At 41.9% G+C, this 144,179-nt stretch overlaps 1 protein-coding gene and 3 long non-coding RNA genes across 4 annotated transcripts; 3 read left to right on the plus strand and 1 right to left on the minus strand.

Annotated features, from left to right (window-relative positions):
- Window positions 1-12,431: 12,431 nt before the first annotated feature.
- On the minus strand, window positions 12,432-17,569 carry tent5aa (terminal nucleotidyltransferase 5Aa). The gene has a single exon (XM_063040342.1). It carries the CDS (start codon window positions 17,420-17,422, stop codon window positions 16,244-16,246), a length of 1,179 nt encoding a protein of 392 aa, XP_062896412.1. The 5' UTR covers window positions 17,423-17,569; the 3' UTR covers window positions 12,432-16,243.
- Window positions 17,570-26,182: 8,613 nt separating this feature from the next.
- LOC134342338 (uncharacterized) lies at window positions 26,183-38,263 on the plus strand. The gene is made up of 3 exons (XR_010017000.1): window positions 26,183-26,397; window positions 36,146-36,403; window positions 37,430-38,263. It is a non-coding gene; the product is annotated as an uncharacterized LOC134342338 (long non-coding RNA).
- A 9,124-nt stretch (window positions 38,264-47,387) lies between these two features.
- Window positions 47,388-87,629, plus strand: LOC134342341 (uncharacterized). Its single transcript, XR_010017004.1, has 3 exons — window positions 47,388-47,502; window positions 51,573-51,694; window positions 87,375-87,629. It is a non-coding gene; the product is annotated as an uncharacterized LOC134342341 (long non-coding RNA).
- A 4,881-nt stretch (window positions 87,630-92,510) lies between these two features.
- Window positions 92,511-121,451, plus strand: LOC134342342 (uncharacterized). The gene is made up of 3 exons (XR_010017005.1): window positions 92,511-92,555; window positions 117,321-117,386; window positions 121,413-121,451. It is a non-coding gene; the product is annotated as an uncharacterized LOC134342342 (long non-coding RNA).
- Window positions 121,452-144,179: the final 22,728 nt, after the last annotated feature.

A 144,179-nucleotide genomic window follows, 5' to 3' on the forward strand; every position in this document is an offset into this window, starting at 1 on the left:
CCTTTGAAATCTTTCCCCTCTCACCCTATATGTATGCCCTCTAGGTTTGAACTCCCCTAGCCTGGGAAAATAACTGCTACTCTCCACCTTATGTATTCCTTTCATAATTTTAAAGACCCTCATTCTCCTATATTCCAAGGAATTACAACCTAGCCTGGCTAATCTCCTTCCTTTAGCTTGGGTCTCCAGTCCATTAACATCTTCATAAACCTTTCCTGCACTCACCATGTTAACCATGTTTTAGGGTGATCAAACAGTACTCCAAATGCACCAACAACTTGTACAACTACAACATGATATCCCAACTCCTATTCTCAGTGCCCTGACTGATGAAAGCCAGAATGCTAAACACTCTCTTTTACTACCTTGTCTATCTGTGACACCATTTTCAACAAACTACGCCCTTGTGCTCCTAGGTCTTGTGTTCCATTATACTCTCTAGGGTTCTACTTTTCATAGTGTAAGTCCTATACTGGTTTGACTTTCCAAAATGCATCATCTCCCATTTACCTGTATTGAAGTTCATTTGCCACTCATCCTACTTCCTTCACTGATTAATATCCCTTGTAATCTATGATAACGTTCTTCAACAACACCTCCTAACTTTCTGTCATTCACAAACTTACTCATCAAGCCTTGAACATCCACATTCAAATTATTTCTAAATAACAAAACAACAAGCTCCCAGCTATTGTTGTCACCAGCCTCTATTTTGAGACATAACCTTCAACCACCACCCTCTGCTTCCTACCTTCGAGCTAATTTTGAATCCACCTACTAGCATGATTATAGCGATGCCTAAAATAAGCTGAAGGAACAACAATTCATGTCCCATCTGAGCAGCATTCATAAGGAAAATATAAATCAACAAATTATTCACAACTTTTGTAAGAACAAATATAATTAGAGCAAAAGGTCATTGTAGTGCAAAGTGGTCATAGTGTTGCTATCCTGAGCTTTTGATTAGTGTTGTACAGGTTGGTTCAAGTAATATATGTGTAACACTTGCTTCGCCTAGCAGCTTAATATAGGGGGTGATAACCCCCTGCACGACCAAACTTAAGAAATCTCGTTTGGGTGGATGCTGCATGATGTGTCCCCTGTTACAAATCAGTACCCTGAAATAACAAACAGTACACAATATGTGATTAAACAATTAAGCTTTATAACTCTTACTTTGACTATATGGTTAGTAGAGAAACAAAATATAAAAGAAAAAGGGCCCAAATCGTAAGATTTAATAATAAACAGTCTGTGCACAAAGTTGGAGCTCATGCAGTTCAGTAGTCCTTCTTCCACCATCGGTCTCCTCCGAGCGTTGTCGACCTTTGGACCCCTGCTCCAAGTCCACCCCATCCAGCGGTCTACCAAATCTCTCCATTCCTGTCTTCTCTCTTCATATCTCTCTTCCCCCTCTGGCAAAAGCCCGCAAAATCAACTGCTTCCAGAATCACAAGACACAGCAACAATCTCTCAACGGCTAACATGCATCCTGTTATCTCCAACCATAACCCAAACATTGCTGCTACAGAGAAACCGTTACCTCAGCAGTAAACATTACAAAGAAGCCATTACATTAGCAGTGAAACCTTACAGCGCGTTATGTATGTTTGAAGTGAAGTTGCTGTTTTTGAACCTGGTGGTGAGAGATTTAGGGCTACTGCAGCTTGTGTCCAATGGTAGTTTTCGAAGTTGCCATGATGCAAATGGGTGAAATCTTTGATGATGGGTGTAGCCTTCTATATACTACTGATGTTACTTTTCACATTCCTTGGTCTATATTCTCACTCTCTAATTGCTCCCAGTCTATAGCTTCTGTTCCATTTTTCTCTGTCTAACTACCTCCATTAACCTATTGACACTATAGCATCTACAACATCACCCTAGCTTCACCCTTTTAAAACAAGAGGGCATAGATTAAGGTGAGATTGAGGACTGAGGAACTTCGTGGGAAAGATTTTTTTTCTAGCCCCTCAAAGAATGGTTAATGATAATGGGATGCTGTTTCAGAGGCAATGATGGAATCAGATGCATTACTTCATTTCAGCAGCTTTAGACAGACACTTAAATAGGCAAAGCATAGAAGGATATGGTCTTAATGAAGGTAAAGGAATAAATGTAGATGGTCAAAATGGTCGGCATGAACATGATGGCAATGAATCGTGTTTCTGTGCTATTCAACTCTATATTCCTTTGTTATAATCACCTCTTTCCCCATCTTCTCTGCATTTAAAACTAACTTGTTGTCTCACGTCCCCAGTTCTGGTGAGGGGTTAGTCATAAACCTGAAACCTCAACACTGCTTCTCTTTCCACAGATGCTGCACACACTGCTGAGTTCTTTCAACATTTTCTCTTTAACTTTAAGCGAGCTTTGGAAAATGTTTTAGGAAATTTTAATCAAGATATCATTTAATTTGCATTAAATAAGTGCTTCTTGTCAGTGGACCTGAGATCTGGCTTCCATTAACTGATTGTCTTCTGAGCAATGAAGTTTGCCTCACAGAAGTTGGCAACATGAGCTGTTTCATTGCAGAACCTGTTACCTGTGAGAAATGCATCTCCAGCCCCACCAGGATTATTTACAGAATTTCATCTCCCAAGAATGATGGCAACATTCATGGACATTCCTATAATACCACAGAATTTTAAAAAATTGCAATTTACCTATTTTAATAACACCTTGATTGTCCAAATTATATGTTTATTGGAAGGACCAATATGACTTTTTACCTATTCTATATGAAAGTAAAAACTACTGGAAATACTCAACAGGTCTCTGTAAAAATAGAATTACCATTTCATTTGACCGCTTTGGTTGTTAATTACTGTCTAATTATAAATGGATCTAAGTGTACAATTGTTCCCTCAAACACCAATAAAAATTTTATGCCTGTTTGGAAGAAGTATTGTTTATGAGTTCAACATTTTGCTTTAACTTGTTATGTAACCCATTTATTTTAAAATGGGTTAACTAAGTGGCCACTTTATTAGGTACATCTATTAGATTAGATTAGATTATGAGGACATGCAGTCCTCTTTTATTGTCATTTAGTAATGCATGCATTAAGAAATGATACAATGTTCCTCCAGTATGATATCACAGAATCACAAGACAGACCAAGACTGAAAAACTGACAAAAACCACATAATAATAACATATAATTACAACAGTGCAAGCAATACCATAATTTGATAGAGAACAGACCATAGGCACAGTAAAAAAAAGTCTCAAAGTCTCTCGAAAGTTCCATTATCTCACGCAGAAGGTAGAAGGAAGAAAACTCTCTCTGCCATGAGCTTCCAGTGCTGCAAGCTTGCCGATGCAACATCCTGGAAGCACCCGACCACAGTCCAACTCTGAGTCCATCCGAAAACTTCGAGCCTCCGACCAGCCCCCCAACAGTGAGCACCGAGCACCATCTCTGCCAAGTGCTACGACCCCAGCCCCGGCCGCCAGCAACAGGCAAAGCCGAGGATTTGGGGCCTTCCCCTCAGAGATTCTCGATCGCACAGAAGCAGCGGCAGCGAACAGGGCATTTCAGAAGTTTCTCCAGATGTTTCTCTGTGCATCTCATGTCTGTCTCCATCAAATCATAATTGTGCACGGCATCCTACTTACAAATACCGATATCTTTCACCGGAGAGGCCGCACACGCTGCGTCGCGCCGCCATCTTCTCCTCCCTCCCTACACCTGCCCGTTAATGCAAATATCTAATCAATCATGTGACAGCAACTGAACATACAAAAGCATGTAGACCTGGTCGAGAGGCTCAGTTGTTGTTCAGACCAAACATCAGAATGGGGAAGAAACATGATTTAAGTGACTTTAACCATGGAATAATTATTGGTGCCAGATGGGGTAGTTTGAGCATCTCAGAAGCTGCTGATCTCCTGGGATTTTCATGCACAACAGTCTCTGGAGTTTATAGAGTATGGTGTGAGAAACAAAAACCATCCAGTGAGCGGCAGTTCTGAGGGTGCAAAACCCTTTTTATTAACAGGTTAGAGGAAAATGGCCAGACTGGTTCAAGCTGACAGGAAGATGACAGTCTATCATATGACCACACATTCCAACAGCAGTGTGCAGAAGAGCATCTCTGAACACACAACATGTTGAACTTGAAAGTGAATGGGCTACAGCAGCAGCAGTGGAACACCACACTGGGTTTAAAGGTGTACCTAATAAAGTGGCCACTGAGTGTACAGTGTAGTAGAAATTTGGAACAGCCGCTAGCCTATTATATGCTTCCTACAGAGCTATATAGAAAATGCATTGTCAAAAGCCCTTTCAGCCCAGCTCCATTCAAGTCTCCTCCATTGCCTTCTCATATGACTCTTAAAATATTTTAAAACTCCTAATCCTTATTCCTCTGGTGCTTGCTCATTTCATTATTACTCCATTCTGATGCCTACATATACTTGTTGCTGCAGTTAATGCCCTGTAATCATGAGCTTTACATTTTTAATGCTCTCCTGATTTGAAGACATTAATTTTCTCCCTCTAAAGAAACTGCCTGAGAAGCCCCACATTTCCAATACTTTCTATCTTTAGCTTGGCTAATGCTTTGTTTTCTAAATCCCTGTTCCATTTTTGATGGCTAATTTACATTGATGGCTTCTAGTTTTACCCTTCCTTACAAATGGAAAATCTCTTTTATGGTACACTTTCATAATTGTAAAGTCTCTGTTAGTCACTGGCACTAAACAATATATTTCACTGGGCTGCTAGAAAGTCCTCAGGTTGAAAAAAAAGTGAAGTTAAGTATTTGTGCTAGAAGTGTGACTACCAATTGCTTGTTCAGTTCAGACTGCAACCAATAATTCAGTTTCAGCTCTGGCCTGGTCCAACAATCCAGAGACCCGAGTTCCAAAACGTCGGCTGTGGAATTTAAATTCAATTAATTGTCGGGAGTTATCTATTTGCAATCATGACTACAAAAACTACCGGACTGTTATCAAAACATTTCTTTTCACTCATACTTCAGGACAGTAAATCTGTCATCCTTATCAGGTTTGGTCCATGCGTGACCATCACACCCACCAATATGGTTGACTCTGGAAAGGTAATTAGTTTAAGGGCAGATTGGTATGGGCAACGCATGATAACCTTGCCATTGATGCCTAGATTTCATGAATCCACCCACACCTTTCCAAATAAAAGCTGCTAGCCTTGAGCAGAAAATGCGTGTGCGCATGTGTGTTGATACTGCAAAGAAGAAGGAGCTAACAAAAGATGACCACCTAAACAATCAAGATGAATAGATTCAAAAGAATATTCTACAGCTAAGGATCCTTAAACTATCTCTATAGGGAGATTGGAATATAGATTTACAGTCAAGCTATAAAATGAATAGGCAACAGAGGAGTGGAATTCATTCTGTCCATAGCATCTGGTATACAAAAAACTGCTGTAACTATAACATAGGAATTCATATGTACACTCTGTGACCACTTTATTTATCATTTTCACCAGATCACAACATTGCAAGCATAATCCTCTTAGCAACAAAAACAATTTGCTCATAAAAGCTACTTTCTAAACCTTAATAGCTGCTAGGCTAATAACATTCGAAGATATGGTTAGATTTTCAAATAGCATAAAAAGCAATTTGAAATATGTATTTGATATCTTGACAAATTTCAGGCCATTAAAATGTTAAATGATGATTAATAGATATATAAGTATGGGTTTATTAGTTATAATTTTGCATGATTATGATAACCCATGGTATAAACTGCCATAAACCTCTTAATATATTGAATTACATTTTTTGAAGCTGTGAGTAGCATCCAGAAGTGAATCATTGCAAGTTTTTAGAATTTAAATGTAATATTTGTCCTTCCAATAAACATATAATTTAGATAATCAATGTGTTATTAAAATCCCATATAATGTAATATTTATCTACCTCCACTGCAAATCTCCATCAATTGTTGGAAATAAAACCTTATATAACTACATGATATAATCTATGAGATGTCAACTGTTAAATATGGAGGCATTTCACTGCAAACCTGTTGGGTAGCTCAGGACTCTTGTAATTCAGACATTTAGTGGAACTCATCAACAAATTCCCTACGATCATCATGGTATCAGCTAGTGGAGCTTCACTGATTGCAAACCCCATCTCAGCTTTGGTAATAGCCCATATAATTCATGCCAGGTTAGAGTGAAAGTGTGGGGGGGGGGGAGAAAGGAGAGATATCATGATCAAGAGAGCACAGAGAGAGATTGAGATAGAGAGATTACGAGAAGCATATAGAGATTAAGAGAGAAAGATAGAGATACTGTAAATCTCAAATTCAAGATAAGTATTTAATTGGTATAATTTCTATTTTGAAAAGATCATTACTCATTAATTGCTCATGATCATTATACCTGGTGAAATAGCATTATCAGCTATGATGGTATCTTAAGACCCAGAAGTATTCATTCTATTTAGCAGGAAAATAGAATGGTCCAGTCCTCTCAGAAAATTCTGTGCCAGACGCTTTTGTGGATCTGAAGGAGCTGTCCTGCTGTCCTCCACATTCCCAACAACATATGGTTCTACAGCTATCTTTGCAGCACCCAGTTCCACCTCTCCCTACCACTTCACACTATCCAATTTGTCATGTCCATGTCTTCTGCACAACTGTTAAATATCTAGCAAGTTTCATCAGACTTTGGAAATAACAAAATCACTGAAGTCTCCACGTAACATAAATTCCATTCTCCTCTGAATATTCTCTTAGTTCAGCCTGAGTGTTGTCAAAACACCTTTTTTATTCTAACCTGGATTTCTAACCCTGTAAATATTCTGCCACCAGGACTACTTCAGATTAGTTCATCCCACTGATTAAACCTTCATTCACACTCTTTTTATATTGTGGCTTATTTCATTGGACATTCCAGCAACCTCTCATCTACTCTTCCCCATAACCTCCTGTTCAAATGCTGCATTCATGAATAATCTTATTCATTTGTTGCCCCTATATTTAATGTGCTCCCTCCAAGTGTCCCCTCACTCAATACACTGGCCCATGTTAGCCTCAAATTTACAAAAAAATCAACCTTACCTTCAAACATCTCCAAGACCTCACCCCTCTCTTTCCCCAAAACCTCTTCCAGCTCTCCATCCTATGCCAACAGGTCTCTCGTGATCCTCTGAATTTAATCACCTCACCATTTGTTGCTGCACTTTCATGCACATAGACCTAAGGTCTAGAATTCTTGCCTTCTCCATCTCGCTCCCAACTTCTAGGATGCTTCTTAATACCAATCCCTCCAAGCTTTTGATCGTCATTTCTACTTTTTTCCCTATGTGACTCAGTGTGAAATTTTGTGCAACACCTTTGAACATTGATTACATTGAAGGACACTATATGCATTGTTATAATCCCTCTAACAATATAGTCATAGTCATAGTTTATTGATCCCAGGGAAATTGGTTTTCGTTACAGTTGCACCATAAATAATAAATTGTAATAGAACCATAAATAGTTAAATAGTAATATGTAAATTATGCCAGTAAATTATGAAATAAGTCCAGGACCAGCCTATCGGCACAGGGTGTCTGACCCTCCAAGGGAGGAGTTGTAAAGTTTGATGGCCACAGGCAGGAATGACTTCCTATGACGCTCAGTGCTGCATCTCGGAGGAATGAGTCTCTGGCTGAATGTACTCCTGTGCCCACCCAGTACATTATGTAGTGAATGGGAGACATTGTCCAAGATGGCATGCAACTTGGACAGCATCCTCTTTTCAGACACCACCGTCAGAGAGTCCAGTTCCATCCCTACAACATCACTGGCCTTACGAATGAGTTTGTTGATTCTGTTGGTGTCTGCTACCCTCAGCCTGCTGTCCCAGCACACAACAGCAAACATGATAGCACTGGCCACCACAGACTCATAGAACATCTTCAGCATCGTCCAGCAGATGTTAAAGGACCTCAGTCTCCTCAGGAAATAGAGACGGCTCTGACCCTTCTTGTAGACAGCCTCAGTGTTCTTTGACCAGTCCAGTTTATTGTCAATTCGTATCCCCAGGTATTTGTAATCCTCCACCATGTCCACACTGATCCCCTGGATGGAAACAGGGGTCACCGGTACCTTAGCTCTCCTCAGGTCTACCACCAGCTCCTTACTCTTTTTCACATTAAGCTGCAGATAATTCTGCTCACACCATGTGACAAAGTTTCCTACCGTAGCCCTGTACTCAGCCTCATCTCCCTTGCTGATGCATCCAACTATGGCAGAGTCATCTGAAAACCTCTGAAGATGACAAGACTCTGTGCAGTAGTTGAAGTCCGAGGTGTAAATGGTGAAGAGAAAGGGAATATTTAGAAAAAATTATCAATTCTAAATCATAAAAATGATGTGCGCTGGTTATCAGTGCCTTTTCCAAATGGTTACTTTTTATGTATTTTGAAGGCTAATTGATCATTAAGGGGCTTTCATATAACCTGATCTATGTCCCCCCCCCCCATGTCCAGTATCTTATCATTACTAGAATTCACTGATTGTATTAGAAAGGGGACAATGGCTCCTTTCTTCTGCTCAGAAACACCAAATTCCATTAACTAAATTAAGACAAAATCTGAGTCATTGCTGTTGTGTTCTTATCAGGATGGTTTGCCCATTGAATCAGCCAACCAGAAATTTTATCAGATTCCTACTCTACACCATACTTAATCTGTACATATAACTAGTTAGTTTTCTTGCCTTTGTAAAGGGCATCACAGTGATCTACTAAATTTAAGATATTTTGTGGTGAACAAGGTAATCTGGACTCAGCCTTTAAAATCTAGCTCTTCTATGAGCAATTTTTTTTGTTATTTATTTCCCTTTTCTTTCTAGACAATGAATTGCAAGTGGCATATTTTGCAACATTTAGTAATACCAATATCAATGTAGAAATCGGGAACGCCAAAATTAAATGCATAATTAAAGCCAACATCAACTTGTAACTTAATCAGAGCTGCCAACATCAACTTTAAAATTTCAACGGGTCTCTATTAATAAGGACCGACCATTTCAGTGCCAAGAATAGCAGGCACATCTGGAATATTCACACTTAATTAGAAAGCATTCAATTTAGATTGTATTTTTCCTTTCTATTATTTAGGATAATTTATATGCAAGTATCCATAATGCTTCTTATAAACATATTCTTATTGTTCATTCATATACCCAAATGCAACAGTAATATTGTGCTTTCTTGTACTAAGCTGCACTATTACAACCCATTTTATTCAGAGCTTTTTTGAAATACCTTTTCCATTGCTTATCCATTATTAGTAATAATGAATACGTCTGAGAATTTACAGTTGCTATAGTAATTCTGGCCCTCCTATTAACGTGAATAATAAGAACAAAGCAAGAGGAAGCCTACCTGTAGTGACATCCATTTCCCCAACATACCTAGCAAGGAAAAACAACATCCCTACAACTCTTGTGAGGGCACCACTCTTATTAAGTAAGAAACAGCTAAAAAAACATTTCTAGTCAGAAAATGAAAGGAAACTGAACTATGGTATGAAAGGCCTACACCACTGGCTTTTAGCTCCATTAAAATTTAATAATACTGTACTTTATGACAAGGTATCAAGAAGAAAAGGGCACATTGTGTAGGTTTGACTGTTATAATCTATATTAGGCTTACATTTTCGACAGAAATGACAAGAAGGTGTGATTATGGGAACAGTTTGCTCAGTTAAGTAGCATCAACCTGATACAAGTCGACAATGTTGACAGCATGTGTCCTATGTGATTGTTAATACCGAATAGTTCCATTGCTTCTAATATGTATTATTCAACAAGATCTATTGTAATACATAACTTTTAAAATTACCTTAATCTTTATTAGAGTTGTTGCACGATTATTCTCAGTGACATGTTTACAAAAAGAAAGCACCTGTTTTGAGTTACAAATGGAAATTACTGGATAATCAACACTTTTTTTTTAAAAAGGTAGGGCATCTTGGAATCGATTTATAGAAATTCTGCACACTTTCCTTTTAACAACATACTTCCTTAAAAATAGGGTTGGACTAGTCATGCTAAAAACAGCACCAGAATATTTTTAAACAAACCATTGAGTGTCAATTTAAGTATATGAATATATATAGATTGCTTGTGTTTCAGAGTACTGTCAGTTTGGAAACAACTGTAAAATGGAGATTGATGGAGGAACCTATTAAGTGCCGCAGTGAAGTTCAAAATCTGTAAATTCAGTGTGGTAAACAGTTAAAAATGTGACCAAGGTGCAGTATTTTGTGCCTTTCTAACATGAATCTTAAAGTGAAGTGTTGTGTTTGCTCAGGAAACATGAAAGTATGAGCACACCTGATAATGAAGTTATTTGTTCACTAAATTTCAATGGAAATTTCACTTTGCTGCTATTGAACCCTTAATCCACATCAGTTTGCAATTTCCTGTTTGCTATTTTCCCAGTCTCTGATCTCTGCAAACTCTAATCCATTGTAAATATTGCATGATGAAATTTCATTCACAATTTACTAGTACTGAACTCTTCCTGATAAGGCTCAATTGTCATTATCTCCCTCTTTATCAAGCCCCCAGCAGCTACACATGATCTTCATTAAAGCACCCATCCTATTTAGCACTCTGTTCTATCCATTCACCCACATTGCTCAATAACTAGATTACTTACTGTTTCCTTTTCCACTCTTTCAATTATCAATGACTTCTTGTTCAGGCATTACGCTTGTGTTTTCTGGAATAATAACAAACTCTGCCTCTTCTACATTTTGATGTACCTCCTCTTTCCAATTTCATGAACCTGAATCATCAGCTCGATTTCAGTCTTCACAGATGTTGCCTCACCTGCTGAGTACTGTATTTACATTTTTATTTCAGATTTTTAGGACCTACAGTATTTGGCTTTTGTAAAGCCCTTTGTTGTCAATCTCCCTAATTTGTTGGTTTTGATTTTCTAACTCTAGATTTCATTCTGTAGCAAGTTCCTAAATGTTTATTTATATGTAAAAAACACAAATTCAAGTTGCTTGCTGTAAATATACCTTTGTTAGCCATCCATGAAATACAAATGTATTAATGTGGTGTTAAAATTAGATAGGTGTTAGAGCAAAACAGTTATTACTTCAACCTAAACCTTTTACATAGTCAATATCTCTGGAAAAAAGATGATTTTGTGGGTCGTCAATAATAAAACAAGCATGACAGGAAAAGGCAGTGCATCTGGATTCGCCAAATGTATCTGATAGGGTAAAGAGGTTGCTGCACAAGGGTTTCATGATTTAACGGTGACATAATGGAGGAAACATTGGTTGACAGACCAGCAAGACAGGTGGGAACGATGCAAGGATGAGACAGACTGTTATAGGGATCTAAGACAGTTTAAAAAGAGTGGGCGAAATGATAGCACATTGAGTAAAGTGGAGGGGAAATGTGAGGAATGCACTTAGGTAGTAAAAACAGAAGAGTGTAATTTAAATGTTGTGAAATATTGAATGTTGGCATTGCAAAACATTTAGTACATTATAGTGATGACCATTTTGTTCATTACGATCAGAATAACGTTGGTCTTTGCATATACAATATTGTGAAATAGTTTTGATAGCTTTAGTAGCCGTACAGCAAAAAAACTTTGGAATGAATAGGTTGTTTTACACAGATCAAGTGGAAAGTGTGATTTGTTACAACACAAGCCCTCTGTCCAAGTTACCTCCGATCAACCATTTCAGGTTGGGCTGCCTTCTACATTCAACAAAAATGGACTTTTGGACACCAGGTGATTCAAAGGACTCTGTAAAAGCAGCCACAGATCACCTACGATTTCACTGAACAACAGGGTCAAGAAACTGACAGCCAAGTTGTACTTTTTAAAATGTCCTATTTGTAAGCAAATCATTTCCATGCAGGGAACTCCTTTAAATTCAAGCTGTCAATTTATTCCAAGGGATTAGTTATAGGTGGAATACTATTTCTCTGTTTTAGTTCAGACCACAGCAGCAATTGAGGACTCTCACCATACTTTTCAACTTAAAAAATGTAACAACTACCATTCTTCCCAGTTTAAAAATATAAATTGCAGTTACTGCCTAAAATTACTACACTAGTGTATACTTATCCTCAGTTCCCTGTACCCCACCCTCCAGGAAAGGAGGAGAAAATGTTAACCTGCTAAAATCCAGGGCTTTACACAAAAATTTCTTGTAGCTACTCTTTGATTTGAATTGCCTAAACCAACTCCACATGGCTGATTTACTGAGTCGCAGCCAGAAACTGCTGAATGCTCAGCTTCTCTGAAAGTGCTGCGTTTAGATTTTAGCATGAACAATGCTTTCAGTTTATAAATAAAGAGGCATTACATTCTCAATACAGATGAATGACACTGGACACCCATCAATAGAAAAAAATAACTTTTATTTACCAAAAAATCCAAATATTGGATTGTGTAAACAAATTCACAATCGGTTCCCCTTGTGACTCACACAGATGCTTTAAAGTCTAGGTTCCATCAACTATTTGGTTTCCTCTTTGATAGAGCCCCTCCAGTCACTGAAAAGTCCAGCGGACAAATCCAAGTCACAGTTTGCTGCAAAAGGAAGCCTCTCAGAAGCCATATATATTATATGTGCGGCAGTTGAAGAGAAAGTAAATGCACAGAGCCTCCTTCATATTTCCAAGCTCTTGTTGAGAGCAAACCAAGATGGTGTAGATTTTTGGGCACTCAAAACTCTTCAATTTGCCCGCAAGTCTTCGTGATAAATAGTTTATTATTTTTACAATGGGGGTTGAGGGGGATGGAAGATTAACATTCCAACACAACAAAAGCATCAATCACACAAGGGAATACAGTTTATTTAGCTTAAGATTGCAAGCTACAAGCACTCACTCAGAATTTCAGCTGGTGTGCACTTTATTATCTCATTGGAATAGCAGTTTTCACTCACCAGTGGTTATAAGCAATGGGAAGGAAAGTGGAAGAATGCATTTTAAACACACTTCAGAGGATACTTCAGTACAAATTAAAGCAACAAAAAAGTGAAGTTTAGATAAACCAATTCAAGAACGAAGGCATGTGTAATGATTTTTCCACTATCAATGTTTAAGTACAAAGCCAACGATTTTAAAAAAAGTTACTGATGATGAAAGTGCCACATCCAGCTAAAATCCTATTCACTGTTACAGAACAAAATATTGATATCTGAGCCCTCCTGTTGTTACTGTGCTTTAAACCGAATTGAGAATACCTCCACCTCCCCTCCACCAGTTGAACAAGAAAAATTATGGCTGCTTCTGGTCTCAATTTCCACCTAGAGTTTAAAAATACACTCTGGCTACTTACTTGTATTTGCTACCACATTACATGTCATTTGACATGTTGTTAATGTGGCAGTGATCCATGTTAGATCTTCTCTTTTCCCAACACCCAGCCGCACCCTCAATCCTGTGCTTAAAAATCAGCCTCAAAGTTCTTATTTTGCAGTGTATTTTTAATTGATTCAATGCCTACAGCCTGCTCTGGAAGTCCTGCTGACCTCAAAAAGGATGTCTCATTGATGGAGAATGACCTTGATGGCAACTTTAAATAAGCAACAATAATGAACACACCCTGGTCACCAGCAGATCCCATTTCCCCTGTTCTTCCCTTGGCACTTCCATTCAAAGCCTCACAATGCAGCTGTCAAGTACTTCTCATTGGCATCACTCGTACGAACTGAAGGAAAATGACCCTTTTTACAAAATCACTGGAGTACTACACCAAACAAACAGCAAAATACACACCAGCAAACTTAGAACAAAGGTATTACCTGCCCCCACTATTTCAGTTCTCTCAAGTAAACATTAGTGTGCTGCATTTCAAGAGACTGACAAAAATTGCAGTATAAATATGTAATGTGCATCAGCTAACAAATTGAGCTTTTGATAAATACAGAATACATTGATATAACTTCCCTTTAATTGTCGATCTTTAGCCCCATCTCCACAATGAGGTTTTTCATTTAAATAACAGATCAAAATTCTGGAACGGACTATTCAAGCAAGTACCTTTTTTATTAACAATAGTTTAAACCTCATCAGCTGGCACACCAATCCCTTTGCAAACTGAAGGTTTCTCCCAGCTCTAGATTCAGTTGAAAGTGCTTAGTTTCTTCCCGCCACCTCAATCCGTTTAAACTCTTGCAATATCTGGAGGGCTTACAGCAATTGTTTGGCTGTGGTTACAAACTTTGGAAATATACACCATTAAAAGGGGAAACTTTGAAAAAGGCAAATTTATCATAGGGGCATTGAGGCCCAGCATGTTAGGCACAATTAACTGCTAACAAGCATTTGGAAGCAAAAGAAAATTACACTATTTACTATCAAACTAAAGTTTTTTTTAATAGTAAACTAAAGGGAAAGACCAACATTTCAATTAAAGTAGTGATGCAATTTTTGACTGGTTATTGTTGCCTAAAGTTAAACAGTTAAAGATTTCTTCCTCTTCATTGCCACACACTTGTCAAATATGCAAAACTAAGAATGCATTTCCAGTTTAGTCACTGGCTCTGTCTCCTAACCAGATTCAATCACTTCCAATATCATTAAGTTTAAAGCCAAAGTCAGTGTTTCCTTTTTCTTTGGTGGTTCAAAAGAAGGCTTGCTCCCAACAACTGTCAAATTAAAAATCAGCACATGACCCTGACAAATCAAATCAACCATACCCAATGTTATTTCCAATGAAACACTGGGTCAGCTTTTTATTCTATCATTGGAGAGCTTGCTGCTGGGCAATGCTCCACTGTGCCAAGCTCTAACTTCTAATAGGACTTCACTGATTCGCTAGGCTACCTGCCCCCACTATTTGTTTAGATAACCAAACAAAAAATTCACAGTCTTTCTTCCATTCCCAACTTCATTTTCTTCCGGGACACCCACCTATGCTTTTAACTTTAGAAACTCAAATGCAGTTGCAGCGCACAGTACAACGTACCTGTAAATGAGGCGAGGGAAAAAAAACGCCAAGGAACTTATTACAAACTGGAAAATATAAAGTACTTTGCTTAAGTATTTGTCTAAGTGCTACACCGTCCAAGACAATACATACTTTTTAATCTATCACATAAACAGAATATTTTTAATACAAGTATTTTCCAAGAAAATAGGGAATTTAGTAATTCGTGCAAGAACACGTTTTTTTTTGTCCCTGATGTAAAGAAAAAAAATGTGGATTAAGCCACAAGATTTGAATACAGTATCTCCATTCCATCATTATAGGCAATAGGCACTTGATTCATGTTCATGTAGACAAATATAAATTAGCCACATCTTTTTCCATGGGTTTTGTTTTTAAGATATAGATATGGATATATGAAAATGGAAAAATCTTTGGTCCATAAACAATTAGTCACAGCGTTCTGCATACATTTCCACGATCAGTAAGAAAGTGAAGCGTGCGCTCTTTAACCAGGAGCCGTGGACAGCACAAGAGCGACTTCTGTCGACACCCGCTAACAGCCTTGCTTGTGTCTGGGACAAACGCTTGGATTTTCAGGAAAAAAAAACTCTCCAAAAGCAGAAACAAGCAACCGTGATGCAGCAGTTCACCTCGGTATATCATCCATAGTATTTGCAACCTGAAGTGCAACCGTTACCGCTCCCTCTTCCGCAAAGGCAAGTCATTGCTATTCGCTGCGTTTTCGATTGATTTGCTACATTCGACTTACCATATGGGTCGGAGAACAGGGCGAGAAAGGAAAACGGGGAGGATTCACCCCCCCCCTCACCTACGAATCAGCATCTACAAAAAAACCCAAGAGGCTCTTCAATCCTCAGCAGAAAAGGCTACGGGTGCTGAAATCCCATGTTGTCTGTTCTCGGCCAAGCCTCAGAGTGGGAGGGGGCGGGGGAACCAGTGAGTGGGGGAGCCAGAAAAGGGTTTTTTTTAATATATAGATAGTCGAGATGTCCACTTCAGGCTCGGAATTGAATCGATTTGTCATCGTTTCAAAAAAAAATTCGATCATCTCCAAAAAAAGCTAATTCTTTTCAATTTAAAAATCTCAAACTTGGAGTAGATCAACATTGCACTAAACAAACCGAGCCTGGGTAAACGTTCCTGCCCTCTATCCCAGTCGCCCCATCGCTAATACACACTAGTTGCAAGTGTCTCCTTTCCCTAGTCCCAGCGGATTTAACCCTTCACCTGCCGTGTCGGCTCCAGATATCACCCCGTGTTTGTCCTCGCCCACCCCACCGTTGTCATTCTCGCCCCTAGTTTCTTTCAGTTACAAGGTAACCAAGTGGAATAGTTGTGCTGCTGGCAGGGGAACACCGGCTGTACGTGAGCAATGTAATAATTGTTGAAATTGGCGTCGGTGACATAAGGTGCCGGCTGGTAATAGCAGGTCACGTTGGCCACGTTGGGGATGATGTTCTGCTCAGCCAGGACGCGGAGGGCCAACATGGTGATGAGGTTCAGCGTCTGTCTCCGCTCATGGCCCATCAGGCAGACGGTGCTCTCGTTGACCACCCGCTGCAGGGTCAGCAGGTAGTCGTACTTGCGGTCCTCTAGTCCCATGAAGTGATTCTGCAGGTAGGACTCCAGTTTGCGCTGCTGCTCACCGATGTCGGAGAAGTCGATGAAGAAACGGGAGCACATGTACCTCTGCATGGCTTTCATCTCGCTCTCGGACGCGGCTCGGAAGCCCCGCACCAGCAGATTACAGTACTTGAGCAGACCGCCGCCGCGGATCTCCTCGGGGTTCCTCGTGGCGATCAGCCGCTGCTGCAGGTGCTCCAGGGCCTCAGCGAAGTCGCCGTACACGCTCTCGCCCAGGATGCTCGGGTGGAAGTGCTCAGACATGGGGTTCTCGGAGCACTCGTAAAAGAGCAAGAGCGAGTCCAGGTTGATTTGGAAAGCATCCACGCTGAACTCGAACTGCCTCCTTAGCGAGTCCACGAACTTTAGCTCCACGTTCTTACCGCTGTTGTTGGACAGCGAGATGAGGCTCCAGCGGTCCGAGTCGTTGCAAACCTTGACCATCTTCTGCACGTAGGCTTCCTTCAGGGTCAGTGGTGTGATCTTTTCCTTGTTGACACCCTCCGGGAGGAAATCCAACAGGCAGTCCAGCACCACATTCTTGACAATTTGAAACTCCTTGTCGCCGCTGAGGTCCGCCCGGAAGATAAGGTCCAGGTCCTTGTAGCCCAGTCCGCTGTGTTGGTGCAGGACGTGACTGGCCGCCGAGCCGTTCAGCCTCACGTCCCGCACATAGATGCGCTTCTCCTCCAAGCGGCTCCGCACCACCTGCACGATTTGCCGAGGCTTCACCTCTAGCGTCGGGAAATTGCCTCGCCCATGGATTGGGATAGTCTCCGTTAGGATCCTGTCCAGCCGCTGCACTTGTTCCCAGTTCAACACGTTAAAACTATTGCATTTATTGTCATTTTCATCAGCCATTGTAGTTTACCAGCTCACTTTAAAGATTAAAAATGCAGATGGTGTCAATTTCCTCCCGCACTGTATATTCTTCCCCTCCCCCTTTTTCTACTTTCCTTCTGCTGTTATTCCATCAGCCGTGCAAAGCTTTCGCTATCTGCGTATTAACTCTCCCATTAGTTTTTATACGGCTCCTGTGTGCAGTTCCGGTTGTGAGTCACGGCCATGGCACGCCTATTGTATTTGCATAAACTGCTCCGCTCCTGCTGGGAAAAAGATACAAATTTAAACAATATATAACAATTTTATTTTTACAAAAATATGTTAGCGTTCAGAGACGTATTTTAATCGAAAGTAGTAGAAAGGCAGACCTTAGCGTGTAAGAGAAATGGGGGGTGGGGGGGGAAATGACAAACTCCAAGCAACTAGAAAGCTGGCCGGCCAAGGGGCGATCGATTGAATGATGCTGCATTAACCAATGGAAAAGCTGGCCTACATTCCATTGATAATTAGAGGCCAATCAGCGTAGCGACGGGGCGGGACTACGGATGCCAAAGTGAAATGTACTATCCAGTGAAATCCAACGGAAAAGTCGAGGAGGTATTAGAGCTGTCTTGGGAGAGAGGGGGACAAACCGATGAAGAACGTTTGTTCCTGTTCTATACCCAGCAGCCTGGCCAGACGACGAACAGATTTTATTGTATGTCAATGTGAACGTTTTCCTTAAAAATATATACAATGTTGGAAATCATGCAGTTACCGCTAACATTCAAGCTCATGTCATCTGGCATAGGCATTAGACTATATTGATGAAAACACGACCAATTATAGAGGAAGCCGATATAATTTGTGTAAACACCTGAGAAGTTGTAATTTTAAATGCATCCACAGTTAACGAAGACCTTTAGCGGTTTCATATTTATTTTGTCTCCCCAGAATTGCACCGGTCTATAAAAGGGAAGAAAAGGCGAATAATTCTGAATGCAGAACATTAATTAATATTTGTAACATTAAGTTGATTTGGGCACCACGCTCGAACATTGTAGGTGCAAATTGATTTGAAGGCGACACTTGAGTATTGTGAAGCTCGTTTCTCTATTTCCCATGAAGTCGAGGTCAGCTGTGTGTGTGCGTCATCCTTTTTAACACAACAATCTGCTTGAATGTCTGGAATCCTACTGATACTCAAACCCAGTCAAAGTATATTCTTGGAATTTGGGGCCTTTCCCAAAGGATTTGATAAGTTGAAGCTTACAACGAATATATCTAATTTCTTTTACAAACGGTGAATATCGAACCAGAAAAAAAGGTGAAAGGAATCCTGCAAAAGCTGTGCCCGGAGCTGGTGCCTGCAACGTGCTGACTGCGCCTCCTGTTGGCTAAAATCAAAAAGCGGCATGAGTGAGGGATTGAAATTCCTAATCACAGATTTCTTTATCAACGAAGATGAGTCTTGCAGGCTAAACTAAACGATACAAAGTGGTGAGGAGATGGAAGAAGGTGTTCCGCTGCAGAAACTGGGTGAAGGTTAGACTGGTCATTGTATTCGTCCAGTCTGAATATTGCAGAAAAACCCTGCTGGTGGGTTTCTCCATGAGGGGAGATTAAACAGATGGGCCTACACCATCGAGCTATCCAAAGAAGTGAGAAATGGCGATGGTCGAAGCCATCCCTGGCTGGTGTGTCCTGAACCAAGGTTGTAGTCTCAAAGTAAGCGGTTGGCCATTCTGGGACAGCGATGAGAAGAAACGTAATCAGTCCATATACAACTCTGAAACAGGCTCTTTAACTCACTCACTATCTTCATGCCGATCTTCACGTACTAAACCCTTTTGCCAATAACTTGGCCCATATTAACAAACAATCTGCTGAAGAACTCATCCGCTGGTTGAATTAAATTGTTGGAAGTTTCACTTTGAAGCCCTGCATCAAGTTTCTGTGGCAGACTGTTTATTGCTCCAGGTTGCAGCATTGACAGTCTCTTGTCTCTTGTCCAAGAGACCTTTGTTCTTAAATACACCCTGATGCCCTAGCATTCACTGTGTATCTCCTACCCTCGTTATCATCCCAAATACATCATTTCACACTTTAACAGGACTAAATTCCATATGTCATCCTGTACACTAAGATTTCCCACTCCACTGTCAATAACACCACAAATTTCCATGTCATTTTCAAACTTATCTCTATTAACAGCTATAATTCCTTTGAGGGCAGTGAATCTTTCAGATTCTGTCTGTAAGAGCACTGAGGAGACTCAGAACTGAAGATATGCGTTTAGGTAGAACGTAGGAGATTAGCTGTGATCATAGTGAACGGCAGATCAGCCACAAGATGGTTAGTTGATGGATGCCTTTCTTTTTCTTCCATTTCTCTCATTATTATATCAGAATCAAGTTTATTGTCACTGGCATAGGTTGTGAAATTAGTCATTTTGCAGCTGTGGTGCAGTGAAATATGTAAAAATTACTATAAGTTATGAGAAGAAATTTTAAAAATATGCAAAAAGAGAAGAATAATGAGGTAATGTTCTTTGGTCCATGGACGATCTGACATCTGGTGGAGGGGAAGATGCTGTTCCTAAAATGTTGATGGTTTCTTCAGCATCCTCTACATCTTCCACAGTGGCAGTAATGGTAACGAGAAGGGGGCAACTCTCGGATGGTGAGGATCCTTAATGATGGATGCTGCCTCTTGGGGCACTGCTTTCTCAACGGTTTCAGCTGATATCAGACAATATGTTCCTACTCTCTGCAGACAACCACGAAACAGAAGAAAAAGCCCAAAGAATGATTGACAGAAAAGGCATAAGAACCCCAAAGCCTCCCCTTCACATACAAGCAGCAACAAAACCATCAACTCTCCCCCCTCCCCCTCTTATTCCAGCAGAAAGCAGCAGCACCCCCTCCCACCACCCACCATACACACAACAGTAAGCCCCCAAAGAGAGACCATGATCTGCAGTCCATCGGCGGGGATTCGAGTCATCCTCAGGGCTGTGCGGGGCTGCACTTCAAAGGCGCCTGCCTTCCAGGCCACACCTGGGGATGTCGAAACATGGCTGATAACAGGGACCCATTGCTGAGAAGAACCACAATTTGAGTGCAGCTACAGATCACAGGCTCTGCCAGGACCCCAGCTACCTTGAAAAAGAAAGAAAAGGCACAAGAGAGGAGAAGAATTTAAACTGTGCCGCAGATGGGCTGGGAGAAGTCGCCCTCTGGCGCCATCTTTAGCTCTGTCCTCCTGTTGAAGATGTCTTTGATGGTGGGGAGATTAGTGCCCATGATGGAGTTGGCTGAGTTCTACAACCCCCTGCAGCTTTTCTTGACCCTGAACTTTGCGGCCTCCATATCAGGTTCCATTTGCAGCCTCCAAATGCACCCTGTGATACTTCTGTAGAAGTTTGCCTTGGTAACATACCAAATCTCCTCAAACTTCCAATGATAATGTTGGACCCAAGATAGATCAACTGAGATGTTAATGCCCAGGAACTTGAAGCAGTTCACCCTTTTCACTGCTGATCCTTTGTTGAGGACTGGTCTGTGCTCCCTCATCCCTCCTTATGTCCACAATCAATTCCTTCGTCTTACTGACAATGAGTGCAAGGTTGTGAGATCCTGCCACAAACAGTGTGTCATCGGCAAGTTTATAGACAGTACAGCCATACTGATAAGGTGTAATACGATGAAACGTTATCCACCTGAAATATTAATTTTGTTTTATGTTGCATTGTTTGCTGAGCTTGGCACTTAGCTTGTAAGCATTTCTTCGCTAGCCAAGAAACATACTCCATGCGCAGTTGTTGGTGTTCCTCGCTGGAAGTGCTCATGTTGCTATAGGTCCCCGTTCACTTGCTTCGGTTCTGATTAGCTACTCCTTTCAGTTGACCTTGGCCCATGATTCTTTGGTTCTTAAAGGGTTCACAGATGGCTTTTCTTTCGATAGATTTGTTTATGGAGTTATCAGGAGGGAATCATGCTTCTAAAAATTCTTGAGTCACCAGAATATTAATTCCGTTTCTCTCTCCACGAATTCAGACATACCGGTTCTTTCTGGCATTTTTATTTTGATTAATGATGGATACTGATTTGTGACACACATGAGATAGAACATTAAAAGGGTGGCATCAAACAGAAACACAGGTATTTAGATATTCATCGGACTCTCTTTTGTGTGAAGACCTCAAGAACAGACACTAAATACTTTTCAAAGGTCACTATTTTTCTGTATTTGCAAATGTCAATTGTTGAGTTTTTCTCGATTAAGATTTCCAATATGTACTTACTTTGGTTTGGTACATTTTAGAGGAAAATTGTCAAGTAAAGAAAGTAAAGTACAGGCATTTTTCCCATGTGGGGAAGATTAAGGACATGTATGATTTGTATTTAAAGTATAGAAAATGTCTCTGTTAACACCATTGTTAAAAATGGTCATATTGAAATTGCTGTGTAAGCCCCAGAATAGGAAGGATTATAAATTCAATTCCTTGGGGCCCTGCTGATAACAGAACAGTTCTTAATTTACCTATGAGATGTGAATGAACTGTAGAAGCCGTCATGCAAAACAGGGGCAAATGCAGTAGGGCATTGGAATTAGAACACGATAAGTCACATATGCAGGTCAAGCAATGGCAAGTGAAGTTTCATACAGGATTGTGTGGGAAGAAATATAGAGATGGGATTTGTATGCCTGCCTAGTATTGAAGTAACAAATAACCAGAGGTTAGGGTGAGTGTTATGAAATACAAGTTGACTTGCAGCAGAAAATTCAAGTAATCCAGAGCAACAGTGAGAAATAAATTGATGAGCAAGTATGCAATCAGAGCACTTCATTATAGTTTAAACTGATCCATCAATTCTTTGCATGTATATATTATTTTTTATTCAGATGCTTCCACTTTTATCTGAAATCCTCAGCCTTACCAAGTGGAAGTCAGTTTTTACTTCATTTTAGGACTTAAGGATAAATGATGATAAATGCATTTTTCTTACTGCTAGAGTACTGCTTAATCAGGAATCAGATAACCTATGAATTACAACCAGAAAATGCTGGGGATATTCAACAGGTTAGACAGCATCTGTGAGAGAGAGAGAGAGAGACAGGGAGGGAGAGAGAGAGAAAGAAACAACAACTAACAACGAACATTTCAGGTCAGTAACCTATCACTGGAACTGATAAAAGGACAGCAACATAAAATGTCAACTCAGTTTGTCAACTCCACACATTCTGCCTGACCTACAGGGTGTTTCCAGCATTTTCTGCATCTGCAAGTCTTACTTTCATAAGTATATCTTTATGAAGCAAGACTGCAAGTTATGATCTCACTCATCAGCTTATTTTACTGGGCTATTCTAATTTAGTGAAGAGTGTGCAAATTATTCTGGACTCAGTGTACCATAGTGAGTAAATGTAAGTGAAGCTAATGGTGGAAGATGGTATGCTTTCCATTATGTGCACCTCTTACCTGCTTTATGTATTCCCCAATGAGGTATAACATTGAGGGATGGACAGCCAATCTCATTCCTATCTCGGGCATATTACATTTCTCAATTTCCCACACCAGCTATCCTGATGAACATCACAAGCTCTTTTCTTTTATAATTTCAAACAATTAATTAAGATTTCTGAGCTCACGTCATCTGCAGTCATTACAGTCAGAAGACCAACAAGATCAGGACAATTTCACACATTGTTAGGTTAGAGGATACTTTGAGCATTGTTGCGGTCCTTGGCCGTGCATTACCCTAAATGATGGTAAATGATTTTGTTTTATTCATTGAAATACAGTGCTGAATGGGTCCTTTTGGCCCTTCAATCTGTGCCACCCAGCTGTCCCCCAATTTAAACTTAGCTTAATCATGGGATAATTTGCGCTGACTAATTGACCTACCAATCTTTGGACTGCGGACGGATACCAGAGCACTGGAAGGAAACCCATGCAGTCACGGAGAGAATGTACAAACTCCTGAAAGTGAGTGGTGGGAATTGAGCCCAGGTCACTGGTAATGTGATAAACACTATGCTACCGTGCCACCCTGTGTGGGTAGTCAGTTGGTAACAGTCCGGCAGACGAAAATACTAGATATGGAGCTACCAAATCAGACTCTACTGTGAAGCTTAAATTTAACTCTTAATTTAGGTCTTAATGGCCTAATTCTGTTCATTTCTCCTAAAGTCAATGTTGCTACACTATGCATGCCAGCAGTTAATTTGCATCTCTATTTATCCAGGAAGCTGGGAGAGAATTACCTTTTTGAACTACAGCATTCCTTGTTTTGAGAATACTCTGGCAGTGTTGTTGGAAAGGGAATTCCAGGATTTCTACCCTGGCCACAGAAGCTGTATGTTCTGAAGTGAATGTGGGCTTCAAGTGGATAAAGGCAAGTCTAGGTTCTTGTATGTTAGACTTTGTTACTCTGAATTTTCTGATTGACATTGTATTGATACTGTGCACTATTTAATGTAATTTTTTTGAGGCCCTCAAAATGTTGATACTGATCTTGCTTGATCCTGACACATGGTCAGGTTTCATGAGGCTCTGGTTGGGTTGACAGGTGATGCTGAGAAAGTGCTTAATGCATTTATTCATCAAGAGCAGGACAGAACTGATGTGCATCAAGCCTGTAGACTAAGAGCTATAGATCTTTGGTATTTGTCCTGTCCTGAATCTAACACATCTACCCAGATCCCCTCAGGTTTGGTTTGAGCAGTTAAGCTCTGCAGAATTCATTGGGCCATATGCATGCTGGTATGTTTCCAGTGTGCTGAAATATCTGGAGAATGAGTCACACTGTCAACAATACTGGAGAGGGTTTCAGCATTGTCAAAATCTCCGTTAAGCCCAAGGTCTGCAGATCGTGATATCATTCTTTCTCCAATGCTGTCATCACTGCCATTGTGAGCACTGAACTGATGCTATATGCTCACCTTTATTGACAAACCAACATTTAACGGTGGAAAGAAAACACTTCTCTATCACATCCTCCTCCTCCGCAAAGCACCGTCCATATCTTTAACTCCACCAAACCAGTCCTGTTAAATTGATGACTAGTTGCTTAGCACAGTGGTTTCCAGCGCCTGCTTTCGCTGATAGAGTTTCAATTCTCGCAGCTTCCTGTAAGGAGTTTGTAGGTTTTCCCCACGATCACATGTATTTCCTCTGGGTGTTCCCGTTTCCTCCCATGTTCCAAAAGGATGTATGGTTAGGGCATGATATGTCGGCACTAGAAGTGTGGCGACACTCGCGACACTGATTTGCTGCAAATTACGCACTTCACTGTATGCTTCGATGTACAGGCAGTAGGGCCCAGGTCCAAGAGCGAGAATGCCCTGAGCTTTAGCAGAGCCAGATTGAAAAGGCCAGGGTGTTGGGGCCAAAGGAGAGGGACAGGCCAGTGTCCAGCTCAGTGCTTAGCAAGGTTCATTTGTCTCTGCACTGAACTGAGGCCGTGGCCTACAGCTAACAAGCTCCTGGATTGGCTGCAGTGATGACTAGCTTCATGACTGTCGACTCACATTCGTGAACCTCAGTTCTGAATGTTATTTGCTTATTTCTGTTGTTTGCACAGTTTGCTTTTTTTCTGCACAGTTTTTTTTCTGTTTGACAATCTTCTGTTTTTAATGGGTTCTATTGGGTTTCTTTGTTCTTTGGCTACATGTTGGGACATGAATCTCAAGGTTGTATATAGTATACATTGATAATAAATACACTTTGAACATTGACATGTTCTAAATAAAGGTAACCTTTATAAACATATTTGTATGAGGAGTGTATTGATTAACATGGCGCTTTTATTTAACTGCCCATGCTAGATTTTGACTCTGAAAGAAGGAGGACGCAAAGATTAGGGTTTGGTGAGATCAGGTGGGGTTGTGGGAGATGCATTAGAACCAGAGGAGAACATTGCGTGAGGCTGCTGAAATGCGAGAAGGGTTTGAATGTTGACTGGGTGCCATAACCCTGTAGAAGCTGCTTCACCAGGGCTCAGCATTCTGCCTTTGGTGGAGGTTGCAAGGACCGTTGCTGGACCATGCTTTCCCTTTGCTCTCTCCTGCTGCTGACATCATTTTTATTTCACCTTCCCTGGAAGGAGGGAATATGGCTGCAGTCATTGAATAGCCTGTTGTTGTGTCTTTTTTTCACTAAGGTTCGTTTTTTTGCATATATAAGGGGTTTCTTCTTTTATGTGACTGCGTAGGCTTAATCAAAATGGCTTCTTTGTTATGTTATAATTAAAATGGCTTCTCTGTGATGGTAACTGCTGAGACAGTGGTTCTTTTTCTAGCAGCTTGTTTGGGTTATATCATTGATAAAGGAGAGAACGAACTAATGAGTGTCCATGTTATTCTTTTTGTGGGTGATATTCTGTCTCATATGGCTGGAAACTGTGTGGTTTGGGAGGCTTTCCAGGAGGAGCCCCGGAGAAGAAGGACATGCTGGAAGCGCTCTGGTCGACCACCGTGGTTGGTCCCGAGCGGCGAGCCGAGGGGGTCAGAGGGGATTGCAGGGTGAAGAGAAGACCCCGTTATTTGAGCTCCAACTTGTGTGCACAGAGAAGTTGAACTTTGATAAGTCTGGCACCTTTTTCTTTCTCTTTTATATTGTATTTCTATTCATCTCAAAGTCCCAGTAAGATTTATAAAGTGTAATCTGTAAAGTGTACATTATGTGCTGTCTGATAATTGATGTGTGAGCTTGTACCAGGTGGCATTACACAGCAACGAAGTAACTGTGAGACACAGTCGGGCGGGCGGACAGGTTTTCCGCTAGATAAACACGAGCCGATAGAGCTGAGCGTTACACGTACTTTTTTCTCTTCTCTCTCACTCTTCACTATCCTGTATAATTTACATATGCATTTAATAAAATGTATGTTCTGTGCATTGTCTACCTAGGTGCCTGAGATGCTGCTGCAGGCAGTTTTTTCATTGTACTCCACTGTGCTTGTGCACTTGACAATAAATTTGTCTTGCAGTGCAAGGCTTGAGCAGAGGTAAGTGTACAGAGCTACACTGGGATGTGTGGATATTTGATTTGTCTTGATTCTTGGGGCTGTAGATAGCTGATGCATTGAGAGATATGAGGCAGATGTTGGGAAAGAGCATGTGAAAGTGTGTTTACTAACCTTGACTGTGTGCGTCAAATTCATTGGACTTCCTGTAGGACTCATCCAGGTCTTTGGGGATTGACTGATCAGATTCACTTTCCAATATTGTTTTAGCCTGACTGTGCAGACAGAGGACAGATATTGGTGTGTATTGTGAACAAGATTACAATGTAGGTGATCTAGCTGATCTCCAACCAGAACACATGGGATACTTGTATGTTAAAACTGAAGGTTATATAAAAGTATAAGCCAGTTTCTTAATGCAAGAATGAAAACTTACTTGATCTGTTTTTGTGCTGACATGCAGTGAGATGATAGACACAGATAATTTTTTAATTGTTCTTTAACATGTAACAGCACTGGGAATAGGTGTCAAAACTCACATTGCTTTCATTTTAGAAACTTGCTTCAAGAGGTTACAGCAGGTACATATTCTGAAAACATTTTGGTCAAATAAATACCTGTCATATGCCTCTAGGCCTAGCCTAAGGTAGTTTGCCAAAGATTTGAACCTAGAGTTTATGTGTACATCACCTCAATCAACTGCCCAATGTCAGTTCATGTACAAGGTATATTTCAATAATATGTTTCCTCCAAGAATTTTCATATTCCTGGCAGCGTTATAAAAACAAATCTCGACTTGCTCTCCTGTTAGTGATATACATAGAAATATTAAAACATAGAAAACCTACAACACAATATCGGCCCTTCAGCCCACAATGCTGTGCTGAACATGTACTTACTTTAGAAATTACCTAAGGTTACCCATAATCCTCTATTTTTCTAAGCTCTATGTACCTATCCAAGAGTCTCTTAAAAGACCCTATTGTATCTGCCTCCACCACTGTCACTGGCAGCCACTCACTGCATAAAAAAACTTACCCCTAACATTTCCTCTGTACCTACTTCCAAGCACCTTAAAACTGTGCCCTCTCTTTTGAGCCATTTCAGCCCTGGGAAAAGCCTCTGACTATCCACACGATCAATGCCTCTCATCATCTTATACACCTCTATCAGGTCACCTCTCATCGTCTGTCGCTCCAAGGAGAAAAGACCAAGTTCACTCAACCTATTCTCATAAGGCATGTACCCCTCCTATCCAGGCAACATCCTTGTAAATCTCCTCTGCACCCTTTCTATAGTTTCCACATCCTTCCTGTAATGAGGTGACTAGAACTGAGCACAGTACTCCAAGTGGGGTCTGACCAGGGCCCTATATAGCTGCAACATTAACTCTCACTCTTGAAATCAGTCCCACAGTTGATGAAGGCCAATGCACCATATGCCTTCTCAACCACACAGTCAACCTGCGCAACCTCGTGACGAAGTTCAATATCAAACATTTCTCTATTAACTGCCAGATGTCCTGTATATGGGAGTTGTAGTGGATCAACTACAAAGGAAAAAATTATAAAAGGAAGATTATCAGGGCAACTTACAAAAGAAATGGTGCAGTTTGTAAGATGAAAACCAACATCTGAGAAGAAATGTCAGCCCTATTAATCTATTAATCTTTCTTTGACTGCTAAATTTTTTTTTTGCTCCAGAATCCAGGTCCTGCATTCTCTCGTGTCTTCACTCCACTTTCTTTGATGCTTTTGTGGTTGAAATTTATATCAATGCTTTAATATCTTCTATAAAACCCTGCACGTTGCTGTATGTTCTTCTGTATAGATAATTAAACAGAATCAAGGTAACTTGGTGGCTCAGATTCAGAGTTGGCTTGCCCCTAGAAAGCAGAGCATGGTAGTGGATGGAATGCATTCTACCCGGAGGTCGGTGGCCAGTGGTGTTTTGCAGGGATCTGTTCCAGGACCCCTGCTCTTTGTGATGTTTGTAAATGACTTAGATGAGTAATGTAAGGAAGTATTGTGGAGTTCTGTGAATGTAGCAGATATTAATTCAAGCAAGGACCAATCTTCATTTCTTATTGTAAATTGTGATAAATTTATATTGTGATGTTTATAAAATTGTCTTATTGTAATAAACTGAAGTTAAAAGCACTGACTCTCCCACAGCCTAAAATTTGTATTTGCATCAGTCAAATGATAAGATATTTGTGTTAATTTGGTTGTGTTAATTGCCCCTCAATAATCCAGGCAACCACAGGTTTAGGTTATTTACACCATTGTAATTAAATTTAGGGAAGCTTTCAATGGGAAATAAAGGACATTCAGATGCTATCCACTCTAAATATGTACCCCAAAGGAACCATTTGTCAACCCAAAGTATTGAAGTAAACAGTGTCATCGTAACTATTGAAACTGTATTGAACTTTGACCTTAGAGCTATAAGAATGTCATATAGTTTGAGTTTGGGGGGCTCTACCAAGATGGTCTCCAAGAGAAAGTCTGTTTGTCATGACTAATAAAGACTTTCATATCCCTAACTCCAGTATCTCTCTGGTGACTTCGATCAAACTCGCAACAAGAAAATAGACAAGTGGGATAGTAAGTTTGCAGAGGATACAAAGGTTGATAGTGCTCTGGATTGTGTAGAAGGTTGTCATAGGTTACAACTGGTCATTGATAGGATGCAAAGCTGAGCTGAGAAGTGCCTTTTGGAGTTTAATTTGGAAAAGTGTAAAGTGATACAAATTGGAAGGTTGAACATGAAGGCAGGATTACAGAGTGGAGTAACAGAAGGATCTTGCGGTCTACATCCCATAGATCCCTCAAAGTTGCAGTGCAAGTTGACAGGGTGGTTAAGGAGTCTTATGGTGTTTTGGCCTTCATTAGTCAGGGGATTGAGTTCAAGAGCCGCACGCTAGTGTTGCAGCTCTATAAAACTCTGTTAGACCACACTTAGAGTATTGTGTTCAATTCTGGTCGCCTCATTATAGGAAGGATGTGGAAGCTTCAGAGAGAGTGCTGATGAGGTTTGTCAGGATGCTGCCTGGATTAGAGAGCATGTCTTATGACGAAAGATTGAGCAAGCTAGGATTTTTTTCTTTGGAGTGATGGTGGATAAGAAGTGACTTAATAAAAGTGTACAAGATAAGAAGAGGCATAGATAAAGAGGACAGCCAGAGACTTTTACCCAGGGCCGAAATGACTACTATGACAGAGGACATCATTTTAAGGTGACTGGAGGAAAGTACAGGGAGGATATCAGAGGTATGTTTTTATACAGTTTGTTTTTTTTAAACAACATTGGGTGTGGGAAAACACCACCAGGGAAGGTGGCAGAGACAGATGCATTAGGGACACAAGAGACTCTTCGATAGGCACATGCACGAAAGAAAAATGGAGGGCTATGTGTGAGGGAAGGGTTATATTGATCTTAAAGTATGTTAAAAGGATGGCACAACATCATGGGCTGATCATCGTATACTGTTCTATGTTATATAATAAAATAGATACACACTGAGTGTGATATTCAAACAAATACTTACAGTTCGGGTCTTTTAGGAGACACTGGATAGGTGCATGGAGTTTAGAAAAATAGAGGGGTATGGGTAACCCCAGGTAATTTCTAAAGTAAGTACATGTTCGGCACAGCATTGTGGGCCAAAAGGCCTGTATTGTGCTGTAGGTTTTCTATGTCTCTATGTTAAAGGTGCCATCCTTTTACACAAATAATAATGTCTTTGGTTATATACTCCAAACAGTTTATGAATTAAGTTTATTATTTTGTTTTAATGGGACTCTGTTGTCTGTGGTGCTAAAATTGTGATGTTTGTGCTGATTGAAGAAATTGTATTTGGACAAAGCTGAGGGAGTATGTTCATGAGACAAATGTAGTCTGATACTAGTAGTGTCACAAAAGCTATTAGAACATGTTATCTTTACCACTGTTAAACATTAAAGTCAATGTGGGATTCCATTTGAACTAACTGAAATGAATCCAGTAAAAATGTCCCGCTGGGGAACTTGGCAGGCTGTAGTCTCTCTCCCCCATGAACACACTGACTAGACTGAGAGGGAACACATCTGCAGCACACTCACAAATAAAACATCCATGTAAGCCACTCCGTTTCAGCCTTCTTCAACTGATCACCACCAGAGTGAGATATGGGAGAACTTTCCATAAGAGGAAATGATAAACTGGCATTGAAAATTATTCACCGAAAGATAAATTCTGACCTGTGGAACTGACATTTTTTGACCAACGCTGAATGTTCATTACTTTCCATTCGAAAGGATACATATCTTGCTTTAAAATCCTTCTGTGACTGGTTGTCTGGTGTCTAAAAGTGGCCTGATCTCTGCAGCATGCACTTTGCAAAGAAGAAAATGTGTCATCTCTATAATCAACCTCTCCTCAACTAATGAAGTCACGCAAACTGATTGCAGTTAAGGTGGTGGGGGTTGTTTGGAGTGGGGAGAGGAGGCTAGATCAGGATTAGCAAGACAAAAAACAGGGGGTCTGAGGGCATTGTAAATGTTATTCTAAGTAGAAAACTAACATTCATCTTTGCATATCTGGAATTAATGTGTGATACATTCCATTCACATTTAGCTGTCCTGCAATAACTAACTTGAAAAACATCAGGGATGTATCCTACCAAAAATCTGATTGAAGTTCAGCAATGATTTAAAAATTGTCATCTGCTATTCATTTATAGATCTCTTCCAGCAGTTGTTTTAACAGTATTGCTTTCCTATCCTTACCAGCAGGGAGAGTAAAGGGGGCCTTTTCTGGTTGACTGCCGGTAACTAGAGGTGTTCTACAGGGTCGCTGTTGAGTCCATTGCTTTCCATGTTATGTGTTAGTGATCTGGATGACGGAATTGATGGCTTTATGGCCAAGCGTTCAAAGGATACAAAGTTATGTGGAGGGGCAGGTAGTGTTGAGGAAGCGGGGTGTCTGCAGTAGGACTTGGGACAGGTTGGCCCAATGGGCAACGAAGTGGCATATGGGATGCAGCGTACAGAAGTGTATGGCCATGCAACTCTGGTAGAGGGAATAAAGGCATAGTCTATTTTCTAAACAGGGAGTGAATTCAGAAGTTGGAGACCTGAGAAGTCCTAGTGCAGAATTTCCTAAAGGTTCACTTGCAAGTTGAGTCAGTAGAAAGAAAAGCAAAGACAATGATGGTATTTATTATTTTGAGAGGATTAGAATATAAAAGCAAGGATGTATAAGCTGTTTATCAGACCATATTTGGGGTTTTATGAGCAGTTCTGGGCTCCATATCCAAGGAAGGATGTGTTGGCATTAGAGAGAGCCCAGTGAGGTTTACAAGAATGAAAGGATTAACATATGAGGAACGTTTTATAGCTCTGGTCCTGTACTTGCTGGTGTTTAGAAGATTGAGAGTAATCTCACAAACCTATCCAATATTGCAAGGCCTGGATAGAGTGAACATGGAAAGGATATTTCCAACAGAAGGAGAGTCTAGGACTAGAGGGCACAGACTCGGACTACACGGACATCAATTTAGAAAAGAGTTGAGGAATTTCTTTAGCCAGAGGGTGGAAAATCTGTGAAATTCATTGCCACATTTGGTTGTGGAGGCCAAGTCATTGGTTATATTTAAAGATTGTTTCCTGATTTGTCGGAGTGTCAAAGGTTATGGGGAGTGGTCAGCAGAATGGGACTGAGAGGGAAAATAAATAAGCCATGATGGAATGGTGGAGCAGGCTTGATGGGCTGGATGACCTAATTCTGCTGTCATGCCTTAAGATCTTACGGTAACATTATTTTTGGAGCAATCAGAGTGACGTGAGTTTGGAATTGTAACCAGACCAAGTAACTCCTGTTTGCAAAGTAACTTGAGTTCAGTTTGTGTCACGAACCCTGTACAGCAGTTTGCTCTTTCAACCCTGCATGGGTTCAACTGGTCGTTCCGTTTTGACTAAGGCACCAGAGAGCGGGTTGCACATGGCCATGAGACTGGCAGGGAATCTCACTCACAGCACAGAATGTCAAAAGGACAAATATGTATAGGGAAACATCTTACAAGCAAGTAATATGAAAACTGTGTTCGCAACCTGGTGGGGGAGGCAGACTCTTCCTTTATGAACATCATCATTTTTTGTTCCTGTTGTTTTCTTTTTGTTAAGCATCTTTGTTTCTTCCTTATTACTGAATTAACTGGTTGCTATACCTTCCAAACTTTGGGATAATTTTCAGTGTTGAATGCTACTATGTAAATGCAAGTTACTGGCTTGAATTTTCATGGAAGACATGCCCCCACAATTGTTTAGAATTCAGGGCTACAGCATAAGTTTGGAAACCCTAATGTCAGGAGTCCAGCAACGGAATAAGGACTTCCTGTAGGACTCCAGAGCTCATAATCAGTTTCTTCCTTTTGAATAGTTACTGTTAAAGTTGGCACAGAAACATTTATTTATGCAGTCTTTGAATCATTCAAAGGAGAAAACAGGCTGCAAGGGTCTTTGGTAATTTAATTTATTGAATCTACTTAGATGCTTTTCCTCATGTCTATGTAATTAATAATTAAACCATAATATAGTCTTTAATGTATTTAATTATAGGATAATAACTGTAGTTGTTTTTGACTATGTCTCAATGGGAATGGCATTTAAAAATGTTTAATCTTCTAGGACAGTTTTGATGATTGGCTATGGCCTGAGGGTTCTTGGCAAGTGATGCACCTGTCATAGTGTGGACTCACCAGGAGAGTGAGTGACAAGTGTGAGCAGTGGCCCTGCTGCATGGAAACTCTGGGCCTTGGCTTTGGATAGTGGAAGCAAAACTGATCATTTTGTCATTTACTTCTGCCGGCTACTCTGAACTGAATTGAATTGACTTTATTTCTTACATTCTTCACATACATGAGGAGTGAAAATCTTTATGTTACATCTCCGTACGTACAACAGTCAATATAGCATAGAAATACAATTGTATCTGCATGAATTAATCGATGGCCTGGTGGAAGAAGCTGTCTCAAAGCCTGTTGGTCCTGGCTTTTATGCTGCGGTACTGTTTCCTGTATGCTCGGGTCCCCAATGATCTTTCGGGCCCTTTTTATGCACTTGTCTCTGTAAGTGTCTTGAGTAGTGAGAAGTTCACATCTACAGATGCGCTGGGCTGTCCGCACCACTCTCTGCAGAGTCCTGTGATTGAGGGGAGTACAGTTCCCATACCAGGCAGTGATGCAGCCAGTCAGGATGCTCTCAATTGTGCCCCTGTAGAAAGTTCTTAGGATTTGCGGAGTCATGCCAAACTTCTTCAACTGGCTGAAGTGAAAGAGGCACTGTTGTGCTTTTATCACCACACAGCCAGTCTGTACAGACCACGTGAGATCCTCGGTGATGTTTATGCCAAAGAACTTAAAGCTGTTTACCCTCTCAACCTCAGATCCATTGATGTCAATAGGGGTGAGCCTGTCTCTGTTCCTCCTGGTCTACAACCAGCTCCTGTTTTCAGAAGATTTTTGTCCTAGGTTAATTTTTGCAGAGATTTTAAATTAGTTCTCTCTCCTGGGGATTCGACATGAAGCTTTCTGTGCCACTCCATAGCATCTAACAGGAACTTCACACACACCCAAAAAGAACCTGTGCTCCGTATGTCAACACACCCATGCACAAATCTCACGTGTACACACATATGCCCATGCATCCATAGGTTTCTCCCTCTCTCCCTCCCTCTCCCTCCCTCTCCCTCTCTATATACACACACACAGACCTGTCACATATACACACATATGGCCATGCATCCATAGGTTCTCTCCCTTTCTCCCTGTCTCACTCTCTTTCTCTGTGTCTCTCTCTCTCTTTCGCTTTCTCTCTCTCACACACACACACACACACACACATACATACATACATCTCACGTGTACACACATATGAGACCATAAGGCATAACAGCAGAATTAGGCTATTTGGCCCACTGAGTCTTCCCATTCTATCCTGGTCAAATTATTCGGCCTCTCAAACCTATTTTGCTGCCTTCTCCTCGTAACCTTTACTGATCAGGAACCTATCAACCTCCATTTCAAATCTATTCAATGACATGGCCTCCGTAACCATCTGTGGCAATGAATTCCACAAACTCACCACCATCTGGCTGGAGAATTCCTCCTCATCTGAGTTTGAAATGGCGTCCTTCCTTCAGACCAGAGATTCCCAACCTTTTTTAAGCCATGGAGCCTTACCATTAACCAAAGGGTGTATGGATCCCAAATTGGGAACCCCTGTTTTAGACTCTCACTTGTCCTCCTTTCTGTGAATAAAGTTTCTGTGATTCTTTACTGCTTTGATGCTGATTCAAAATCACTCAGTTAAAACCATAAACCATAGAAACTACAGCACAGAAACAGGCCTTTTGGCCCTTCTTGGCTGTGCCGAACCATTTTCTGCCTAGTCCCACTGACCTGCACACGGACCATATCCCTCCATACACCTCCCATCCATGTATCTGTCCAATTTATTCTTAAATGTTAAAAAAGAACCCGCATTTACCACCTCGTCTGGCAGCTCATTCCATACTCCCACCACTCTCTGTGTGAAGAAACCCCCCCTAATGTTCCCTTTAAACTTTTCACCCCTCACCCTTAACCCATGTCCTCTGGTTTTTTTCTCCCCTTGCCTCAGTGGAAAAAACCTGCTTGCATTCACTCTATCTATACCCATCATAATTTTATATACCTCTATCAAATCTCCCCTCATCCTTCTACGCTCCAGGGAATAAAGTCCTAACCTATTCAACCTTTCTCTGTAACTGAGTTCTTGTCAATCATACAATAGATTTTGCAACTAAATCAAATGTTTCCCATAGCAATAAACCCCCTCCCCACGACTTAAAAAGCAATAAAGTTAATCAATGTGTTCGTCAGATGACTACTTACTTGTTCTATAAAATGCACAGATTTCGACTGCTGTTTCCTCTCAGTCAAGAATGCCAACTGTGCCAGTGACATAACTTATACATGGGAGCTGAGCAGGGCAGGTCGGAGGCAGGGTGTGCTGCAGTGAGTGACTCACTTCCTGACAGCGCACTGGAAAAGCACAAGCCAGAAGTCCAGTAGAATACTCTCTAACTCCACAACACTTAAGAAGATGAATACCATTCAGGACAAAGCAGCCTGCTTGATTAAAATCTAACAACTCCTCTAAGTATTCATTCCCTCCACCACTGAACAAGATGGTTGCAGTGCATACCATCCACAAGAGCCACTGCAATAACTTGTGTGAGCATCTTTGACAACTCCCCACACCTGAAACCTCGGCCACCTGTCAGGTATACCACCACCTGGAGTTTTCTGTCCTTGTCACATTGTATGCTGATTTGAAAATACATCACCAATCCCTCATCACTGCCGGATCTAAACCCTGCAACTCAATATTGACAGCACCAAGGGAATACCTTCTCCAGAAAGAATTCAGTGGTTCAATGCACCTACTCATGAGTGATTATGGATGGACAACATGACATCTTGATCCCCCCAAAAAAAACATGAATAAAGAAAGTTTGAATGGAAACTTCAACTTAAATTTCACTTCCTTTTCAATAGGTAGTACACAGCAATATGTTCTGCATTGGGAAAATCTGGAGTAAAGAATAGACAAGTCTGTGGTTTAACTGTTCAACCAAACAGATTTTGCAAGGATACCTCAGTATTTTCTGAATTATATTTTCTGCTTCTGTTAAGTGCCTGTCTTTTTTATATTGAAAGCATGTCTGAACTCACTAACACATTTTTAAAATTTGTGTTTTTTTTCAGAACTTGGGCATTATGGGAAACATCAAAGAAAACTCACACAAAATGCTGGAGCAACTCAGCTTGTCAGGAGCATCTATTGATGACTTAAACAATAGAGGTGTCATGCCGAGACCCTTCTTCAGGACTAATCCTGAAGCCCAATGATGCCAGGACCATTGTTGCCTCTGATTTCTAGCATCTGCAGATTTTCTCATGTCTGTGATTATGGGAAACACAGTCATTTATTATCCAGCTTTAACTACTCTTGGAAAGGTGGCGGTGAGTTGTCTTCTTGAACTGACGGTTCATTCTTGCAAAAGAATGAACCGTCACAGTCCAACTCTGGAAGAGGGCAGGGCAGCTGATAGAGTATACCTGGCATTAGTATGATAGGAGCAGCAGATCAGTTTTAAACCTTCTCCCACAGGATTCAATAGTCCACATGATAGAAAGTTTATTAGCAGTTTTGAAAGTAGATGTTCAGCCACCATGGTGGTTTAGAGTAAACAAATGTACATAATTTACAGAATAGCAAAGTTTACTATCAAACAATGAGAATATCTGGCATAATTTTGCATTACTTAGTATGATTGTCATAGCAATGTATGTCATTGGTAAATTGCACTAATTATTGCTGGGTGGATGATTCACATGGGAATCTGCCATGAAATTGTGTAAGCAGCTGGTGATTGCACTTTTCCCAGTTGGAAGTTTAATATCTTGTTGCATTATGGAAATTTGCCCTGAAATTACAATTTGTTCTGTACAGATTTTGTTGTGGTTGTTGTGGCAGTTGGGTTTAATTTTTGATGGTGTTATTTAATTGTAATACACAAATGATTTTTTCAGCACAAACACCCAAACAACAATTGCCATATGGCAATATTGTTTTAAGTGTGATTGTTTTTGCCCTGTGGTGCAGTGAGACGGTATTGACTTAATACAGGAAACCACAGATGAAAATAATGAAAATGAAAAAGGCTTTGTTCAAAGACACTTTAATGTTGGGATGGTGTTAGTTTTTGTATAGGGCTAATTAGTGAATTTCAGGCCAAACATTCAACAAATTCAAATGTGTTTAATTTGCTTTGAGCCTCGCTTTATAGAGTTTAAGCTACGTTTCATGTAGAACAGCAAAGATGAGCATTGTAAATTTGGACAAATAAAATCAGTTGAAAGTTCCTTCACGAAAGATGGTCATTCAGTTCCTCCTCTCCATGTTCAAAGTACAAAGTTCAAAATAAATTTTAATATCAAAGTATGCATATGTCACCGTATACTATCTCGAGATTTGTTTTCTTGCAGACATTACGGTAAAGCAAAGAAATACAACAAAATCAGTGAAAAACAACTCAAAGACTGACAAGCAACCAATGTGCAGAAGAAGACAAGCTGTGCAAATACAAATATACAAACAAACAACGCTGAGAACATGATTTGTAGCTTCCTTGAAAGTGAATCTATAGGTTGTGTTTGGTGATCAGTTCAGTGTTGAGGTGAGTGAAGTTATCCACGCTGGTTCAGGAGCCTGATGGTTGAAAGGTAATAACTGTTCCTGAACTTGGTGCTGTTCAAAGTCCCACTTCCCAGCTTTTGATCCACAGCCTTATTGGTTACTGCTGTTCAATCCATATAGGTTACTGCTGTACTGTTTGAACAGATGTGTAAAAACTCATGAGAGGCACTGGGAAAGGGAACTGAAAACTAGAGGCATAGGTTAAACGTCAGAGGGGAAAGATTTGAAAGGAACCTAGGGGGAAACTACTTCAAACAGAAGGTGATGCAAAAATTGAATAAACTGACAGGGAAATTGTTGAGGCAGGTACAATAATGACTTTTAAAAGATGCTTGGTCAAGTACATGAATAGGAAAGGTTTAGAAGGATATGGACCACGTATAGGCAACTGGCACTAGCCTCGATAGTATCATGGTCAGTATGGACAAGTTGGACCATTATTTTATCTGCCACTGCTCTTCCAGGCCATGAGTTCTTTACTCTTGCCACTCTCTGGATGAAAATGTATTTCCAAACTGGCCTTGAGTCTCACCACAAGCAAGAGGAAATATTTGCAGATGCTGGAAATCTGAGCAACACACAAAATGCTGGAGGAACTCAGCAGGCCAGACAGCATCTATGTGAAGAAGTACAGTCGACATTTCCGGCCGAGACCAAGAGTCTGATGCTGCCTGGCCTGCTGAGTTCCTCCAGCATTTTGTACATGTTGCTTGAGTCTTACCAAATGACTTGGATCTATATAAATGCAGAAATGTTGGTAAGTATTTCAGTAGTGCAGATAATTTTATCTGTGATTTCAAAGGTTTGTATTTAGCTTTGAGACCAATGAGAACAGTGGGCTTATTTTTACAGATATGTGGCTGCAGGACAACATCCATGCACCATCGATCTACGCTCAGGTACTTGGGCTCTGTTATTATTGATCATATTTTGTTGGTAACTGTATTTTTTTGCTCTCATCATTATGTGTTGTGTGCTCTGTGTGACTGTTCATTCTGTTCTGGACCTTGGCCCCAGAGGAAACCTATTCCATTTGGCTGTATTCATGTGTGTGGTTGAACGACAATTAAACTTGAACTTGAACTTAGGTGGATTAATATTAACCATACTTGAATAATTGCACTTGGGCAGCCTCACAAAACTCTACAACCGATGTGCAGAGGGGAACACCTCCAGGTAACTGATGGTAGTTAAGTTTGTGGACAACAAGCTGGAGTTCTGGACCATTGTTTGGGAGACATTGAATCCCAATATGGTACCTGGGGAATTTAAATTCAAGTAATTAAATAAGCGCATAAATTAAGAAACTTTCAGCATGAAATGGCCAGATGTGTTAAAAGTCCTATCAGGTTCACTGATGTTCTTTAGGTGATAAATGTGGCCTTGCTTGATGTGAACAAATAAGCTGTAAGGAAAAGATAATGAATGAATAGAGGCAGGTAGCTCATTTCCTTATTTCACCTCCCAAAGCAGAGTTTCCAATCTGATTTTAAAGGCTGCATCCATCCTGCGCCGTAGTACCAGACACTTCTGCCTAGCTGCTCTAAAACCTGCATTCCCACTCTCGTTACCTGCAAACCTGGCCACTTCAGAATTGCTAGACAGCTTCCTATTTTCCACAGTCAGCACAATTTCAGCTCACTCCAAGTTCAAAGTACATTTTATTATCAAAGTATATATACATGATACAACCTTGAGATTTGTTTTCTTACAGGCTGCCACCAAACAAAGAACTCTAATAGAAACCATTAAAAACAAAAGAAGATTGACAAACGGAAGAGAACGAACCATGCAAACAATAACAGCAAGCAAACGGCATCCAGAGATGAAGTTCACAACTCCAGGCATAACAGCAGCTGAACTAGAAGTCCACTAGTTGCAGGCCACAGCCTCAGTCCAGCACAGAGACAAGCTAGCCCCGTGGAACAACGAGACAAACCGGCTCATCTCTTGCATCCGACCGTGCCACCCCAACCATTTCAATCTGGCCCGGTGCTTAAATCATCCAAACCTTGGGTCGTTCCTCACCTATGGGCTTTGCCCCCAAGCTCTGCCTCAGTTCTCTGTCCCATGCAATGCCTGATTTTCTCCTCACATGACAAAATGACTGTATTCGATCGTGTATTTCAAGAACTTTGATTTAAAATATACAACCGTTCTTCTTCCTTCCTGCTTCTCTGTAACATCATCTTGTAACACCCCGCAACTCATATCTTAAAAAAAATCTACTAACTCTGACTTTATGTATCGCTTCAACTCACCACATTGCTGATGGTCGTGCTATCCTGGCCTTAAGTGTTCACATCTCCTCCTTAAACCAAGCCCTGTCTATAAACCCTTCGCTTTCCTTTCAGACCCTTCTTAAAGCCTTCCCAATCAACTGGCCTTTACCTTATTATTGACTTTGACTAGGCTTTCATTACTGTTGTTGATAATTGCATTTCTGAATAGCACTTTTGGAGGTTTTTTTTATTTTGAATGGACTAAATCAATATATATTGTTCTTATGGTAGTAATACTATGTGTTGTTGTAGTAATGTTCTCAACACATTTCATTTTTAACTCAAGCCAATTATTTTATCGCAGTAGTTGTATAAAATAGGAGGGAGAAACTGCAGATTGACAAATTCTATGAACAAATGTGGGTCTCTAGAACTGGGGTGTAATGTGAAGAAGTTCTTCTCCTTCAGGACCTTGAAGCTTTGGAACTTATTATTTGAGGGAACTATGGATGAGGAGTCATTGAGTGCAAGTAGTTATGTGCCGCAGGGAATCAAGGGGTAGAAGAACAAGTTGAGCTCATGTTGAATAATGGGGAAGATTGAAGGGCTCCATGCTGTAATACTGCTTTTAATCCTCATCTTATTATATTCTCATGCATGCACACTGCTGGTGGCCATTGGATGCTTTCTCATTGATGCGTGCACACTGGATTCGTCAACTTTGATCCCTCTCCTACGAAATGTGGAGCAGAAAGTAGGTCAGTTTATTTATTGATCCCCTGTTCTTCATATTCCAGTCAATTCCATCCCCTTTCAAAATCATTTTCGTTAACTTTTGTAGATTAGCTTATTGGCCTTCCCTGATAATTGATATCACGACTTCCTTAGAAGTACTTTTTCACAATATCACTTGTCACTCTCATATTCCTAATGACTGGTATGTCTGTGGTTAAAATTTTGCCGAAATTCAGTCACTTAATTGAAAATCTTCCATTAATTTGAGTTGTTAATACATTTTATCCATGCCCTTGAGATAAGAGCTATCTCCTATCCTTCAGATAATCTGATCCTTCAATTAATCTCCTTTCAGTTCATTGTTTATTCCCACATTAAGAAAGTGTTTTGTCTTTAATCATGATTTACCCCTGCTCCGAAATTCACTCTTCACCTGATTAATGCTTAAGTTCCCATTTAGGAGATGATTAAAACCATTCATATTTCATTCATCAAACAAATACAGAGTCATGCACTAGAAATTAAATAATATTATTGTGTTCTAGAAGATCATAAGACATAGGAGCAGAATTAGGCTACTTGACCAACTAAGTCTGCTCCACCTTACATCATGGCTGATTTATCACCCAGTCCCCCCAACCTCCTGCCTTCTCCCTGTAACCTTTGATGTCCTGAATAACCAAGAACCTATCAACCTCTGCTTTAAATATATTTTATGACTTGTCCTCCACAGTTGTCCATGGCAATTAATTCCACAGATTTACCACCCTTTGGCTAAGGAAATTCCTTCTTGTCACTGTTCCAAATGAACATCCCTCTATTCTGAGGCTCTGTTCTCTGGTCCTAAACTCACTTACTATAGGAAATATCCTCTCCACATCCACTCTATCTAGGTCTTTCAATATTCAATTGGTTTCTATGGGATTCCTCCTCATTCTAAACTCCAGTGAGTACCATCCCAGGGACATCAAACGCTCCTGATACATTGACCCTTTCATTTCTGAAATCATTCTTGTGAACTTCCTCTGGACACTTTCTAATGCCAGCACATCTTTTCTTAGATAAAGGGCCCACAACTGCTCACAATACTCAAAGTGCAGTTTGACCAATGCCTTATAAAGCCTCAGCATCATATCCTTGCTCTTCTATTGTAGTTCAGTTGAAATGAATACTAACATTACATTTGTCTTCCTTACCATCAACTCAACCTGCAAGTTAACCTTTAGAGAATCCTGCACGAGGTTTTGTACCTCTGATTTTTGAATTTTCTGCCCATTTAGGATGTAGTCTACCCTTTTACTCCTTCTACCAAAGTGCATGACCACACACTTTCCTACACTATATACTATCTGCCACTTCTTTGCCCATTCTCCCAATCTGTCTTAAGTCCTTCTGCAGATTCTCTTCTTCCTCAACACTACCTGTCCTTCCAGCTATCTTAGTACATCTGAAAACATAGCCAGAAAGCCAATAATGCCATCATCGAAATCATTGATACACTATGTAAAAAGAAGTGGCCCCAACACGAGTGCTTGCAGAACACTGCTGGTCACTGGAAGCCAATCAGAAAAGGCTCCATTCATTCACTCTCTTTGTCTCTTGTCTATCACATGCTCTATCCATGCTAGAATCTTTCCTGTAATACCATGGACTCTTGTTAAGCAGCCTCATGTGTGGCACCTTGTCAGAGGCCTTCTAAAAATCCAAGTAAACAACATCGACTAACTCTCCTTTGTCTATCCTGCCTGTTATTTTCTCAAAGAATTCCAACAAATTTGCCAGGCAAGATTTTCCCTTAAGGAAACAGTGCTGACTTTGGTCTACATTATCATACACCTCCAAGTACCCTGAAACCTCATCCTTAATAATAGACTCCAACATCTTCCCTACCACTGAAGTCATGCTAACTGACCTATAATTTCCTTTCTTCTTATAAAGTGGAGTAACATTTGCAATTTTCCAGTTCTCTAGGACCATTCCAGAATCTGGTGATTTGTGAAAGATTATTACTAATGCCTCCACAATCTCTTCAGCTACCTCTTTCAGAATTCTGGAGTGTAGTCCATCTGGTCCAGGTGACTTACCTACTTTCAGACTTTTTAGCTTCCCAACCTCCTTCTCCTTAGTAATAGCAACTACATTCACTCTGCCCCCTTAATACTCTGTCAAAGTACTGGTGTCTTCCATGGTAAACTGATGCAAAATACTTTGACATTTCTTCGTTCTCTCATTGCTGTCATTTTCCAGCAGTCCAATATTCGTCTCATCCTTCTTTTACCCTTTATATATCTGAAAAAGTGTTTGGTATCCTCTTTGATATTATCGGCTATCTTATCTACATATTTCATCCTTCTCTCTGTATGGCTATTTTAGTTGCCTTTTGTTGTTTTTTAAAAGCTTCCCAATCCATTATCTTCCCAGTAATTATTGCTATATTATATGCCCTCTCTTTTATTTTTATGTTGTCTTTGACTTCAATTGACAGCTACAGTTACCTCATACTTCTTTTTGAATACTTCTTCCACTTTGGGATGTATCTACACTGCGCCTTCCAAATTGCCCTCAGAAAGTCCAGCCATTGCTAGTCTGCCATCACCCTGCTTGTGTCCCCTTCCAATCAACTTTGGTCAGCTCCTTTCTCATGCCTCTGAAATTTCTGTTACTCCACTGAAATGCATCTGACTTTATCTTCTTCCTCTCAAACTGCAGGGTGAATGCTATCATATTATGATCACTGCCTCCTAAGAGTTCCTTTATCTTAAGCTCACTAATCAAATCTGATTCACTGCAAAACACCCAATCTTGAATTGCCTTGCCCCTTGTGGGTTCAACCACTCGTTGTTCTAAAAAGCCATCTTGTAGGCATTCTACAAATTCTCTTTTGGGATCCAGCACCAACCTGATTTTCCCAAACAACCCACATATTAAAATCTCCCATGACTATCATAAGATTGCCCTTATTACGTGCCTTTTCTATCTCCATATCCTGGCTACTATTCAGAGGTCTGTATATGATGCCCTTCAGGGTCTTTTTACCCTTGCAGTTTCTCAACTCTACCCAGAAGGATCCTGCATCTTCTGATCCTATGCCATCTCTTTCATTTTTTATCAACAGAGCCACCTCACCCTCTCTGCCTTCCTGCCTGTCTTTTTAATACAAGGTGTATCCTTGGATGTTAAGCTCCCAACTATGATCTTTCAGCTACAACTCAATGATATCCACAACATAAAACCTGCCAATCTCTAACTGCGCTACAGGTTCATCTACCTTAGTCCGTATACTGCATTCATTCAAATCTAACACCTGCAGTCTTGTATTCATCACCCTTTTTCATTTTTCTCCCTTGCTACACTTCACCTCATCCCACTGACTGCAATTTTACCCTATCACCTGCCTGTCCATCCTCAATCTCACTACATACTGCCTCACTTTGTATACCAGCTGCTCCAACCTTGGCCTCAGAGCCGGCCAAGGAGCCACTAGCCTGGCTGGTGTTGCTGGGCTCTGATAGGTCATTCCCCCCCCCCCCAACTCCCTGCAGCAGTATCCAAAGGGGTATACTTGTCTCTGAGGGGAATGGCAACAGGGGAACTCTCCACTGAATGCTTACTCCCCTTACTTCTGGTGGTCATCCATCTAATATCTGACTGATTCTGAGTGTGACCACCTTAGTAAAAGTCATGTTTTTGAAGTTTTCAACCTTTCCAGATGGTCCTGAGTGTATCTGGCTCCAGTCCCAGTTCCAAAAGCGATCTGCCCTTTTCTATCCATGCTGCTGCTCTGGAGATGTCACTTTAGGCCTCGGTAATAGTCTCATTTTGCTATTAATTTAAGTTTCACCACAGATCTGTATGCCTAATCTAAACCGACACTACAGTGCTGCACTGACAAGACTACTGCTCTCTCAGGGATGCTGTCTTTTTGATCATTGCCAAACCATTTTGGATGGATCTACAAAATTCACAATGCTAGAAATGGAAAACCGCGAAGAGTTTACCAGTGACCTGGACAACATTCATCCTCAACGAATACTGTCAAAGCAAACTAGACTGTAATTCGCTGTTGGTCGAATCCTGTTGTGTTGAAAATATCTGCCTCTTCTAATTCCACAACAGTGACAGTAGTTATTGAAAATTCATGGGTCATAAAACACTGTATCCTTTTCCACAAAAGCAAACTGCTCTGCTGTACAACTACAATACTGTGTGTAATTGTCTTTACAAAAATAAAGCCCTGTAATTGACTGAAGCTTCATATTAATGAGATTATGTTTAGTATTTTACTGATTCTTACCTTAATACTTTTTGACTGATCTAGGTTATCAGTAGTGGATCTGAAGAGAAGTAATTTTATTTAAATGGAGGTACCTACAATAAAATGAAATGTCTCGTGTATTTCTTATAATATTTTCTGTGTAAGATTAAAGGAACAATTGTCTGTCAAGTACACAATGTGTAGACACTTTATGTACATTAAGTGGGTCAGTGATGAGAGAGATAATCTTTAAATCCTTGTATTAAACCCCTTGAATCAGTCATAAGGGTTTTCAGTTTTCCTAGCAACTAAGCACTGTTTGGAGAATATCTTATAATTTTTTTTTCAGAAGATTGAATAAATGAAGTGGATATGTTCTGTTAACATAAAAGCAGCTGTCAGACGCTCTAATAAAGATGCCTCATGTCCGTGTTGTGTTCTCTGAATGTTCTCATATAAGTTTCCATTGTATGTCAAAAAGATAAACTGCAGAATGAATTGTCCTTTAAACTTCTGGCAGATTTCCTATTTTTGGTTTAACAGGAATGAAGAAGGCCCTAGCGATAATGACAGAGCAACCCCCAAAAACATCCTCGACACATTGGATTTTTTTTTGCAAGTGTGGGAGCAACAATGTTGGACTGGGAATATAAACAGATGTAAGCAATAATGAAGTCTTCAGCAGAGTGAGAAAAAATAGAAAGAAAGGCAGAGCAATGCTTGGAAAAAGTGTAAATAAACCTTAACGCAGGCAAAAATAAAACTCCATTATAACCTTTTTGCTTATGGCTAAAGATTTAATTTGGACTACTAAAACCAATAATTTAAATATCAAATTTTCTCAAAAAGCATTATAAGGGTGAGTTTGAACTGTGTTGAGTAATTACAACAACTGCATAAATATTGGGATACTGTCATTAGCTTGACATTCATTTGATGGCTGAGTTTTAATAAAACTGCTGTCCTGGGTTTGATTTATCTTACAAATACTTGGTGTGGATTTAGGTTACTGCATGTGTCGCTTGACAACTGCTGCAAGTCCATGCGTCACTGCAGACATTGAACCCATTAAACCAGATCATCCTTGTTTATCTAACAGTACACATCAGGCAAGAGCTGCCTTTCACTCCCACCTGGCCCTGTAATGGATCAAGCAAATATCAGTTGCTATTCGCAATGCATATTCAAGAGGTTGACCATGTAGTGAAGAAATTGTTGGGGATCGTTTTAGCCATAGGTGATAAACTCAGTTGAACTTTCTTGAATGAGTGAACTTTTAGGCTGTATAGGTCTCCAAACTTTAAAAGAAATGCAACTCAAGGGAAATGTATAAGGGATACCACACATACTGTAGTCAAAAATTGTGGTTCTTCTGTAAGAGAGGATGGGTTGTGCTTTGAAGCAGAATTTGATAGTTATCTCATCTCACCTTAGCTTGAAGAGATCAGTTGTTGAAGTCCAAGACCACCATTACAATCATCGTGCTGTCAATGTTTTACCTGTTTTCTTGTGCCAACATGATGAGTTACAATCTGGGGAACCTCTATGGAAATTCATTCCCATTATTAGTTTTATAAACTGTCATGGCCCTGAGTATTTCATGTGTCCTATGACTCCAGCCTTGCTGTAACCCCTGAAATTCCACCTCCGACTCATAACTAAAAATATTCTTCATTAGTTAAGTTAGGATTACTGCTGGAAGACAAATGGAAAAACAAGCTGTACAAATCAATATTAATTCTTTTGTCTTCTGCTCCATTAAACCCTGCTGTAACAGAAAAAAAAGAAATTAATGATAGACTTGTACCACGCTAACTGTAGGTGGGTTCAATAATGCAATTATTTCATTAGATTTCTCCAAAAAGGGTGATGTGAGAAATAACATTTGAGTTTGGTTAAAATAATGAAAATGCAGCCATTACTTTAAATGGTATGAGTCCAAAATGATATCAATCCACCTTTTGCTTATTTTTTGGCTAATCTGAAGCCTTTAAAGATAATTTTTTAATGGAAGTGAGAAAAATCAATATCTTGCTGTTACTGAGTCTGTTAGCATTAAGTTGAATGATTGTTTCATAAAGATCACTACTTTGAATAATATCCAGCTGTCGTGATCTTTGTAATTGGTTTATCATTTCAGTGAACTTCAAGTAAATGTAACCAAGCACGAATCCGTGGATAATATTTCAGCTTGTAAACACCTGTGCAGCTGATATTATGATTAACCGTGATGCCAAATTTCTCTGTACTACTGCGCAACATTTAGAAACAAGTAAATTCAAAGTGCGTTAGTCCTTATCTGGCACAACCAAATTCTTGAGTACGTTCAGGAGTTTCATTGGGTCTTCCCTGTTTGTCATTTTAAACTTACTTTTATCTGTAATTTTGGCAATTTCCCTGCACATCAAAGTGTGAGTTATTAATAAATATGCTTTAAAGTTGCACTGGCCAATGCTTTTCATGCCAGAGGAAAACATGATGCTACATTCCTGAAGGGATTGACATTAGGAGTAGTGACATACGTTAGTGGCCTAGATTTGGCTCTACATGTCGTAAACTCAATTGGTATTGGTGAAATTAAACTAAGATATTCAGTAAACAACAGAATGAATAGTAACAGATTTTAGGATAGGGGCAGACTGATGAAAAGGTAAGTACAGTGTTTGATGAATTTTAGTTGGAAGAATGAAGGGAGTTTTCTTTATAGAAGATCTCAGTTTTAAAGCAATTCAGGAACAGATTCTGGCAGAGTACGCATATGCATTTCAAAGATAATTGGACAAGTTAAGAAGGTTGTTAAAGTGTGTGTTTAATGTTTTGTTTTATGAGTTTAAGCATAGAATACAAAAATAAGAAGTTAAGCTAACTCTTACATTTGACTCGCTAAGCCACAGCTGGAGCACTGTGTCCAATTCTAAGGACCACAGTTTTGGAAACATGCCAAGAATTTGTAAGACCACCAGCACCAGTTACTGGACAGGTTGCAGAACCTGAGGTTGTTTCCCCGAGAGCATTGACAGTTAAGGGAATGTTTATTAGAGGGGGTGGGAAAAGGATATTAAAATTAGCTAGACATAAAGCATTCACATGGGAAAGTTGATCCGAATGGCTGAATTCTCTGTGGCTTGGCTTATAAGGCCATAAGACATTGAATAGATTATTGCAGAATTAAGCCATTGGGCCCAGTGAGTGCTCTGTCAATAGATCAGGGCTAATTTATTTTCCCTCTCAATCCCATTCTCCTTCCTTCTCCCCATAACCTATAATGCCCTTACTAATCAAAATCCTATCAACCTCTGCTTCAAATATACCCAATGACTTGGCCTCCATAGCCATCTGAGGCAATGAATTCCACCAATTCACCATTATGGATTACTGCTTGTTTGTCGCAACAGTGGTTTGTGATATCTATATGAACTCTGAACTTCAGCTGCTCTGTCATCACTCTACACTGGATTTCTTGGCAACTGCAGCGAAACATAATTCTGGGGACAGCATATGAGGGCTTGTTATTGAACATTCTAATTGTTGGCAACGTTGCCTAGAAAATCCCTTGCGTAGTGCTGATCTTCTTTCCAGAAGTCACACAAATGCTATTTGTTTTTTTCTCCCCCAGGATGAAACTCGACACCACTCTAGAAATCTGACTGGGCTGTAACCAGTATGTGTTATTCATGAACCCTTGTCACTTTTAATATGAAAGGGAGTCAGGATGGCTTCACCGCCCATGGAACATTGCAGGGGAACTTGGTGACTCTTGTGACATTTGGCCTATATCGAGGTAGTCCTGAGACAACCTAGTCTAGTAAATACCCTCGGTGCCCATCCTCCAATATCTAGCTCTGAACCTCTGATCTCTGCTTAAGTCGCCAGTCTTCTCATTTGCTGATTCATAATTGCTGTTCAGTCAATCTCCATATCATACAAACTTTGCTGGCCTTCCAATCTTTATTTCCAGCCACCCACCCAATGACTGAAATGGTCCCCATTGCTATGCCCATCTAAAACATCCATTGGGTGCATTAGCATTTCTAAGCACAGAGTTCTTTACAAAGTATTCTGGATGTTAAATATTCCTGTGGCCAGTGGATAGTATTATCATACGTATGATAAATATCTTGTTCAGCAAAACTTTCTTGTTGCAGCATTAGAATAAACACCCTTATTCAAATCCCCTATGTGGTGTAACTTTATTGTACCATCCAGCAAAATACAACATTCCATCTTGAAATATATTTCATCCGGTGTTTAATATTGGAAATTGGCAATATTAACTATCAAACTAATCAGAAATATTGCATCTGGCTCTGTTGCTCTTAAGGCCACAGGAGCTTTCACAGTGCTTGGAAACATTCCCTTGAAGTTGGTACTTGCAGACATTTACTGTATGTGTTGTTAATGGGCCAGTAATTGGACAGCTAATTAACAGTACAGGAACACAGAATATGTTAGAGAAAGATCTCAGTGTGAGTTGGAACAGGGGGAAAATCAAAGACAGCACATAAAACCTCAAAAGCAATCTGTTGAAACATTGAATTTACTGAGCATATGAAAGATATTTGATTAGAGTTAGATTGTAATTCTTGCAAGTTGTTTCCATACAAAATTAGAAATACTACTACAGGTGTGAGAGAAAAAATCCTTTATTTTTTAGGAAAGAATTAATAGTTTTCAACTCTTTCTGCCTTCACCAGGTGATTTTACATGATTTTAAATAGAATTAAAAAATGTTTCAAAGACCTGCGAGTGCTCCATAGATTTAAATGTTTCTTTTGATGTTAGTCCACAGGGAAACATTGCAAGAACAAATCTCATTGTATAAGCATTAAAAAATGTAAGAGTACAGTAGGAGGCTGTTCAGTCTTTCAGTTCCTTGATGGTTTTCTGTCAGATTAATGTAGCTAACCCTACTAAAATACCCTCAACCTGTAGTCTTGCAAACCCTTTTTATTTGAATGAAATTCCAAATTCATTTTGAAAATTATAATGGAATCTATCCCCATTGCCCTTCATTGCCTTCCAGATGCAAATCATTCAAATGAAACAAAAAGGCTTCATCAATTTTGTCCCTTCAACCCTTCCACTAAAGGGTACCTTTCTATCCAATATTCGTGGAACCCCTGATTTTTTTCAACAACTCTATCAGCTCACCTCACAAACTTCTCTGCTTTGGTAGGAACTATCCCAGCTTCTCTGACTTTTCCCATAAGCCCTGAATCAATTCTGATAAATCTTTTTAATGAATTAATGAATCTTTTTAATAAATCTAATTAAGCACCCTTTCCAAGATCTTCACATTCTTCCAAAAGTGCTGACCAGGTTTAGCTAAAGTATTGCATCAGAAGAAGTGATTTTTTTTTAAGATCCCAGTTTTTCCCTGGACCCTAAATGTTTTTAGCCCTTTTTTCATTTGAACTTGCCTCCTTTAATCATCAGTGGCTAAATACACCATCCTGTCCTCTATTTGCAACCATATATTATCTGGAGCAAATAATCTCCAGATGCTAGAATCCACAATAGAACATGTAGTTTTGAGAGTCAATGATCCTTCAACATAAGTGAAAATGTGAGAAAGCAAGTGTGTTAAGTATCAACAAGGAGGAGGATGGAGAGAATTTAGGGAAAGTATGTGACAAGGTGCAGACCAAAGTTGTCAAAGTAACATTTACTTTGAAATCTACATCCTTACAGACAGAGAAAAGTAAAAGGGGTTAGTTACTTCAAAATGTTAAATCATTATGTATTCTCAAAGACTGCAATGTAATCAGATAGGACAGGAGGTGATGTTCTTTGAGCTTACAGTGCCTTGAAAAAGTATTCAGCCCCCAACACATAAATGAGTATTACAGCCAGGGGTTTTGATTAACTTAACTGAGAATTTTTATTTGCGTAACACATGCTCCTTTTATTTTTAAACACAGTAAAGCCAAAAAATAGGGGAAATTGTAAAGCATGATAAACTAAAAATTCAAAATCTGAAATATCAGCAGTTCAAAGGTATTCATCCCCCTTTGCTCAGTACTTAGTTGAACCACTTCTCACATCTATTACAGCCAATATTCTTTTTAGGTAAGTCTCTATTGCATAATGTGATGAAGCAAGATTTGCCCATTCCTCCTTACAAAATGCTCAAGCTATGCCAGGTTAGTTGGGGAGTGATCATGGTCAGCAATCTTGATGTCTTGCCTGAGGTGTTCGATTGGGTTAAGTTCCGGACTCTGACTGGGTCACTCAAGGACATCAATTTTCTTCATTTATTCCATGGTTGCTCTAGCAGTGTGCTTTTGAGTCGTCGTCCAACTGAAAGACAAACTTCCGCCCCAGTTTAAGATTTCTGGCAGAAGCTAGCAGGTTTTAATCTAGGATCTCTCTGTATTTAGTAGCATTCATCTTCCCATCAATCCTGACAAGATTTACGGTCCCTGGTGCTGGATAGGATCCCCATAGCATGATGATACCTCCACCATACTTTACAGTAGGGATGGTGTTAACTGGCTGATACGCAGTATTAGATTTACGACAAACGAACCTCTTAGTGTTGAGGCCAAAAAGTTCCACTTTAGTTTCATCTGACCACAAGACCTTCTTCCATATCTTTACAGTATCTTCTAAGTGACACTTTGCAAAGTCTTTATGGGCAAGATATGCCCTTTTTTTTTAGCAGTACATGTGGTGTAAATCTAATATTGCACATTTTTTCCTGTTATTTATTTATTTCAGGTTCTACTGTGAAAAAAGGCATACTTTTTCAAGACACTGTATGTTGGGTATCATTGGAACATTGTAAGAAGACAGAGAGGTCACATTAGGACCACACAAGACTGCAGAAAGATGGACTCTGGGTAAGCAAGCTAGAAGCTGGAGGGCAACGGGTCTTGACCCAAAACGTTAACTGTTTACGTAGCATCTACGCTTTTCCATGGATGCTGCCTGGCCTGCTGAGTTCCTCCATCATTTTGTGTGTGTTGCTTTGGATTTTCAGCATCTGCAGACTTTCTCATGTTGAGCAGCCAGAGGAACTCAAGAGAACCACACAGTATGTATGGAGTAAAAAATAGACAGTCAGTGTTTTAGGTTGAAACTGCACATTGTACTCTATCTGGATGAGTGCAGATGAAGGGTCTCGATCCAAAATATCAAATGTCCATTTCCCTCCACATATGCAACCTGCACCGAGTCCCTTCAACCTTTTGTTTGAGATTAGACTGGAAGCGAATTGAGAATTAAAGAGACAGGAGACTTTATATCATATTGCCTAACTTGCTCAATCTATTAAAATCTATCCCTTTGCAAATTTCATCATAAAAATTTGTCTGTTACATGTGTGTCTATTAAATTAGCCTCTCTATGTACACTCAGTGGCCACTTTATAGGGTACACCTGTACACCAGCTTGTAATGCAAATATATAGTCAGTCAATCATGTGGCAATGCACAAAAACATGCAGACATGGTCAAGAGGTTCAGTTGTTGTTCAGACCAAACATCAGCATGGGAAGGGAATATGATCAAAGTGACTTTGATCATGGAGTGAAGGTTAGTGCCAGATAGGGTAGTTTGACTATCTCAGAAACTGCCGATGTCCTGAGATTTTCATGCATGACATTCTCCAGAATTTACAGAGAATAGGAAGAAAAACCAAAAACAAAATCAAGTGAGTGACAGTTCTGTGGGTAAAAATGTCTTGTTAATGAGAGAGGTCAAAGGAGAATGGCCAGACTGGTTCAAGCTTACAGGAAGATGACCGTAACTCAAATAAGCATGTGTTATAACAGTGTGTGCAGAAGAGCCTCTTGGAATGCACAACACATTGAACTTTGAAGAGGATGGGCAACAGCAGCAGAAGACCATGAACATACAGGCCGGCCACTTTATTAGGCTCCTAATAAATGGCCCCTGATTATACTCCCATTACTATTCTCCTCACTTACAGGATTTCTGTTGTTTGCAAATTTTGCACGTTAGTACGTTTCCTTAATCTGTCATACGAGGGTGCTGGGAGTGGACTCAAATGCAAGACACAGACACTGAAGTACAAGGAACAGAACAGGACTAGAGTTAGGGATGGGACAGGACACAGACTAGGAGCTGGGACAGGAACACAGACTTGGGTTAGGACTTTGACTAGGAAAGCAGGACCAGAACAAGGAACTGGGAACTAGGAGCCTGGGCCTGGACTCCAAGGCAGAGACTGGACAAGGACCAGAACCTGGGTCTTGACTCAAGCTCAGACCATGGAACTAGGCAAGAACATGATGTGGCTACAGGACTGGATATGGCTTGGGTTCGGACTCCGAGCCAGAGAATGGGCAAGGACCCACGACCTGGGTCTTGACTCGGGCTTGGACTCCAGAACTAGGCGAAGACATGACATGGCTACAGGACTGGACGTGGAACTCCTGTACTGGACAAGTCACATGGACAGGAAAAGAACCCGAAGCCTTGACTTGGTCTTGGAAGAACAGGAAACACAGAGCCTTGGTCTTGGCAGAACAGGAACACAGAGCCTTGGTCTTAAGAGAGACTGGAACACAGAGCCAGGACCCCTCCTTGGGAACAGGACTTAGGGCCAGGACTCATACATGGAATACAGAGTCAGGACCCCTCCTTGGGAACAGGACTTGGGCCCGGGGCTCTACGCAGAGTCTGGACCCCTCCTGGGGAGCAGGATGTAGGGCCGAGACTCACACACAGAACACAGACAGTTCCCCACTCAAGGTAACTGCAAACAGCTGGACCTACCTAGCGAAGGCGTGGACACAGAGATGGCTCACAACACAAGGTAGTGGGAAATGGCCGGACCTACCTAGCAAAGGCATGGACTCAAAGAGATAGTTCCAAACAATGATAGATAGTTCCTTATCTAGACCCAGCAAGGCTCTGGTCTTGCTCCGCTGGTAGAACTTGACAGCGATGCAGGCTAGGCTTCAGGCAAAGGCTTCCAAAGGAAGGGAAAGGGAGGGAACAGTCCAGCAGCCAGAGGCTGAATCCCAAAGCTATTTATGAAGCCAGCCCAAACGAGAATCAGGTGCCTCAATTAGATCACCCAACAGAACAAGGGAAGACTGGAAAACCTGGAATAAGGAGCATTGGACCGGACCGTGAACTGGAATGCGGACTTCATGGACCAGACCATGACATAATCTCCAAAACACCATGAAGTAGTAAGTCTTATGTTGTAATGGAACTGTTGTGCATGTGAGAAGTTTGAGGATGCTGATCTTAAGAGTGAGGCTAATCAGCACCAGGCTCACTTTAGCACAGTTTCTATTTATTGTGGTGAGAAACTTTCAACAGTTACTCAGCATCAGGTCTGTTGTGTTTCATGTTTGAGATAAGGAGGTGAAACCTCCTTGAGCAGACATCTGATCTTGTTATGCAAGGTGAAGAAAAAAATGACTGTTGGCTCAGTTACAGGGTGTGGTTTCTTGTTTAAGAAGAAAAGTTTGGTGATCTGGATTGTACTTAGAAGAAACTAAGTGATTAAGACAGCCCTCCATTCAAAGCAGTATCACAATGAATCCCATTCTGCACTATCTCTAGAGCCACCATATCCTTCCTGTGGTCTGAACAATATTTTGTACTACTGCAACATAATATCCCAACTCTTATGGAGTAACTATTACTCCATTTTTGATGCAGCACAAAAAACACAATAAGATAAAGATCACAGTAATGATACTAATAATAAAAATGCATAAATTAATATATAAATATATATAAGTCCATAAAGTAATGCTAGGCAGAGGAGTGTCTGTAGATAAAGTGACTGACAGGAAATAACAAAGTAGTGGTGGTTTAGTGGGTGAAGGTGTTGATCAGTCTTACTACTTGGGGGAAATGCGTTTTTTTGAGACTGGTGGTTCTGGTGTGGATGCTACATAGCCACTTCCCTGATGGGAGTGGGACAAACAATCCATAAGCAGGGCGCTGGGAATCTTTACGATGTTACTGGCTCTTTTCTGGCACCTTTCTGTATAATCCTCGATGGCAAGTAGGCTGATGCCAGTGATGCGTTGGGCAGTTCGGATTACCATTGTAGAGTCTTCGTATCTACCTCAGTGCTGTTCACCTTGCCATGCAGTGATACAACTTGTTAGGATGCTCTCTGCTGCTCACCTGTAGAATGACATGGGTACGGATGTGCACAGTCCAGCTCTGTCAGCCTCCTCGGAAAGAAGAGGCACTCATGAGCTTTACTGACTGTGAAGGATGTGTTCTGGGACCATGAGAAATGTGCACTCCCAGGCATTTGATACATCTTGCAGTTTCCACTGCTGTGCCGCCGATGTAAAGGGGGATGTGAGTGGTGCAGTTTCTCCTGACATCGATAACCACCTCCTTTGTCTTGTTAACATTGAGGAAGAGGTTATTTGCCTGGCCCCACCTCCTCTTTGTAGACAGTCTCATTTTTGTTGGTGATGTGCCCCAACATTGTTATGTCATCAGTGAACTTAATAATGTGATTACTTGGGTATTTGGCCATACAGTCATGAATGAGCAGAGTGTGGGCTCAGCCTACAGTCCTGGGGGGAGCACCTGTGTTGAGGATGACGGGGAGGGAGGAGCGATTGTGCATCCTGACTGTCTGAGGTCTGTTGGTTAGGAAGCCCAACCCCCAGTTGCACAGTGGTGTATTTAGACTGAGGAGTAGGAGTTTGTTCACCAAGGTCTGTGGGACAATAGTGTTGAATGCTGAACTGAAATTCAGAAAGAGCATTCTGACATAAGTGCCCTTATGTCAGGACCAGCTGCATGCTAGATACAATGGCATTTGTTGTAGAGCATATTGGTGAGTGTCTGATGGGGCAGAAATGGAGTTTTTGATATGCGCCATTACCAGCCATTCAAAGCACTTTATGGTGATTGGCATCAGTGCCACCAGGCAGTAGTTGTTCAGTTCTGAAGGTGTAGAATTATTTGGTACGGGGATGATGATGTTTCAAGCATATGGGGACAGCAGCCTGGATGAGTAAATTGTTGAAGATGTCCATGAATTTTCATTACACTGAAAAAAATTTGGTTAAGCTTCTTCCAAAAGATGTCAACAGTTGTGCAATGCCTAGAATTCCTGCCCGGTATGATTTTCAATCTCGCTGGTCTGAAAGACAGCAGTTTTGATCTACTGAGCAGCACACACAAAATGCTAGATGTACTCAGCAGGTTAGGCAGCAACTATGGAGGGAAATGAACAGTTGACGGATCTGGCCTAGACCCTTCAAAAGGACCATTTCCAGCATCTGCAGGATCTCTTGAGTTTTTATTTACTAATCCTGATAACCATTTTGCTTCAATGAACCAAGAGCTGATTGTATTCTTTGCCGGGGTCCTCCTTAGTACACCAAAGACCCAGTGCTTAATCTGCGCACTGCTTTAGAATGATCTTTTCTGGCATCATCAATAAGATTTTTGCACTCAGAGCTGACTTTCAATATGGATTTGCCTACACAAATCACTTTTGCTACCTGAATGGCATGGAAATGAACTGCTATGTAATAGCGGAGGCATCACAGGCAGCCACATGGAATAAAGAAGGTGGTGCACTTTAGAAGGCTAGACCAGGGTAAGACTTAAACAGTGAGTAGTAGGGTTCTGAGCTGTATGGTAGAACAAAGGGACCCGAGAGTGCTGATCTATAATTCCTTGAAAGTGGTGCACAAGATGATAGTGTCATAAAGAGACCCTGTGGCACTCTTGATAAATCAGGACATTGAATACAGGGGATGGAGGTGTTATGTTGAAGTTGTATAAGACATTGTTGAGGCTATATCTGGAGTATTGTGTGTGCAGTCCTGGTCACCTACCTACAGGAAAAGTACAAAGCAAATTTACAAGGATGTTCCCAGGGTTTGAGGACTCTGAGTTATAGGGAAAGTTTGAATAGATTAGGACTTTATTTCCTGGAGTGCAGGAAAATGAGGAGAGATCTTCAAGAATATAAAAAATTGTGAGAAGTATGCACAGGGCAAATGCTTGCAGGGTTTTTCCCCTTCGATTAGTTAAGACTAAGTCAGGGTTTAGGGTGAAAGGTGAAAATTTAAGGGGAACCTGCGGGGTAACTTCATCACTCAGAGAATGGTGCAAGTGTGGAATAGACTGCTAGTAGAAGTGATTGATGCAGGTCCAGTTGTAACATTTAAGAGATGTTTGAATAAGTACTGTACATAGATGGGAGGGGTATGGAGGGCTATGGTCTGAGTGCAGTTAGATGGGCTAGGTAAGGTCTAGATGGGCCACATGGCCTGCTTCTGCGCCATAACTCTAACAGTGCCCGATTCATTCAGATATTTCAGGGCTCCATGCTCCTATCTTGGGCCCTTTGAGGATTAGTGACCATACATGACACTAACAGAGTCCTCACTGACCTCAGCAATACAAGCTCATAAGCATGACGGGTGAATTGTCTAAAGAGATTCGAGCCCATCAGGTATGTGCTTGCTCCTAGTGGAGTAACTCTGTTCATCCCATTTTTCAGATTTTTCCCACTGCCCTGCAGTTATATATCTTCAAATTGTCATTCAACTTGAAGGTATTAATTTGGAAGGAGCTAATTGACTCTTGTCCTACTGCCCATGCAAGCGGACAATCCTATCTGTTCTCTGAGTTCTCCTTATATATCTTTCTATCCCATCCCCTCAATTTTAAATGTGTCCCTAGTCTATTGATATTTTCCCCCTCTAAACCATTTATGATCATCTTCCAGTACACAATATCCACTTTTGAAGTGATAGCTCTAGAGTAGCAAAGTCCTGAATGCTTGTCATTTCTGTCACTTGAAACAGTAAATCATATGCATCAATTAAAGAAAAAAGGAGCAAGAAATGGAGTATAAGTTTGCTCCGCCATTTAATACCGACATAGTTGCCCTTACCTTCCAGCTGTATGTGACGCTGCTCCTCATATTCCTTGATTCGTTTAGTGGCCTCAGGACCCACACCATCAGGTTCAGGAACAATTACTCCCCCTCAACCATCAAGCTCTTGAACCCAAGGGGATAACCTCACTCAACTTCACTTGCCCATCATTGAACTGTTCCCACAACCTGTGGACTCACTTTCAAGGACTCTTCATCTCCTGTTCTCTATATTTATTGTTATTAATTTTATTCTCTTTCTTTTTGTATTTTCTCAGTTTGTCATCTTTTGCAGACTGGTTGTCCACCTGTTGGTGCAGTCTTTCATTGATTCTATTATGGTTATTGGATTTATTGAGTATGCCCACAAGAAAATAAATCTCAGGGTTGTATATGGTAACATATCTGTACTTTGATAATAAAGTTAGTTTGAACTTTGAACCTATTATCTCATCTTGAATATATTCAGTAATTGAGTATCCAGAATTCTCCAAAGATCTATAACCCTTTCAATAAAGGGATTATGTTCTTAAGTGTCTGACGTACTGTACCTATTCTGAGATTTTGCAGTGACATTCTAGATTCTCCAGCAAAAGGGAACAGCCTCTTAATGTTGGCCTTTTCAGTTGCTCTGAGAATCTTATGTTTCACAGAGATCTCTTCTCCTTAATTCCAAGGCATATTGACCAATCCTAATAACATTTTTGCAGAACTGCCTTTGCATTCCAGAAATAAACGTAGTGAAATATTGAGCACTGCCTCTAAGGCAAACATGTTCTCCCTTCGGTACATGGAGCAAAACTGCCCATGGTGCCTCAGGTGTGGTCTCACCAACTTCTGTTAGCCGGCCTTACTCTTGGACTCCAACCCCCCCCCCCCCGTAATGAAAATCAACATGCCACCTGTCCACATTTTTGCTTGTTTTTCTTGATTGTTAATTTTATGTACTTTATTTACAAGGACTTCCATAAACCCCTTAAAATATCAAAATAATAATTTTTCATTTACAAATGCTCTGATTTTCTATACAATATTTGCACACAGTCCTTCACCTCTGCCTTTTAGTGTTTATTTAAAGTTCCATCTACAGTCATAATTAATTGATACGCTAATATTGGCCACAGCCCAATTTAAACAGATTCTATGCAAAGAAATAACTTTCTCTTCCCAAAACTGACATCAGTACTCCACCCACCATGCAGTTACCTCTCTTTGACGTTATGCCAATTTGTACCTGAATGAGAAGGTAATCCAGCCAACCAGCCGGAGGAACTCAGCAGGTCCAGCAAATTGTTTATTGCTCCAAATTACAACATCTGCGGACTTTTCTGTCCTCCTGAGATGGTAAATTGTTTGTATCTTTGAAGATCTTTTTACCAAATAGAATATCAGCTCCTCAAATCTAACAGCAAAATTTCAAAACTACAAGCTTCGTTCCTATGTAACGTTTAACAGTGAGATTCTTCTGCCAATCTTTTCCAGCTCCAAAGGAAATGCCCTTACCCCCAGCACCGGACAGGCAGGACAGCATTTGACACCAGTCATATCATGAACACATCCCTTTTTAAGACCAGCTTGAAAGGCTTCTATAGCACAGTGCCATAGTCAGATTTTTCATCCTTGCAGTTTTCACAATGGGGGGCGTTGATGGCGGACCCAAATGCAAGACACAGACACTGAAGTGGACTTGACTAGAGTAGGGACGTGACAGGATACAGACAAGGAGCAGGGACAAGAACGCAGACTAGGGCTAGGACATGGACTAGACACAGGGAACCCGGACAAGGAACTGTGAACTAGGAGCCTGGGCTTGGACTCCGAGCCAGAGACTGGACAAGGACCCAGGACCTGGGTCTTGCCTCGGACTCGGACCCCAGAACTAAGCAAGGACATGATATGGCTACCGGACAGGACGTGGCTGGGGTCTTGGCTCTTGAACTTGGAGGCAGGCTGGGGTCTTGGCTCTTGAACTTGGAGGCAGGCTGGGGTCTTGGCTCTTGAACTTGGAGGCAGGCTGGGGTCTTGGCTCTTGAACTTGGAGGCAGGCTGGGGTCTTGGCTCTTGAACTTGGAGGCAGGCTGGGGTCTTGGCTCTTGAACTTGGAGGCAGGCTGGGGTCTTGGCTCTTGAACTTGGAGGCAGGCTGGGGTCTTGGCTCTTGAACTTGGAGGCAGGCTGGAGTCGGCTCTTGAACTTGGAGGCAGGCTGGGGTCTTGGCTCTTGAACTTGGAGGCAGGCTGGGGTCTTGGCTCTTGAACTTGGAGGCAGGCTGGAGTCTTGGCTCTTGAACTTGGAGGCAGGCTGGAGTCTTGGCTCTTGAACTTGGAGGCAGGCTGGAGTCTTGGCTCTTGAACTTGGAGGCAGGCTGGAGTCTTGGATCTTGAACTTGGAGACAGGCTGGGGTCCTGGCTCGCGAGGCTGCAGGCTGGGGTCCTGGCTCGCGAGGCTGCAGGCTGGGGTCCTGGCTCGCGAGGCTGCGGAGGCTGATAACTTGGAGGCTGGAGCTCAGAGACATACTGGGAACTGAACATCAACATAGAGCCGGGACTTATCCTTCGACAAGCTGGGACTCAACTTTAACACGACACCAACATGAGACAGGACAGTACATAGACATAGAGCCAGGACTTATACTTGGACAAGCTGGGACTCAACTTCTTCTCCACACCAAAGTGGGACAGGATCATCAGTCGGGTAACGGCAGAATGGCCGGACTTACCCAATAGAGGCAAAGACAAGACAAGACAGGACCCCCTGCAGGGCAACAGCAGAACGGCCTGACTTACCCCACAGAAGCGAGGACAAGACAAGACAGATCCCCCCGCAGGGCAACAGCAGAAAGACCTGACTTACCCCACGGAGGTGAGGACAAGAAGAGACAAACACCAAAGAACAACAGACAGTTCCATCTCTGCTCCAGGGTTGCTCCGAGTAGCAGTTACAGCCAGCAACCTCAGCTGGCTACGGAAACAGCCAGATCCCTACCTAGCTCGGAGTGGCTGGCAGCCACTCAGCTGGCCCAGGAAACGGCTGAATCCATACTGCAATGACAGCTCCAACTACTGACAGCAAGGCTCCATGAGGGGATGGTAACCCAATGCGGCCTAAAGATGGCAAGTGGCCGCTCAAGCCTTCCACCAGCAGGTTGCTCCCAGGGGATCTTGACAAGACAAACCAGCAGCCCACACTCAACCCCAAGACTACTTATATTCCGAGCCCCAAGATGGGAATCAGGTGCCTATGATTAACTCAACCAAAACAAGGGACAGCTGGAAGACCCGGAGTCCTGAGTCCACAGACCGGACCGTGAACCAGAATGCGGACTTCACGGACTGAATCATGACAGCAGTAGTGTTTGTCTCTGCCAGTTGGACAGAGTCAAATGGTGAAGCGTTGACACGCAGTCCCTATTTGCCTGTCTTACGGCCACTTTCCTCTTTGATTGTCGCATTTTCTAATTGTTTCTCAGATACCAGCATGTGCAGTTCCTTTCATTTTCATTTCTCCTCTCTCCTCTCCTAGTTAAACAAATCTGGGGTGTCACCTCTACCAAAGGGTCAGTGCTCCCTAATCTAAATTGTTATGTGACTAATGAGGTGTGTTGGCAGCTTGGTAATGTTGTCCAGCCAACTCTCTCCTTATTTAACTGGTGAATCTTGGACTTGATTTAGTTTTTATTAACATGCTTTTACTCTATTAAGTAAATGGATTATTATTTTCTCAGCAGGAAATAAAAGGCATTGTTTACTGAGGTACAGTAAGTCTGTTTATTGCAGTGACACGTAACTGGCACAGGACTTTAGCTGACTGGTAGGTTTCTCATTACAGTAACTTCCAAACGCCTACTGTGCATTCCTCTTTATGTGCATGGAATTGAAAGCTTAGCATGACTCCTTATCTTTTCCTTAGTAATTACAGCTTCAAACACGTATGTAGAACAATAGATATGGTGTCAAAAAGCTTGCTCTGAAGCTATATGAGCATCTATTTATATTAAGGGATTAAGGACAGGGAGACTTATTTCTATATGACCTACAGTATATTGTTTGAGAAGAGTGCAACAATACAATAATAATGATGGATTCTTGATTGGTCAGGACATGAAGGGATATAGGGGGAAGACAGCAGTTTGGGTCTAAGAAGAACATTGTACCAGTCATGATGAAATGACGGAGCGGACTTGATGGGCCAAATGGCCTAAATCTGTTCCTATATCTTTTGGGCTCTTGGTTTTGTAACGTAAAAAGAGGTCATTCAATCCATTTAATCTATGCTAGTTCATTGAGCAATTCCAAATAATTTTCCTTGTGATCTATTCGCTTCATACTTCCATTATCTCACCCCAAGTGTTCCCATACTTATAAAAATGACAGGCATACTCCACTTTGAACTTTCAAATCCCACTTTGACTTTTTTCTAAGATTACCCGGGTGTTGTTTCCATTCATCTCTCAAAATCCCTGCCCATCCCCTTCAACGTGGTACAAGAAACTGCTCCATTTGTCCATCTTCTTCATCCTGCCAAGTGCTCCCAGCTAACTTTAAAAGTAATAGGAATTAAATGCTGAGCCCAAAATACAAAATGCTAGGTAGCTCAGCTACTCAGATGGCATCTGTGGAAAGAGAGGCTGTCAACTTTTTGGGTTGGTGGCCCTTTGTTGGAACTCAACAAAATTATACTCCTCTCAAATTTCTTGTGTAACTTTCTCCTGTATGGAGCCACCACTTTTAGAGTAAAAACATTCCTGCTCTTGTAATTGTCGTGCTTCGTAAGGTAGAATCAAACTGAGTTAGAGCATGCAAGCACTTGCTTTCTCTGGTTTTGAATGATCATGCTAATGGGATTATTACAAGAGAAAACCAAATACCACTTACTTCCTACCTCAGTGATAGAATATTCATTTATTCATTTCAGCTTCTTTGAAAGTAGGGGCTTCATGAAGAGGCCATGATGGGCCAACCCCCCAGTCTCTGACTGATAATGGTCACAAAGACCTACTTTTACATGCCTCAATGTAGTAACAATCCACAAAGGCTGAAGTTACTGTCTCAATTAAACAGAGTTTTTGACAAAAAAATGAAAAAATGGAAGTTGTAAAAAAAACGTGTAATGATTCTCTTAACAGATGCTTACTGTACTGATCTTTGAGGAGATTGTAGAGTGCACTCACATTTGCTTGCATGCTGTGTATTCAGCTCAACACTTCCATTCTCTGGGATGTTTGATCCTACATCTGACCTCAAATTATTTGCTACTTGTGGAAGTGTAGTGATCTATTCAACACAAGAGTGAGAGATGTTGTTTCACTTTTGAAGGAACATTTACTTCACAATGGAAGCAGTCATCTGGGGGTTAGAATTCTGAGGCCCTCCAATTCTTCCCAAAGCTTTTCTCTCTCTCTCCTCTTAGAACAGACTTTTGGTCATCTACTCTTACACCATATAATATTGCTCAATGCCGAATTCTGAAGATCATGAAGTTGCCAGTATTGGAAACATGAATGCAGGATTTTCCTCCACAGATGCTGTCCGATGCATTGAGTTCCTCCAGCACGTTGTTTGTTTCTTCAGATTCCAGCATTTTCAGTCTCTTTTATCTCTCTTGCACATAACTGGAATCTAAAACAACATCAAGGAATACAGACAAGTAGCAGGCCAGGGAACATGTACAAAGAGAGGTAAGGTTTCAGATGGAAGACTTTTCATCTAAACTGGGAAAGAGAGAAAACAGGTCAATTTAACTTTAAAGAGAGGATGGGGAAAGAACTGATAGAACGGAGTTGCCATGGTGATGCTTTGTTTACAAGTCCATCTGTATGACTAATTAATGAGGAGACAACAAACAAAAAGCGATGTATAAAAGCTGTGAAATGCATATCAGACCTTTGCAAAGAATTAAAACTAAGTGGTGAATGTTAGAAATGGTCAAGAAATCATTAAGACTGAATCTTTTAAAAATGAAGGTGTTAGTTGAATTTTTTTCAGGCACCACCCTGGGGCCTCTGTAATTTTCTCCCTCATTCACCTCAGCAGTCTAGGATGCATCCCATGTAGACCAGTTTAATTATCCCCTCTAAATGCAGTCAAACTTTCCAGTCTCCCTTTTAATCAACCTTACAGTACCTCCTCGGTGTAGACTACTGTCGTGAACTTATTTAATGCTTCTGTACTCTCTGCCTTTTTGAGTAAATTTCTTTTTTGTTCTCTGTTAACATTGTTCTCAAATATTTCATTAATTCTCTTTCTGTTTGCTGCCAACTTTTTCTTATGTTCTCCCTTTGCCTCTGTTATTTCCTTTTTACATTTTTCCCTTAATCATGAACACAAAGGAGAACACAGCCTGGTTATCTTTTATGTTAACCTGTTAATCTCTTTTCTTCTAATCAATTTCACTCTCTATTTGCTCAGTCATCTACAGAGCTCTGGCCTTAAATTAGTTACTCTCTGCTCTCATGAGAATGTACCTGGAGCGTGGCTGAAGCATTTCCATCTTAAAGACTCAAAGTGTAACTAAATTAAATCTCTGACTAATTCATAGAAGTTTGTTGGCAGGGAGCATGTGTGATCTGTTTTATAGTTTGCCAATATCACTGATGCAATGTTCTTTGCCTTACAGGAAGATTAATGTTTCATTGAAATCTAATAATAAACAATGAGACATCCTTACACTGGAGCTCGTTAGTTAAACCTTTTTTTAAGTTTTCCCTCAGCATTTGAATTTTAATTGTGCATGGGGAGCACAGGGGGAATTCCCAGTCACTACAACGCTATATTTATTTCTATATTTAAGTTATATTTTTTTTATTAGTTACAGGCACCTTACAACTGATTCTGAAGATGTTAGCTTTGCTCCTTTATTAATGGAATCATTTTTATCAGCTGAGATGGTGAAGTCATCTTGATACTTGGGTCTGAGAATAATTTACTCCCACTCCGTTACAGTGGGTTCTGAGGTTGCAGATGAGGTCAGTGAAAGACCAGTGAGTGAGTCAGAAATGCTCGGTAGGTTGGATGAGTGGATCGGATGGCATGTGATGAGTTCTTTCTGATGCTCCTGATAAAGGGGACATGAGGTTCTCATTGCTCTCCCACGTGAGCTTTCTCCACTTTGGCTTCACTAGGGCTGGAGCACATCCTTCTCTTCCTCCACCTATCTCTACTCCACTTTGAAACAGGGTTGGTCCCCTAACCTGATAATGGTGATACAGTGAGAATGTGCTGGTGTTTGCTGTCACAGATTGAGGTGGAGTATGCCTATGCTACTGCTAATGGTCAACACTGCCTCATGAATGTTACAAGAGGTGGGAGGTGAAATGGGAGGAGGAGAAGATGGCGGCGCGCCGCAGCTCGCAGCGGCCACTCCGGTGGTGATGTCTGTTATTTGTCAAGTAAGGTGCCGTGCACAATCCTGATTTGATGGAGACAGACGTGAGAGCATGGAGGAACATCGGGAGAAACTTCTGAAATGCCTGTTTCGCTGCTGCTGCTTCTCTGTGGTCCAGAATCTCCGGAGGAGAAGGCCCCAAGTCCTCGGCTTTGCTCGTTGCTCGGCGGCAGGGGTGGGGTCGAAGCGCTCGGCAGAGGATGGTGCTCGGAGAGGCTGTATCGGAGGGGCTGTTTGGAGGCTCGAAGTTTTCAGACGGACTCAGAGTCGGCTGCGGTCGGGTGCTGCCAATGCATCGGCAGGTTGGCGGCACTTGAAGGCTCATGGCAGGGAAAGACTCTCTCTTCTGCCCCTTGCTATCCGGACTATCGGGAGTTGATTGGGACTTTGAGACATTTTTATCATGCCCGTGGTCTGCTCTTTATCAAATTACAGTATTGCTTTGCATTGTTGTAACTATATGTTATAATTATGTGGTTTTGTTAGTTTTAGTCTTGGTTTGTCCTGTTCTTTTTGTGATATCACTCTGGAGGAACATTGTATCATTTCTTAACGCATGCATTTCTAAATGACAATAAATGAGGACTGAATGTCCTCATAATCTAAAAAATGTAAAAAAAAAGATCTGATCTATCTATCCCGTTTTAGACTTTATATAGAACATAGAACATGCCCTTCAGCCCACGATGTTGTGCCAACCTTTTACATACTATAAAATCAATCTAACACTTCGCTCCTACATAGTATCTTTCTAAGAGTCTTAAAAATACCGAAGATATCAATAAGATTGAAAGAGCGCAGAGAAAATTTACAAGCATGCTGCCACGGCTTGGGGACCTGAGTTATAGAAAGGTTAAATAGGTTAGGACTTTACTCCAAGTAGCATAGGAGAATGAATGGAGATTTGATGGAGGTATAGACAACTATGAGGGGCACAGACAGGGTAAATGCAAGCAAGCTTTTTCCGCTGAGGTTGGGTGAGATTAGAGCTAGAGGTCATGTGTTTTCTGGGGACCACAAGATCCCTCGTGCCACAGAGTCACCTGAGGGAGAAGGCACCGGATGCAGTGTGGGATGGAGCAGAGGCGTGCGGCAGGGGGCAGGGTTGGGATGGTGGCCTCTCCTGTCAGTGCTGCTCTTCTGTGTTCACTCGGTGGAATGCAAGCTGCATTGCGTTCATCAGCAGCTGGACTAGTGCATGATGAGGAACTACTGTGTGCTTGTTCTTCCAGCATTGTAGCTCCAGGAAAGTATCCTTTGCACTACTCTTCCTCAGGCCATGCCGCTCAGGGACTTTCTGTGACTGTGTGTACTAGCGTAACTACATGTGCTGTGTGTGATTGTATGTATGTACTGTGTTTTGCACCTTGACCCCAGAGGAGTGATCTTTCATTTAGCTGCTTGGCTGAATGACAATTAAACCTGAATTGGAAACTTGAAAGGCAAAATGTTTAAGGGCGACATGAGGAGGATCTTCTTCACTCAGAGGGTGGTTAGAGTGTGGACTGCACTCTCAATGGAGGTGGTGGATGTGGGTCCAATTTCAACATTTAAGAGAAATTTGGATGGTTACAGGTATGGGAAGGGTATGGCGGGTTACGATCCGGATGCAAGTCAATGGGACTAGGCAACATAATAATTTGGCATGGACTTGTTGGGCTGAAGGGCCTGTTTCTGTGCTGTAATGTTCTATGACTCTACCATTCTACAACCCCTAATGAATCCATTTCTGTCACCACCCCTGGCAGGGAGTTCCATGCTTACACCATTCTCAGACATCGTTTCCCCCCTCCCCCATTCGTTCCTCCAATCAACTTAAAATTATACCCTCTGGTGTTAGCCATTTGTACCCTGCAAAAAAGTCTCTGTATTCACTCAATCTATGTCTCTTATCATCTAGTACACCTCTATCAAGTCACCTCTCCTCCTCACTGACTCCAGAAAGTAATACCCTAGCTCAGACAACCTACCCTCTTTGTAGAGATAATGGAAGATACTTTCAGCCTGAAGATAGGTTTTTATCTCTACAAGGACAGAGTGGTAACCATCTCTATCAACACTATCATGACAAGATATAAATAGACTGATGTGAAGAGAATCAAACCGATTCTGTTGATTCCCTCACTGCCTGCCACAGACCCGCTATTTCCTCCAGTACTCAGCTGGCTCATTAATTTATAGTACTACTGCCGAGATCATTCTTGATTATTGACAGTGTTGTCTTGCCCGGAGGATATTCTGCACCCTTGCTATCTTCAGTGTTTCTTCCAAATAGAGGAGCACTGATCCATTATCTGATGGACGATATTAGGTTGTAATCAGGTGGATGTTTTCTTTCACAACACTCACAACACGCTGGAGGAACTCAGCAGGTTGGGCAGCATCCGTGGAAAAGATCGATCGACGTTTTGGGCCGGAACCCTTCGTCAGGACTGAAGAGGGAAGGGGCAGAGGCCCTATAAAGAAGGTGGGGGGAGGGTGGGAAGGAGAAGACTGGTAGGTTCCAGGTGAAAAACCAGTAAGGGGAAAGATAAAGGGGTGGGGGAGGGGGAAGCGGGGAGGTGATAGGCAGGAAATGTGAAGAAAGAATAGGGGAAAACACAATGGGTAGTAGAAGGAGGCGGAACCATGAGGGAGGTGATAGGCAGATGGGAGAGGGGGCAGAGTAACATAGGGATAGAGGAAGGGAGGGGGAGGGAATTACAGGAAGTTGGAGAACTCTATATTCATACCAAGGGGCTGGAGACTACCTAGATGGTATATGAGGTGTTGCTCCTCCAACTTGAGTTTGGCCTCATCATGGCAGTAGAGGAGGCCATGTATGGACATATCTGAATGGGAGTGGGAAGCAGAGTTGAAGTGGGTGGCTACTGGGAGATCCTGTCTGTTGTGGCAGATGGAGCGGAGGTGCTTGACGAAGCGGTCCCCCAATCTGTGTGAGGTTTCACCGATGTAGAGGAGGCCGCACCAGTACCACCGGATGCAATAGATGACCCCAACAGACTCACGTGAAGTGTTGCCTCACTTGAAAGGACTGTTTCGGCCCTCACCTCATCCTCCCGCCACCACAACAGGGACAGGGTTCCCCTTGTCCTCACCTACCACCCCACCAGCCTCCGGATACAGTACATTATCCTCTGCAACTTCCGCCACCTTCAACAGGACCCCACCACTAAGCACATCTTTCCCTCTCCACCCCTCTCCGCTTTCCGCAGGGATCGGTCCCTCCATGACTCCCTGGTTCACACATCCCACCCCACGGATCTCCCACCTGGCACTTATCCCTGTAAGCGCAAGTGCTACACCTGTCCTTACACCTCCTTTCTTGCCACCATTCAGGGCCCCAAACCGTCTAGGTAGTCTCCAGCCCCTTGGTATGGACATAGAATTCTCCAACTTCCAGTAATTCCCTCCCCCTCCCTTCCTCTATCCCTATTTCACTCTGCCTCCTCTCCCAGCTGCCTATCGCCTCCCTCATGGTTCCGCCTCCTTCCACTACCCATTGTGTTTTCCCCTATTCCTTCTTCACCTTTTCTGCCTATCACCTCCCTGCTCCCCTCCCCCACCCCTTTATCTTTCCCCTTACTGGTTTTCACCTGGAACCTACCAGCCTTTCTCCTTCCCACCCTCCCCCCACCTTCTTTATAGGGCCTCTGCCCCTTCCCTCTACAGTCCTGACGAAGGATTCCGGCCCGAAACGTCGACCGATCTTTTCCACAGATGCTCCCCGACCTGCTGAGTTCCTCCAGTGTGTTGTGAGTGGTGCTTTGACCCCAGCATCTGCAGATTATTTTGTGTTTTCTTTCACAAGTTTGATCTGATGCTATGAGACTTCAGGAGATCCTGAATCAATATCAGGACAAAGGGATAGGATGTACTCGAGAACTATGATGGAAGAGTCTGATACAATACCTATACGATTTGCTTATGTCAGATTGTTGCTTATCTTTCTATTTAGACATGAGTCTTTATACGTTTGTGAAGATGTGTATAAATATTATTGAATTGAATTGAATTGTCTTTATTTCTTACATCCTTCACATACATGAGGAGTAAAAATCTTTATGGTACATCTCCGTCTAAATGTGCAATTTATAGTAATTTGTAATAAATAGTATGCACAATAGGACAGTTGTTAATATTTTCCAAATATTAACAGTTTGGAAAAGAATATAGCTGATATGATCAGTAAGTTTTTTACAGATGACACCAAAATTGGTGATAGCGTGGGCAGTGAAGATGATGTTCAAAGGATACAACTGGGAAAGTTCGAGAACAGAAAAATAGAGCGGTACAAACACATAGTTCCCTGAAAGTGGTGACACAGTTAGATAAGGTGGTGAAAAAGGTGTTTGGCCTGCATCAGATGGTGGCATTGAGTACAAGAGTTAGGACATTGTGTTGCAGCTGTATAAGACATTGGTGAATCCATACTTGGAATATTGCAATGTTTGAGGAAGGATGTGTTTAATCCAGAGAGGTTGAAGAAAATATTCACAAGGGAGTTGCTGGGTTTGGAGATCCTGAGTTTTAAGGAGAGATGGGATGAGCTGGGTCCGTTTACCCAGAGAATAAGACATCACATTCAAATGCAATGGCTCTAAGGGTTTGACAACTGGCTCAGATGCTGGTACCCCAAAATCTTTACTTTGTTGTAATGATTGAATATTCTACTTGATTGAATGAGTGCATTCAAGTAACTCAACATCATCAGGACAACATGGCGATTTGGTTAACAATTCATCAACCAGCAGTCAGTGGTTGCAATGTGTATCGTCTAGAAAAGGCACAGAAACTCCTAGCAGAAGTCCTCTGTTCTCAAATCTGTAATCTCTACTGCAAGTGGAGGAGGAATACTGGCATCAATGGGAGCATAACTGACTAGAGAGATCCCTCCAAGTCTCACATGAGCTTTATCTTCACAAGATCTAAGTACAATAACTATGCATCAAAGGCCAGTTCAAAAGGTGGTGTCTAACCCGCCTTCTTCTCATTACTGCAATCAGGCCAGAAGTACAAGAGCATGAAGATGCACACTCAACATTTTAGGAACAGCCTCTTCCCCTCCACCATTAGATTTCTAAATGGTCAACAAATGCATGAACACTATTTCACTGTATTGCCATTTCTTTAGACTACTTACTTATTTTTTAAATATATTTCTTCATGCAGCTTATTGTAATTTTTAGGTATTTAAGCATACTGCTACCACAAAGCAACAAGTTCCATGACGTACGCCAATGAAAATGAACCTGATTCCAATTCAGACTCATAACAATACTGTGAAATGGTAGAGACTGTAGATGCTAGAAATCTTGAACAACAAACACAAACACTGGAGTAACTCAGCAGGTCGGGCAGCATGTATGGAGTGAAATAAATAATCAACATTTTGGGAAAAGGTGGAGACTCTCAGCTCAAAACATTGAAGTTTACTTCCCTTCAGTCTATGTATATAACAGCTAATTACACACTGTGTTGTATAGGACTGCTTTTCTATTTATATTTATCGTGGGGCTTTTTGCTCTTTTATCATGTTCTTTATGCTTATTGTGTTTCTTTTAGACTGCATCAGATCCAGAGTAACAATAATTTCATTCCCCTTTTACACTCGTGTACTGAAGATTGACAATAAACGATCTTGAATCTTGAATCAATGCCTGACCAGCTTTTTATTGGTGTGCAAGCATGATGACTTGGCAGGGCTAATGGAAACAAAAGGGGGAAGGGACTGATGAAGTCACTCTGTTGAGAGCCAGCATAGACCACATGGGCTGAAAAGACTCTTTCTGTATCATAATAATTGATTTTAACATTTCAGAAAGTCAGCTTTATCCCCTGACCATTCATAATCAACTATAATAAATCTAATCATATAAATATATTTGGGACTCTTGTTCTTTGTGATTTTTATTACTAGCTTGGAAGAGGAAGTGGATAGATGTGTGAGTAAACTTGCAGATGCTACGAAGATTAGTCATGTTCTAGATGGTACAGAAGGTTGTCAGAGGTTTCAATGGAAACATAGACAGGATAGGATACAGTGTGGCACTGAGAAGTGGCAAATGGAGTTCAGTCTGGAAAAGTGTGAGGTAATATACTTTGGAAGATTGAACTTGATGGCAAAGACACAATTAATGGCAGTGTGGAGGAACAGAGGGATCTTGAGGTCAACATCCATAGATCCCTCAAAGCTCTTATGCAGGTTCATTGGATGGTTAAGAAGGTGTATGATGTATTGGCCTTCATTAGTCGGGGGACAGAGTTCAAGAGCCACGAAGTAATGTTGTAGCTTTATAAAACTCTAGTCAGACAACAGTTAGAGTATTGTCTTCAGTTCTGATCACCTCATTATAGGAAGGATGTGAAATCTTTAGAGATGGTGCAGAGAATTACTAGGATACTGCCTGGATTAGAGAACATGTCTTATGAAGAAAGGTTGAGTGAGCAAGGGCTGCTCTCTTTGGAGTGGGAGAAGGTGAAAGGTGAATTGATAGAGGTGTATAAAATTATAAGAAGCATAGATAGAGTGGACAGGTTGCACCTTGTTTCCCAGTGCAGTGATGGCCAATAACATAGAACATATATTAAAGTTGAGTGGAGGAAAGCTTCAGGGATATATTTGAGTAGGTCTTTCACACAAAAAGTGATGGGTGCTTGAAACACACTGTTGGATGTGATGGTAGAGGCTGATACAATAGCGGCATGAATATGATAAAAATGGTGGGTTATGGGCTGTGTGGGAGGGAAAGATTAGATTAGTGATGAAGTAGAAACATAGAAACATAGAAAATAGGTGCAGGAGTAGGCCATTCGGCCCTTCGAGCCTGCACCGCCATTTATTATGATCATGGCTGATCATCCAACTCAGAACCCAGCCTTCCCTCCATACCCCCTGACCCCTGTAGCCACAAGGGCCATATCTAACTTCCTTTTAAACATAGCTAATGAACTGGCCTCAACAGTTTGCTGTGGCAGAGAATTCCACAGATTCACCACTCTCTGTGTGAAGAAGTTTTTCCTAACCTCGGTCCTAAAAGGCTTCCCCTCTATCCTCAAACTGTGACCCCTCGTTCTAGACCTCCCCAACATCGGGAACAATCTTCCCGCATCTAGCCTGTCCAATCCTTTTAGGATCTTATACGTTTAAATCAGATCCCCCCTCAATCTTCTAAATTCCAACGAGTACAAGCCCAGTTCATCCAGTCTTTCTTCATATGAAAGACCTGCCATCCCAGGAATCAATCTGGTGAACCTTCTTTGTACTCCCTCTATGGCAAAGATGTCTTTCCTCAGATTAGGGGACCAAAACTGCACACAATACTCCAGGTGTGGTCTCACCAAGGCCTTGTACAACTGCAGTAGTACCTCCCTGCTCCTGTACTCGAATCCTCTCGCTATAAATGCCAGCATACCGTTCGCCTTTTTCACCGCCTGCTGTACCTGCATGCCCACTTTCAATGACTGGTGTATAATGACACCCAGGTATCGTTGCACCTCCCCTTTTCCTAATCGGCCACCATTCAGATAATAATCTGTTTTCCTATTTTTGCCACCAAAGTGGATAACTTCACATTTATCCACATTAAATTGCATCTGCCATGAGTTTGCCCACTCACCCAACCTATCCAAGTCACCCTGCATCCTCTTAGCATCCTCCTCACTGCTAACACTGCCACCCAGCTTCGTGTCATCCGCAAACTTGGAGATGCTGCATTTAATTCCCTCATCCAAGTCATTAATATATATTGTAAACAACTGGGGTCCCAGCACTGAGCCTTGCGGTACCCCACTAGTCACCGCCTGCCATTCTGAAAAGGTCCCGTTTATTCCCACTCTTTGCTTCCTGTCTGCTAACCAATTCTCCACCCACACCAATACCTTACCCCCAATACCGTGTGCTTTAAGTTTGCACACTAATCTCCTGTGTGGGACCTTGTCAAAAGCCTTTTGAAAATCCAAATATACCACATCCACTGGTTCTCCCCTATCCACTCTACTAGTTACATCCTCAAAAAATTCTATGAGATTCGTCAGACATGATTTTCCTTTCACAAATCCATGCTGACTTTGTCCGATCATTTCACCGCTTTCCAAATGTGCTGTTATCACATCCTTGATAACTGACTCCAGCAGTTTCCCCACCACCGACGTTAGGCTAACCGGCCTATAATTCCCCGGTTTCTCTCTCCCTCCTTTTTTAAAAAGTGGGGTTACATTAGCCACCCTCCAATCCTCAGGAACTAGTCCAGAATCTAACGAGTTTTGAAAAATTATCACTAATGCATCCACTATTTCTTGGGCCACTTCCTTAAGCACTCTGGGATGCAGACCATCTGGCCCTGGGGATTTATCTGCCTTCAATCCCTTCAATTTACCTAACACCACTTCCCTACTAACATGTATTTCGCTCAGTTCCTCCATCTCACTGGACCCTCTGTCCCTTACTATTTCTGGAAGATTATTTATGTCCTCCTTAGTGAAGACAGAACCAAAGTAATTATTCAATTGGTCTGCCATGTCCTTGCTCCCCATAATCAATTCACCTGTTTCTGTTTGCAGGGGACCTACATTTGTCTTTATCAGTCTTTTCCTTTTTACATATCTATAAAAGCTTTTACAGTCCGTTTTTATGTTCTCTGCCAGTTTTCTCTCATAATCTTTTTTCCCCTTCCTAATTAAGCCCTTTGTCCTCCTCTGCTGAACTCTGAATTTCTCCCAGTCCTCAGGTGAGCCACTTTCTCTGGCTAATTTGTATGCTACTTCTTTGGAATTGATACTATCCCTAATTTCACTTGTCAGCCACGGGTGCACTACCTTCCTTGATTTATTCTTTTGCCAAACTGGGATGAACAATTGTTGTAGTTCATCCATGTAGGTTCATATAGATGGGCTCGACATTGTGGGCTGAAGAGTTCATATTCTGCTGTACTGTTTGCTTTCTCTTTCTCTAAATTGGAATTCAAAATAAGTCACAAGTATGCAGAATTTAGTTCATTTCAAGAACTCTGTATTAAACGTAATTGTTTCTGGTAATCCAACGGTACCTATTCTAAAGTCGCATTTCCCACCATTTACTTGTGTTGGAGAATATGGCTGTCCTGATAAAGGAGTTGTTAAATTAATTCTGTTAGCTAAATAATGGAAACAGAAGGGTAAATTAATGCACCATTCAAGGAAAAAAAGCAGAGATAATATCTAAGTAATCTATAGAAAACAGTAATACGAAACATTTACATCCTTTTAAGTAAAACCTTGCATCTGTTGGATTGAGTCTACTGTGTGTGTAATGATAAACAAGCAGTCTGAGTTAAATGTTCCTCAATCCAGATACAAATTGGATCTAAGATGCTGCCTGCTTTGAGAAATGCTTTCTCCTCAACTTCTTTCTCAAACTTCTTTGAACCCAAAATCTGTGTTGCTCACTGCAATCCATTGGAAAATGTTCCTTAAAAGTTCTTTAAAATATAATTTTCTTCAAAAATTATATTAAAATGTATTCCTATACATATTTAAGAGTAGCAGTTTGAACAGCATGCTGAAAATGTGATTCTGAATAAAATCCACTTAAATATATTTCCAGTCAATTTCCAGTAAGTAATCTTAATTTAAGTAACTAAAATTTACTTCCAAAAGCTTTCAAAAGGCACTTGCCTGATCCACTACTCATTTACTAATATTTTACCTCAGTCTGGTGGTAGTGGAATATTGTATTCACAGTGGCCATGGAATTGAATTTGATGGCAGAAAACTACTGTGCCACACCAATGGCTTTTGGGACCACCTGGTGAAGGGGGGCATTAAATTAAAACTAGAGGAAAAGAATTGGTCCTGCTCTAAGTAAGAACTGAAATTCGATTGTAAACATAGTGGGACAGCAGAAATCTGATTGGATGAAGACTAACCAATCAAGAGGGATGGAGAATGGGGGTATATATACCAGTGGACTAGACATGCCCAGGCATCATCCATGATGAAGATGGCAGTTTGTCATTGAAACGTCTGTTAAAATCGATGCCTGTACCTGGCTGAAAGCCTGAGAAGAGATTATTCATTAATAGTGATATTCAAAGGTGGCATTCATCATTAAGAGCTCCCATCATTCAGGACATGCCCTCATCTTATTGCTACCTTCAAGAAGGAGTTACTAGAGCCTGAAGACACACACTCAATAATTCAGGAACAGCTTCTTCCCCTCTGCCATCAGATTTTTGAATGGACATTGAATCTATTAGCACTATCTCACTACTTTTTAGCACTATTTATTTAATTTAACTTTTTTATATATTATATATATGTACAAAGATTTTATTATTCTGTATTGTATGTACTGCTGCTACAAAAACAGCAAATTTCATAACATATGCCGATAATATTAAACTTAATTCTGATTCTGACACAGGTAGAGCCTTCACATCACTCTCAGGTGAAAAAAATCCCAGTTCACTAACTTCTCATTCCTGTCTGAATGGCTAACTCCTTGAAATGAGATTGTGGCCCTTGGAAAACAGTTCCATTTTTTCCTTTTCAGCCTTGAAAGAAAGCCCACTTTTTAAAGGCATCACCTCCCATTCTTCTAAACTTGGTCCATCATCCCACTGAAATTTCACCACAGTCTTTTCCTTCATAAAAATGTACTTCCTTAAAAAGGGAGACCAGACCTGTACACAATATTATCACAATACCATCTCAGAAGGGCCCTATATAATTGAAACAAGTCATCTCTACTTTTGTACTCAGATGCTCTTACAAGCATACCAATTGCCTCCTAAATTACAACACATGTTGTAATTCAGTGATTCATTAATACACCTAGGTCCTTCTAATTATCAATTTCTTATCACATAGAAAATACCTATCCATTCTATTTTTTGTACCAATGTGGAAGACCCTCTACTTTTTCTTCTGATTATATCTGCCATGTCTTTGCCTATTTATTTATTCCATCTCTATTGCCTTGATGTTTCATTGCATTTTCCTGTTGGCTCATACTGCTTTGTATTTTATTTTCTAATTACCATATTAATAGTTCCTTATTGATAGATTCCAGTTTTTTGTCACCTACTGATTCCAAACAAACTGATTGATAGTTCTTTATTTTCTCTTTCCCTCTTCTTTCAAATACTGGAAACATGTTTACCTATGAGGTAGGTTTGCTAGCATGGTTCGGGAGGGTTTAAACTAATTTGCGAGAGGGATGGGACCCAGAGCGATAGAGCAGTGAAAGAAGTGCATGGAGTAAAGCCAGATCTAACATACAGAGAGACTTTGAGGAAAGAGAAGCAGAATAACAGTGTAAAGACAGTAAGGTAGAAGGACTGAAGTGTGTGTACCTCAATGCAAGAAGCATCAGGAGCAAAGGTGATGAACTGAGAGCTTGGATACATACATGGAATTATGATGTAGTGGCCATTACAGAGACTTGGCTGGCACCAGGGCAGGAATGGATTCTCAATATTCCTGGATTTTAGTGCTTTAAAAGGGATAGAGAGGGCGAAAAAAGGGGAGGAGGGGTGGCATTACTGGTCAGGGATACTATTACAGCTACAGAAAGGGTGGGTAATGTAGCAGGATCCTCTTTTGAGTCAATATGGGTGGAAGTCAGGAACAGGAAGGGAGCAGTTACTCTACTGGGGGTATTCTATAGGCCCCCTGGTAGCAGCAGAGATACAGAGGAGCAGATTGGGAGGCAGATTTTGGAAAGGTGCAAAAATAACAGGGTTGTTATCATGGGTGACTTTAACTTCCCTAATATTGATTGGCACCTGATTAGTTCCAAGGGTTTAGATGGGGCAGAATTTGTTAAGTGTGTCCAGGATGGATTCCTGCCACAGTATGTGGACAGTTCAACCAGGGGGAATGCCATAATAGATCTAGTACTAGGTAATGAACCGGGTCAGGTCACAGATCTCTTAGTGGGTGAGCATCTGGGGGACAGTGACCACCACTCCCTGGCCTTTATAATTATTATAGAAAAGGATAGAATCAAAGAGGACAGGAAAATTTTTAATTGGGGAAGGGCAAATTATGAGGCTATAAGGCTAGAACTTGTGGGTGTGAATTGGGATGATGTTTTTGCAGGGAAATGTGCTATGGACATGTGGTCGATGTTTAGAGATCTCTTGCGGGATGTAAGGGATACATTTGTCCCGGTGAGGAAGATAAAGAATGGTAGGGTGAAGGAACCATGGGTGACAAGTGAGGTGGAAAATCTAGTCAGGTGGAAGAAGGCAGCATACATGAGGTTTAGGAAGCAAGGATCAGATGGGTCTATTGAGGAATATAGGGAAGCAAGAAAGGAGCTTAAGAAGGGGCTGAGAAGAGCAAGAAGCGGTCATGAGAAGGCCTTGGCATTCATCAATTATGTGAAGAAAAAAGGATGACAGGAGTGAAGGTAGGACCGATTAGAGATAAAGGTGGGAAGATGTGCCTGGAGACTGTGGAAGTGAGCGAGGTCCTCAATGAATACTTCTCTTCAGTATTCACCAATGAGAGGAAACTTGATGATGGTGAGGACAATATTTCAGAATGGCAGGCGGTGACTAGTGGGGTACCGCAAGGCTCAGTGCTGGGACCCCAGTTGTTTACAATATATATTAATGACTTGGATGAGGGAATTAAATGCAGCATCTCCAAGTTTGCGGATGACACAAAGCTGGGTGGCAGTGTTAGCAGTGAGGAGGATGCTAAGAGGATGCAGGGTGACTTGGATAGGTTGGGTGAGTGGGCAAACTCATGGCAGATGCAATTTAATGTGGATAAATGTGAAGTTATCCACTTTGGTGGCAAAAATAGGAAAACAGGTTATTATCTGAATGGTGGCCGATTAGGAAAAGGGGAGGTGCAACGAGACCTGGGTGTCATTATACACCAGTCATTGAAAGTGGGCATGCAGGTACAGCAGGCGGTGAAAAAGGCGAACGGTATGCTGGCATTTATAGCGAGAGGATTCGAGTACAGGAGCAGGGAGGTACTACTGCAGTTGTACAAGGCCTTGGTGAGACCACACCTGGAGTATTGTGTGCAGTTTTGGTCCCCTAATCTGAGGAAAGACATCTTTGCCATAGAGGGAGTACAAAGAAGGTTCACCAGATTGATTCCTGGGATGGCAGGTCTTTCATATGAAGAAAGACTGGATGAACTGGGCTTGTACTCGTTGGAATTTAGAAGATTGAGGGGGGATCTGATTGAAACGTATAAGATCCTAAAGGGATTGGACAGGCTAGATGCGGGAAGATTGTTCCCGATGTTGGGGAGGTCTAGAACGAGGGGTCACAGTTTGAGGATAGAGGGGAAGCCTTTTAGGACCGAGGTTAGGAAAAACTTCTTCACACAGAGAGTGGTGAATCTGTGGAATTCTCTGCCACAGCAAACTGTTGAGGCCAGTTCATTAGCTATGTTTAAAAGGAAGTTAGATATGGCCCTTGTGGCTACAGGGGTCAGGGGGTATGGAGGGAAGGCTGGGTTCTGAGTTGGATGATCAGCCATGATCATAATAAATGGCGGTGCAGGCTCGAAGGGCCGAATGGCCTACTCCTGCACCTATTTTCTATGTTTCTATGTTTCTATGAGTGAGGTTGATGTTCTGGAGCATGTTGATATTAAGGGAGAGAAAGTGTTGGAGTTGTTAAAATACATTAGGACAGATAAGTCCCCAGGGCCTGACGGAATATTCCCCAGGCTGCTCCACGAGGTGAGAGAAGAGATTGCTGAGCCTCTGGCTAGGATCTTTACGTCCTCGTTGTCCACGGGAATGGTACTGGAGGATTGGAGGGAGGCGAATGTTGTTCCTTTGTTCAAAAAAGGTAGTAGGGATAATCCGGGTAATTATAGACCAGTGAGCCTTACATCTGTGGTGGGAAAGCTGTTGGAAAAGATTCTTAGAGATAGGATCTATAGGCATTTAGAGAATCATGGTCTGATCAGGGGCAGTCAGCATGGCTTTGTGAAGGGCAGATCGTGTCAAACAAGCCTGGTAGAGTTCTTTGAGGAGGTGAAAAGGCACATAGATGAGGGTAGTGCAGTGGATGTGATCTATATGGATTTTAGTAAGGCATTTGACAAGGTTCCACATGGTAGGCTTATTCAGAAAGTTAGAAGGCATGGGATCCAGGGAAGTTTGGCCAGGTGTATTCAGAATTGGCTAGCCTGCAGAAAGCAGAGGGTGATGGTGGAGGGAGTACATTCAGATTGGAGGATTGTGACTAGTGGTGTCCCACAAGGATCTGTTCTGGGACCTCTACTTTTCGTGATTTTTATTAACGACCTGGATATGTGGGTAGAAGGGTGGGTTGGCAAGTTTGCAGACGACACAAAGGTTGCTGGTGTTGTAGATAGTGTAGAGGATTGTCAAAGATTGCAGAGAGACATTGATAGGATGCAGAAGTGGGCTGAGAAGTGGCAGATGGAGTTCAACCCGGAGAAGTGTGAGGTGGTACACTTTGGAAGGACAAACTCCAAAGCAGAGTACAAAGTAAATGGCAGGATGATTGGTAGTGTGGAGGAGCAGAGGGATCTGGGGGCACATGTCCACAGATCCCTGAAAGTTGCCTCACAGGTGGATAGGGTAGTTAAGAAAGCTTATGGGGTGTTAGCATTCATAAGTCGAGGCATAGAGTTTAAGAGTCACGATGTAATGATGCAGCTCTATAAAACTCTGATTAAGCCACACTTGGAGTACTGTGTCCATTTCTGGTCACCTCACTATAGGAAGGATGTGGAAGCATTGGAAAGGGTACAGAGGAGATTTACCAGGATGCTGTCTGGTTTAGAGAGTATGGATTATGATCAGAGATTATGGGAGCTAGGGCTTTACTCTTTGGAGAGAAGGAGGATGAGAGGAGACATGATAGAGGTGTACAAGATAATAAGAGGAATAGATAGAGTGGATAACCAACGCCTCTTCCCCAGGGCACCACTGCTCAATACAAGAGGACATGGCGTTAAGGTAAGGGGTGGGAAGTTCAAGGGGGATATTGGAGGAAGGTTTTTTACTCAGAGAGTGGTTGGTGCGTGGAATGCACTGCCTGAGTCAGTGGTGGAGGCAGATACATTAGTGAAGTTTAAGAGACTACTAGACAGGTATATGGAGGAATCTAAGGTGGGAGCTTATATGGGAGGCAGGGTTTGAGGGTTGGCACAACATTGTAGGCCGAAGGGCCTGTACTGTGCTGTACTATTCTATGTTCTATGATACATTGTTCTAGAATTTGTGGAAATTTTGAAAATCAGTGAAACCGCTATCTCCCTAGCTACCTTCTTCAAACCCCATGCCAGGTCTTTTCATTAAGCACTCCAATAAAATAGTTTACTAATGTTAGCATTATTAGTACTGTAAGTGATAGTGATATTTTGTTAGTTTTATTGGAGTCCCATTTGTTGTGTACCACACAGGGCAGTCTTATCAATATGAGAAAATCTGAGCTGCTTTGCTATGAACATAGAACATAAGTATATAAGGCAATACATAACAGTCCAAAATGTCAATCTAAACTGCATGTCTGACTCCACATGGTCCATGTCCCTCCATTCCCTGCCTGTTTATGTGTTTGTCTAAATGCTTCTTGAACATTGCTCTTGTATCTGCTTCAAACTTATCTTCTAGCAGTACATTCAAGGCGTCCTGCCATTCTCTGTGTAAAAACATGCCTTGTAAATATCCTTTAAACTTTCTCCCTCTCACCTTAGACCCATGTCCACTCCGGGAAAAAGGCTGTGATTCTCTACCCTATCCATGCCCCTAATTATTTTATCTCCTTTCTACCTCAACCTCTAAAATGCCACAGAAATCAATCCAAGTTCTCCGCCTTTCTAATCCACTCAAGATCCCGGTGAGCCTCTCCTGCATTTTCTCCACCACCTTCACAGCTTTCCTGTAATATTTCAACTGGAACTACACACAAAACTTAAAATGTGGCCAAACCATAGGTTTACGCAATGGCAACATTAATTCCCAACATTTATACTCAATGCCCTGATTGATGAAAGCAAGTAATATCATATGGTTTCTTAACCATTCTACCTACTTGTATTGCCACCTTCAGGGAGTTTTGGACTTGTGTTCAAAGATGCCTCTGTACATCAATTCTTAAGGTCCAACCATTCATTGAATGCTTTCCTCATACATTTGACCTTCCAAAGTGACAAATCTCATACTCATTTAAATTAAACTCCATCTGACATTTCTCTGCCCATATTTCCAACTGATCCATATAATACTGCATCCTTTGGCAACCTCTTTCACTATCCACAACTTTGGTAATTTTTGTGTAATCTGTAAACAGGCCACCTACATTTTCAGCCACATTATTTACAGGTATACATATGCCAAACAGACATCCCAGCTCTGATATTTGGGAACCACCACTGGTCACAGACCTCCATTTAGAATTACACCCCTCTACTCCAACCGTTCTATGACTAAGACAACTTTTAAATCCAATCTATCATGTCTCTATGGATCTGATGTGCCTTAAACTTCTGGATCAGCCTATCATGAGGGGTTACCAATAAAGTCATGCTGATTATCCCTAATAAATTTGTACTTTTCCAGATATGAGTAGATTCTATTTCTAAGTATATTCTCCAATAATTTCCCTACACTGATGTAAGGTTAACTGCCTATAGTTTCCTCACTTGTCCCTTCTTCAACAGGGGAGTAATCGTGGTTGCTCACCAATCCTCTGGGATTATTGCTTGAGGACAAAGAGGATACAAAGATTTCTGATATGGTCCCAGCAATTTCTTCACTTGCCTCCCTCAATAAAATTGGATAGGTTTCATCAGGCACTGGGGACCTAACCACCTTAATGTCCTCCATTAGCCCCAACACCTCCTTCTTCTTGATTTTAAAATGCCCCACAATATTAGTGTACCCATTCCTAATTTTGTCATCCTCTATTACCTTCTCCATGTGAAATCCATATGAAATACACATTTTTTTACCTCACCCACTTCGTCTAGTGCTAGGCATAAATTCCCTTTGCCCTTGAGGGGTTCTACCTTCTGCCTAGTTATCCTCCTTTTTTTTCTATGTATGTAAAAAGGATTTGGGGTTCCCTTTAATTCTATTTCCCAAGGACATTTCATGGGTCCTTTTAGCCTTCCTTATTCCCTAATTAAGTTCTCTCTTATCTTCTTTATTTCCCTCAATGGACCTGTCTGATTTCAGCTTCCAAAACGTTACATATGCTTCTTTTCTCCTTTGACTAAAAATTTCCCCTTTTGATGCAATATTTTTCATCATCCAATGTTCCATTCTTCTTTTTTTCCTCAAGGGAACATGTAAGTTCTAAATTCTGACTAGCTGGCCTTTAAATGACCCCTACATGTTAGATGTGGCCTTACCCAATAAAAGCCAATTCTAATCTACTCTCTCTAGCTCTTGTTGTCGTAATTAGCCATTCTTAGCAATTTCCACCAAGGTCCAGACTGAAAATGAATGGAGTTATGAGCTCTGTTCCCAAAATTCTCTCCCACTAAATCTCTGATTATATCTGACCAGGCACGCTTCCCAATCTAAGATCTAGATTGACCCTGTCTCTGGTCAGATTATTTACACACAGTGTCAAGAACCTCTCCTAGATCAATTGTGTCCCATCTAATCCTCTGGAACTAAGAGAGATCCAGTCAATATTGGACAAATTAAAGTCACCCCTGCAGCTACCCTACTGCTTTTACAATTTTCTTTCCATAATCCACCTATACTGTTCATCTGTTTCTCTATCTTCCATTGGCTATTGGGAGGCCTATCATATAACTCAGTCTTAGTAACTCTACCTTTCTTATTGTAGACCTCTACCCATGTTGGAACCCTCCAAGATGTCCACTCTAAACGCCTTTGTGAAATTCTCCCTGATCAATAGTTCACCTCCCACACCTCTACCACTTCCCTGTCAATGACATCCAAAACAGATGATTCATGTAACTTTGAACTGTCAGAAATGCCCTTATCTCTACAAAGTCTCTGTGATGACTACAGCATCATAGTTCCATGTACTAATCCAGGTTCTAAGTTCATCTGCCTTACCTGTAATATTCTGTGGATTGAACTAAATACATTTCCAGCCCATTAGCCTCCACCATGCTTGTTAACCTGGGCATGTGTGTCCTTCCTTTCAGACTTACTGTATTTGACCCATCCTCTGCCTTTCCCTCAATTCTTCCATTTGCTAACCAACTGCTTTGGTACCCACACACCTCTCATAGTACAAACGTTTGTATTTAAAACCCTCTTAATTAGCACAGCAAAGCTCCCTGCAAGGCTTTTGGTTTCCCTTCAGTTTAGGTGCAACCTATCCTTCTTGTATAGGTCCCTCCTGCCCTGGAAGAGATGTCATTGATCCACAAATCTGAAGCTATCCAAACTGCATCTTAACCAATCATTTAACCGCACTATCTTCCTGTTCCTTGTCTCGCTAGGACAGAGAGTAACCCTGAGATTACAGCCGTTGATGTCTTGCTTGTTAACTTTCTTCCATGTTCCCTAATTTTTCTTTGCAGAACTTCAACTCTTTTCCTACCATTGGAGCCTGATGGATAGGCAAATTCATTTTCCTACCAGGCTTCTTGATTTAAAAGAGATATATTTTCAACTTACATTTTTGCCCTGTGCCTCATCATGTCATATCTGCTCTGTTTACTGGAGTGACTTAGACTTTTCTATTATTTTTGGCAACACCTCCTTCCGAATCATTGTGTAGCTACTCTGTGACCCATTCTCCTGTCAAATCAGTTTAAACTCTCCCAATGGCATAGCCAAGCTTTCCTTAGATCCATTTTTGTTCAAGTGAAACCTGTGCTGCTTGTACAGACCCCACTTATCTGGAACTGTTCCCAGTGTTACAAAGCTTTAAAGTCCTCTCTCCTATACCATCCTCTTGGCCATGCATTCATCCCACCTATCCTTGTATTCTAATTCACTAGCATGTGTCACCAAAGGTCCTGCTCTATAATCTGTTACCAAACTCCTTAAGTTAATTTCGCAGGACTTTACCTCATTTTCCACCTATGTCTTTGTACTGACATGTACCATGTCCATTGGCTGTTTTACTCTTTCCCTTCAGAACCCCTGTCCCCATTCCAACATGTCCCTGCTCCTAGCAGCATGGAGTCATCATACATTCAAAATCTCAGACTGTCAGTTTGATTAGCCACTGTAAATTGCCCGCAGTGTGTAAATGAGTGGTAGAATCTGGGGAGGAGTTAACAGGGCAGTGGGAAGAGTAAAATAGGAATAGAGCAGCATTAGTGTAAATTTATGCCTGGACTTGAGGAACTGAAGGACCTGATTCTGTGCTGTATGAAAATTGGACTCTATGAATGCTGTTCATAGATCATCTCCATCGTGCTGCAAACTCTGAGGCATCAGTCTGGAACATATATTGAATGTCTCTGGAGTGACATGACTCACAAGTGAGAGTACTACCAAGAATGCCAAGGCTGACAGCTGCAGAATCTAATGGTGATCATGCATCAGTTTGATCTCTATTAGCTTAGAAAAATGAGGCTGAATGACTGCCGTTATATATTTGTCTTGCCCTTTCCAAACTCCCAACTGTAGCTGGCATTGTGTTCATGCAAACTGCTGCCGGTGCTAAGATAGACATGACGTATCTTTAAATGACAGGCGTTATTTATGACTGTGAGGTAAGTGGGTTAATCTTTTCAAATTTTGCTTTGCTTCCCAGCTTTAATATTCAAATATCTATACTCGAAAGCTTTCAGTGTTTTGGTACATCCAATATTCCCACTTAAGACAAATATTACTGTCTGACGTAATTCTCCTTCCAAGATGTTGAATCTGGCACTAGGGATAGATGTCGGATTAATGTCGGTAATTAGAGTGCACCTACCTTCTCCCACTTGAACCCAAGATTTACTGATACTGCATATGACAAGAAAAATAAAAGGTAGATTTAATCTGAAAGGTTGCTGCTTGTTTTGCAAAATAATATGAATCAGAACCTAAAATTTAGCAAAACAGAATTACGTGACAGAAAGATATGAGCAAGGGCTTCAATGACTCACTTACTCAAGCAGAAAGGAGCTGTTACTGTTTAAGATAAACTGGGCTCTGTGTGCTGACCTGATGGTCCTGCTGTCAGTCTGAAAAACAATCAGATTAGTGAAACTGCTCTGAGATGTGTCACATTCATGCAAGATTAGACAGAGTTATAAAGCATGCAGTAGCTCTGATATTTACGCAGGATGTGTGGAGCAATGTGTCTCAGTAAGTTTGTGGATGACATGAAAGTTGGTCAAGTTATGGATAGCAAGGAAAGTTGTCTGAGGCTGCAACAAGCAGAAGTCTGGGTGGACCATTGACAGATTGAGTTCCTATAAGTGTGAGATGATAACTTTGAGAAGGTACATAGAGTACTCTTTCAGGATATATGGCAAGGCCTCTAAGGAATATTGTTCAGGGTGAGCAATTCTGTGCCTGGAAAATTATGTGCATTTTGAAATGATCAAACTAAAGGAAGGACATGATTATGCTGGAGACAGTGCAGAGGAGATTCACCAGGATGCTGCCTAGGTTGGAGGACCTATCACTGAGAGCCTGGATGGGCTGGGGAAAGGAAGCTGAGTAGTAAATCAATAGAGAAATATAAATAATAGAGAGATAGCGATTGGGTAGATAGTCCGAATCTTTTTCCCACGATAGGGATATAAAAAAACAAGATGGCTTAAGGTGAGAAGAAGCAGATTTTAAGGTGATCTGAGAGGTATGTTTTCTAAACTGAATGCAGCTGCTATCCTGGAACACATTGCCAGAGGAAGTGATGGGATCAGATGCAGTCACAATGCTTGAGACATTTAGGCAGGCGCGTGAAGACACAATGCATAAAGGGATAAATTGTGCGGAAAATTAGGATTAGGGTGGCGGGGTGGAAATGCACAGAGGTAAGGCGTTCCTTCGCTCCACTGGTCAGCAAGTTACCCTTGGGCAAGGTGTAGCACCTGATTAGCACCCCCAGCCCCCTCCCACCCCGATCAGGGTCACATGAAGCCATGGGAACGGGTGGCGGATGAGCATCTGAAGCATATCATAAGTCCTGGTTATGCGACCACTGACTCTATGCAGGCAACCTCTGAAGAGTATTGATTATGGCTGGGGTCACCCGTCTTATAAAGACACTGTCCAGAAGAAGGCAATGGCAAACGACCACTGTAGAAAAAATTGCCAAGAGCAATCGTGGTAATGGATAGACCATAAATGCCCACATAATGATGTTGAGTGTAAATGGGTGAAATGGTTGGCATGGAGATGGTGAGCCGAGTGGCCTGTTTCTGTGCTGTACAACTCAGTGACCGTATATAGTATATAGAAGCTGAATCACGCTAACCCAAAATTATTTAGATGTTCATTGTGAAAGTGTCTCTTCCATTGTTAAATATACCCCATCTTCTGTTCTTTTTTCAAAATATTCCTAACTTTTTTACAATCCAATTGCCCTGAGCTACAGGTTTTTAGAATTACTCTTAGAGAAAATTACCACACCTTCTTATCAGTTTCACAAAAATTTTGTCCTCTTCAAACAAATACCAGTTCCTTCATGAGGGGCAAGTCACAACAATATACCAAAATAGAGCACTTCAAATGTTTTCATTCAGATTATGAAATCCATCTGTAAATGGAAGTTCTTTCCCTCGAACAAAATTTATTAACAAGATCTTTTGCTCAAAATCTTCAGCATCTGTAGAAACTCATGTTTATTTAATAACAACATTTGTATTCATGTGGAACCTTCAAAGTACTAATGCTAAACTGGAAAAAACTTATTGAGACTACTATTTACTGAGGCATGGGAAAGTGATAAGGGGATCTGGCATTTGCAACATTTGAGATTAGAAGAGTTTTCTTTTACATCTGGAATTTAGATGTTAACTCAGACTTCCCTGTTAGGTAGAAGGTTTTCTCTGCCCATTAACTGCAGGTATCATATGTGAAATATGTTTGGACAGGCACAACTCAAGCACTAACATATATGACCTACAGCTCAAAACTGCTTACCATTCAAAACTTGACACCCAGTTAAGATATTTTCCATTCCAATGCTGCATTCTAATAACCAGAAGAATTCTCTTCTCATAGATAAATTTGAAAGCACCACAGAAAAGTATTCTGAAACCACTTGACTGCATTTTACAAGAGCAACACAGCGTGACTTAGGAGAAACTAACAAAATCAGGAGACACTAGAAATACACAGTGGGTCAGGTAACATCTGAGGAGATTCTGATGAAAATTCATTGACCTGAAGCATAGCTTGTTTCTCTCTACACAGAACCTGCCTGACCTTCCACCAAGCCAGAAACAAGCCTGGTCAAGGATGCAAATGGAATGGCTCTACTGCTTCGAAATCCACGGTTTAATTTTGCCATTCACCAAGCCAACTGCCATTAAAAGCATTTCTGCAAACACCAGCACTTTTTGTGTTTTTCTTTGTCACATTTAACTAGGTGAGGATCATTTATCATTAATCAGAATCAGATTTATCATCACCGGCATGTGATGTGAAATTTGTTAACTCAGCAGCAGCAGTTCAATGCAATACATAATATAGAAGAGAAAAAAATAATCATAATAAATAAACAAAGTGACAAGAATACCACTGCAGAATTTTGTGGAGTCAAGAAAGCATAAGAGTTCCTCTTGGCCTTACAAGAATCTTCCAGTTTACTGGTGATCTCTTCTTTGTGTCTTTGCTGCAACATGTCAATTTTTAACACAATTTGACACGAGAGAATGACAGGTTTTACCACTGCCCTGGTCTAAATTCTACTCCTGCTTGCTTATTTTGCTTCAGCCCAGGAAGTTCACTGCATGCATTTATCTCAAATGACTGAAATACTAAAGGACAATAAATTATGTTAGTTTTTATATAGCCTTGGCTAGAATGTGTGTGGAAAACTGCATTGAAGCCTGAAAGCTTTGGGAATACTCAACTTGTGGACTACTTGATTCTTGACTTAGAGCATGACTTCCAGTCATTTTCATTGTGTTTTTTTAATTTGCAAGGATGGTTTTGGGGACAGAGAGGGGAGTCAGGAACAGGGATGTGGGGGAATTCAAGGTTAGGCTGGGGTGCAAGTCTCCACTCTGCCTTCGAAGATCAGCAATGCAGATGTGGGACATTCCTGGTCAGATGTTGGACCTACAGAGGGTGGATGAAGGAAACTCCCTGTCCACCCCACAGAGCTCAGTGAGTTGGCAGCGGGTCCCGGCGTTGGAGCTCTGTGGCCAGAAAGAACAAGTTCCGATGATCCCCTGGGTTTGTGAATCATTGAGAACAGAATTTGGGGGCTAGTGCTCAGGGTCCTGTCATCAATGAGTCCAGGGTTTGAGGCCTAGTGTTTAATAATCAGAATGTCCTGGGACCAATGCTGAGGATTGAGGTCCGAGGGTCAAATCAGATGACCGGAAGTCGAGGCCTGTTAGCTGGAGCTGAGGCTGTGAAACTCTGCGAACCCACTGAGTAGGTCAGGGGCCAGTGTCTGCAGGCCTGAATCCGTACCTGCTGGAACCTAGAGCTGGAGGCCAGGCCTGAGATTAAAGCACTGTATATCTGCATGGATGGGAGGGAGGAACAGGCCTTGTTCGTGCTGTTATTGCCTGATGCCTGTTGTTGTTATGTTTTGGAACTACAAAACATTAAATCTAATTAAAAGAAAAGCATGGATCCGAGAGATAACTCGTGTATGTTCATTTTCACTTTAACGTGCCACACGCATAACGACAAGGTAGTGTGATAATGTATGCCATTCATGCAGTATTACATATAACCTGTAATGAATCATTGAAGCAAACAAGAATGCTTAATCAAACAGTATATTTACAATATTACTGAAATATTAAATACACAACAGTCATGATCTGTGTTGTTCTGACAAGTATTGTTGATGACACTTGCACATCCAGCATGTCCCCAGGTGTGTTGAATGTTAAAGCATTTCACTGTACAGTATTTTTTGATGAACACATGACAAATACATTTGACTCTTGAATCTTAAATCTCAAGTTGTGTGCACTAACACAGGAGTGGGTGTCTTGATAATGCGGTTTCGCCAGAATGATTCAGGGCCTAAATGGACTATATTCTGACGATGGATTGTTTGCTTTCATTTAGGCATAGAATATAAAAAGACAGTGAGAACACCTTTGAAGCCTATGTTAGCTTTTGCTCATTTTTAAGAGTAGCAAAATAGTCTTTTGCGACTTCAACACCACAATATTCTGCTGGCCAATAAATGTCAGTCTCCAATTGATAGGCATATTTAAATATAGGAGCAGAATTAGGCTCCACCATTTCATCATGGCTGATCCATTTTCTGTTAGCCCCAATCTCCTGCCTTCTCCCCATATTTGTTCATGCCCTGACTAATCAAGAATCTATCAACCTCTGCCTTAAATATAGCCAATGACTTGACCTTCATAGCTGCCTGTGGCAACAAGTTCCACAGATTTCTCTGGCTAAAGAAATTCCTCTTCATCTCCATTCTAAAATTACACCCCTCTATTCTGAGGCTGTGTCCTCTGGTCTTAGACTCCCTTACCACATGAAATATACTCTCTACATCTTTCTTGAAGCTTTTCAACATTCAATAGGTTTCAATAAGGTCACCCCTCATTCTTCTGAATTTCAGTGAGTAGAAGTCCAAAGCCATCAAACGTTTCTCATATAATTAGCCGTTTAATCCCAGAATCATTTTTGTGAACCTCCTTTGAACCCCATCCAATATCAGCACATCCTTTCTTAGATAAGGGGCCCAAAACTGCTCTTAATACTCCAAGAGAGGCCTCACCAGTGCTTTATAAAGCCTCAGCATTACATCCTTGCTTTTATATTCTGGTCCTCTTAAAATTAATGCTACCAGCAGATTTGCCTTCCTCACCACAGACTCAACCTGCAAATTGATCTTTACAGAATCCTGTGCAAGGACTTTCAAGTCCCTTTGTGCCTCAGTTTTTTGTATTTTCTCCCCATTTAGAAAATAGTCAACCCTTTCATTTCTTCTACCAAAGTGCATGACCATACACTTCCTGACAATGTATTCCATGTACCATTTCTTTGCCCATTCTTCTAATCTGTCTAAGTCCTTCTGTACCCCCTATACTTCCTCTAAACTACCTGCCCCTCCACCTATCTTTGTATTGCTGCAAACTTGGCTTCAAAGCCATCAATTCTGTCATCCAAGTCATTAACATATAACGTAAAAAGAAGAGGTCCAAACACGGACCCCTCTGGAAGACCACTTCCTTCCTAGCATGTTGCACTAGACAGTCAGCCATTCTTGTCTGGCGTGTAGTGTCAGGATTGGTCTCCTTTCAGATTAACTGGGTCACGATATGAACGTTCCTGACCCAACTCTTGTTTTTTCACGGGAGCGAGTGGCTAGATCAATGCTCAATCCAGCACGGATGGAAAGCGTGCTCGGGGGGCGGGGGGGGTGGAGTGGCCCGACTTGGTTCGATCTTGGGAGCTTTCGCTCCGAAGTCTGGTACTAATGCCATTGCACCACCAGCTAGCCAACTAAGACCACTGATCACCAGCAACCAACCAGAAAATGCTCCCCTTATCCCCACTCTTTGCCTCCTGCCAATCAGCCACTGTTTTATCCTGTAATACCATGGGCTCCTTACTTGTTAAACCACCTCATGTGTGGCACCATGTCAAAACCTTCTGAAAATCTAAATACACAACATCCACTGATTCTCCTTTGACTATCCTGCTTGTTATTTCTTCAAAGGTTTTCACTTAAGGAAACCACGTTGACTACAGCCTATTTTATCATGTACCTCCAAGGTCCCAAAACCACATCCTTAACAATCAACTCCAATATCTTCCCATATTGCCAAGATAATTTTTAATAATTATGATTTTATTTTCCTGGCACAATTGATGTGAGACACAATGCCAGCAAATTGAAGTAATGATTATTAAAATTGATAATCAGATTAAAATTATTTCATTTAGTAGTCAAAGTACTATTTTATTTTTATAAACTCATAAAATACAGGAAATTTCTCCCATTAATTCATCAAGTGCAGAAAAATAGCTTTAAAATCTGGCAAAAGCAATTTAAATATCTAATTTAATTTCCTCTGGCATTCCCATGGATCTGGGCTCACTGTGGAGAAGAGGAAGCAATAAACGCTTCTTGGGCTTCCAGCCAGGTACAGGTGCCGATTTTAACCAACGTTTCGATGAAGGTGGCAGAGTTTGTCACCAAAACGTCGGTTAAAGTCGATACCTGTACCCGGATGGAAGCCTGAGAAGAGTTTAATTTCCTGTACGCTGGGAAAGCACGAGATCCTTTTTCAAGAGGAAGAAACTTCACAGAGATCTGACTTGCAACTATCTGGAGTTAAGTTTATCTGTACAGGTATAGATGAAAATAATGTTTTCATTGATTAGGATTTGCTGTGTAGCTGTTATCACAATGGCAATGACCACCTATCTTAAATAAACTGCAGGTTGCCATTCATTCCCACCCATCAAGTTCAGAAGAAATACAATTTGATTGGGCAATGATCATTCATTATTTGAGGTAATGAAACATCAAATTAATATTAATGATCTATGTTAAATGCAAACCTGAAGTACTCAGTCTTTCAGTTAACTCTTGTGCTCTCTCTACAGAAATTCTCTGATCTGTTGAATATTTATAGGAATCCCTTCTTTTTATTTTGCATTATGTACAAAAATATTATTTTCTACTCAGACTTGAATGCTCAGTGTTAATACTTTTGAAATGCAAAGGATTATTTTTTCTGTAATTTCTTGATCTGACAAAAAGCATCAAGTCCGTTCTGACTTTATCTGGGATATTGCAAAATAAAAACACGAATTTATTTGACTCACTCTATCGAACGTGCTTAGAATGTTTTTTTCTGTCAGATTCCTCTTGCCAATTTTGATAGGAACCTCTGTTACAATCTTTATTTGCTGAGCTTTGTGTAACAATCTGAAAGGAAGCCAGGTAATGGTGAGTATAACACAGACTACCTGTTGTATTCGTAAGTCTATTTCTAAAACGACACTATGTCACTGCATTTAACTTGTGTTATAAATCATTGTGCTGAGCACTGAAGTTGCAACATGTTGCACAAGTGCCTAGCAGCTTACTTGCCTCATTTTACAGCTTATTACAGGTTACCTTATTTCTTACATGTAGATACCTGCATTGGCAATTATGCTGTTTCGACAAAATTCCTGAGTCAGATTGGCCCTAATATGCCTTTGGACCACACCTAGCAATTAAGCTCCTAAGAAAAGAATGTGACACTTGCTGGGTGAAAACATCTTGGGAAATTGATAGCCGGTTTACCATAAACTGCTGTTTCTGGGATCTCATTTTCACTGAGAGCTCTGGATGGCGGATTCACTCTGCATGACAGTGCTGTGGGAATACAGTGTTGTTGGAAATGCAGTTCTTTAAATGCATTGTTAAATTGAACACATCAGGTGAGCAAATAATTTAAACAAGATCAAGGGTTTCTATCAGAGAGCTGGTTCATTGCTGTTGCTCAATCAGAAAAAGTAGATTTGTTTGTCCAATGTTGACGGTATGGAAAGGCTGCTGTGTCAGTGAACTTTGAAGAGTAACTATTTGTATGCAGTATTTTGATAACATTATAAGACCTTAGAAAAACCCTGTTTTAGATTTTGCAGTCCGTGCAGATCAAATGCCTAAAATTGTAGTCATAATAATTTAACATTAACTGGAAACCTCAAATCAAATTTAAAATGATTTAAGGTCAGAGGGATTAAGCCTGTGCAAAAGGGATGATACTTCTTAGTTTCCTCCTGAGGTCTCCATCATCACAAAAGCCTGTCTTGTCAATTTAACTCTCCTCATGTGATAATCTAGCATACAATAGAAGACCATGGGAACAAGTATCATCCGTCCCACAGTAAAGGTGATTCCATATTATAGAGAGGCTACATTCCCAGAAAAATACCTTTATTATGATTTTCTGCATATTCAAAGTACATATACGTCACCATATACAACCCTGGGATTCATTTTCTTGTGGATATACTCACTAATTCCGTAATAAAATAATAACCGTAATTGAATTGAATTGACTTTATTACTTAACATCCTTCATATATATGAGGAGTAAAAATTTTACGTTACATCTCCATCAAAATGAGAAATGGGCAACTTAATGTAATTTATAATAAATATTATGTAGAACAGGATATTCAATCTAACATAGAAATACAGCTGCGTCAGCACGAATTAAGCTGTCTGATGGCTTGGTGGAAGAAGCTGTCCCGGAGCCTGTTGTTCCTGCCTTTTATGATGCAATACCGTTCTCCCAATGGTAGCAGCTAGAACAGTTTGTGGTTGGGGTAACTCAGGTCTCCAATGATCCTTCGGGCCCTTTTTACAGACCTGTCTTTGTAAATCTCCTGAATAGTAGGAATTTCACATCTACAGATGTGCTGGGCTGTCCGTACCACTCTCTGCAGAGTCCTGCGATTGAGGGAAATACAGTTCCCATACTAGGCAGAATCAATGAAAGACCACTCCAACTTGGGCTTACAACCAGTGTGTAAAAGACACAAACTGTGCAAATAGAAAAAGAAAGAAATAATAGTAATAAGCAAATACACAATAAATATCAAGAACATGAGATGAAAGTAAGCCCATATGTTGTGGAAACATTTCAATGGTAGGGCAAGAGAAGTGGAGTGAAGTTATACCCTTTGGTTCAAGAACATGATGATTGAGAGGTAATAACTGTTCCTGAACCTGGTGGTGTGAGTCCTGAGGCTTCTGCGACTTCTTCACGATGGCAGCAGTGAGAAAAGAGAATGTCCTGGGTAATGGGGTCCCTGATAATAAATGCTGCTTTCCTGCGACAGCATTTCCATGTTTCCTGCTCAATTGTGGAGAGGACTTTATCCCTGATGGACTGGGCAGCATCCACTATTTTTTGTAGGATTTTCTACTGAAGGGCATTGGTATTTCCATCCCAGGCTGTGATACAGCCAATCAATATACTCTCTACTACTCATCTATAGAAGTTTGTCAAAGTTTTAGATGTCTTGCCAAATCTTCGCAAACAGAAAGAAGTAGATGCTTTCTTCATAATTGCACTAATGTGCTGGTTCCCAGACAAGTGCTCTGAAATAATTAGCACCAAGGAATTTAAAGTTGCTGACTCTTTCCACCTCTGATCCTCTGATAAGGACTGGCTCATTGACCTCTGGTTTCTTCCTCCTGGTTCTCTTAGCTGGAACAATTCACCTCACTGCTAACTGGTGCCCAGTTTGGAATTTGGCAGGATATTTTGCCTCTAGGTCTCATTACATCCTTTGTCTAAACATAGACAACAGAGATTTTATGGATTTCATGGATTCTATTCTGATTTTTAGCTGCTGGCTGCACTAGTGCAGAAGGTTCTCTTTTGAATCATGCTTCAGGTACATAGAAACATAGAAAATAGGAGCAGTAGACCTTTGGGACTTTTTAGCCAACTTTACCATTCACCATGATTATGATTGATCCTCTATCATAATATCATAGTCCCCTGCTCTCCTCATCATCCTTGATGCCTTTTACATCCAGAAATCTATCTATAATTTCATGGTTTTTATGATAAAGAATTTTGCAGGCTCATCAACCACTCAGTAAAAGTTATTTTCTTATTTCAGTCCTAAGTGTTATGTCTTTTTTCCTGAGACCATGACCCTAGTTCTAGACCCTGTCAACCTCTCAAGGCCTATTTTTCTATATATTTCCCATTTCCACATGATCCCCACTTGAAGTTCTAAACTTGGGTAAATATAGGTTTAGTGGACTGATTTTCTCCTTATACTGCAGATATGTCATCCCAGCAATTGGTTTCTATTATGACCTTCCTTACTTATTAGATTCTAGAATGTAAATACAAGAGGTTCTGCAGATGCTAGATTTCCAGAGCAATGCACACAAAATGCTGGAGGAACTCAGCAGGTCAGGCAGGATCTACGGAAATGAATAAACACTCGATGTTTCAAACCGAGACCCTCTTCAGGTCCCTCTGTCATTTTGCGTGTGAGATTCTAGAATGATCAGTTTTATGTTCCACCGATCATCCCCCGGGCTGTCTCCAACTTCATCCTCCTCTCCCACAGCCTGGCTCCATCTGTCATTATTTTTGCCTTCCTCACTCATTATCCACCTGCCTTTGTTTTCCAACTCCACCCCTCTCCCTTCCTTACATAGCTCCCTCTGTCTGCCGTCCTTCACCTCTCTTCAGTTCACCAAAGTTCAAAAAAGATTCATATGTTCAAAGGTTCATTTTATTGTCAAAGTATACATGTACATTACAACTCTGACATTTGTCTTCTCCAGATAGCCATGAATTACAAAAATACCACAGGAGCCATTGAAAGAAAAGACATCAATGCCTTCTCCCCGCATGAAAAAAAAACAGAATTCGCAAACCCCAACACCCCCACCCACAAATAGCTAACAGTTCTCCCCAAAGAAAGATGACGGCTGAAAATTCAAATCACACATCCAGCAACCCTTCCCTTGCACAAAAACTAACAGATCACCCACATGGAAAACTGCAGCTAGAACATGAAACCCCAAACCTCAGCCCCATTGTCACCACATCCTTGTCTTAACACTCCCCCTCTGCTCTTTATATTGGCTATCGCTCACCTCCACTCAGTCCTGATGTAGAATCTCAACCCAAAGTGTTGACAATTCCTTCTACCCCCCCCCCACAGATGGTGCTTGACCCACTGAGTTTCTTCAGCAGAGTGCTTATTGTTCCAGACTTCAGAATCTGCAGCCATGTATGAATCTATCTACAGCATTAGTTTGGTGATTTGTTTTATTGCCCAACTCTCTTGAGAAAACATAGCTTTTCTTAATTAAGGAGACAACGACTGCAAACAATATTCCATGTACGGTCTGACTATTGTCTTGCACAACGGCATCAAGACATCTCTGCTTTTGTGCTTAAAACTTCTTTTGCAGAACAACATAACATTTGCCTTCTTAAGTACAGAAAATCAGAATGATGCTGCAGTACAGAGAGTGGGACTGAAATACTCTGAGAGACAGGATGTACGCAGGCTTCAAAATGGCAGATAGTGTTCAACCTGGAAAAGTGTGAAGTGAATTCATTTCAGAAGGTTGAATTTGAAGGCAGTATACTGGGTTAATGGCAGGATTCTTAGCAGCGTGGAGGAGCAGAGGGATCTTTGGATCCATGCCCACAGATTCCTCAAAGTTGACATGCAAGTTAACAAGGTTGTTAAGAAGGCAAATAGTGTGTTGGCCTTTATTAGTCAGAGGATTGAGTTCAAGGGTCATGAGGTAATGTAGCAACTCTAACCCTGGTTAGATCATAGTTGGAACATTTTATTCAGTTTTGGTTGCCTCATTATAAAAAGGATGTGGAATCTTTAGAGAGGGTACAGTGGAGACTTACCAGGATTTTTCCTGGATTAGAAAGCATATCTTTTGAGGATAGGTTGAATGAGCTAGGATTTTGCTCTCTGGAGTGAAGGAAGATGAGTGGTGCCTGGATAGAGGGGTACAAGATGATAAGAGAGGATAGCCAAAGACTTTTTTTCCCAGGGTGGAAATGACTAATATGAGGGGGCATAAATTTAAGGTAATTAGAGGAAAGTCTAGGGGGATGTCAGAAGTAAGTTTTTACACAGAAAATGATGAGTGAGTGGATTGCCCTGTCAGGGGTGGTGGTGAAGACAGATACATTAGGGGTATTTAAAAAACTCTTAAATGGGTTCATGGGTGATAGAGAATGGAGGGGAGCTATGTAGAAGGAAAGGGTTAGACTGATCTCAGAATAGGTTAAAAGGTCAGTACGACATCTTGGGCTCAGGGGCCTATACTGTGCTGCAATGTTCTATGTACTATGTGCTTTCTTTTAAATGGTCTTGCTAATAAAATATTAAACAGTTTAACAATACATATTCTTGAAGAAAAATAAAAGATTTACCCACGTCTTTAAAAATGTCTCATATACATGCATGCATGCATAGGTTCCACTTCTGGTTACTAAATTCAGATTATTTCCAAAATTGCTATGTTCTTCTTAAAACTGCTTTCATTTTTATTGCAAATCTGTCTCTGTGGAGGTGGAAAGGAGTGGGAGAGAAGAGATTGGTCATTGATTAAGCTCACTAACACTGATTAGATATACCCCTGGAGGCTTTGATTCCTGAGTTCAACCCACCCCAACCCATCTGTTCAATCAGCTTTCTTTCCTGTTATCTCTCACTAAAGTAAATAACAATGTTTCATGAAACTCTGCTTGATCAATGTGCTACATGTACAGTGTAGAAGAAACAGTGCATTATGCTCTGCATCTGAAATTTAGTTCCATCAACTTCAATGAATACAAATTTCTGAAACATAGTTGAATGCACAGACACTGGTGTGCAGCTTCTTGAACTCTTTCAGGCAAAGATGCATTTCTAGTGGATATTCTCCTGTATTGTATGAAGCAATATCTTGAAAATTAATCATTAAAGATCGGCGTCTTCAAAGATATCATAGGTGTTGGCAGTGCTGCCTGTAATAAGTAGATTATATGGGTACAGGTGTAGCTGACAAGACTCTGTATGAAATGATTGATAGCGTTAGCCTGTAAAATACGAGCAATACTAGTTCTGCAGCTTGCAATACTTTAATAGCTACTTGATGCAGAAGTGTTAATATTTGTTCAAACAAACTAATACTTGCACAATGCCTTTCCCAGCATGTGGAAAAGGCCATAAAGCAATGTTTGCTCTACAAGACAAATTCAAGATTCAGGTATTGCCAAAAAAGGATTTTCTTTCCCATCTGCATGTGTACTCTGAACTTTATTTGGACAAAAACTAAAAGGGAAAATAGTATTGGGAGGCTCATAAAATCAGGTTCATGGCACAGGACTCACAACAGTGATATGATCTGCAAAAATACATGGCTGTCTGCAGGAAAATTTTACACACTCATTGAAGGATCTCACTTACATACTGACAGGGACATACCATCAAATCTTACTCAACACCTTTGTTTTCTTTTATTACTGTTTTTGTTTATTTTGAAAAAAGAACAGAACATGAAGGTTAGTATTTTATCTCACAGATGAGTTGGACACAATGTTCTCAGTGGAGAAAACCCAAACCCTAAATTTGCACACATCCAGATAGGGACACATTAAGTCAACTTCTGTTGACACTTTGCAGAACGCTAAGCTCAGAAAGGCTGAGCTGGTAAAGACACACCCCTATGGCCCCAGATGGTCGAAGCATATAACATGGCTGCCTCAGAGAGAGTATCCCGATTCTCTCAATACGATAATGATATTCTAGTGCAGCAGAAAAGAAACCTGAGTGACGTTTTATGAGCCGTGGAGGGGGTTTCATGAGGTGGATCAGATCTTGTGGGTGTGTGACCCTTCATTCAAAGAACCTGACAGGTAATGGCTGGGAAGAAGAATCCCCAAACTATGCAGAAAGCCTCAAGAAATGCCACAACCTCACTAGATATGTTGAAATTATGTCCAGGTGAACATAATTCCTGCTCTTTCTTGCTTACTTTTTCTCCTCTCTTAGACAGACGATTACTATGAGGATGATTTGCTTCCTCTCCATTCTGAGGGGTGGATGATGACTGTGTATAATCTCTTTCAACATGGAATTACCTCCTGGCCTTAGCAGACCATGATCTTTCAACAAATAAGTCCACCACATTTGGAACCAGGGCTTTGCTTTATAAATAGAGATTGCACATACACGTGTGCACACAAGCACACGTGTGTGCACAGAATAATCGACACACACAAACACCCACATAAACAGAGACACATCAAGATCTTGCCCACATCCTTTCCCTTTGATTCTTCTTTCTTCCATTCTCTTATTCTAATGCCCTTACTGCTTCCATTCAATGCCAGAAAAGCACAAGAATTGGTCATTGACCACAGGGGGATGGGGATGCACACACTCCTGTTTACATCAATGGCACTGAGGTCAGAAGAATTCAAGTTCCTAGGAATGAACATCATCAAAAACCTGTCCTGGTCTAAACATGTAGATGCCATGGCCAAGAAAACATACCAACATCTCTATTGCCTCACCAGGCTGGAGAAACTTGGCATGTTCCTTTTGATCCTCACACTTTTTATATATTTACCATAGAAAGCATTTATAAATCATGGGTCCATACAACAACCGCTTTGCCCTTGAACACAAGAAACTGCTGAGCTGTGGATATACTCAACATATCACAGAAAGCAGCCTCTGCTCGATGAACTCTGTCTACTCTTTTTGCTGTCGCAGTAAAGATTAGCTTTATTTGTCACATGTCTATCAAAACATATACTGTATACTTATTTCTTGTAATACTGAGAACATGAGAGCATAGGTTGTAGAGTCCCTGAAAGTGAGTCTGTAGGTTGGGAAGTCAGGTCAGAGTTGAGTGAGCTGAACTGATCAGCTCAGTTTTTGGCCAGGTTCCAGCCCAGAATTCACAGAGTCTTCAGCCGTTCACTGGTGATTTTCCTGTGTTAGCAGATCCCACTCACATGGTGTTCTACAAGAATAGCATTGTGGTATAGAGTCATAGAGCAAAGAAACAGGCCATTCGGCCCACTGAATTTGGCCTGACCACCAGGCTACCATTTTTGCTAATCCTATACTAATCTCATTTTATTCTTCTATCACCCCCATTAGTCACCTACACATTAAAGGCAATTTACTGTGACCAACTCACTTCCGGACCAACCCTGCAGGTCAGGGCATGGAGGAAACTGGAGCACCATGTGGTCAAAGGGGTAATGCAGGAACATCACACAACCATCACAGATGTCTGGACTTGAACTGTGAGTGCAATGTGCCAGGAACTGTATCATGGTTGCATTCCTTTGTTTTGTTGTGGGATGATTTCCTTGCAAATTCATCCGACAAAAACAGAAGGGACCACATACTGCCATCAATATCAGATATATAATGTCCCCAGACTTATGGCTGGTGTCCTTGTGCACCCCTCTTAGATATTCATTATACCATTAAACATTTATGCAGGTAGAGAGACTCACAAACTCTCACTTCACCTGCATCCCCACAGGATGCAAGCACTCCTCGGCCACTGTACCTCTTACTCTCACTCTTTGTTATTATTTTGCCCCTCACATCCAATCCAATTGCCACCACACAGAAGTCAGGTCTCTAGATATTCTTGAGGCACAGAGACTATAGATTCTGGAATCTGGAACCAAAAGCAAACTGCTGGAGGAACACTGCGGGTCAGGTAACATCATGGCAGCAAAGGAACAGTCAACATTTCCTGTTGAGATCCCGGGTAAAGACCCACAAATCTCAACCTGAAACATCAATGATCTCGTTGCCTCCTTAGATGCTTTTTTGCTCCAGATATTCTTCATCTCTGTTATCTATGTAAAGCTAGCAAGGAACAGGGGGAAGCTCAAGTGAGGGAAGATGAGTCCTTCATCTATGCAGCACTGCTCCTGATAGAGAACTGATGGTTAGATGGGGCACTGAGTTCAAATTACTTCAGTAACAAGTGTAATTCATACTCCAACTTTCTGATTGCTATATTCTCTTTGGTGAACTATAGATAGATCTTTGGTATCTGTGCTTTTGCATCACCAATAAGGTGTTTTGGTAGGTAAGTGAAACTGAAAATGTACGTTATAAACTAAATAACCTTTGTACAGACCTGCCTTTTTCAGGCAAACTGAATGAAGCAAGTGAGAGCAACATACATCAAAGTTGCTGGTGAACGCAGCAGGCCAAGCAGCATCTATAGGAAGAGGTGCAGTCGACGTTTCAGGCCGAGACCCTTCGTCAGGACTAACTGAAGGAAGAGTGAGTAAGGGATTTGAAAGCTGGAGGGGGAGGGGGAGATATCTTTACACTCACATGGAGGATGTGTGGAGCCAGGGGACCATAGGGTCCACTACGTACAACTCAGATGGAGGCTAGTGAGAACCTCGTGAAGTCTTTGATAAATGGGAACAGATCAAAAAGAACAGTGATCTGTTACCAGGAAGCAGCCTGATGTTTACACTGGGCAAAGAAAGACCACAGGTCCTTCTGTCAGGGTCCTAGAAATTCAACGTGGAATCAGTGCATGGTTCTCCAGGAGCAGAGGAGACCTGCACATCAACATCAGGGGTTGCCCATGAACAGGGAAATCATGTACATCCGCACCCTGATCATCTCTGTTCAACACTCAACTGTTGCACATTAACAGATTTCTCTCCTGCACATGCAGAAGGAATACCATGCATGAGCCAGATTCTTTCCTTTGGGAATGCAGGTATGGTACACAGGATCTGGCCTCTTGCACTGGATTGGAGACTTTCTTCATCTTCCTCCCACAGAGATCCCACTTCATCAAACTGTACGTTCCTGCTTTGATTATGCTATCATGGACACAAGCTTCCCCACTGTTGAGAACATACTCAAAATCTCAAGAAGTTAGCATCCATCTTTAAGGACCCTCACCATCTGAGACGTGCCCTCTTCTCACTTCTACCATCGTAGAAAAGATCCAGGAGCCTGAAGACCTACACTCAATGCCTTAGGAATAGCATCTTCCCCTCCACCCTCAGATTTCTGAACAGTCCATGAAATCCTGAACTCTATCTTGCCGTTTCTCATCTACCATATATTTACTTCTTTGTAACATAATGTCTTTCTGCCACAGAACAATAAGCTTCATGACATATATCACCGATAATAAATCTAATTCTCATTCTGATGATACAGATTGAGTGGAGAGAAATGAGGATGAGCGGGGATCAGACTCAAGGTCTGCCATGGGCTCAGCTCTGGAGGTTGAAATGCTGTTGGAGAGGTCTGCAGATCTTTGCACCATTATCTAACCTCTTTCCCAAGGTCACCCGATAAACAGGTTGCGGTTCTCCACGTGGCCTCTTCTGACTCTGTACAGATGGCCTTCCTAGACTGTTCCATCATTTGGCCCTGAGAAGCAAACTGAAGCTGATTCACCAAGAGCAAGAACTTCTTGTGGGTCATTGAAAACTCTGGGCAAAGAGAGCAGCAATTCAGCAGATAGATGGCTGAATGCAAGGTATACAGCATTGTACACTATTGTCCTGAGAAACACGTACAGGAAACTTACTTAAGAATAGCTATCAAACCTAAATTTTTTTCTCTCAACTTGTAGAGTCGATTTCCTTGTTCTTATCAATATTTGTCAATACACCAGAGCAAAGAAATGCCTTAAGTCCTATTTCAGGGCATATTTCTTTCTTCATTGTGTAGGGATAAGTGACACTGACATAGCAACTGACCCCACCTTGGAAGGTTGTTAATGGATTTCTGCCATTAGCGAGTGCTGTGCCAGCAGCTGAAAGCCGGAGATAACACCCTCTCTTAGTTGTAATGTGCTCTGGAATTCACAAGGTGTTTCAATAGCTGCCAAGAATTCCAGAGCTACTCAGTTGGATAGGCATGTTAGCAGAATATTTTTTGAAATAACAATGACAGCAATGGAGTAGCATGAGATGGCATTAGTTGTGCTGAGACTTGTCTATGCAGGCTGTTGAATAAACCCTCGAGCGCCAGGAAATGTGTGAGACTGAAATCATTAGACCCATGCTGGAGAATGCTCAAGGTTCAAAGTAATTTAATGTCACCATATACAAACCTGAGATTCTTCATCTTGTGGGCATATTTAATAAATCCATAATAGATTAAAAATCACAACAGAGTCAGTGAAAGACTGAACCAATTTGAATGTTCAGCCAGTGTGCAAATGACAACAAACTGCAAATACAAAAAGAAGGAAATAATAATAATAATAAATAAATATGCAATCAATATTAAGAACAGGAGATGAAAAGTACTTGAATTTGAGTCCATAGGTTGTGGGAACATTTCAATGATGGGGAAAGTGAAGTTGAGTGAAGTTATCCCCTTTGGTTCAAGAGCCTAATGGTTGAGGGGTACGAAATGTTCCTGAATCTGGTGGTGTGGGTCCAGAGGCACTTGTGCCTTCCTCCTGTTAGCAGGAATGAGAAGAGAGCATGATCTGGATGGTGGGGATGCCTGATGATAGATTCTGCTTTCCTGTGACAACCACACATCTATAGAATTTGTCGAAGTTTTCGATGTCAGGCTGAAAATGTGACATGCTATCACGAAACTCAAGTGAGGTGAGTGGCCCAATTTCAGGTGGCATGACTTCACAAAGTCCTGAGCAGCAGCATAGTTGGATAGATTTCGTGCATTAGACCATGACCTTAAGACAATAAGACAGAGGAGCAGAATTAGCCCATTCACCCCATTCTACTGCCTTCTCCCTGTAACCTTTAATGTCCTGACTAATCTAGACCCTATTAAGGCAAACACGAGGATATCTGCAAATGCTTGAAATTCAAGCAACACACATAAAAAATGCTGGTGAACGCAGCAGGGCAGGCAGCATCTCTAGGAAGAGGTACAGTTGATGTCTCGGGCCGAGACCCTTCATCAGGACTAATTGAAAGAAGAGATGATAAGAGATTAGAATGTGGGAGGGGGAGGGGGAGATCAGAAATGATAGGAGAAGACAGGAGGGGGAGGGATGGAGCTAAGAGCTGGAAAGTTGATTGGCAAAAGGGATACGAGGCTGGAGAAGGGAGAGGATCATGGGACGGCAGGCCTAGGGAGAAAGAAAGGGGGGGGCGGGGGAAGCCCAGAGGATGGGCAAGGAGTTACAGTGACAGGGACAGAGGGAGAAAAAAGAGAGGAAAAAAAGGGAAAAGAAAAAAAATAATAATATATAAATAAGGGATGGGGTACAAAGGGGAGATGGGGCATTAACGGAAGTTAGAGAAGTCAATGTTCATGACATCAGGTTGGAGGCTACCCAGACGGAATATAAGGTGTTGTTCCTCCAACTTGACTGTGGCTTCATCTTTACAGTAGAGGAGGCCGTGGATAGGCATATCAGAATGCGAATGGGACATGGAATTAAAATGTGTGGCCGACGGGAGATCCTGCTTTCTCTGGCAGACAGAGCATAGGTGTTTAGGGAAACGGTCTCCCAGCCTGTGTCGGGTCTCGCCAATATATAGAAGGCCTCATCGGGAGCACCGGACGCAATATATCACCCCAGCCGACTCACAGGTGAAGTGTCACCTCACCTGGAAGGACTGTCTGGGGCCCTGAATGGTGGTAAGGGAGGAAGTGTATGGGCATGTGTAGCACTTGTTCCGCTTACACGGATAAGTGCCAGGAGGGAGATCAGTGGGGAGGGATGGGGGGGACGAATGGACAAGGGAGTCGCGTAGGGAGCGATCCCTGCAGAAAGCAAAGAGAGGGGGGGAGGGAAAGATGTGCTTAGTGGTGGGATCCCATTGGAGGTGGCGGAAGTTACGGAGAATAATATGTTGGACCCGGAGGCTGGCGGGGTGGTAGGTGAGGACCAGGGGAACCCTATTCCTAGTGGGGTGGCGGAAGGGTGGGGTGAGAGAAGATGTGCGTGAAATGGGAGAGATGCGTTTGAGAGCAGAGTTGATGGTGGAGGAAGTGAAGCCCCTTTCTTTAAAAAAGCGACGACATCTCCTTCATCCTGGAATGAAAAGCCTCATCCTGAGAGCAGATGCGGCAGAGACGGAGGAATTGCGAGAAGGGGATGGCATTTTTGCAAGAGACAGGGTGAGAAGAGGAATAGTCCAGGTAGCTGTGAGAGTCCATAGGCTTTTAGCAGACATCAGTAGATAAGCTGTCTCTAGAGGTAGAGACAGAAAGATCAAGAAAGGGAATGGTGGTGTCGGAAATGGACCAGGTAAACTTGAGGGCAGGGTGAAAGTTGGAGGCAAAGTTAATGAAGTCAACGAGCTCATCATGTGTCCAGGAAGCAGCGCCAATGCAGTCGTCGATGTAGCGAAGGAAAAGTGGGGACAGATACCAGAATAGGTTTGGAACATGGATTATTCCGCAAAGCCAACGAAAAGGCAGGCATATCTGGGACCCATAAGGGTGCCCATGGCTACACCTTTAGTTTGGAAGAAGTGGGAGGAGCCAAAGGAGAAATTACTAAGGGTAAAGACTAATTCTGCTAGACGGAGGAGAGTGATGGTAGGGGGGGACTGGTTAGGTCTGGAGTCCAAAAAGAAGAGTAGAGCTTTGAGACCTTCCTGATGGGGGATGGAGGTATATAGGGACTGGACATCCATGGTGAAAATAAAGTGGTGGGGGCCAGGGAACTTAAAATCATTGAAAAAATTGAGAGTGTGAGATGTGTCACGAACATAGGTAGGAAGGGATTGAACAAGGGGGGATAAAACAGTGTCGAGGTATGCAGAAATGAGTTCGGTGGGTCAGGAACAAGCTGAGACAATAGGTCTACCTGGACAGGCAGGTTTGTGGATCTTGGGTAGGAGGTAGAAACGGGAAGTGTGGGGTGTGGGTACTATAAGGTTGGCAGCAGTGGATGGGAGATCCCCTGAGCTGTTAAAGTTGGTGATGGTGTGGGAGACAATGGCCTGGTGCTCCTTAGTGGGGTCATGATCGAGGGGTAAATAAGAGGAGGTATCCGTGAGTTGTCGCTGGCCTCGGCAAGGTAGAGGTCAGTACGCCAGACTACAACAGCACCCCCCTTATCGGCGGGCTTTATAGTAAGGTTAGGATTAGTGCGAAGGGAGTGGAGAGCAGAGCGTTCTGAAGGAGTGAGGTTGGAATGGGAATAAGGTGTGGTGAAATTGAGACGGTTGATGTCTCGTCGGCAGTTAGCAATAAAGAGATCCAGAGCAGGCAGAAGACCAGAGCAAGGTGTTCATGAGGAGGAGGAGGGTTGAAGACAGGAGAAAGGGTCATCGGTAGGGGTGGGAGAGTCCTTGCTGAAGAAGTAGGCTCGAAGACGGATCCGACAGAAGAAGAGGTCAGCGTCATGGCGAATGCATGACTCGCTGATGTGTGGGCAAAGGGGGACAAAGGTGAGGCCCTTACTGAGGACAGAGTACTCTGCCTTAGAGAGTTGAAGGTCAGAGGGGATGGTAAAGACCTGGCACAGATGAGACGGACATTCTGAATGGAGATCCCTCTATTCTGGGTTATTGCCCTCTGGTCCTAGACTCACCCACTATAGGAAACATCCACTCTATCTAGGTCTTTCAATATTCGGTAGGTTTCATTGGGATTCTTTCTCATTCTTCTAAACTCCAGTGAGTACAGTCCCAGAGCTATCAAATGCTCCTCATACATTAACATTTTCATTCCCAGAATCATTCTCCTGAACCTCCTTTGGACCCTCTCCAATGGCAGCACCTTTTTGTAAATAAGGGGCCCAAACTACTCGCAATACTTCAGTGCGGTTTGACCACTGACTTATAAAGCCTCAGCATTCCATCCTTGCTCTTATATTCCAGACCTCTGGATCTGAATGCTAACTTTGCATTTGCTTTCACTACTGTTGTGTATTTAATATTTCTATAATATTTGAATAATGTCATAAATATATGTCCAACCTGACAAATTGCTACTCTCTGGCATCTCCCATCCAGCCACTGTTGAATCCATTTTACTACTTCAATTTTAATACCTAAATATTGAACTTCCTAATTAACCTTCCATGTGGAATCTGGTCAAAGGCCTTACTGAAGTCCATATAGATAACATCCACCACTTTACCCTTGTCAATTTTCCTAGCAACCTCTTCAAAAAATTCAATAAGATTTGTCAAACATGACCTTCCAAGCACAAATCCATGTTAACTGTTCCTAATCAGACCCTGTCTATCCAGATGATTACATATACCATCTCTAAGAATACTTTCCATCAATTTACCCACCACTGATGTAAAACTCACAGGCCGATAGTTGCTAGGTTTACTCTTAGAATCCTTTTTAAACAAAGGAACAACATGACCAATAGAAAAGAAATTGTTCAAAATCTCTCCCATCTCTTTTGGTTCCACACATAGCTGTCCACTCTGATTCTCTAAGGGACCAATTTTATCCCTCACTATCCTTTTGCTATTAATATAACTGTAGAAACCCTTTGGATTTATTTTCACATTACTTGCCAAAGCAACCTCGTATCTTCTTTTACCTTTTCTAATTTCTTCCTTAAGATTCTTTTTACATTCTTTATATTCCTCGAGCATTTACTCCATGCTGCCTATATTTATTGTAGATATCTCTCTTTTTCTGAACCAAGTTTCCAATATCCCTTGAAAACCATGGCTCTCTCAAACTTTTAACCTTTCCCTTCAACCTAACAGGAACATAAAGATTCTGTACCCTCAAAATTTCACTTTTAAATGACCTACATTTCTCTATTACATCCTTCCCATCAAACAATTTGTCCCAATCCACTCTTTCTAAATCCTTTCGCATCTCCTCAAAGTTAGCCTTTCTCCAATCATAAATCTCAACCCTGGATCCAGACCTATCCTTCTCCGTAATTATATTGAAACTAATAGCATTGTGATCACTGGACCCGAAGTGCTCCCCAACATATACCTCCATCACCTGCCCTATCTCATTCCCTAACAGGAAATCCAACACTGCCCCTTCTCTGGTTGGTACCTCTATGTATTGCTGCAAAAAACTATCCTGCACACATTTTACAAACTCCAAACCATCCAGCCCTTTTACAGTATGGGATAAAATCTCCCACAATCACAACCTTGTATTTACTACAAATATCTGCTATCTCCTTACAAATTTGCTCCTCCACTTCTCGCTCCCCATTAGGTGGTCTATAATATACCACTATTAGTGTTACTACACCTTTCCCAATCCTCAATTCCACCCAAATAGCCTCCCTAGATGAGCTCTCTAATCTATCCTGCCAGAGCACTGCTGTAATATTTTCTCTGACAAGCAATGCAACACCTCCCCCTCTTGTCCCTCTGATTCTACCACACCTGAAGCAATGAAATCCAGGAATATTTAGTTGCTAATCACACCCCTCCTGCAACCATGTTTCACTAATAGCTACAACGTCATACTTCCAGGTATCAATCCATGCTCCAAGCTCATCCACCTTTCTTATAATGCTCCTCACATTAAAATAAATACATTTAAGAAAAGTTCCACCTCTTATTCTCTGTTTATCACTAATGGTGCAAACAACTTTCTCCCCTACATCTGTTCCTACACTCTGGTTCCCCTCCCCCCTTGTATCTAGTTTAAATCCACTGGAGCCTCTCTAGCAAATCTAACTGCAAGAATATTTGTCTCCCTCCAGTTCAGATGTAAACCATCCCACCAGAACAGGTCCCACCTTCCCTGGAAAACTGCCCAATTATCTGTAAATCTGAAGCCCTCTTTCCTTCACCATGTCTTCAGCCACATGTTGGTCTGCACTATCTTACTATTTCTAAACCCACTTGCACGTGGCACTGGTAGCAATCCTGGAGGTCCTGTCCTTTAACTTGACGTCTAACTCCCTAAACTCATCTTTCAGGGCTTCCTCACTCTTCCTACCCACGTCATTGGTCCCTACATGGACCACAACATCCAGCTGCTCACCCTCCCTCTTGAGAATACTGAGAACTCGATCTGAGATATTGCAGACCTTGGGACCAGGGAGGCAACAGACCATCTGGGATTCTCTCTCTTCCACAGATCCTCTTATCTGTCCCCCTTACTATTGAATCCCCTATCACTACTGCTCTCCTCTTTTCCCTCCTTCCCTTCTGAGCTGAGGGTCCCGTCTTGGTGCCAGAGACGCAACCACTGCAACTTGTCCCTGGTAGGTCGTCCCCACCAACAGTATCCAGAACGATATACTTATTATTGATGGGAACGGCCACAGGAGTACTCTGCTCAATCTGTCTATTCCCCTTCCCTCTCTTGACAGTCACCCAGCTACCTATCTCCTGACTCTTAAGGGTGACTATCTCCCTGTAACTCCTGTTTATTTCTGCCTCTGCCTCCTGAATGATCCGAAGTTCATTCAGCTCCAGCTCCAGTTCCCTAACTCAGTTTGTCAGGAGCTGCAGCTGGATGCACCTTTTACAGGTGTAGTCATCAGGGACTATTGTGCTCATCCTGACTTCCCACATACTGCAAACGGAGCACTCAACTGCCCTAACTGCTGCCCCCATTACCTACTCTTAAGGTAATTAGATTTATGAAAGGAACTTACCCGGCCTTACCTCACTTGGAGTGAAGCTCTTCCTCAGCCTCTGCTCACCGAAGCCTCTCGAGCCAAAGCCTTCCTACTCTGTCTCCCACTACTCCCTCGCCCGCTACAACGTCACTCATTCCGTTAATCTTCTCGCTTTTAAACACTCCCGCTGCCTCACAGTCCGACTTTCACGCACTTGCGCAGTCGTGCCCCTGTTCAACTGCCGAAGAAATGACCGACCTTCACAATCTTCTTGCTTTTAAACACTCCTGCTGCCTCACGGTCTGACTTTCACGCGCTTGCCCTGTTCAACTGCCGAAGAAAGTCCCTTTGCATCACTGATTTTTGAATATTCTCTCCATTTAGAAAGTGCATGACTATCCACTTCCCTACACTATTTTCCATCTGCCACTTTTTTGCCCATTCTCCCAATCTAAGACCTTCTGTAGATTTTTTGCGCCTCAACACTACCTGTTCCTCCTTGCAATGCCTATGAATGTATGAATGAAAATGTATTGCATGGCTTATTCTTGTAAACATTTTTATTATGAATTAAGTTTGTTTTGATTTTAAAGAAACTTTCTGCAATTATTGTAGTAGTATCCTACCCCAGGGAGCCAAGTGAGTGGCATCAGTGCTGCAGGTTGTTAGAAATGTAATTGAATACTACTTAACACATTGCCTATGAATGTAAGAATGAAAACACATTGCACAGTTTATTCTTGTAAATAATTACGTATCATGAACAAAATTGATTTTGATATATAACTAATTGCCAAGCTAACGTAGTGGCTAGCAAGATGCTATTACTGCTTGGCGTTGGGAGTTTAAATCTGGCACAACCTCTGTGGAGGTGGTGAACCGCATAGGTTTCCTTCCGGTGATCCAGTTTCCTCATGCAGTCAAAGATATACCACCTATTAATGGAATAATTAGTCATTGTAATTTGTCCTGTGAATCAGTAGGTGTTAAATAGGTGGATTTCTGGACAGTGCAAAAGTTGTCCCGTGCTGTATCTCTAAATAAATAAAAAATAATCTAACTGCTACTTGTGTCGGAATATTTTACTCTACTGCAATCTGGAATCAATCACTGATTTGGATAATCAGCGGCTTTGTGGCCAGGTTTCCGGACAACAGAAAGATAGATGGAGGGGCAGGTAGTGTTGAGGAAGCAGGGAGTCTGCAGAAGGACTCAGATTTGGAGAATGAGCAAAGAGGTGACAGATGGAATATAGTACAGGGAAGTGTATGGTCATGCACTTTGGTAGAAGGAATACAGGTATAGACTACTTTCTAAATGGGAAGACAATTCAAAGGGACTTGGGAGTCCTTGTGCGGGATTTCATAAAGGAAGGTACATGCAATGTTAGTGTTTATTTCAAGAGGACTACAATATATAGTAAGAGCAAGGATGTGATGCTGAGGCTTATTAAGGTCCTGATCAAACCACACTTGGAGTATTGTGAGCAGTTTTGAGCCCCTGATGTAAGAAACACCGTGCTGGCATTGAAGAGGATCCGGAGGTGGTTCAAGAGAATTATTCTGGGAATGAAAACATCAATGTTTGATTTCTCTGGGCCTTTACTCAATGGAGATTAGAAAAATGAGTGGGAATCTCAGTGAAACCTATTGAATATTGAAGGGCCTCAACAGAGAGGAATTGGAGAGAATGTTTCCTGTCGTAGAACCAAAGGCACAGTCTCAGAATGGACAGACATCCATTTAGAACAGAGATGAGGAGAAATTTCCTTAAACAAAGGTGCTGAACCTGTGGAATTCATTACCATGGACAGTTATGGAGGCCAATTCATAGTCTATACTGAAAGTGGAGGTTGACAGGCTCCTGATTAGTCAGTACATCAAAGGTTACAGGAAGAAGAATGGGGTTGAGAGGGATAATAAATCCACCATGATGGAATGGTGGAGCAGACTGGATGGGCCGAGTGGCCCATTTCTGCTCCAACATCTTATGGTCTTATGGTCTTAATCTGAAATGAAAACTTACACTGTTGCTATTTTCCATGTGTTCCTTTCCTGAATACTAGCATGCTTGCTTTCATTAACACAAAACGGTGCAGAAACCATGTGTTATTTAATGCAGAAAATCAACGGGAGACTTTTTTGGAGACGTCAACAGGATCTCCTTCCTCAATCAATATAAGTAGCTGTGTTGTCCATTGGTCCGATTACTTATTCTTTAGCAATTTTCAGAAAGTGTCTTATCCAACAGAAATCTTATCTCAAGCATCTTTACCCACATGGCCACTTACTCCCTTAGCAATGCATTTTTTGAAAAGAGTAGCGTTACTTGTTACATATGCTGACATCAAAACACCGAAGCATACAGTGAAATGCTTTATTCACAATCCATATACGTGCAAGGGGCAGCTCGCAAGTGTCGTCACGCTTCCAGCTCCGACATAGCATGCCCACAACTTACTAACCATAATGTGTACATCTTTTGGAATGTGGGAGAACCCGGACAAAACCCATGTGGTCGCAGGGAAAGCATATTCGTGATCGCTGCAGGAATTGAAATCTGATTGCTGACTGCCAGCACTGTAATAGCATTACGTTAGCCGCTATGCTACTGTGCTGTCCCTGTTGCAGTTCATTTCCTGCCTGCTCACCGAAGACATAGAGAAGTGCGGGGACTCACTTCTCCAGGACTGATTCTCTGAAAGGATTTCATGGCCTCAATAGAAATGAATGGTGCAGGTAGCACTGTAGGAAGGTGATACCATTATCAGGTGATACTATATATCCTGTACATTGCACACCAAGGGAATCAAGAGCTCAATCCATCTAAAGGCAAAAGGACAATGACAGGGAAATCTGGCACACCATTGTGAACAATTCCCTCATAGTGTGCAGCATTTAATACACAGAGGAGTATTAGGTAGTGGCTATACTCTCCCCTACCCAACATCCAGTTCCAGAAACATCAAAGTGTGATTATAATGAACTGTTCCGTTTCCGTAAAGATCCTCATTCCTTTTCACTACCTCACCTAGTGCTTTACCGTTTCTCCTATATCCTAATTTGTATTATACAATATAGTCCATTTTTTCCATATATTTTAGTAAGATACTCTAGCAGCTTTTGAACTATTTTCTGCACTGTTGACTTCAAATAATGACTCTGTTATAACAGACTTATTCTTTGTTTGGAGTTTTGACTCTGTAAAGCATTTTCTTTCAAGAAACAGCTTTGAATATTTTCAATGGATTGTAAAGGAGCTTTTGTTTTTTGAAAAGGAGGAACACATTTTGTCTAGTCCAAAATGTGCAGACGACTGAGAGGGAAGGGAATGCAGAAGTTCAGGATTGTTTAAATGCTTCATGCATAGAATGTAAAAGAAATATTCACTCCATGACAGCCACTCTCATTGGAATGATTATTCAGAATTGACTGAGTTTCTGGTTTCAGTCAAGGAAATCCTATTTGCTGTGTCTCTGACATGTCAGTCCACGGCCTCCTCTGCTGCTGCGATGAAGTCACACTCAGGTTGGAAGAGCAACACCTCATATTCCGTCTGAGTAGTCTCCAATCTGATGGCATGAACATCTATTTCTCAAAATTCAGGTAAATAACCCCCCTCTTCTACCATTCCCCAATTCCCTTTTCCCTCTCTCACCATATCTCCTTACCTGCCCATCCTCTCCCTCTGGTGTTCTTCCCACAGCCATCTCTCCTCTCCTGTCAGATTCCTCCTTCTCCAGCCCTTTATCTCTTTCACCAATCAACTTCCAGCTCTTTACTTTACTCCCCGCCCCGGTTTCACCTATCACTTACTACCTTGTATTTCTTTCTTCCTTCCTTCACCAACTTCTTCTCATCTCTTTTTTCCAGTCACTTTGAAGGGTCTCAGCCCAAAACAAGGACTGCGTACTCTTTTCATAGATGCTGTCTGGCCTGCCGAGATCCTCCAGCATTTTGTGTCTTTTAGTTTGATTTCCAACAACTGAAGATTTCTTTTGTTTCTGCTCTGTATCTGCTTGGCAAAAAGTCTAGACTGCAATTCTTTATTTGCATTTTTCTGCCAGCACTTCATAGTATTTTATGGCAATATTTTGCTAACAAGATTCAGGACATTATGATGACTTGTCAACATGTGGAACTCTACAATGGAAGTGATTTACCCTTCTCCAGAATATTATGATCCTGAAATTCAGTGCTTCTAGTCCTTAAGTTCCCTCAAATGCCAAGGTTCAGCTTGGGTCATTAGCCCACCATTCTGCATCCTTAAGGTTTGTATTAACACAAGCAATTCAAATTCTGTAAAAAAAAAGCTGGCAGTTTTATTTCTGAATAACATTGGTTATTCAGTTTTCTAGCTTTATTCACTCTTTGCAGAGGGCTAAACTAGGTAGCGCTGATGAAAGAGTACAGGGACTGCAATGCATACCAACTCCATATGTAAACACCAGAGTCTTCAGATGCTGGGATCTGGAACAAAATAAACAATGCGCTGACGGAACTCAGTTCCCTAAATTACACCTCTTCCCAACCTGCCTTTTGTAAGAAAGCCATCCCTTACTCCAAATCTCTCCATATCCACCACACCTAGGACATCTAAAATGTCTTCCTTTTACCACAAATGTGTCTCTCTTCCTCTGCTGTTAATGAACCCTTCTCCCTTATCTCCTTTGCTTCTCAGACTTGTGCTTTCAACCCATCTTCCTCTAACTGAACAGAGATAGTTCTCCTAGTCCTCACCTCTCAGTCTACTAGCCTCTGCATCTGACACATTACCCTTCATCCTTTCTGCCAGTTGCAACGCAATCCCACCATTAGTCACATCTTCTCCTCCCCACCTCTCTCTAATTTCCACAGAGGCTAATCTCTCTGTGCCTCCTTGTTCTGCTCATCCCACCCTCCCTGATCCCCAGTTTTTCCACACTTTCACCTGTAACCATAGAAAGTGCAGCCTTGTTTTACACCTGATTACTGAAAACTTATGCTGACCAACTGGCTGGAGTGTTCAAGGACATCTTCAACCTCTCACTCCCAAACTGACCTCTCCGTTCTTGGCCTTCTCAACTGCCGCTGAGTGGTTCAATGCAAACTAAAAGAGCAGCATCTCATATTCTGTCTGACTAGTCTACATCCCAATGGCATGAATATTGAGTTTTCCAATCCTAGATTACACCCCCGCCCCATCCTGCTCCCACCAATGTTTTTATCCGATTTTATACTGCCCTCCCCCAACCCTCCATCCTCCACGCCCCACCACTCAACTTCCTCCCCCTCCACCTTCTTGTTCCATCACCTACTACACACGTTTCACCCCCTCCCCTTGCCCCATCCTCACCTGGTTCTGGTTCCATCTTTCATTTCCCTTTCTACTAAAGGTCCCATTATCACCTCCATTACCTATCAGATTCCTACATTGGTAGCCTATGTCTTCCTGCTCATCATCATCCTGGAGTTATCTCCCCCTTCCCCGACACCCTCACCCACCTCAGAAAATCATCCTGCTCTTTTATTTGTGTCTGCCTTCATCTATCCTCCTCCTGTTACACACACAATCTACTGGAGGAACTCGGCAAGTCAAGCAGCATCTATGCAGGGGAATAAATGGTTGACGTATCAAGCTGAATCCTTGATCCTCGGGGGGGGGAGGGGGGAGAACTCAGACCAAAACATTGAATGTTTATTCTCCTCCATAGATGCTTCCTGACTTTGAGTTTCTCCTGCATTTTGTGTGTGTTTGAGTGTGCATTTTGAGCATCTACAGAATCTCCTGTATGTACGATCTACATGTTACTAACTCTCAAATCCACCCGTCCCTCTATTCTATCTGGCTTGACCTGCCTGTGACTGCCTCCTCTTAGTCCACCAATCACTAAGGGCTCCTGTCTAACCCCTCCCACCCCAGCCACCACCTCCACACTGTTTTTCATGTTGCCCATCTCCTCTCTCCACTCTCAGTCCAACCCAAAACATCGTCAGTTCCTTTCCCCTATGGATGCCGCTGAACCCACCCCCCCAACACACACCCTGAAGTTCCTTGAGCAGATCACTTGTTACCCCATGTATATCTATCAACAGTGTACCAAAGAAGATTGGTCTGCTAATTTTAGCATCCAGGCAGAGCTGACCACAGCTGCTGATCGTCTTGATGCATCAGCAAGAAACCAAAGTATAAGTGGCTAGCTTGCACTTCTTAAAGTGTATGAGGTTACACTGTGGCTGCAGTAGTTGGTGGAAGTCATTTTGTAGGTGATTGTAATTTGGTAGAATGATATATAAGAGAGTGGGGTTCATGAGTTTTGGATGCTTCATTGGAGATCCCGGTTGAGAAGCTGGAAATGAAATCATTCATCTGCAGAGAGCTAGGAGTACATCCAGACTCAGACTAAACTATCATTGAGAAAGGTCGCTGTGATGGGGTGAATATAGGGAATCAAACCCCAAGGACATACTGTAGATGTGGTGTTTTAGAATGTCCAAAGACTTCACTAGTGTTCAAAGCAATTGAATGGAACTTCAAATATCAAACCCCACCAATGTTCTACCAGTCTATTCAACATATAGATGACAGCCCCACAACCACATACTAATAACCTTCATGAGAACTCAAAGCTCATTGTACCTAGAATGGTTTGTGGCCGATTCATTTCTCAGTTTGCACAGACTGCTAGTCAGATACAGACAGACTGCTGCCGTCAAATACAGACAGACTGCAGTAGTCAAATACATTATGTGATACTTATTAACATATTTCTTATCTCATGTGCAGGAGAATGTGACACCTAACTGGTATTAATGATGGAAGGCGATCTGCAGTTGCAATCTGCCAGAATACAATTGATCTTTGTTCATGCTATTTCTCATTTAACAATTCTCTCACCCTCACCTTATTCACACATTGAACCTGCACTTCTTTCATTCTACACACATAGAAGTTGCTGGTGAATGCAGCAGGCCAGGCAGCATCTCTAGGAAGAGGTACAGTCGATGTTTCGGGCCGAGACCCTTCATCAGGACTAACTGAAAAAAGAGCTAGTAAGAGATTTGAAAGTGGGAGGGGGAGGGGGGATCCAAAATGATAGGAGAAGACAGGAGGGGGAGGGATGGAGCCAAGAGCTGGACAGGTGATTGGCAAAAGGGATATGAGAGGATCAAGGGACAGGAGGCCTAGGGAGAAAGAAAGGGGGAGGGGGGAAGCCCAGAGGATGGGCAATAACAGATGGAGTACGAGGGGAAGATGGGGCATTAACGTAAGTTAGAGAAGTCAATATTCATGCCATCAGGTTGGAGACTACCCAGAAAGAATATAAGGTGTTGTTCCTCCAGCCTGAGTGTGGCTTCATCTTTACAGTAGAGGAGGCCGTGGATAGACATGTCAGAATGGGAATAGGATGTGGAATTAAAATGTGTGGCCACTGGGAGATCCTGCTTTCTCTGGTGGACAGAGCGTAGGTGTTCAGCGAAATGGTCTCCCAGTCTGCGTTGGGTCTCGCCAATATATAGAAGGCCACATTGGGAGCACCGGATGCAGTATATCACCCCAGCCGACTTACAGGTGAAGTGTCGCCTCACCTGGAAGGACTGTCTGGGGCCCTGAGTGGTAGTGAGGGAGGAAGTGTAAGGGCATGTGTAGCACTTGTTCCGCTTACCCGGATAAGTGCCGGGAGGGAGATTGGTGGCGAGGGATGGGGGGGACAAATGGATAAGGGAGTTGCGTAATTGCCCATCCTCACCATTCTTTTTCTAGCAGCTAGCAGCTTGTTTGGGTTATCACTAATGATAAGGAGTGAATGAACCAATGGGTGTCCATGCTATTCCTTTTTTGGGGTGATATTCTGTCTCATATGGCTGGGAAACAGAGTGTTTGGCGGGTTTTTGGGAGGAGAGAACGGGAGTAAGAGGGACGTGCTGGAGGCGCACTGGTCAATCACCTTGGGTGGTCTCACCTTGGATGAGTCGAGGGGGTCGGAGTGGATGGCAGGGTGAAGAGAGAAGATCCCGGGTATTTGAGCTTCAACTGTGTGCACAAAGAAATTGAACTTTGATAAGTCTGGCGCTTTGTTCTTTTTCTTTTATATTGTATCGCTATGAATCTGATAGTCCCAGTAAGATTTGTAATCTGTAAAGTGTACATCGTGTGCTGTCTGATGATTGATGTTTGATGTTCAACCAGGTGGCATTGCACAGCAATCAACGCAACTGGGAGACACAGCTGGGCGGCGGACAGAGTTTCCCCTAGGTAAATACGAGCTGATATAGCTGAGTGTTACATACATATACCGGAATTTATTTATTTATTTATTTATTTTTCTTCTATATCATGTATTGCATTGAACTGCTACTGCTAAGTTAACAAATTTCACGACACATGCCGGTGATAATAAACCTGATTCTGATTCTGATTCTTAATGGTGATTACTGGAGGAAAATGTGGAGGATCATCCACTTGGCACTTCTGGGTGAGGACAGTTCTCAAAACTTGTAAAAGCGAGCACTCACATACCAACACCAGTGTCATTGAGGATGGTGGTGCTCTTAGAATAACCTCCTCCTCTTAGAGACAATATTATCCATCGCCATTGCAATACAAATCTTTAGTCTGAATTAGCATTTGTGAAATCTTTGTCTGTGATTGTTGCTGTTTAGCCAGCTCATGACCTGAGCTTCAGCTCCACCAGTTTGGCATTTAATTGTTTGTAGTTATCTCCGGTTCTTCTCCTAGTATGCCCACATATTCACCTAAATCAACTTGCTTTAATCGCCTAGTTTGACAGTAATGGTAGAGTGAGGGATACAAAAAGTTTCTTCAGATACATGAAGTGTAAAAGAGAGGTGAGAGTGGATATTGGACCACTGGAAAATGATGCTGGAGAGGTAGTAATGGAAATGTCGGTCAAACTGAATAAGTATTTTGCATCACTCTCACTATGGAAGATACCAGCAGTTTGGTGGAAGTTCCAGGTGTCAAGGGTCATGAAGTCTTTGAAGTTACCATTGCTAGCGAGAAGGTTCTTGGGAAACTGAGAAGTCTGAAGGTAGATAAGTCACTCAGACTAGATCATGTACACCCCTGGGTTCTGCAAGGAGTTGCTAAAGGGATTGTGGAGGCATTAGTAATGGGGTTTCAAGAATCATTCAATTCTGGAATGGTTCTGGAAGACTGAAAAACTCCACTCTTCAAGAAGGGAGAGAGGCAGAAGAAAGGAAACTATAGGCCACGTTGTCTGACCTCAGTAGTTGGGAAGATGTTGGAATCAATTTTTAAAAATGAGGTCTCGGCGTACTTGGAGACACGTGATAAAATAGGCTGGAGTGAGCATGGTTTCCTCAAGAGAAAATTTTACCTGACAAGTGTGTTGGAATTCTCTGAAGAAGTAACAAGCAGGGTAGACAAAGGAGAATCAGTTGATGTTGAGTGCAAGGATTTTCAGAAGGCTTTTAACAAGGTGCCACGCATGAGGCTGCTTAACAAGCTATGAGCCCATGGTATTACAGGAAAGATTCTAGCATGGATAAAGCAGTAGCTGATTGACAGGAGGCAAAGAGTGGGAATAAAGGGAGCCTTTTCTGGTTGGCTGCCAGTGACTAGTAATGTTCCACAGGGATCTGGGTTGGGACTGATTCTCTTTATGTTATTTAACTGTGATTTGGATATGGAATTGATGACTTTGTTGCAAAGTTTGTAGACAATATGAAGACAAGCAGGTGGTTTTGAGGAAGTAGAGAGGTTACAGAAGGACATAGACAGATTAGGAGAATGGGCAAAAAAGTGGCAGAATGGTGAAAGGTCTTGATAGAGTGATGTGGTGGGGATGTTTCTTAAGGTGAGAGAGTCTAAGATCAAAAGACACAGCCCCAGATAGAGCAACATCCTTTTAGAATGCAGATGACAAGTATTTCTTTAGCCAGAGGGTGGTGAATCTGTGGAATTTCTTGTCACAGGCAGCTGTGGAGACCAGGCCTTTATGTATATTTAAGGTAGAGGTTGATAGAATCTTGACTGGTCAGGGCATGAAGGCATACGAGGAGAAAGCAGGAGCTTGGGGCTGAGAGGAAAATTGGATCAGCCATGATGAAATGGGTGAATGGCTTAATTCTGCTCCTACATCTTATGGTCCTATGGATAAACCTAGGCATGAGCAAAAAAATTATTGTGCTGTACATTTTGCTGCTGCTGATAGTTCATAGTCCCTCATAGTTGCCCAACCTGGGTATCTTCAGTTCATAGATTTAGAATTCCAATATCATTGGATGAGAGAACATGGAAATAGACCTATCCGTCCACTGAGCCTGTGTTGACTTTTACACACCTATTTACATTAATTCCATTTCATTTTCCCCACATTCTCCTCAAAACCACCATCACTCCCATTCCCGATCCCGCCCCCACACCCCACCACTCACTTGCACATTATGGGTAATTAATAACAGGCAATTAACCTACCAACCCTCCTGCCTCTGGGAGTGGGAGGAAATACAAGCACATGGAGGGGTCCCATTCGCTCACACGAAGAATGTGTAAACTTCATGCAGTCAACAACAGAGATCAGAACTGAAGCCATGTCACTGGACCTGTGAGGCCGTATCTGTAATACTTTTTCCATGCCTATTTAACTTACCATATTACTTGTGCCAAACAACACAACGGAGTGTGTCTTTAATGTTAAGATGGGGCTTTACCTCCTTGAGGACTGTCCAGTGGTGCTTGTAATAGAGATAGGTACTTAATTGATCCCAAAGGAAATTACAGTATCGCAGTAGCATTACAAGTGCACAGATATACAAACGTACAAATATTAGAAGAGAAGTAAAAAAGAATAAAAAATAGTTACCTCAAACAGTCCAACAGGCGGGTGTTATCACTTCCCTGGCTATAGGTTGACTCATTATAGAGCTAATGGCCAAGGGTAAGAATGAACTCATATAGTGCTCTTTGGAGCAGCACTGTTAAACCTTAAGACATAGGAGCAGAAATGGGCCATTCAGCCCATCGAGTCTGCTCCGCCATTCTATCATGGCTGATCCTGGATCCCACTCAACACCATACACCTGCCTTCCCGCCATATCCTTTGACTGATAATAATAATAATATCCTTTCCCGCCACTTTTTTGCCCATTCTTCCAATTTGCCTAACTCCTGCTGCAATCACATTGCTTCTTCAGTGCTACCTACCCCTCCACCTATCTTTGTATCATCCGCAAACTTTGCCACAAAGCTATCAATTCTATTGTCCAAATAGTCACAGTCTATTACTAAAAGTGCTCCTCTGTTCGGCCAAGGTTGCAAGCAGAGGGTGGGAAACATTGTCCAGAATTGCTCAGATTTTCCGTAGAGTACTTTGTTCTACCACAGTCTCCAGTGTGTCCAATTGTATCATGACTATCATAGACAGATACATCTTCTATTGACTAAATGTTGTGAATGAGATCATGTTGGTTTATGATCAGCTCTCGTTCATTCAGGTGTAGGCCCATTTTGGCACCCTTGTCCTTCAAAGACTCAGGCAGTTTAATCAGTGAGAATCCTACAAAAATATTCCCATCAATTGTGTCCTTACCACTTTATTGCCTCTTCCAAGTGTTGTTCAACATGGAGGAGCATTGATACAAGAGATGACTGAAGACATTGGCCAGTAACTATGAAGAGGTTTTGCTATTGATGAGAACTCAAGAGATCAGAAGTCATGGTTGAGAACTCTAACAGCCAGTCCCTGCTACCTGTACATCAACATGCTACCCTTTCTGATGGAACTGTTCTGTTGGTGAGACAGGACATTCCCAGGGATAGTAATGCAGGAATCAGGAACTTTGCTTGTAAGCAAGATTCTGTGAGCATGATTGCTGTGTACTTAATAATTCAGTAATATTTGAGTAATCTTGTAAATACATTGCTTGATTAAGAATTATTTGTTATTTATATAATTCATTATGGTTATATGTAAAAATACATGAATGCATACGTCATGACTCGGCTGTGTCAAACGTGCATGCCTCGCATAAAGTAACTATGAACTAAGACTCACATCCCTCAGTTCTTGTTTTCCTTTGAATTAGTTTAATGTTTTGAAGTTACAGAACTTAACAGTGACTATACTAGAGTTACCATGGCTAACCTGTAGAGCAGGTCTCACAATCTAAGCACCAGCTCAAGGTGTTTGTGAGTAGGACTTTGAAGGCTGGGAAAAAGTTTGCTACGTTTGAATTTGCTGCATAGATTGAAACCAGGAGGTCTGTCCTGTTTTATTTCTTCTCTGTTTTAACATAGTCATAGTGGCAGGACATTCCCAGATTTGCTACAACGCTTCAGAGGACCCTTGGGAGTCAACTACACAAAATGGGTCTTGGTCACATGAAAGGTAGGCTGGGTAAGATCAATTGAACAGCAAATTTCACAAAGCTTGTCAGTGATAATAACCTGATTCTGATTTCATCCCTGAAGGATATTAGTAAAACAATGATTTCTACGACAATCCAGTAGATTTTATAGTTATCATTACCAATGACTATTTTTGACCTTCTAGTTTATTTACAAATGGATGCATGTTGCTCTCAAAATGGGAGTGGAAAATAGATATGTTTACAAATGAAACACTATATGTGGCAAATGGACACGTAGCTCCAAACAAAGGTGTTGAATATCTAAGAGCTGCATTCAAGCAGCAGATATCAAATGGATGTGTTCACCACTCAGGCAGGTGATGGAAAATACACATTGTTTAGTCGTTAAACAACAGATGGCAAATCATGCAAGCAATGTCTAAAACATTTCTATTGCAAGGCAAATTTCATGACTCATTTATTATTCTGAGATGTATCGATAATATATTAGATGAATAAATATGCAGAAATTGATTGAAGTAACTTTGTTTCAAGAGGAGGGATGGAGACAAAGGTAGATGTCAGAGTCGGTAAAAACAGACAGGAGCTAAGTAATAGATGCAATAGGATATATAGCCTAAAGTGTGATTATTTTAATGTGAGGAGTATTATGGGAAAAGGTGATGAATTTAGAGCATGGATCAGTACATGGAACTATGATGTTGTGACCATTTCCAGACATTTGGTTGTGAAAGGGACAGAAATGAATCCTTAATGTCCAAGGTTTTCAATATTTTAGAAAAGATAGAAAGGGAGGTTAAAGAGATGGGGGGTGGAGTTACTCTACTAATCAGGGAAAATATCACAGCTGCAGTCAGTTGGCCTCGTCCACTGAGTCTATATGGGTAGAACCCAAAAATGGAAAGGGTGCAAACACTTTGATGGGATTGTACCACAGATTCTTCCCTCGCCCATCCCGCAATAGCCACCAGGACAGATATACAGGCAGATTAAGGAAAGGTGTAAAAACAGTATGATTGCTGTCATGGAGGACTTCAACTTCCCTAATATAAACTGGGACCTTTTGTGCGTAAGAGGTTTAGATGGGGCAAAATCTTTTAAGTGCTGCACTGGATATGGTGTTGGGTAATGAGCCTGGCCAGGTGACTGGTCTTTCAGTGGGTAACTTCCCTAATATAAACTGGGACCTTCTGTGCGTAAGAGGTTTAGATGGGGCAAAATCTTTTAAGTGCTGTACTGGATCTGGTGTTGGGTAATGAGCCTGGCCAGGTGACTGGTCTTTCAGTGGGTAAACAACTAGTGGACAGTGTTCACAATTCCTTAAGTTTCAAAATTGCTATAGATAAGGATAAATATGGACCTTTGGGAAGGGTATTAAACTGGAGCAGGGAAAATTATAAGCGTGTTAAGCAGGAACTAGGGAGAGTTAATTGGGGACTGCTGTTTGTGGGCAAGTCCACATACGGCATGTGGAGAGTGTTTAAAGAACTAGTGCACAGAGTACAGGACAGATATGTTCCAGTCAGGAGGAAGAATGAGATTAGCAAGGTAAGGGAACCTTGGATATCGAGGGAGGTGATGAACATAGTTAAGAAGGAAAAGGAAAAGCATGTAAAGCTTTGCTAACTGAAATCAAATAGATCTCTTTAGGATTATAAAGAAACTAAAAGGGAACTCAAAAAGGGAGTTAGGAAAGCCAGGAGGGACCATGAAAGGTCCTTGGGAGGTAGAATTAAAGAGAATCCTAAGGCATTCTCTACATACTCGAGGAGCAAGAGCATCACTAAGGAGAGGGTGAGACTACTTAATGATAAAGGGGAGAACATTTGGATTGAATGTGGAGGATACGGATGAGGTCCTTAATGACTACTTTACATCAGTATTTATCAAGGAGAATGACAGAGAGGATAATGAGATCAGTGCTGAGAGTATTAATATGCTGGGATATGCTTGAAGTAAAGAAGTAGGTACCATTGGGGAGGCATCAAACACTCCTCATATGTTAACCATTTCATTCCTGGAATCATTCTCGTGAACATCCACAGGTTCCTCTCCAATGTCAACACACCTTTTCTTAGATAAGAGGTTGAAAACTGCTGACAACACTCCAAGTGCAGTCAGACTAATTCCTTATAAAGCCTCAGGATTACATCCATGCTTTTATATTCTAGTCCTCTTGAAATGAATACCAACATTGCATTTGCCTTCCTTACCATCAATTCAACCTGCAGATTAATCTTTAAGGAGTCCTACAATAGGATCCCATGGACTTGGCAGCTCTGATTTTCAAATTTTCTCCCCATTTAGAAAATAGTCTACACGTTTATTCCTTATGGCTGGCTGGTGGCATAGCGGCATCAGCGCTGGACTTTGGAGCAAAGGTTCCTGAATTCGAATCCAGCGGCTCCCTTGAACGCTTTCCATCCGTGCTGAGTTGAGCGTCAAGCTAGCAACTCAGCCTTGTAAAAATAAGAAAGCCTGCTAAAAAAAACACCGTCACGACGTCGTCCCAATGACTCCACTCAGAGTTAAGGGCTTTCTTCTTCTTCTTCTTCTTTATTCCTTATACCAAAATGCATGACCATAGATTTCCCGTCACTATGTTCCACCTGCCACTTCTTTGCTCATTCTACTAATCTGTCTAAGTCCAGACTCCCTGCTTCCTCAGCATTACCTGCCCTTCCACCTACCTTCCTATCATCTGCAAACTTGACCACAAACCCATCAGTTCCATCATCCAGATCATTAATATATAATGTGAAAAGAAGCAGTTCCAACAGTGACCCCTGCAGACCACCAGTCATCAGCAGCCAAACAGAGCTTTGCCTCCTGACATATTCAGCCAATCCTCTATCCATACTAATACTTTTCCTGTAATGCTATGGCCTCTTGTTAAGAATATAGAACATAAAATAGTACAGCACATTACAGGCTCTTCGGCCCACAAAGTTGTGCTGACCCTCAAACCCTAAGTAGCCTCATGCACGGCACCTTATCAAAGGTCTTTTGAAAATCTCTGCACATAACGTCCACTGACTCTCCTTTGTCTATCTTGTTTGTAATTTCCTCAAAGAATTCCAATAGAGTTGTCAGGTAAGATTTCCCCTGAAGAAAACCATGCTGACTTAGGCCTTAATTCAATTCAATTCAAGTTTAATTGTCATTTAACCATACATGAATACTCATGGTTACAGCCAAATGATACAGCATTACTCCAGGGCCAAGGTGCGAAACACAGTACCAATGAGACACACACAGCACAAAGCACACATGGCACATATAATATAGAAAGATACAGCTACGCAATGAAAGAGTCCAAACTCAAACCATCCCATGCTGCAGAAAACTGCAGAGACCACAAAAGAGCTTGTCTTCTGCAGAGTGAACACTGAAGGTGGGGTGGGGAGGAGTGGGAACAGCACTGACTCCAGCCTGGACACCATGCCACATTGCCCCCGGTGGAGCACACTGGCTCTGACGCCTCTCTCCTAGCAGCTGTAAGGAGGCGACTCTGCAGCTTCAGCCCTAGTCCTCGCTCATACAAGATAGCAAGCTCAAACCGGATATCAGTAAAATACAGCCGCACGAAAGAAAAATAGATAGTCCAGACCCTGACTCCATTGAAATCGTCAGTCAACCATAACAGAGCTTGCCTTCTGCTGAGGCAACTAACTCCAGCCGAGATGCTACGTCACACCATCCCCAGGGGAGTGCAATGACTCCGATGCCTCTCTCCTGGTGGCTGTAAATAGATGATATCTGAGTCCACTGAAATCTGCTGCTGAAGATCTTGTCTTCTGCTGAGTGAACACTGGCACGGGTGGTGTGGCTGGCAGCACTGGCTCCGGTGCCTCTTTCCTGGCGGCTGTAAACAGGCGACCCCGTGACTCGAGGCCCGGTCCTCGCTACTACCGTGGCCACACAGCTCCCCTGCTGTCCGCCCCTGCTCCACACCAATAAATCAATGAACTGGACATTAACAATATCCAAAAGGGTCTTGCAAGAAAAGAGTCCAAGACAGTCAGTCGCCATGAGACTGTAGGCCTCCTTCAACTCCAGCAGCAACACAATGAGCAGCTCCTTCATTTTCAATGCTTCCATCCCTAGCTAATGAGTTAGACTGGCAGAACTTTATGTTCTTAATGTAGAGCAAGACCTTGTGATCATTTAAAATATGTTTAAATGCTATATTAGCATCTTTTGTTGACCCCATAGAACTGCTGCGACTGAACGCACTGTCATCTTACCGGAAAAAAGGTGAATAAGTCCCAGAGCCTGCTGGGATATACCGCAGGTTATTGAGAAAAGCAAGTGAAGAGATTACTGGGGCTTTGACCAGTATCTTTGTCATCTCTCTAGCCACAGACAAATGACTGATGAATAGGTAATTTTGCTCTATTGTTCAAGAAGTGAACCAGATATAATCCTGGAAACAATAAGCTGGTGAGTCTCTTGTCTCTTTAGGGAAGTTACTGGAAAGGGTTCTTGGTAAATGGATTTATGAGCATTTGGAAAACTATGCCCTTAATTAGGGAGAGTCAGCATGGTTTTTGCAGGGCAATTCGTGTCTTACTAACTTGATTAACATGCATAAAATGCTGCAGGAGCTCAGCAGGTCAGGCAGCATTGATGGAAATGAATACCAGCTGGTGTTTTAGGCCCAGACGTTTAATCAGATCTGAAAAGGAAGTGGGAAGATGCCAGAATAAGAAGGTGTGGGGAGGGGACAGGAGTACAAGCTAGAAAGTGATGGGTGGGTGGGGGAGGAACATTGAAGTAAGAAGCTGGGAGGTGATAGAAGGACTCTGCTCAGAGAGGAGAGTGGACAATGGGAGAAAGGAAAGGACGACGGGCACCGGGGAGGTGATTTGCAGTTAAGGAGAAGAATTAAGGGGGAGGGAAGGAGCTACTGTGGGGAGTTGAAGAAGTGGGAAGAAGGAAAATATTACCAGAGGTTATAAAAGACAATGTTCATGCCATTAGATTGAAGGCTACCTAGAAAGAATATGAGGTGTTCTTTTCCACCATGAGAGTGGCTTTATCGTGGTCTTTCATTGATTCTGTTATGGTCATCATTCTACTGTGGAGTTATTGAGTGTGCCCAAAATAAAATCCGAGGGTTGTATAAAGTGACATATATGTACTGAGATTATGAATTTATTTTGAACTCTGCACTACCAATTCAGCGTCATCTTTCAATAGTCCAATATCCATTGTTGGCTCTCTTACTCTTGATATTTCTGAAAACATGTTTGGTGTCCTCTTATTTTCATATTTTCACTTTTCTCTCCATATTGCTTTTTCTGTTCGGTTTTAAAAGCTTCCCAATCTGTTAGATTCCCACTAACTTTCATTATATTGTATGTCTTCTGCTTTTATACATACTTTGACTTCCCTCGTCAGCACTGCACCTTCTCCATAATCTGAACACTTCATTCTATGTTTCATTATTATTTCCCATGTACTTTGTTAGCACACTGTGGTAATGAATTGGTCTGTATGGATGGCATACAAAACAAGGTTTTTCATTGTGCCTTGGTATGTGTGACGAGGACAAACCAATTTATCAGTTTATTGAATGAGATCCCAATGGCCCCTCACAAAACAATCTCTCATCAAACATCCTTGTTAATCCAGGTCCCAATTTTCTTCCACCCACCAATCAACCAGGAATCCATAAGTAGTTCATACGCCAAATCCCAAATCTGCAGCTTAGATCAGCTGATTTAGACAGTGATCTTTTCACCATATAACTCCCCACTCAGTGGACTGGACTGTAACAGCAGCCCGCCAACCATTCTTTCAAACTACCCCACTCAACTCCCCTCATCCCTAACATGCTCCCCACCTCACTTTGCACAGTCTTTGGACATCACTAACCACCAAATTTCCTCAATTCACAATACCTAGACTTGATAATCAGCCTGAGAACAGTTTGATCACCTAAAGAACCCTGACGTAAGAATGCAAGAAGTTACAAAGAGCAATGGATTCTCCCAGCAACATTAGACTGATAAAATTCAAGGGCGATTCAGAAGTCAGGATTGATGATTGCAGATATCCCAGAGGATTGTGGGGCTGGAGGCACAGGGGTAGAAATGGTAAGACCAAGGGCTGATTTCAAAATCAAGAAGAAAATTATAAATATTAAATTGTTGCTTAATTGAGAACCAAAGAACATATGGATGCTTTCAGGGCCTCAGCTCAAAATCTCAATAATTCCTTTCCTCCCTCAGGTGCTGCTCAGCCAGAGTTCCTCCAGCAGACTGTTCGTTGCTCCAAATTCCAGAATTCAGTGCCTTGCATAACCCACAGTCACCAATTTCCTTATCACTCCCTTTGTTCTCTCCACACCTACCTCTTTAAAACATGTTTGATTTCTAAGTTTTCCTCCAGATCAAACTAAGACATCAACTCTTATTCTTTTATCCACTCTTACTGCTGGAGTAATTCTAAAGTTTTTAGTTTTTATTTCATGTTTTCAGCCTCTGCAGTATTTTATTTTTGGACCTGAATGAAAGTGTTCAAAAAGTAGATTGTTTACACAGGACACAGAAGGATACATCATCTACAGTAGCATAAGCCTTAATAATCGGAGAATATGGAGTTAAGTTGATTGGCAAAAGCACAAGAGCTGCACTGAAGAAACATCATATTTACGTAATAAGTTGTTATGATTTGGAATGGATCCCCATAAAATAGATTTAGTAACAACATTCAAAAGAAAACAATATCAAAACCCAGAGGGACAATAACTCTGGGGCTATGAAGAAAGAGCAGGAACCTGGTAACTCATCCTGACATGATAAACCCAACAATCTCCTCCTGAGATACATCATCCTATGATTTTCCAAAGTGCGTGCTCATGTTATTTTTATATTGCATTTCTGAGAAAGTCTAGATTAAGGTGATTTATCTACAGTCACCAATTTATCCTGTTCAATCCTTTCCTTTGACAGGACTATTACATCACTAACATTCTGGCCTCCTGGACTGCTTCCATATCCCAGGGTATAATATGTTGTGGTTACAGCTCCTGCCATATCACCACAATCTTTTCTGAACATTCCAGGCTGCAAATCATTGTGGCCACGGTTCTCCACAGCCTCCATTCTGGAATGCTTTACTTTTATTGTGATGGAAGACTACATTAATTTCTCATGAAGCCTCATTGTTTATACTAATATTTAATTAAGCAAGGGAAAGTGAAGTAATATTCAATATGTCTGCAATTGTAAATGGTTAAAAAGAGGCAAAACTCTAATTTTCTCTCTAGGTAGAGGACCCTATTCATCAGATCGGCTAATCTATTTGGTGTTGATTCGTTCACATGACATGGACATCACCAGTAAGTTCATTACTGTAAATCCTAACTGCCCTCCAGTGTATTACTGAATCAACCACATCGCTATGTCTAAAATGACACATAGATCAGGCCAGATGTGCTTAATTACTTGAAATTAAATACCCCAGCTACCAGAGCAGGATTAGAAACCATGTTCAAAGAACAAAAGGCCAGGCCACTGGATATGAGCCCAGTAATTTAATTGCTATGCCAGCATACCATCTCTCACTCTTAATTCTGTGAGCACAGGGGGAAACCGTGAACTGCACCAATCAACAAACAACAGTCACACCTCCTTGAATAGTCAGGGGGCATAAAATATCAGACAATAGTGTCTTTCACCTCCAAAGGCAGAGCAGTCTAAGATCTGCCAGTGACAATGTTAATTACTGGATGATTTCAGGGCCTCAACTCAAAAATGAGAGAAGACAAGAGTAATTCTCCAAGGATAAGCTCTTCTGTTGTCTCTCTTCTTTTTGCCTCCTCTGGCAAGGCGTTAATCAAGCTCTCCTCCACCTGCCCTTAGTCACGTGGCACCACTTGTGAAGCACTATCTCTTTCTAAAGGGAGTAGAGGATTCAAGGTGCTCCAAAATCTCTAGAAATGTTATAGCTGCAAAATGCCACATGACTGAACTCCAGGAACAGCTTCAACTAGATTCACAAAAACCTGGAAAGTGATACATAATTCCTCTATGTAATGTTGGGTCAGGACCTATCTTGCATTCAAACCTATCTTCTTGTGTATCACCCACTCTGTCCACACCTTGTGCGTCACCCTCCCTGTCCAAACCTTATGCATCACCCTCACTGTCCAAACCTTGTGTGTCATCCACCCTGTCTAAACCTTGTGCGTCGCCCTCCTTGTCCACACCTTGTGCGTCATCCACCGTCCAAACCTTTTGTGTCATCCTCACTGTCCAAACCTTGTGCGTCACCCGTACTGTCTACACCTTGTGCGTCACTCTCCCTGTCCACACCTTGTGCGTCACCCGTACTGTCTACACCTTGTGCGTCACTCTCCCTGTCCACACCTTGTGCGTCACCCGTACTGTCTACACCTTGTGCGTCACTCTCCCTGTCCACACCTTGTGCGTCACCCGTACTGTCTACACCTTGTGCATCACCCTCCCTGTCCAAACCTTGTGCATCACCCTCCCTGTCCAAACCTTGTACGTCATCCGTACTGTCTACACCTTGTGCGTCACCCTCCCTGTCCACACCTTGTGCATCACCCTCCCTGTCCAAACCTTGTGCATCACCCTCCCTGTCCAAACCTTGTACGTCACCCGTACTGTCTACACCTTGTGCATCACTCTCCCTGTCCAAACCTTGTACGTCACCCGTACTGTCTACACCTTGTGCGTCACTCTCCCTGTCCACACCTTGTACATCACCCGTCCTGTCTAAATCTTGTGCGTCACCCTCACTGTCCAAACCTTATGTGTCACCCGTCCTGTCCAAACCTTGTGCATCACTATTCCTGTCAAAATCTTGTGCATCACCTATCCTGTCTACACCCTGAGCGTCCAAATTTTGTGCATGGGTGACAAACATTGGTTGTAGATGTGTAGCTCCCTAAAAATGACAGCAGAATTTGATAGGGTGGAAAAGAAGAAATGAGGAATGCTTACCTTAAAGCACTCAGTATAAAAGTAGACAAGTTACAGTGTAGCTACAGATATGTATTAAAAATCTTTTGCTAGGCCACATTCGGAGCATTGTGTGCAATTCTGGTCACTACATTAGAGGAGTGGTATGAATGTTTTGGAAAGGATGTAACAGAGCTTCACCTGGATGATATCTGGATTGCTGAATATTAGCCATAAGGAAAGTTTAGAACAACTTGGATTGTGTTTATTGCAGAAGTTAAGCGGTAGCCTGATAGAAGTATAAAAATTTATGATAGTATAGAAAGGGGAAACAGTTAGAGTCTTTTGTTCAGAATGCAAATATCAAATGCTAGAGTCTGTTGGTTTAAAGTGAGAGGGCTTTAAAATGCAAGATTTTTACACAGAGAATGGTAGGTCCATGGAACATACTGCCAGGATAGGTGATGGAAGCAGATGTGATACTAAGAAGTATTTAGACAGACTCACGACAGACACATCAACAAGCAAGGAATGGATGTTTAGACATGATCACCATACACATGATGGGCTGAAGGGTCTTCCTGAACTGTACTGTGCTAATTCTAATTCTAACACTAACACTCTCCACGCCTAGTTCATGGCCCACACTATCCACATGTATGGCTTGTATTTTGGCCAGACCTGATTTCTTATACACTACAGTTGTTCCTTTTGGGACATTTTGACTTTTTTTCCAAGGCTGAGTTGCTAGCTCGATGCTCAGCCCAACACGGAGCAGGCCGGATTCGAAATTGGGATAATTTATTTTGAAGTCAGGGGCTGATGCCAGCCCACCGTACACTACAGTGCTAATTACGTATATGTGAATCTCTTTCCTACGGAATGTGCTGTGTGTGTGTGTGTGTGTGTGTGTGTGTGTGTGTTGGTGAGCTGGGGATGCAAATAAATGAAGAGGAGGGGCTGGAGTAAGAAGTATAGTGGGCTAGAGGTTGCTTGGCATGCTTGCCCACAGACTGACAGGGACAGTAGGGTAGATACAGTGTTTAAAAAAACATAGAAACATAGAAAACCTACAGCACAATACAGGCCCTTCGGCCCACAAATCTGTGCCGAACATATCCTTACCTTAGAAATTATCTAGGGTTACCCATTGCCCTCTGTTTTTCTGAGCTCCATGTACCTGTCCAGGAGTCTCTTAAAAGACCCTATACTATCGGCCTCCACCACCATTGCCAGCAGCCCATTCCACGCACTCACAACTCTCTGCGTAAAAAATTTACCCCTGACATCTCCTCTGTACCTACTCCCCAGCACCTTAAAACTGTGCCCTCTCGTGCGAGCCATTTCAGCCCTAAGATAAAGCCTCTGACTATCCACACGATCAATGCCTCTCATCATCTTATACACCTCTATCAGGTCACCTCTCAACCTCCCAATACACAACATACATTATAGTGAAACGACAGAGCAGGGAAATCATGCTGGAACAATCTAAAAGATTGACTAGGTGGCAGCAGGCTCTGTGTACAGTTCTGGTCAACGGAATAAAGCAAGGATATGGTAGTCCAAGAGAGAGTGAAGGGCAGAGAACAAGCTGTAGTGTGAAAGGCAAGACTGATTTTCAGCTCTCAGTCCAATAGTGAAACAGAAATAGCAATGCGAATATCTGGATCTGAATATCACAAAATATACAGTATGTATTTAAAACTGAGATGCTAAGTATTTCATCTTACAGAGGGTAGTGAATCCTTGGAATTTTCTAAGCTGGAGTTGTGGAAGATAGATCATTGGAGACATTTAAAGAGGAGGCAAGTACTGCATGTACACCAATAGGATAGTTTTAATTTTTTTTTTGTGTATTGAGATACAGAGTGGACTGGCTATTCAAGCTGTGCCATCCAGCAAACCCCACTTTCATCCTAGCCTAATCACGGGAAAATTTACAATGACAAATTAACCTACTAACCAATAGGTCTTTGGACTGCAGGAGGAAACCAGAGCATCTGGCAGAACTCATCACCATCATGGGGAGAAGGCAGCAACGGGAATTGAACCCAAATTGCAGGTGCTTTAAAGCATTGTGCTAGCCACTGTGCAACTGTGCCACCCCATATTCAAAGGACAGCGGCTCCAACAATACAACGATTTTCTCTCCATCTAAGTGTTAAGGCTTGGTCATGTGCTCCTTTCTACAGTGGTATTGTTTTATTGTAATGTGTGCTGATATACAGGGAAAAACGTTTGTTTTGGTGCCCTCTAAGCAGATGATGCTCTTCATAAGTACAGTAAGGTAGTAAAAAGAAAACAGAATGCCGAACCGAATGCAGTGCAGGTACAAAGTTCAACACTTAAAGTAAAAGTGCCTATATGTCACCATATACTACTCCAAGATTCATTTTCTTGCGGGCCTTTATAGTAGAAAACAGAAATATAGCACAATCAACAAAAAAGTACATATAAAGACTGAAAATAATTAATGTGCCAATGAAGACAACCTGTGCAAATACAAAAAAAAACAAATTACAATAGATAAAATAAATAAACAACCAACACGAAGAATATGACTGCTGAAAAGTGATGGGATCAGTGGTGAGGTGAGTAAAGTTATCCTGATGGTTGAAGGACATTAACTGCTCCTGAACCTGGTGGTGTGGGACCTAAGGATCCTGTACTTCTTTCCTGATGGCAAGAGGGAAGAGAAGACTTGACAATGGATTCTGCTTTCTGGTGGTACTGCTCCTTGTACATTGAACATAGAATAGTACAGCACAGTACAGGCCCTTCGGCCCACAATGTTGTGCCGACACTCAAACCCTGCCTCCCATATAAGCTCCCACCTTAAATTCCTCCATATACCTGTCTAGTAGTCTCTTAAACTTCACTAGTGTATCTGCCTCCACCACTGATTCAGGCAGTGCATTCCACGCACCAACCACTCTCTGAGTAAAAAACCTTCCTCTAATATCCCCCTTGAACTTCCCACCCCTTACCTTAAAGCCATGTCCTCTTGTATTGAGCGGTGGTGCCCTGGGGAAGAGGCACTGGCTATCCACTCTATCTATTCCTCTTATTATCTTGTACACCTCTATCATGTCTCCTCTCATCCTCCTTCTCTCCAAAGAGTGAAGCCCTAGCTCCCTTAATCTCTGATCATAATGCATACTCTCTAAACCAGGCAGCATCCTGGTAAATCCCCTCCGTACCCTTTCCAATGCTTCCACATCCTTCCTATAGTGAGGTGACCAGAACTGGACACAGTACTCCAAGTGTGGCCTAACCAGAGTTTTATAGAGCTGCATCATTATATTGCGACTCTTAAACTCTATCCGTCAATTTATAAAAGCTAACACCCCATAAGCTTTCTTAACTACCCTATCCACCTGTGAGGCAACTTTCAGGGATCTGTGGACATGTACCCCAGATCCCTCTGCTTCTCCACACTACCAAGTATCCTGCCATTTACTTTGTACTCTGCCTTGGAGTTTGTCCTTCCAAAGTGCACCACCTTACACTTCTCCGGGTTGAACTCCATCTGCCACTTCTCAGCCCACTTCTGCATCCTATCAATGTCTCCCTGCAATCTTTGACAATCCTCTACACTATCTACAACACCAGCAACCTTTATGTCGTCTGCAAACTTGCCAATCCACCCTTCTACCCCCACATCCAGGTCGTTAATAAAAATCACAAAAAGTAGAGGTCCCAGAACAGATCCTTGTGGGACACCACTAGTCACAATCCTCCAATCTGAATGTACTCCCTCCACCACCACCCTCTGCCTTCTGCAGGCAAGCCAATTCTGAATACACCTGGCCAAACTTCCCTGGATCCCATGCCTTCTAACTTTCTGAATAAGCCTACCGTGTGGAACCTTGTCAAATGCCTTACTAAAATCCGTATAGATCACATCCACTGCACTACCTTCATCTATATGCCTGGTCACCTCCTCAAAGAACTCTATCAGGCTTGTTAGACACGATCTGCCCTTCACAAAGCCATGCTGACTGTCCCTGATCAGACCATGATTCTCTAAATGCCTATAGATCCTATCTCTAAGAATCTTTTCCAACAGCTTTCCCACCACAGATGTAAGGCTCACTGGTCTATAATTACCCGGATTATCCCTACTACCTTTTTTGAACAAGGGGACAACATTCGCCTCCCTCCAGTCCTCCAGTACCATTCCCGTGGACAATGAGGTCATAAAGATCCTAGCCAGAGGCTCAGCAATCTCTTCTCTCGCCTCGTGGAGCAGCCTGGGGAATATTCCGTCAGGTCCCGGGGACTTATCTATCTTAATGTATTTTAACAACTCCAACACCTCCTCTCCCTTAATATCAACATGCTCCAAAACATCAACCTCACTCATATTGTCCTCACCATCATCAAGTTCCCTCTCATTGGTGAATACCGAAGAGAAGTATTCATTGAGGACCTCGCTCACTTCCACAGATCTTCCCACCTTTATCTCTAATCGGTCCTACCTTCACTCCTGTTATCCTTTTTTACTTCACATAATTGAAGAATGCCTTGGGGTTTTCCTTTACCCTACTCGCCAAGGTCTTCTCTTGCCCCCTTCTTGCTCTTCTCAGCCCCTTCTTAAGCTCCTTTCTTGCTTCCCTATATTCCTCAATAGACCCATCTGATCCTTGCTTCCTAAACCTCATGTATGCTGCCTTCTTCCACCTGACTAGATTTTCCACCTCACTTGTCACCCATGGTTCCTTCACCCTACCATTCTTTATCTTCCTCACCGGGACAAATTTATCCCTTACATCCCGCAAGAGATCTCTAAACATCGACCACATATCCATAGTACATTTCCCCGCAAAAACATCATCCCAATTCACACCCGCAAGTTCTAGCCTTATAGCCTCATAATTTGCCTTTCCCCAATTAAAAATTTTCCTGTCCTCTCTGATTCTATCCTTTTCTATGATAATGCTAAAGGCCACGGAGCGGTGGTCACTGTCCCCCAGATGCTCACCCACTGAGAGATCTGTGACCTGACCCAGTTCATTACCTAGTACTATATCTAGAATGGCATTCCCCCTGGTCGGCCTGTCCACATACTGTGACAGGAATCCATCCTGGACACACTTAACAAACTCTGCCCCATCTAAACCCTTGGAACTAATCAGGTGCCAATTAATATTAGGGAAGTTAAAGTCACCCATGATAACAACCCTGTTATTTTTGCACCTTTCCAAAATCTGCCTCCCAATCTGCTCCTCTGTATCTCTGCTGCTACCAGGGGGCCTATAGGATACCCCCAGTAGAGTAACTGCTCCCTTCCTGTTCCTGACTTCCACCCATACTGACTCGAAAGAGCTGTGCTGTGTTGTAGCTGTGCTGAATGGTGGACTGTGATGGACTGGGACAGGTTAAGTGCAAGGGTCATGACAAGGTAGATTGGGTGATAAAGAATTTAGCTCCTAATGTAGTGGTGAGACATTTGTGGACGTATCGACAAAAACCTGCCCACATGCAATCCACAGAAAGCCACATTCTGGTTCGTTGCTTTCCACTGTCCCGTTCTTTAAGCCGAAGATGCTCCTGAGAGCAAGTTACAAGGTTTCGGTCATTGACTTCTGCCATCTCATTTTCACGGAAGAATGTACTGCTAGACTATAGAATCTTATAACTGAAGAATCAAAGAAAAAAAGACTTGGTTTGCTGTGGAACTGTTCACATAGTTTTCATTATATCCTAAGGTACTTTACAGCTGGTGAAGCATCTTTGAAGTGTGTCAATTAGCATAATACAGGAAATACAGCAACTGCTTTGCTCAGAGAAAGCTACAGCAAACAAAAAGTGTCAAAATGAGGATGGTTGAGAGACAAATATTGGTCTTGACCCTCCCCATGCCCAATTTTCAAAAGTCAATAAGATTCCATGAGATGCTGGTGAAATCATAACACTTTATGGAGTCAGATTCTCCTGTAAGATTTCCCCTTCTCCAGCCCTTTATCTCTTTCACCAATCGACTTCACAGCTCTTTACCTCACCACATCCCCCTCTCCTGGTTTCACCTATTATCTACCTCCTTGTATTTCTTCCTCTCCTCCGCCCCCCACCTCAGTTGAAAACTGAGCACCATGCTCCAAGTGGATACTCACCTTGCATATGACTTTCCAACATCTATACTAAAGCCCTGATTGAAGAAAACTTCTTCACTACCCCTTCTATCTGTGACTCCACTTTCATGGAACCATGTACCTGAAATCCAAGGTCCTTCTGTTCTACACCAGTTCCCAGAGACATTTGACAAGGTCTCACATAGAAATCTTCTCTGGATGAATAGGTCACATGGGATCCAGGGAGAGCTAGATAAATGGATACATTATTGGCTAAATACTAGGAATCGGAGGATGATGGTAGAAGGTTGGACATCTGTGATTATTAAGTTGCCACAGGGACTGGTACTGGACCCATTGTTTCTTGTCATTTATATTAATAATTTTGATAAGAGAATGTAAGGCATAGTTAGTAAGTTAACAGGTGACATTAAAATGGGTCTCATAGACAATGAAGAAGATCATCAAAAATTATACAGGGATCTTGATCAGCTCGGTAATTGGTCTGAGGAATGATAAATAACATTCAATCCAGATAAGAAGTTTTTTACTTTGGGAAACAAGCAAGGGCACGACTTTCACAGTGACCCGAGCAGTGTTGTAGAAAAGAGGGACGGAGGAGTACAAGTACATGGATCCCCGAAAACCATGCCACATCTAGACATGGTGGTGGAGAAGGCATTTAGCATGCTGGCCTTCATCAGTCAGAGCACTGAGTATAGGAGTAGAAACTTTTTTTTTGCAGCTGTATGTGATGCTGCTGAGGCCTGGATTAATATAGAATCTGAATCAGGTTTAATATTACTGACATTTTGTATGTCCTGTGTGGGCACGTGGCCAAGTGGTTAAGGCGTTCGACTAGCGATCTGAAGGTCGTGAGTTCGAGCCCCAGCTGAAGCAGCGTGTTGTGTCCTTGAGCAAGGCACTTAATCACACATTGCTCTGCGACGACATCGGTGCCAAGCTGTATGGGCCCTAATACCCTTCCCTTGGACAACATTGGCATCGTGGGGAGGGGAGACTTGCAGCATGGGCAACTGCTGGTCTTCCATACAACCTTGCCCAGGCCTGTGCCCTGGGGAGTGCAGACTTTCCAGGTGCAGATTCATGGTCTTGCAAGACTAACGGATGCCTTTTGTACGTCCTAAAATCTACTGTTTTGTGGCAGCAGCATAATGCATCATAAAAATTTAAATTATAAAAAGAAATATATATAAAAATTAAATAGGTAGTGCAAAAAGGGAGCAAAAATAATGAGGTAGTGTTCATGGGTTGGTTCATTGTCTGTTCAGAAATCAGATGTGAAGGGGTTGAAGCTTTTCTTAAAATATTCCTTGTGTGTCTTTAGGCTCCTGTGCCTCCACCCTAATGGTAGTAGTCAGAAAAGAGCATGTTCGTGGTGATGGTGGTCATCCATGATGGATGCCCCCTTTTTCATGCATGGCCTTTTAAAGGTGTCCTTGATGATGGTGGGGGCTGGTTGAGTTTGCGACCCTCTGCAGTATTTTCTGATCCTGTGCTGCAGCTTCTCCATGCCACACAGTGATGCAACCAGTTAGAATGCTCTCCTAGGTACATTTGTAGAAATTTGCTGGAGCTTTTGGTGTTTGAACAGTGCCAAGCCACACCGTCATGGGTGTAGAGAGAGAGTGGAGCACAGGCTATGCCCGGATCCTTGAGGTGAGCCGGTGTTGAATGCCGGTGTGGAGGACATAATTAGTTCTGAACTGCACTGTTATCTTCTGATGAGGAAGTCAAGGATCCAGTTGCAGAGGATCATACAGAGGCCCAGGTTTTGAAGCTTGTTGATTAGTAGTGAGGGATGATGGTGCTGAACATTGAGCTATAATCAATAAACAGCAGCCTAATATAGGTATTGCTGTTGTCCAGCTGAGAAGGCAGGCATAGTTGGGGCTTATGGCTACACCTAGAATTCGGAGAAAGTGTGAAGTGCTGAAGGAGAAATTATTGAGGGTGAGGACAGAGGAGGCTGGTGGTCAAGGGGAACTAGTCAGGTCTGTTGTCAAGAAAGAAGTGGAAAGCTTTAAGGTCTTCTTGATGGGAGGTGATAGATGTATATAGGGACTAGACATCCATGGTGAAAATAAGGTGATCAGGTTCAGGGAATTGAAAGTTGTGTTGGAGATCAAGAGCATATGAAGTGTCACAGATATAAGTGGGAAGGGACTCCTTGGTCTTGCTGAAATTAAATAAGAAGTTGTTGTGCCACCACTCGGCCAGATTTTCAATCTTCCTCCTATACGCTGGTTTGTCACCAGCTTTGACTTAGCTAACTACAGTGACGTTGTCAGCAAACTTGAATATGGTAGACCCATTGTTTGAGCTTGTTCCTGCCCCACTGAACTCATATCTGCATACCCTGACTCTGTTTTATACCCACCCCCCCTCAGTTGAGACCCTTCCTACCTACATCCGTGACACTTCACACGCTCCAGATCTTTTCAAAGATTTCAGGTTCCCTGGCCCCCATCATCTTATTTTTACCATGGATGTCCAGTCCCAAAACGCCTCCAGACCCCACCAGGAAGGCCTCAAACCTCTCCGTTCCTTTGTGGACACCACACCTAACCGGTTCCCCTCCACCACCACTCTCCTCCATCTGGCAGAACTTGTTCTCACTAACTAATTTCTCCTTTGGCTCCTCCCACTTCCTTCAAACAAAAGGTGTAACCATGGACACCCACATGGGTCCTAGCTATGCCTGCCTGTTTGTTGGCTACATGGAACAGTCTATATTCCAAGCCTACACTGGTGACCCTCCCACACTTTTCCTACACTATATCAATGACTGCATTGGTGCTGCTTCTTGCACCCATGCTGAACTCGTTGACTTTACCAATTTTACCTCCAACTTTCACCCTGCCCTAAATTTACCTGATCCATTTTCAACATCTCCCATCCCTTTCTTGATCTCACTGTCTCTATCTCTGGAGACAGCTTATCCACTGATGTCTATTATAAACCCACAGACTCTCACAGCTACCTGGACTATACCTCTTCCCACCCTGTTACTTGTAAAAATGCCATCCCCTTCCCTTAATTCCTCCATCTTCACCACATCTGCTTTCAGGATGTGGCTTTTCATTCTAGAATGAAGGAGACATTCTCCTTTTTCAAAGAAAGGGGCTACCCTTCCTCCACCATCAACGCTGCTCTCAACCGCATCTCTTCCATTTCACGCATGTCTGCTCTTATCCCATCCTCCCGCCACCCTATCCTGGTTCCTCTTGTCCTCACCTACCACCCCACCAGCCTCCATGTCCAGCACATAATTCTCTGAAAATTTCGCCTTCTCCAATGGGATCCCACCAACTCGCACAATATTCCCTCCCCCCCCCCCCACAATTTCTGCTTTCTGCAGGGATTACTCCTTACTCAACTCACTTGTTCATTCATCCCTCCCCACTGATCTACTTAACCATAGAAACCCTAGAAACTACAGCACAGAAACAGGCCTTTTGGCCTTTCTTGGCTGTGCTGAACCATTTTCTGCCTAGTCCCACTGACCTGCACACGGACCATATCCCTCCATACACCTTCCATCCACCTTCCATCCATGTATCTGTCCAACTTATTCTTAAATGTTAAAAAAGAACCCGCATTTACCAATGCGTCTGGCAGCTCATTCCATACTCCCACTACTACTTCCTGGCCCTTATCCTTGCAAGCAGAATAAGTGCTACACCTTTCTCTACACCTCCTCCCTCACTAACATTCAGGGCCTTAATCAGTCCTTCCCAGTGAGGTGACACTTCACCTGTGAGTCTGTTGTGGTCATATACTGTGTCCGGTGCTCCCCGTGTGGCCTCCTGTATATTGGTGAAACCCGAAGTCGATCGGGATATCACTTCACCGAGCACCTATGCTCCGTCTGCCAGAAAAAGCCTGATTTCCCAGTGGCCACCCATTTTAATTCTACTTCCCATTCCTATTCCAATATATCTATCCATGGCCTCCTCCACTGTCATGATGAGGCCACACTTAGGTTGGAGAAACAACACCTTATATTCCAGTTGGGTAGCCTCCAACCTGATGGCATGAAGATCAATTTCTCGAACTTCCAGTAATGCCCCCCTCCCCACCTTTCGCCATTTCCCATCCTCTTTTCCCTCTCTTACCCCATCTTCTTGCCTGCCCATTGCCTCCTTCTGGTGCTCCTTCCCCTTTTCTTTCTTCCATGGCCTTCTGTCTCTTTCACCAATGAACTTCCCAGCTCTTTATTTCATCCCTCTCCCTTCAGGTTTCACCTATCACCTGGTGTTGCTCTCTCACCTCCCCTCACCTTTTAGATCTACTCCTCAGCTTTTTTCTCCAGTCCTGCCGAAGTATTTTGGCCTGAAATGTTCACTGTACTTTTTTCCTGGCCTGCTGAGTTCCTCCAGCATTTTGTGTGTGTTGCTTGAACATGGCATTGGAGTTGTGCTTAGCCACACGGTCATAAATGTAAACCGAGCAGAGCAGCAGACAAAGCACATAGCCCTGTGGTGCACCTGTACTGATGGAGTTTATGGAAGAGATGTTATTGTCAATGCGAACTAACTGGGGTCTGCAAATGAGGATATTGAGGATCCAAATGCATAAGGAAGATTTGAGGCCAAGGTCCTGGAGCTTATTGATTAGTTTTGAGAGGATGATCGTATTGAATGCTGAGATGTAGTCGATAAAGAGCAGCCTGATGTAGACAACTTTGCTGTCCAGATGTTCTAGGGTTGAGTGAAGAGCCCATGAGGTGACATCTGCTGTGCTCCTGTTGTGCTTAAGGAAATTGGAGAAGATCCAAGCTGCTTCTTAGGCAGGAGTTGATATGCTTCATCAGCAGCTTCTCAAAACTGTTCATCACCGTGGACGTAAATGTGACTGGATGAGAACTATTGAGGCAGGTAACCATGTTCTTCTTAGGCACCAGTATGATGAAGACTGCTTGAAGCAGATGGGTAAATCAGTGAGAGGTTAAAGATCTCCGTGAACACTCCAACCATTTGATCAGCACAGGTCTTTGGTACTTGGCCAGTCTGGGGTGGATACTTCTCATGGGTTCACCCTCTTGAAGTCTGCTCACGTGTTGTCTTCAGGGACTGAAAACACAGGATCATCAGGGGCTCTGGCAGTTCATGAGGATTTCTCCATGTTTTCTACAATTGCAAAATGATGCCATGACTCTTATAGCCTGTGCATTGACTTCTGAAGGCTAACTTTTCAAATGTCTTTTTCCACTCCCTATAGACCTATGTTACCACTTTCAGGGAGCAATAGACTTGAATCCCAAAGTCTCTCTGTACACCAACATTTCTAAGCTCCTTCATTTGCTCAATGTGTCCCACCAGGCCTGGTACCACAAAATGAAAAAACCTTACGTTTGTTCCAATTAAATTCCATCTGCTGACACACTGCTCAACTGATCTATGTCGTAATCACAAAAGATTCTGCAGATACTGGGAATTCAGGGCAACACACACAAAATGCTGGGGGATCTCAGCAGGACAGGCAGCATCTATGGAAAGGAATAAAGAGATAACATTTCAGATGGAGAGCCTTCATCAGGACTGAAAAGGAAGGGGGAGGAAGCTGGAAAATAGGTGGGGGCAGGGAAAGGAGTACAAGCTGGCAGGTAATAGGTGAAACCAGATGAGAGAGAAGGTAAATGGGTGGGGGAGGAGGGGTGAAGTGAGAAGCTGAGAAATGATATGTGGAAAAGATAAAGGACTGAAGAAGAATATATTCCTGACGTACTTTGAGTCAGAGTTATAAACGCCCATAGAATCATAAAGTTGCAGAGAGGTCTAATATGGCACCTGTAAACTAGCACAGAGTGACTTGTCTATCTGGTGCACCTTCCTTTTTTATTATTGACACTGGCAGCACTTTACTTTTTTTTTCTAAATACAGGTACCTTCTAGCCAGAAATGTTTACTTCAAACCTATTCTTGTTTGAGTCAGGTCTCCATTATTGCAATTACATCATAAACTCATGTTCCAAGCTGTACGTGCACCTCATTACCTCTTTCAAGAGCAGGTTAATCTACATGTGTTCCATGTCCATCCACCTGGCTTCCATTCCTTATCAGTCCTGTTGCTCAATTAGTCTTCTGAACTGCAAAACCTGTTCGTCTGTTCTCATTGTCTCCAATTTGCCTCTCCTCTGGAATGTTATCTTGAGGCTCTAACTGCTGTCAGATTAAATTATACATCTCCACAGCACTCTTTAGTGTTCCCACTTGGTCTGAAATATTTATTCTTCGACTATCCACATACAATTTGCACAAGTTGCTCAATGCTGGTATTATATTTGAGAATTTAATAAAAGCCACCTTTCAATTTTTGTAATGTCCATCGTGTCTATTTATGGAGTTTAGGAACAACACTAAACATTAAAAATTGTTCTATCAGTTCTTTCTGCCAGTGTTATCAGATCACACCCGTTAACATGAGTAACAAGAAATTTGAAATCCCATCAAACATCAAATACTTATCAGCACCTTCATGGACCATTAATGTAAAATTCCCAGTGCTGTTGACTTCAGCCACTTAAGGGCTTAAGGACACCAAAGTGGCAAACTGAATTCATTGAGCATTATCAAGATCAATGTTCAAATTAAATTTATTATCAAAGTAAATTTATGCCACTATATACTACCTTCAGACAAGTTTACTTGGAGGCATTTACAAGTAACTTAAAAAAACAATAGCGTTCATGAAAATTTATACATAACAAAGATTGACAAAAATCCAGTGTGCAAAGGAGCACAAATCGTGCCAATAATAAATAAAAAAGTAAATAAATAATTATGAGAAAATGAGATGTGGAGTCTGTGAAAGTGAGTCAATAAAATTGACAATAAATTTGGGGATAAGCAAAAAGAGTTGATTCCATGAAGTAGCTGCCTTTAAAGTATTAGGCGTGAGGCAGATAAACAGAAGTGTTTTCCCCAGACTAAAAAAGTTTAAACTTCTGTGATTTATCTGCAACTCCTGACCATTGTCTTACACTGATGTCAGGATGCTGTTCGTCAACTATAGCTCAGCATTTAACGCCATCATTCCCACAATCCTGATTGAGAAGTTGCAGAACCTGGGCCTCTGTACCTCCCTCTGCAATCGGATCCTTGACTTCATAACTGGAAGACCACAGTCTGAGCAGATTGGTGATAACATCTCCTCGCTGGTGATCAACACTGGTGCAGCTCAGGGGTGTGTGCTTAACCCACTGCTCTACTCTCTATATACCCATGACTGTGTGGCTAGGCATAGCTCAAATACCATCCATAAATTTTCTGATGATACAACCATTGTTGATAGAATCTCAGTTGGTGACGAAATGACACACAGGAGTGAGATACAGTATGCCAACTAGTGGAGTGGTGCCACAGCGACAACCTGGCGCTCAATGTCAGTAAGACAAAAGAGCTGATTGTGGATTTCTGGAAGGGTAAGACAAAGGACAACATACCAATCCTCATAGAGGGATCAGAAGTGGAGGGAGTGAGCAGTTTCAGGTTCCTGGGTGTCAAGATCTCTGAGGGTCTAACCTGGTCCCAACATATCGATGCAATTATAAAGAAGGCAAGACAGTGGCTATACTTCATTAGGAGTTTGACGAGATTTGATATGTCAACAAGTACACTCAAGAACTTCTATAGATGTACCGTGGAGAGCATTCCG

Source organism: Mobula hypostoma, chromosome 2 (genome assembly GCF_963921235.1).
Source record: "Mobula hypostoma chromosome 2, sMobHyp1.1, whole genome shotgun sequence".
NCBI classification, from domain to species: domain Eukaryota; kingdom Metazoa; phylum Chordata; class Chondrichthyes; order Myliobatiformes; family Myliobatidae; genus Mobula; species Mobula hypostoma.

Bases quoted from the DNA above. Each gene is read 5' to 3' on its own strand.
- tent5aa (XM_063040342.1), bottom strand. From the start codon at position 17,422: ATGGCTGATGAAAATGACAATAAATGCAATAGTTTTAACGTGTTGAAC.